This window comes from Pristiophorus japonicus, chromosome 4 (assembly GCF_044704955.1).
Source record: "Pristiophorus japonicus isolate sPriJap1 chromosome 4, sPriJap1.hap1, whole genome shotgun sequence".
Taxonomy (NCBI): Eukaryota; Metazoa; Chordata; class Chondrichthyes; family Pristiophoridae; genus Pristiophorus; species Pristiophorus japonicus.
The window spans coordinates 193,519,321-193,663,499 of record NC_091980.1 but is presented as its reverse complement, the minus strand read 5'-3'; the positions used below and the strand labels follow the sequence as shown (position 1 = coordinate 193,663,499).

General features: G+C 45.4%; 1 protein-coding gene across 1 annotated transcript; it reads right to left on the bottom strand.

Annotated features, from left to right (window-relative positions):
* Nucleotides 1–52,309: 52,309 nt before the first annotated feature.
* On the bottom strand, nucleotides 52,310–110,738 carry gpr176 (G protein-coupled receptor 176). The gene is made up of 3 exons (XM_070878978.1): nucleotides 110,237–110,738; nucleotides 93,362–93,614; nucleotides 52,310–56,630 (listed from the first exon to the last, which is right to left on the bottom strand). The coding sequence occupies exons 1-3, from the start codon at nucleotides 110,469–110,471 to the stop codon at nucleotides 55,508–55,510; spliced, it is 1,611 nt and encodes a 536-aa protein (XP_070735079.1). The 5' UTR covers nucleotides 110,472–110,738; the 3' UTR covers nucleotides 52,310–55,507.
* Nucleotides 110,739–144,179: the final 33,441 nt, after the last annotated feature.

Below are 144,179 nucleotides of genomic sequence, written 5' to 3'. Positions count from 1 at the left end.
CATTATACTTCATCTGCCATGCATTTGCCCACTCACCTAACCTATCCAAGTCGCTCTGCAGCCTCATAGAATCCTCCTTGCAGCTCACACTGCCACCCAACTTAGTGTCATCCGCAAATTTGGAGATACTACATTTAATCCCCTCGTCTAAATCATTAATGTACAGTGTAAACAGCTGGGGCCCCAGCACAGAACCTTGCGGTACCCCACTAGTCACTGCCTGCCATTCTGAAAAGTCCCCATTTACTCCTACTCTTTGCTTCCTGTCTGACAACCAGTTCTCAATCCATGTCAGCACACTACCCCCAATCCCATGTGCTTTAACTTTGCACATTAATCTCTTGTGTGGGACCTTGTCGAAAGCCTTCTGAAAGTCCAAATATACCACATCGACTGGTTCTCCCTTGTCCACTCTACTGGAAACATCCTCAAAAAATTCCAGAAGATTTGTCAAGCATGATTTCCCTTTCACAAATCCATGCTGACTTGGACCTATCATATTACCTCTTTCCAAATGCACTGCGATGACATCCTTAATAATTGATTCCATCATTTTACCCACTACCGATGTCAGGCTGACCGGTCTGTAATTCCCTGTTTTCTCTCTCCCTCCTTTTTTAAAAAGTGGGGTTACATTGGCTACCCTCCACTCCATAGGAACTGATCCAGAGTCAATGGAATGTTGGAAAATGACTGTCAATGCATCCACTATTTCCAAGGCCACCTCCTTAAGTACTCTGGGATGCAGTCCATCAGGCCCTGGGGATTTATCGGCCTTCAATCCCATCAATTTCCCCAACACAATTTCCCGACTAATAAGGATTTCCCTCAGTTCCTCCTCCTTACTAGACCCTCCGACCCCTTTTATATCCGGAAGGTTGTTTGTGTCCTCCTCAGTGAATACCGAACCAAAGTACTTGTTCAATTGGTCCGCCAATTCTTTGTTCCCCGTTATGACTTCCCCTGATTCTGACTGCAGGGGACCTACGTTTGTCTTTACTAACCTTTTTCTCTTTACATATCTATAGAAACTTTTGCAATCCGTCTTAATGTTCCCTGCAAGCTTCTTCTCGTACTCCATTTTCCCTGCCCTAATCAAACCCTTTGTCCTCCTCTGCTGAGTTCTAAATTTCTACCAGTCCCCGGGTTCTCTGCTATTTCTGGCCAATTTGTATGCCACTTCCTTGGCTTTAATGCTATCCCTGATTTCCCTTGATAGCCACGGTTGAGCCACCTTCCCTTTTTTATTTTTGCGACAGACAGGAATGTACAATTGTTGTAGTTCATCCATGCGGTCTCTAAATGTCTGCCATTGCCCATCCACAGTCAACCCCTTCAGTATCATTCGCCAATCTATCCTAGCCAATTCACGCCTCATACCTTCAAAGTTACCCTTCTTTAAGTTCTGGACCATGGTCTCTGAATTAACTGTTTCATTCTCCATCCTAATGCATAATTCCACCATATTATGGTCACTCTTCCCCAAGGGGCCTCGCACAATGAGATTGCTAATTAATCCTCTCTCATTACACAACACCCAGTCTAAGATGGCCTCCCCCCTAGTTGGTTCCTCGACATATTGGTCTAAAAAACCATCCCTTATGCACTCCAGGAAATCCTCCTCTACCGTATTGCTTCCAGTTTGGTTAACCTAATCTATGTGCATATTAAAGTCACCCATTATAACTGCTGCACCTTTATTGCACGCACCCCTAATTTCATGTTTGATGCCCTCCCCAACATCACTACTACTGTTTGGAGGTCTGTACACAACTCCCACTAACGTTTTTTGTCCTTTGGTATTCTGCAGCTCTACCCATATAGATTCCACATCATCCAAGCTAATGTCCTTCCGAACTATTGCCTTAATTTGCTCCTTAACCAGCAATGCTACCCCACCTCCTTTTCCTTTTATTCTATCTTTCCTGAATGTTGAATACCCCTGGATGTTGAGTTCCCAGCCCTGATCATCCTGGAGCCACGTCTCCGTAATCCCAATCACATCATATTTGTTAACATCTATTTGCACAGTTAATTCATCCACTTTATTGCGGATACTCCTTGCATTAAGACACAAAGCCTTCAGGCTTGTTCTTTTAACACCCTTTGTCCTTTTAGAATTTTGCTGTACAGTGGCCCTTTTTGTTCTTTGCCTTGGGTTTCTCTGCCCTCCACTTTTCCTCATCTCCTTTCTGTCTTTTGCTTTTGCCTCCTTTTTGTTTCCCTCTGTCTCCCTGCATTGGTTCCCATCCCCCTGCCATATCAGTTTAAATCCTCCCCAACAGCACTAGCAAACACTCCCCCTAGGACATTGGTTCCAGTCCTGCCCAGGTGCAGACCGTCCGGTTTGTACTGGTCCCACCTCCCCCAGAACCGGTTCCAATGCCCCAGGAATTTGAATCCCTCCCTGTTGCACCACTGCTCAAGCCACGTATTCATCTGCGCTATTCTGCGATTCCGACTCTGACTATCACGTGGCCCTGGTAGCAATCCCGAGATTACTACTTTTGAGGTCCTACTTTTTAATTTAGCTCCTAGCTCCTTAAATTCATTTCGTAGGACCTCATCCCTCTTTTTACCTATGTCGTTGGTACCAATGTGCACCACGACAACTGGCTGTTCTCCCTCCCTTTTTAGAATGTCCTGCACCCGCTCCGAGACATCCTTGACCCTTGCACCAGGGAGGCAACATACCATCCTGGAGTCTCGGTTGCGGCCGCAGAAACGCCTATCTATTCCCCTCACCATTGAATCCCCAATCACTATGCAGGGAGGATGTTTCCCCTGGCTGGGGAGTCTAGAACTAGGGGCTACAGTCTCAGAATAAGGGGTTGGCCATTTGGAACTGAGATGAAGAGAAATTTTTTCACTCACAGGGTGGAGAATCTTTGGAATTATCTATCTCAGAGGACTGTGAATGCTCAGTCGCTGAGTATATTCAAAACAGAGGTCGATAGATTTTTGGATATTTTTGGATATTAAGGGAATCAAGGGATATGGGCATCGTGCGGAAAGGTGGAGTTGAGTTAGAAGATCAGCCATGATCTTATTGAATGGCAGAGCAGGCTCGAAAGTCCGAATGGCCTACTCCTGCTCCTACTTCTTATGTTTCTATTCACTCTACACCTGGCTGCTGACTCCACACCGAAACCCCACCATTCATGGCCAGCAATCATATGACTGCCATGCTGCCACGAGGACCATCATCGAGCAGGACATCGGGGTGTTCAAACGACAGTTCCGCTGCATTGACCGCTCGAGAGGACTCACAGGAGCATGTGTCCCAATTCATGGTGGTCTGCTGCATCCTTCACAATTTGGCCATCATGAGGGGGCAGCCCTTACCACCATGGGTTCTGCGCAGAGACGCATTAAGGAGGGGAGGTGGGGCAGTCGCCCGGGGCCCATACAGGGTCAGATTAAGGGTAATGATAAACAGTATGGACATAAGTGATCTAGCAAGAGCAGAGCGAAGCCGCTTGTTTATCTCGACTTGATGTAAACAGACTCTAGATGCCCTTTTTCTAGAGATGCATTCTACACACAAATCGGGGGCGATAAAAAGGAAAGAGCACCAACTACGTGAGGAGCAAAAGAGATGAGAAGTAGCGAAACTACTTAAACTAAATAATTTTTCACAACTAAAATCTCAAGATCATGAAGGTGAAGGCCAAGACGAGTCTGTGCAGTTACCTTCACAACGAAAGCACTAGTGGCACGGACCCGTAGTAGGCCGAGGTGGAGCTCCAAGTCCAAAAAGTTGAAGAAGATGAAAACCAACTGGCACATACTGAGCTGAAAGAGGCACAACTTACGAGTGACATTGGGCTGTGGGGAGACAATATCTCAGATGACATGCTCAGCCATTGGATTGCAAAAGGTAGTGAGGACTGTCAAAACTGTGATAAAGACTTCCAAAACTCCGGTGTGATTCATGCCAAGGCAGAATGTCATCGATACTGCTCGAAGTCCTTCTTCACACGCGTGCACCCGCTGACAGTGGAATGTGTGGAGCGAACGTGGCTCTGTTATTCACCTTCAAACGGTCGAGTATACTGCTTTGCTTGCAAGGTCACAGCACGAACAAGTAGCCACTTTACTCATGAGTTTAATGACTGGAAGCATGGAGATGAGAGGATTTCATCTCTCGAAAACAGCCATCAGCATAGAGAAGCCATGGTAGTAATGTGCACTTGACAAGCAGGCACTGGTTGTGTGGATGGTTATAATGTCTTCCAGTTTGAAAATGAACGGTAGTACTGGCGCAAGGTGCTAGAGCGGGCTGTCTGTGTGATAACCTTTCTCTGAACAAGGTCTTTCATTAAGAGGCAGCGATGAAATCATTGGGTAATTATCTGGGTGTGTTGGAGGTTCTCGCAAACTACGATGCATTTTTTGCTAAATCAAGCGGTTCACCAACAAAGGCAAGGGCATACTTCATACTGGTCTTCCATCACTTGTGAAGAACTGATTTATCTGATGGGTGGCAAAGTACTTGAGACGATTATCCAGGAATTTAAATCAGCAAAGTTCTATTCAATATCTGTTGGTTCAACGCCAGATGTCACATACTCATATCAGCTGACATTTGTCACCCGCTATGTTCTACCGACTGGTTCTGAGGAAAAGTTCCTAAAGTTCTTGCCGATATCAGTCATACTGGACATGAAATAGCAGAAATACTACTGGCCTTTCTGGATGAGAATGGGATCGACATACAAAATTGCCGCGGACAATCTTATGATACTGCTTCAAATATGAATGGGAATTACACTGGTGTCTAAACTATCATCAAAGAGCAATGCCCATATGCAACATTTATCTTCTTCTTAAGCAATCCCTCGTATCGAAGATGACTTGCTTCCACACCAAAAAGGGATGAGTTCACAGGTGTTTCAATAAAGAACCTGATATTCCAGGCTCCCGAACTACATATTGAAGGGTGGAAGATGCCTGTGCGTGGATTTTTTTAACGTGTGGTGGCCGTTGGACACCAGCCACCACATGGACTTGACAGAGCTAGGTCTTGATCTAATGGCAAGGGTTATCCAAGATAACTGGAGATCAGCTCTGCTGCACGGACCTAGTGTGCACATATATTGCAGTGTGGGCAGGCCCATGCTGCCCCTGGGCCCTCGGCTCTGCTGGGCCCCGAGCTCACGCCTCTCCTGGGCCCGGATCACGTCGCTCTATGAACTCTCACCGCTCCTTCACCCCATCCTCGCCACTCCTGCTGTACCTGCCCACACTCCAATCAGCAACCTGGATTATGCTGATGTCCAATCCAGTCACTCTCCTCCAAGACGTTGCTCTCCTGCACCAGCTCTCGCTGCTCCCTGAAGTTGTATGCCGCCACGCTGTCCAGGACCGCTCGCTGTTCGCCTTTTATGGCCCCGACTTGCAAGGAAACACCAGCGGCAGGTCGGGTCCATCAAGGTGAGCGGCGAGCAGCCCTGGACAGCGTGGCAGCTCCCGACCTGTGACGGTTATACCATGCGCAGAGCACGCACTCAACCTTGTGGGGAAAAACAGTGCCGAATGCAGCCCAGTGGTCGTCAGATTTTTTGACATTGTACAAAAGTTGAACACTTCTCTCTGCATCAACGCATCGCTAGCGACTGCTTTATAAAAAAACTAAAGCCTTTGGGTCTGTCTGTCGTCAAACAGTTTTCTGCTACTCGATGGTCAGCAATGTCTGAAGCAGTGTCAGCCCTGCTCAAAGGTTACACTCCCATATGTGAAGTGTTGGAATCCCTGGTAACTGACGTGGAACAGAAAGTTGAATGCCGAAATGAAGCTCAGTTAATCCTTAACAAACTGGGCAAACTGGATTCAGCTATTCCCTTTGTTATTTGGAACACAGTGTTGAAGTGCTTTCATCTGACCAATCTCTCGCTTCAAGAGACCGGCTTGAATCTGCATGTCATGGTGTCCTTACTCGAGTCCCTTGTCGATTTTGTCAAGAGCCAGCGGACAGAGTTTAAGGACTTTGAAGACCTTGGGATTAAACTGTGTGGACACAAGGAGTACAATTCAGCTCAGAGGCGCGTCCGGGTACGCGATGGAGATGCTGAAAACACCCAAGGAGAAATTCAAAACTGAAGTGTTCCTTGTCATCATTGATCAACTAATTAGCACCTTGAAATACTGCCTTGAAGCACACAAGGAAATAAACTGTAAGTTTGGATTCCTGTCCAAGTTAGCCGCTCTCTCGACTCATGAGATCAAGCAAGCTGCAGCTAATCTTGCCCGCTCCTATTCCAAACATCTGGAACCTATTATTGAAATATTACATTACAAAGTCAAATAATCACCCTTAGTGTCTATCTTTCATATTCCTTTGCCTATTCTAGTGCTCCTACCAAGTGCTCCTCCTGTAGCTGCAGCATGGTTGGTGGAAGGCTGCTGCCTTTCCACGGGGACACTGCAGATGGCTTTGCAGGCCCGGCAGCAAACTGCACCACCTCAGCATGGGCGGCAACAGTCTGGGCTGGCTGGCTGACAGGCAACTGCAATGACACTGGTGGAGTGGCAGTGGTGGAAGCACGAATGCTGTCATCCTGAGAGAGGACAGCGGCTTGTTGTTCCACGGAGCCATTGCCACTCCCTCAGCCTTCCTACCTGTCTGTTGGAGGACAGATTGCTGGGCTGCTATGAGACCCTGCAAGCCTCTTTCCATACTCGTAAACCCAGCCACAATGGCAGCAGTCTGATCTTGAGTGGCAGTAAACTGAGCTTGCATGGCAGAAGTCTGAGTTTCCACTGCAACACTCATAAGAACATAAGAACATAAGAACATAAGAAATGGAGTAGGCCATGTGGCCCCTCGAGCCTGCTCTGCCATTCAATAAGAGCATGGCTGATCTGATCATGGACTCAGCTCCACTTCCCTGCCCACTCTCCATAACCCCTTATCCCCTTATCGATTAAGAAACCATCTATTTCTGTCTTAAATTTATTCAATGTCCCAGCTTCCGCAGCTCTCTGAGGCAGCGAATTCCACAGATTTACAACCCTCTGAGAGAAGAAATTTCTCCTCAACTCAGACATAGGGTTGCTTCCACTTGAGCTGCAATGGAAGCTGCGACATCGCCCATCTCAACCAGCATCATGGTAGGGTGAACAAGTTCTCTAATGGATTCATCCATCACTTCCATCGTGGAAATCATGGGCTCCAACCTCCACACAAAGCCCCATGCAATGTTGGAGCCTGACTGCTCCATGCTCCTTGACACAGACAAGAGGCTCTCGGGCAGGCCTGCCATTGCACCAAGCATTTCAGTGTGCTTATCCATAACTCTTCCTCTGCAGGCCACCCATCAAAGTCCTCTTCTGAGTCCTGTGCAGCAGAACTCGTATGTGACCTCACCCTCCGAGGAGCTGGCATCTGCACTACCCTTTCTCTGCTGGCCTGGCTGCAGGCCACCCTTGCCTGGTGATTCACCACATTCAGATCCGGCCTCCATACTACCATCGAAAATTTGCACAGTGCCATTTTCTGAGCTGGTGCCTCGGAGTGTCAAATCGAGTGGCGGTGTCTCTTCCTTTACATCACTCTCCTCCTCTACTTCTTCCTGCACAGGCTGGGCTGCTGGCAGTTCTTGGCCATTTGAAAGGAGAAAGGCCCAAATGTCGGGTTGTGGTGAAGGGAGGGGCAGGAAAACAAGATGTGCATGCTCACACATCAGCAACTTGTAAGTGAGAAGAGGTTGTTGGATGAGCGGGAAGTGGGATGTGAGAAGGAAGATTAGGTATGAGCATACCATCATCCTCAATGCTTTCAGCCTCACCCACCTGAGAGGGCAGACAGCATCCAAACGATGGCACCTACGACAGTGCTGCACTCCCTCAGTACTGCACTGGAGTGTCGGCCGAGATTATGCACTTAAGTCCTGGAGTGGGCCTTGATCCAGTCGGGGAAAAATTCAGTATTGCCCCATTTGAGGACAGTAACAGTTGGGAGGCGCGAGGCTCTGGCTAGCGCTCCTGGGGTGCTAACGGGTTGGACGCCTCAGCAGCGCTGAGCACTGGGCCATGCAGTGCTGACATGTCTGAAGGACCCTTCCCTCAGTTAAAGGGAAGGACCCACGCTGCCAACTCTGCATAAGAAAATGGGTTCTATCTGGACCACCAGTGAGCGGGGGTGCCACGCGATCAGCCCAGCTCTCAAGCAGAGTGCCAGACTGAGCGATCGTGGCCAGGACCCCGTGAAAAAACCAGATCAGGAGCAGGAAACCAAGGGTAAGTTCTTTCTAATTTCTCAGCCACCTCGCCTTTAATTTTTGCCCTGGTGGCGGCCGGCTGCCCGAGACGTGCCTCCTGAAGCTGCCAGTGTTTTCGCCCAGCCCTGCTGCAGGGGGCAAAGGTCAATTTCAGGGCCAGGGTGCTAACGGAGCAATGTATATGGCGATGACGTCACGATCTCCAGGCGTAGGCGATCAGGGCGCAAAGTCGTAGCGCCGCTGCTAAACTCCCAGCCAATATGGCAGGAGTCGTTAACAGTGCTAACAGGAGACACAATTGAGTTTAATTTCTAGCCCTATGTCTTTCTGACACAGTAGCGAGAGTGCTATCGCTGAGCCAAATTGGCACTCAAAAATCTCCTGAGGCCATTAATCGTTCGCAGGTTGATAAGCAAAAAAGAAAACTATAACCATTAATAACTCAAAATGAACAAAAATAACAAGGGTTGAAGCTAATCAACCAAACCAGTTAAATACAGTTTACAGCCATTTTTAAAATGAATCACTTTTTGATTCCAGCGTTTCCCTAGTAGTTTCCTCTGGATGTTGGCGCTGCGGGGGTAATCATCGAGCCCATCAATGTCGATTCAAGCACTACGTGTGCAAAGGCTGCGAAACAATGGGGCACCTCCAGCGAATATGCATGAGTGCTGCGACTCACCACGTGGCAGTGTTGGCAGAGGATGATCGATCCGGCGCGGATCACGCAGAACAAACAAATTCAACCCGAGGAAGAAGTGTATGGGGTACACACCTTCACCACCAAGAGCCCTCCGATCATGCTGAAAGTCAAATTGAACGGTATTCCGGTATAAATGGAGTTGGACACGGGGGCGAGTCAGTCAATTATGAGCCAGAAGGCTTTTGAGAAACTGTGGGGCAACAAAGCACGAAGGCCCAAACTGAGCCCGATTCAGACAAAGCTATGAACCTACACCAAAGAGCTCATACCAGTCATTGACAGTGCGGCAGTCAAGGTATCGTACAATGGAGCTTTGCATGATTTATCACTGTGGATTGTACCAGCCGATGGCCCAACGCAATTCGGCAGAAGCTGGCTGGGAAAGATTCGATGGAACTAGGATGACATCAAAGCACTAGCTTCAGAGGATGTTGCCTCGTGCGCCCAAGTGCTGAGCAAGTTTCCGTCGCTATTTGAACCAGGCGTCGACAACTTCACAGGCGCCAAGGTGTAGATCCATCTAGTCCCCGATGCAAGGCCCGTTCATCACAAGGCTCGAGCGGCTCCATATATGATGAGGGAGAAAGTTGTGATCGAACTGGACAGACTTTAACGAGAGGGAATCATATCACCAGTCGAGTTCAACAAGTGGGCCAGTCCAATTGTTCCGATGTTGAAAAGCGATGGCACGGTCAGGATCTGCAGAGACTACAAGGTAACGATCAATCGAGTCTCGTTACAGGACCAGTATCCGCTACCCAAGGCGGATGACCTGTTCGCAACATTAACGGGGGGGGAAGTTGGACCTAACCTCCGCCTACATGACACAGGAGCTGGCTGAATCTTCGAAAAGATTGACGTGCATCAACACGCACAAAGGACTGTTTCTATAACCACAGATGCCCTTTTGGGATTCGCTTGGCTGCTGCCATCTTCCAGAGGAACATGGAGAGTCTGCTGAAATCGATTCTGCGCACCGTTGTGTTTCAAGACGACATCCTGATCACCAGTCGTGACACCACCGAACACCTGCACAACCTAGAAGAGATTCTAAGTCGACTAGACAGAGTGGGACTCAGGCTGAAATGCACCAAATGTGTTTTCCTGGCGCCAGAGGTCGAATTTTTGGGGAGAAGGATTGCAGCAGATGGCATCAGACCCAAGGACTCAAAGACAGAGGCCATCAAGAATGCACCCAGACCACAGAATGTGACAGAGCTGTGTTCATTCCTGGGACTCCTCAACTATTTTGTTAACTTTCTACCCGGGTTAAGCACTTTGCTGGAACCATTGCACATTTTGCTACGTAAGGGTGACGACTAGATTTGGGGTAAATCTCAAGAGACAGCCTTTCAGAAGGCCAGAAACCGACTTTGTTCTAATAAGTTACTTGTACTGTATGACCCGTGTAAATAATTAGTGCTAGCTTGTGATGCATCTTCGTACGGGGTCAGCTGTGTGTTACAGCAAACCAATGTATCGGACAAACTTCAATCGGTTGCATACGCGTCTAGAAGTCTGTCTAAGGCTGAAAGAGCCTACAGTATGGTCGAGAAAGAGGCGTTAGCATGTGTATATGGGGTTAAGAAAATGCACCAATACCTATTTGGACTTCGGTTTGAGCTTGAAACCGACCACAAATCGCTCATTTCACTGTTTTCAGAAAGCGAAGGTATTAACACCAATGCTTCATCGCGCATCCAAAGATGGGCACTAACATTGTCCGCCTCTGACTATGTTATCCACCACAGACCAGGCACGGAGAACTGTGCTGATGCCCTCAGTCGGCTACCATTGCCCACCCCCAGTGGGTGGAAATGGCGCAGTCCACAGACTTGCTTCTGGTCATGGATGCTTTTGAGAGCGAGGGGTCACCCGTCACTGCTCGCCAGATCAGGACCTGGACCAGCCAGGATCCTGTGCTATCACTTGTAAAAAGTTGCGTCCTCAATGGGAGCTGGTCGGCCATTCCCAGGGAAATGCAAGATGAAATTAAGCCGTTTCACCGACGCAAAGATGAAATGTCCATCCAGTCGGATTGTCTCTTATGGAGTAATTGTGTGGTTTTGCCAAAAAAAGGCAAGAAAACGTTTATACGCGACCTACACAATACCCACCCAGGCATAGTCATGATGAAGGCTATAACCAGATCGCATGTTTGGTGGCCTGGCATTGACTCAGGCTTAGAGTCATGCGTACACCAGTGCAACATGTGCTCACAATTGAGCAATGCACCAAGCGAGGCTCCATTGAGTTTGTGGTCAAGGCCCTCCAAATCATGGTCCAGGATCCACGTAGATTTTGCTGGCCCCTTTCTTGGAAAGATGTTTTTAGTTGTAGTGGACACTTACTGTACAAAGCACATGGTATTGGGGGTAATGTATTGATGTGGATAGAGAACTGGTTGGCAGACAGGAAGCAGAGAGTCGGGAAAAACGGGTCCTTTTCAGAATGGCAGGCAGTGACTAGTGGGGTGCCGCAGGGCTCAGTGCTGGGACCCCAGCTATTTTACAATATACATCAATGATTTAGATGAAGGAATTGAGTGTAATATCTCCAAGTTTGCAGGTGACACTAAGCTGGGTGGCAGTGTGAACTGTGAGGAGGATGCTAAGTGACTTGGACAGGTTAGGTGAGTGGGCAAATGCATGGCAGATGCAGTATAATGTGGATAAATGTGAGGTTATCCACTTTGGGGGAAAAAATATGAAGGCAGAATATTATCTGAATGGCAGCAGATTAGGAAAAGGGGAGGTGCAACGAGACCTGGGTGTCATGGTACATCAGTCATTGAAAGTTGGCATGCAGGTACAGCAGGCGGTGAAGAAGGCAAATGGCATGTTGGCCTTCATAGCTAGACGATTTGAGAATAAGAGCAGGGAGGTCTTACTGCAGTTGTACAGGGCCTTGATGAGGCCTCACCTGGAATATTGTGTTCAGTTTTGGTCTCCTAATCTGAGGAAGGACGTTCTTGCTATTGAGGGGGTGCAGCGAAGGTTCACCTGACTGATTCCTGGGATGGCAGGACTGACATATGAGGAGAGACTGGATCGACTGGGCCTGTATTCACTGGAGTTTAGAAGAATGAGAGGAGATCTCATAGAAACATATAAAATTCTGACGGGACTGGACAGGTTAGATGCAGGAAGAATGTTCCCGATGTTGGGGAAGTCCAGAACCAGGGGTCACAGTCTAAGGATAAGGGGTAGGTCATTTAGGACTAAGATGAGGAGAAACTTCTTCACTTAGAGAGTTGTTAACCTGTGGAATTCTCTACCGCAGAGAGTTGTTGATGCCAGTTCGTTGGATATATTTAAGAGGGAGTTGGATATGGCCCTTACGGCTAAAGGGATCAAGGGGTATGGAGAGAAAGCAGGAAAGGGGTATGGAAAGAAAGCAGGAAAGGGGTACTGAGGTCAATGATCAGTCATGATCTTAGTGAATGGTGGTGCAGGCTCGAAGGGTCGAATGACCTACTCCTGCAACTATTTTCTACGTTTCTATGTTTCTTTGTTTTACTCTAAATGGATTGAATGCGTAATCATGTCATCCAGCACATCCACTGCCATCATTGAAAGCCTCCGGGCTATGTTCACCACCCATGGCTTGCCCGACATCCTTGTCAGTGACAATGGACCGTGTTTCACCAGCTTCGAATTCATCGAGTTTATGACCCGCAATGGCATCAAGCATGTCAGGTCTGCCCCGTTTATACCCGCATCCAACGGTCAAGCGGAATGGGCAGTCCAAACTATCAAGCAGAGCTTGAAACGCGTGATGGAAGACTCCTTGCAGACCCGCTTATCTCGGGTTCTGCTCAGCTACTGGACGCAACCCCACTCGCTCACTCGGGTTCCCCTTGCAGAATTGTTAATGAAGAGAGCCCTAGTCCACCCGAATCTAAATGATCATGTGGAAACCCGGCGTCACCAGCAAAACGTACCACGATAGCGTGGCTGTATCGCATGACATTGATGTTAACAACCCTGTGTTTGTCCTTAATTACGTCATGGTCCTAAATGGGTCATTGGCACTGTCTTGGCCAAGGAGGGGAATAGAGTGTTTATTGACACACTACTGAATGGACAAATGTGCAGAATGCATTTGGATCAGACCAAACTGTGGTTCACCGACAACCAGGAACAACCTGAAGAGGACATCACCATCATCGATCCACCAACACACACCCAACCAGCAATCGACCTCACTGTCAATCAAGAGGATGAACCCACCATTCCCAATAGTCCTGTCAGACCAGCCGCGCCGCAGTGCAGCAATGGTCTGACTAACTCACCCATGCCAGAGTTTTAACTCAGACGATCAACCAGGGAGCGTAGGGCCCCGGATCGTCTCAACTTGTAAATAATTTGTATCAAAGACTTTCGGGGGGAGTGATGTTATGTAGGTAAACATTGTAACTGTGTAAGACTTGCCACCAGATGGCGCAACTGTTGGAGGCCCAAGGGTCAGCAGCATACCTCGTGCAAGGGAGTATAAAAGGTTGTCTGCCATGCTGCTTAGGCACGCTGGAGTTGTATTAAAGATCACATCAGTTTTAGCTCACAGTACTCAGTCTTGTGGAGTTCTTCCATACTTAACAAGAATAAATGTTAAAAATGCAGTAACAATTGCAGGAATTTGATGTACCATTTTATTAGGGCTATGAATGTGATGATGGTTTGCAACACATTTCTTTTACCTCTGGGTCCTGGAGTTAAATGCAGTAAGCAAAGACAGGTTCAAAGTCTCTTCTTCTGATGTCTGTTAGGGGCTCTAAGTGAAATAAATTGGTTAATCTGAAGCTGTGCTCCATGATCATGAGTTTTCAGCACAGAAGGTTCCATAATATTATTAATATTAGAATAATTGTCTGCCCGCACATCTGAAAGAGAAAGAAAGGTGAGCGTTTTGCTGGAAATAATTTCAGATCTGCTTCTAACTCGTGAGTACTGATATTGAAAGCAGATGCAGAAGAGGAAGATCTCAATCTTTCATCTCAGCAATAACTCATTTATCTATTATTTATTTCGCTTCTTCCCATCTTAAACTTAAATTTGATCACTGTTACTTTAAATTGTCACAGAGAGTATTTATTCCAGGCTAGTTCCTGTTCATTAATGGTGCATTCACTGCAAGCCCTAGCCCTAATAGACCCTAATAGGGGATCTTAAACACTTAAATCCCCACTCTAACCCCAAGCCTGTGAATCCCAAAAGTTCGGGCCTACCTCAGGCTTCCCGCCACACCACCCATCGGTGATGGCGGTTGGACGTGCTGCGACGACTGGGTGACTCGGAATGACCTGGGCCACCTGGCTGGACCTCCTGCAGCGACTCGACGCGACTTGGGCCTCCCAGCTGGATCTCGTGCGGCGACTGGGCAGCTGGACCTGGCTATCGGGCCTCCACCTACCCCCCACCCCCCTCCAGCGGCGATCGGAACACCTCCAATGGCGGCAGATGGGCTTCTCCCCATGACGGAGTTTGGACTTCGTCGGCGACGGCTGGACCTCCTGCAGCGACAGGCGATGTCCTCCTCAACGGCAACCGGGTCGGCTGGCCTCTCTCCTCCCTCAGCGACGAATGGACCTATCCTTCCCCACTGGTGACCTGGCCTGTTCTCCTCCTCCAACACGTGGTGAGTACCATGGGCCACTGACCCCCCCAATGCCTGCCCCCAACCAAGCCTTGGACCACCTACCATCAAGGGCGCTAACCAGTGTCGAACCAGCGGCCAACATCTCTCTGCAAGCAACTAGACCCATACAGCAGTGCCTGGTCTTCAGTCGTCGTGGACCCCCTTGCCACTGGATCAAGACCTTACTCAGCTTAGCCAGTGTGATAGCCGTTGTGCAACGACCACCCCACGTTAAAAGAAATCACACACATGCATCTTCCACTCCTCTAACATGAAGTTCGGGACCTGGAACGTCAGGACCCTCATGGACAACCCAACAGCGACAGACCGGAATGCCACACCGCCATAGTTGTCCAGGAACTTCGACGCTTTGATATCGACATCGCCGCCCTAAGTGAGACCCAGCGGGCAGGGGAAGGCCAGCTCAAGGAACAATGTGGAAGTTATATCTTCTTCTGGAAAGGGAAACCAGAGGCAGAATGCCGCCTCCATGGAGTCGGCTTCGCCGTCAAAGACAAGCTGGTCGACTGCCTCAAAGATTCCTCCTGCGGGGTTAACGAACGTCTCATTACGCTTTGCCTTACCCTATCCCGGAACCAGTGCACCATAGTCATCAGTGCTTACACCCCAACACTCGATGCACTAGATGAAACCAAAGAGGGTTTTTACTCCAACCTCGAAAAATCCCTGACCTGCGTCCCTGCAGACGACAAAGTGATCCTCCTCGGCGACTTCAACGCCAGGGTTGGCAAGGCCACAGACCTCTGGGGAGACGTGATTGGCCGAGACAGGGTAGGGTAAACCAACTCCAGCGGTACCCTACTCCTGACAAAATGTCTAGAGCATGAACTTGTCATCACCGACACCTTGTTCTGCCAGAGGGACAAGTACAAGGCATCGTGGCAACACCCTCGATCCAAACACTGGCACCTGCTCGACTATGTCATCATCTGAGCCAGGGATTGCAAAGATGTGCGCATCACCTGTGCCATGACAGGAGCTGACGACTGCTGGATGGACCATCGCCTAATCCGATCCATCATTGACATCAACGTAGCCCCAAAGCGAAGGGGACAGCAGAAGCAGTGTCACAAAAATGTCAATGCTGGGGCACTTAAGGACCCAGCTAAGAGAACCCTTTACAGTCAGCGCCTCACAGCTAACCTGCCGTGCCTTGATGACCCCACAGCGCTTGGTCTGCCCTCCAGGCTTCTATAACCAGTGCCTGTGAAGAGACACTTGTTCACTCAACCAGGAAGCACCAGGACTGGTTTGATGAGAATGATCAGGAGATTCAAGAGCTAATAGATTGCAAGCGCAGGGCATTTCTGAGCCTTAAGCAACAACCCAACACAGGAGCAGCAAAGCAGCATTACAGACAGCTCAAGGCTGAGGTCCAGTAAAAAACCCGGGACCTAAAGAACAGGTGGTGGAGGGAGAAAGCACAGGAGATACAGCAGCTGCCCGACAGCCATGATGTGCGATGATTCTCCACCAAACACCCAAGGCCCCACCCCACTTCTGGCCAAGAACGGGGAAACACTCATCAAGGACACCTTGGCAGTCAGGACCCACTGGAAGGAGCACTTCAAAGATCTCCTCAATCAAGACTCTGCCTTTGACTCAAGTGTTCTCGACTCCATTCCGCAGCATGCTACCCGCCACCACCTCAGTGAGACCCCAACACTGCACGAGGTAGAAAAAGCCACAAGACAGCTAAAAAACATCAAGGAAACAGGAGCGGATGGAATCCCTGCTGAGGCACTGAAGTATGGCGAAGAGGCACTGCTGGCGTGAATACATGACCTCATCTCTCTCATCTGGAGGGAGGAGAGCATGCCGGGAGATCTTAGAGATGCAGTGATTGTGATCATCTTTAAAAAAGGAGACAAATCCGACTGCAGCAACTACAGAGGAATATCCCTGCTATCAGCCACTGGGAAAGTCATTGCTCGAGTCCTCCTCAACCGGCTTCTCCCCGTGGCCGAGGAGCTCCTTCAGGAGTCACAGTGCGGGTTTTGTCCCTTCCGGGGCACAACGGACATGATTTTTACAGCGCGATAGCTGCAGGAAAAATGCCAGCCCTTATACATGGCCTTCTTCGACCTTACAAAGGCCTTTGACACTGTCAACCACGAGGGTCTATGGAGTGTCCTCCTCCGTTTCGGATGCTCCCAAAAGTAAGTCACCATCCTCAGCCTGCTCCACGACGACATGCAGGCCGTGATCCTTACCAACAGATCCATCACAGACACAATCCACGCCCGGACCGGGGTCAAGCAGGGCTGAGTCATCGTCCTAACCTTCTTCTCAATCGTCCTCGCTGCCATGCTTCACCTCACAGTCGACAAGCTCCCCGCTGGAGTGGAACTAAACTACAGAACCAGTGGTAACCTGTTCAACCTTCACCATCTCCAGGCCAGGCCCAAGACCACCCCAACCTCTGTCGTCGAGCTACAGTACGCGGACAATGCCTGCATCTGTGCACACACAGAGGCTGAACTCCAGGACATAGTCGATGTATTTACTGAGGCGTACAAAAGCATGGGCCTTACACTAAACATCAGTAAGACAAAGGTCCTCCACCAACCTGTCCTCGTCACTCAGCACTGCTCCCAGTCATCAAGTTCCACGGCGCAACCCTGGACAATGTGGACATAGAAACATAGAAACATAGAAAATAGGCGCAGGAGTAGGCCATTCGGCCCTTCGAGCCTGCACCGCCATTCAATAAGATCACGGCTGATCATTCCCTCAGTACCCCTTTCCTGCTTTCTCTCCATACCTCTTGATCCCTTTCGCCATAAGGGCCATATCTAACTCCCTCTTGAATATATCCAATGAACTGGCATCAACTTCTCTCTGAGTGAAGAAATTTCTCCTCATCTCAGTCCTAAATGGCCTGCCCCTTATCCTAAGACTGTGTCCCCTGGTTCTGGACTTTCCCAACATCGGGAACAATCTACCCGCATCTAACCTGTCCCGTCCTGTCCCGTCAGAATCTTGTATGTTTCTATGAAATCCCCTCTCATCCTTCTAAACTCCAATGTATAAAGGCCCAGTTGATCCAGTCTCTCCTCATATGTCAGTCCTGCCATCCCAGGAATCAGTCTGATGAACCTTCGCTGTGCTCCCTCAATAGCAAGAATGTCCTTCCTCAGATTAGGAGACCAAAACTGAACACAAAATTCCAGGTGAGGCCTCACCAAGGCCCTGTACAACTGCAGTAAGACCTCACTGCTCCTATATTCAAATCCCCAAGCTATGAAGGCCAACATTGTTGAGTCCTTAACTCTTAAACATAATCACACGAGGCACGTACTGCAGACACAGTCACTCTGTGACCTTCACCTTTATTACCTGGACCAAGGAGTGCTGGCCCTGCGAGGGACCTCCCCTTATATACCTGAATCTCCAGGTAAGGAGTGTCTCCGACAAGTACACCCCCTGTGGTCAAGGTGTGCATTTCTAGTAAGTATGTACAGTATGTAGTGGTTACATGAGGGTTACAATTGTATAAGGGTTACAGTAGTATGCTGGTTACATACATGACAAACATACCATTTGCCTTCTTCACCGCCTGCTGTACCTGTATGCCAACTTTCAATGACTGATGAACCATGACACCTAGGTCTCGTTGCACCTCCCCTTTTCCTAATCTGCCACCATTCAGATAATATTCTGTCTTCGCGTTTTTGCCCCCAAAGTGGATAACCTCACATTTATCCACATTCCGCTAGTCACTGGCTGCCATTCTGAAAAGGACCCGTTTATCCCGACTCACTGCTTCCTGTCTGTCAACCAGTTCTCTATCCATGTCAGTATATTACCCCAATATCATGTGCTTTGATTTTGCACACCAATTTCTTGTGTGGGGCCTTGTCAAAAGCCTTTTGAAAGTCCAAATGCACCACATCTACTGGTTCTCCCTTGTCCACTCTATTAGTTACATCCTCAAAAAATTCCAGATTTGTCAAGCATGATTTCCCCTTTATAAATCCATGCTGACTTGGACCAATTCTCTCACGGCTTTCCAAATGCGCTGCTATTTCATCCTTAATAATTGATTCCAACATTTTCCTCACCACTGATATCAGGCTAATAGGTCTATAATTACTCGCTTTCTCTCTCCCTCCCTTTTTAAAAAGTGGTGTTACATTAGCTACCCTCCAGTCCATAGGAACTGATCCAGAGTCGATAGACTGTTGAAAAATGATCACCAATGCATCCACTATTTCGAGAGCCACTTCCTTAAGTACTCTGGGATGCAGACTATCAGGCCCCGGGGATTTATCATCCTTCAATTCCATCAATTTCCCTTACACAATTTTCTGCCTAATAAGGATATTCTTCAGTTCCTCCTTCTCACTAGACCCTCGGTCCCCTAGTACTTCCAGAAGGTTATTGTGTCTTCCTTCGTGAAGACAGAACCAAAGTATTTGTTCAATTGGTCTGCCATTTCTTTGTTCCCCATTATAAATTCATCTGAATCCGACTGCAAGGGACCTACGTTTGTCTTCACTAATCTTTTTCTCTTCACATATCTATAGAAGCTTCCCTTATCTCGGGAGCCTCCTATCAACAAAAGCAGGCATTGACGATGAGATCCAACATCGCCTCCAGTGCGCCAGTGCAGCCTTCGGCCGCCTGAGGAAAAGAGTGTTTGAAGACCAGGCCCTCAAAACTGTCACCAAGCTCATGGTCTAAGGGCCGTAGTAATACCCGCCCTCCTGTAGGGCTCAGAGACGTGGACCATGTACAGTAGAAACCTCAAGTCGCTGGAGAAATACCACCAATGATGTCTCCGCAAGATCCTACAAATCCCCTGGGAGGACAGACGCACCAACGTTAGCGTCCTCGTCCAGGCAAATATCCCCAGCATTGAAGCATTGACCACACTTGATCAGTTCTGCTGGACAGGCCACATAGTTTGCATGCCAGACACGAGACTCCCAAAGCAAGCGCTCTGCTCGGAACTCGTCCACGGCAAACAAGCCAAAGATGGGCAGCGGAAACTTTACAAGGGCACCCTCAAAGCCTCCTTGATAAAGTGCGACATCCCCACTGACACCTGGGAGTCCCTGGCCAAAGACCGCCCTAAGTGGAGGAAGTGCATCCGGGAGGGTGCTGAGCTCCTTGAGTCTCGTCGCCGAGAGCATGCAGAAATCAAGCGCAGGCAGCGGAAGGAGCGTGCGGCAAAGCAGACTTCCCGCCCACCCATTCTTTCAACCACTGTCCCACCTGTAACAGAGACTGTGGTTCTCATATTGGACTGTACAGCCACCTAAGAACTCATGCTAAGTGTGGAAGCAAATCTTCCTCGATCCTGAGGCACTGCCTATGCTGCTGCTGCTGCTGATGATGATGAATATGAAGCAATTTCACTTTGCACCAATGCTGCAGTTACAGTATAAATCCGGATTTAGGGCCTCATTTAAAGCCAGTTCGAAATAGTGAGATCCCTGAATCATAGAATCATTGAATGGTACAGCACGGAAGAAGGCCATTCAGCCCATCGAGCACATGCCAGCTCTCTGCAAAAGCAATTCAGCTAGTCCCACTCCCCCACCCTTTTTTATATTTCAGGTACTTATCCAATTCCCTTTTGAAAGCCACCACCAACCTTTCAGACAGTGTATTCCTGATCCTAACCACTCGCTGTGTAAAAAGTATTTTCTTCTGTTGCCTTTGGTTCTTTTGCCAATCACCTTAAATCTGTGTTCTCTGGTTCTCGACCCTTCTGCCAACGGGAACAGTTTCTCTCTACTCTGTCCAGACCCCTCATGATTTTGAACACCTCTATCCAATTGCCTCTCAATCTTCTTTGCTCTGAGGAGAACAACCCCAGCTTTTCTAGTCTATCCACGTAACTGAAGTCCCTTATCCCTGGAATCATTCTCGTAAATCTTTTCTGCATCCTCGCTAAGGCCTTCATATCCTTCCTAAAGTGTGGTGCCCAGAATTGGACACAATACTCCAGCTGACGCCGTTCCAGTGTTGTATACAGGTTCATCATAATTCGATGCTTTTGTACTCTATGCCTCTATTTGTGAAGCCCAGGATGCCGTATGCTTTTTTTAACTGCTTTCCCTACCGGCCTTGCCACCTTCAATGATTTTTGCACATATACTCCTAGGTCTCTCTGTTTATGCACCCCCTTTAGGATTGTACCCTTTAGTTTATATTTATTCTCCTCATTCTTTCTACCAAAATGTATCACTTCACATTTTTCTGCATTAGATTTCATCTGCCACATGTCTGCCCATTCCACCAGCCTGTCTATGTCCTCTTGAAGTCTATCACTATCCTCTTCACTGTTCACTATATTTCCAAGTTTTGTGTCATCTGCAAATTTTGAACTTGAGCCCTGTACACCCACTTCCAAAAGATCTGCTGACACTTGGAGGTACTGTCTCAGGTGGAACTGTTTCAAAAAAGAGCAGCCAACATTATTAAAACAGATTACCTGATCATTATTACATTGCTGTTTGTGTGATCTGCTGTGCACAAATTGCCTGCCACATTTCCTAATTTGCAACATTGACTACATCTCAAAAGTAATTTATTTGCTGTGAAACTCTTTGGGATGCTCTGAGATGGTGAAAGTCGCTATATAAATGCAAGTTCTTTCTTTTATCACAAAATGAGCTAAGGGAGATATGAGGAGATTTTTTTACACAGGGGATTGTGAGGACATATTATGCAGACCATAATCTGTGGTGGGAACAAAATCCTTAATAAATTCTAAAAGGGAAGTGCAGGATTATCTGAAAAGGAGAATGTAAAAGCGTATGGAAGAGACAGGGAAATGAAACGGTTAGCTCGTTCAGACAGCTGGCTCAGCCACAATGGGCTGAGTGTAGGTGTGCAACATTTCTCTTCTGTGCACATCAAACCCTCTAAAACAGGGGTTCTCAGCCTTTTTGCTTTTGAGAACCCCCTCCCGTGTTATAAAAATTCCACCCCTTTGGACCCAGCCTGCATCTACCTGTCCCATAGGCTGCTGAGCTGCTCCATTCCTTTGACTCTGGATCAGTTCCTATCGAGTGGAGGGTAGCCAATGTAACCCCACTTTTTAAAAAAGGAGGGAGAGAGAAAGCAGGGAATTATAGACCGGTCAGCCTGACATCGGTAGTGGGTAAAATGATGGAATCAATTATTAAGGATGTCATAGCAGCGCATTTGGAAAATGGTGACATGATAGGTCCAAGTCAGCATGGATTTGTGAAAGGGAGATCATGCTTGACAAATCTTCTGGAATTTTTTGAGGATGTTTCCAATAAAGTGGACAAAGGAGTACCAGTTGATGTGGTATATTTGGACTTTCAGAAGGCTTTCGACAAGGTCCCACACAGGAGATTAATGTGCAAAGTTAAAGCACATGGGATTGGGGGTAGTGTGCTGACGTGGATTGAGAACTGGTTGTCAGACAGGAAGCAAAGAGTAGGAGTAAATGGGTACTTTTCGGAATGGCAGCCAGTGACTAGTGGGGTACCGCAGGGTTCTGTGCTGGGGCCCCAGCTGTTTACATTGTACATTAATGATTTAGACGAGGGGATTAAATGTAGTATCTCCAAATTTGCGGATGACACTAAGTTGGGTGGCAGTGTGAGCTGCGAGGAGGATGCTATGAGGCTACAGAGTGACTTGGATAGGTTAGGTGAGTGGGCAAATGCGTGGCAGATGAAGTATAATGTGGATAAATGTGAGGTTATCCACTTTGGTGGTAAAAACAGAGAGACAGACTATTATCTGAATGGTGACAGATTAGGAAAAGGGAAGGTGCAACGAGACCTGGGTGTCATGGTACATCAGTCATTGAAGGTTGGCATGCAGGTACAGCAGGCAGTTAAGAAAGCAAATGGCATGTTGGCCTTCATAGCGAGGGGATTTGAGTACAGGGGCAGGGAGGTGTTGCTACAGTTGTACAGGGCCTTGGTGAGGCCACACCTGGAGTATTGTGTACAGTTTTGGTCTCCTAACTTGAGGAAGGACATACTTGCTATTGAGGGAGTGCAGCGAAGATTCACCAGACTGATTCCCGGGATGGTGGGACTGACCTATCAAGAAAGACTGGATCAACTGGGCTTGTATTCACTGGAGTTCAGAAGAGTGAGAGGGGACCTCATAGAAACGTTTAAAATTCTGACGGGTTTGGACAGGTTGGATGCAGGAATAATGTTCCCAATGTTGGGGAAGTCCAGAACCAGGGGTCACAGTCTAAGGATAAGGGGTAAGCCATTTAGGACCGAGATAAGGAGAAACTTCTTCACCCAGAGAGTGGTGAACCTGTGGAATTCTCTACCACAGGAAGTAGTTGAGGCCAATTCACTAAATATATTCAAAAGGGAGTTAGATGAAGTCCTTACTACTCGGGGGATCAAGGGGTATGGCGTGAAAGCAGGAAGTGGGTACTGAAGTTTCATGTTCAGCCATGAACTCGTTGAATGGCGGTGCAGGCTAGAAGGGCTGAATGGCCTGCTCCTGCACCTATTTTCTATGTTTCTATGTTTCTATGTTTCCCGTCCAACTACAACCTCCCCCGTAATCGGTCCCTCAACCCAACCAATGGCCCGCCCCCAACCGCGGCTCCGCCCCGAGAAAATGGAAATTCTCTGGCAGAACATAAGAACATAAGAGCATAAGAATTAGGAACAGGAGTAGGCCATCTAACCCCTCGAGCCTGCTCCGCCATTCAACAAGATCATGGTTGATCTGGCCGTGGACTCAGCTCCACTTACCCGCCCGCTCCCCATGAAATCTTCTCGTGGACCCCTAGGGAGAGGCGGACCCCTGGTTCATAACTTCTACAAGAAAGGCTAGAAACCAGAGTGCTTGGTGAAGGCAGGCTGGGTCTCTTTCCTCTTGAAAAGAGTAGGCTGAGTGATAACCTAAAAGAGGTCTTTAAAATTATGAAAGGTTTCGTTAGGGGAGACACAAAGAGAGTGTTTCTACTTGTGGGGAAGAGTAAAACTAGAGGCCAAGAAATCAAATATGGAATTCAGAAGAAACATCTTTACCCAGGGAGTGATGAGAGTGTGGAACTCGCTACCGCAGGGAATGGTTGAAGCGAATAATATCGATGTAATTAAGAGGAAGCTAGATAAGCATATGAGGGATAAAGGAACAGAGGGTTATGCCAATAGACTTAGTTGAGGAAGGATGGGAGGAAGCAGGAGTGGAACATAAACGGCGGCATGGACCGGTTGGAACAAGTGGCCTGTTTCTATGCCGTATATTCGATGTAATTCTATGTAAACGCAATGCAGCAACAGCAAAAACTTCTCAGGAGTCAGAATTCAATTTTATATGAGAAAAGAGGCAGAAAATGCTGAGAAGTTAACTAATAGCATAAAAGAATAAACCAACAACTGGCTTGTATGTAGCAGATAAATCCTTTAAATAGCGCTGCTGAAGGGGCCTAGCTCCCATTAGCGGCACGAGTTGTTGAGTGAGTTTATCACGTGGCAAGTGAGATCCTGGGACAGTCCAATATCAGAGAAGGGTCCTACATTAAGCGTAGCGTCTTTATTTAAAAGTTTTAATCATTGTTTAACATATTTCAGTGTGCATCATGTACGCCTACAGAGCAGCCTGATCCAAGATGGTGGCGGCACAGAATAAGCACGTGCAAGCCGCCTGCCATATTGGATGCTTAGGCATCCATTCTGTGCCTGATAAATGGTGGGGTGGCAGCAAATTTCAAGTCCATTGCCTTTTAATAAATAGCACTGTAAGTACAGATTAAAAACAGAATTACTTATATTAAATGTTTCGAGATCAAATTAACCTTGATTGACTTCAATATCACCTTGAAAATTACTCACTGTCAGCTGATATTACATTAAAAAGCGCTGACAGGAAATTAATCAGTTGCTATTATCATCATCATCATAGGCAGTCCCTCGAAATCGAGGAAGACTTGCTTCCACTCTAACAGTGAGTTTTCACGTGGCTGTACAGTCCAATGCAGGAATTACAGTCTCTGTAACAGATGGGGCAGACAGTGGTTGAAGGAAAGGGTGGGTGGGGGGCCCAGTTTGCCGCACGCTCCTTCCGCTGATTGCATTTGATTTCTGCCTGTTCTCAGCGACGAGACTCGAGGTGCTCATCGCCCTCCCAGATGCTCTTCCTCCACTTAGGGCGTTCTTGGGCCAGGAATTTCCAGGTGCCGGTAGGGATGTTGCACTTTATTAAGGATGCTTTGTAACATTTCCTTTGCCCACCTTGGGCTCGCTTGCCGTGTTGGAGTTCCAAGTAGAGCGCTTGCTTAGGGAGTCTCGTGTTGGGCATGCGAACAATGTGGCCTGCCCAACAGAGCTGGTCAAATGTGGTCAGTGTTTCAATGCTGGGGTTGTTGGCCTGAGCGAGAACACGATGTCTTATTAAAGGGGCATTGTAATGATGAAAACCATAGCCAGATCCCATGTGTGGTGGCCCGGCATCAACTCAGATTTAGAGTCATGCGTGCGCCAGTGCAACACTTGGTCTCAGCTGAGCAATGCACCCGGAGTGGCACGGCTAATTTTGTGGTCGTGGCCCTCCAAACCGTGGTTGAGGATCCACGTAGACTATGCGGGCCCATTTCTCGGCAAAATGTTCTTGGTTGTCATGGATGCTTACTCAAAATGGATTGAATGTGCAATAATGTCTGTAAGCACGTCCACGGCCACCATTGAAAGCCTATGAGCCATTTTTGCCATGCACGGCCTGCCTGATGTCCTAGTCAGCGACAATGGGCCGTGTTTCACCAGTGCTGAATTCAAAGAATTCATGACCCGCAATGGGATCAAGCACATCACATCTGCCCCGTTCAAGCCCGCATCCAACGGCCAGGCAGAAAGGGCAGTTCAGACCATCAAACAAAGCTTGAAATGCGTATCGGAAGGCTCCCTGCAGACGCGACTGTCCCGAGTGCTGCACAGCTACCGCACCAGACCCCACTCACTCACCGGGGTTCCCCCAGCCGAGCTGCTCATGAAAAGGGCACTCAAAACAAGGCTCTCTCTAGTCCACCCTGATCTCCATGATCACGTGGAGGGCAGGCGGCATCAACAAAATGTGTACCTTGACCACGCAAATTTGTCACGCGATATTGAGGTCAATGACCCTGTGTTTGTATTCAATTATGGACATGGTTCCAAATGCCTCGCTGGCACGGTCATAGCCAAAGAGGGGAGTAGTGTTTCAGATCAAATTGGCCAATGGACTAACGTGCAGAAAACATTTGGACCAAATCAAATTGCGGTTCACCAACAGCTATGAACAACCAGAAGAAGACACCACCAACTTTGACCCTCCAACAGACACACAAGTGGCAACCGACATCATGGTTGACCACGAAGCCCAACTCAACATTCCCAGCAGCCCAGCAAGGCCAGCTGCCCAGCAGCCCAGTGAAGAATTAACCAATTCACCCACACCCGCATTTGTACCGAGACGATCGACAAGGGAGCGAAAAGCCCCAGATCGTCTCACCTTGTAAATAAGTGTACTATTAACTTTACAAGGGAGTGATGTTATATATTTAGCCCCTTGCAACCTGAATCACACTACTACCAGAGGGCCTACCTGTTGGAGTCCCGAGAGATCCTAGCATCCCTTGGGAGCACTGTATATAAGCAGGCCACCCACGAGGTACCTGCACTCTGGAGTCTTATTAAAGGAGCTAAGGTCACACTTGCTCATCTGAGGAAGGACGTTCTTGCTATCCTAATCTGAGGAATGACATTCTTGCTATTGAGGGAGTGCAGTGAAGATTCACCAGACTGATTCCCGGGATGGCAGGACTGACACATGAGGAGAGACTGGATCGACTGGGCCTGTATTCACTGGAGTTTAGAAGAATGAGAGGGAATTTCAGAGAAACATATAAAATTCTGACGGGACTGGACAGGTTAGATGCAGGAAGAATGTTCCCGATGTTAGGGAAGTCCAGAACCGGGGACATAGTCTAAGGATAAGGGGTAAGCCATTTAGGACTGAGATGAGGAGAAGCTTTTTCACTCAGAGAGTTGTTAACCTGTGGAATTCTCTACCGCAGAGAGTTGTTGATGCCAGTTCATTGGATATATTCAAGATGGAGTTAGATATGGCCCTTACGGCTAAAGGGATCAAGGGGTATGGAGAGAAAGCAGGAAAGGGGTACTGAGGTGAATCATCAGCCATGATCTTGTTGTGGTGCAGGCTCGAGGCGCCGAATGGCCTACTTGCACCTATTTTCTATGTTTCTATGTTTCACAGTACTCAGTTTCATCCTTTATTATGGTGCATCTATCCTCCCAGTGGATTTGCAGGGTCTTGCGGAGGCAGCGCTGGTGGTTCTTCTCCAGCGCTTTGAACTGTTTGCTGTATATGGTCCACATCTCTGAGCAAGTACCATCGGCGTCCGGGGTGCTCCCGACCAACTCACAGGTTTGGATCCCATCAAGTATTCACCGACCCGACCCCGCTGGTGCCTCGACATCCCTTCGGCCACTGGCCCCACTCGACAGCGGAGGCGAAGACAGCACATGGTGCGAGTAATGGTGGCGGCCACTCTCTCTCTTCCTGCGACCCACCGAGAAACAAAGATGGAGCGGGATGGAGCTAAAAAATGTGAAAAGAGCCCCAGTTGCTATTATAAACACATCATGGGCGATTATGTGAAATATGAAATGAAAAGTATTTTTGATTCCAATGAGTGTGATTTATTTTCTTTTATTATTAATGAAAGCAACAGTACAAAAAGTAGTGGAAGATATATTTTGGAGTTATCGTTCAGCTGAATTTTCATTCAGTTAATTTAGATTGTTAATTATCCCCCAGATATTCCTTCCGATGTACTGCTGAAATTGCTTAGAGTTTTATTAGAAAACAAATGGTTTCTTGAATGAGATGTAGCTGATTAAAGAAATGGATCTGAGGATTTCTATCGCCAAGGGATCCCCATTAAATGAAATAAAAATCCTCAGGATTTCAAGAAATGTTTGAAAATGATTGGTAAGTCAAAAGGGACGGCAAATTCTAATGAAACATTTTTGGTCTTGTCTCACACACCACAGAAATGATGAAAAGGGTAATATGGCATTGAATCAAGCAAAACATCCTTTGGTCATGGAGATAAAATTAGGAAGATTGCTGGCTAGACTGCTGAAATAGGCACAAAAAGTAGTTGCAGCAATACCAATGATTAGAACAGGGAGTTGGAGAATGAACCCGTTGGGTTAGATTTTCCATTATTTTTGCATGCATAACGCCCACTTAACATCCATTTTAACGCTGAAATGAGGTGTAACGCCCAGATATCACCCATTTTGCCACAAAATGGAAACTGACGCCCATTTTTCAGACACTAATCGCCGAGCGTTACTTTTGTCATGTACGTAACGCCGGGAAAAAATAATACCACCCGCCCACTTATTTTGGGCAGAATCATCAGAATGAGCGAAACCAACGCCGATAATATCGCCCAGCGTTACTTTCGGCACGTAATTAACGCCGAGATTCAATAATACCGACCGCCCAGCGTCACTTTCAGCACCTCTCACACATCTCTCTCACCGAAAACACCGCTCTGAAAAAGTTGAACTGTTCTGAACTAATCACAGCGATGTGGGCGCCATTTTTCAAATCGCAGGTCGCTTCATTGAAAAGGCTGCTTCAACTTCGGGTGAGTTTGGATTGTCACTGGAGTTCTTCTCAGGTGAAATGACCATCTCAACAGACATCTTTTCAGACTCTGGACGATTGGGTTTTACTGTAGGTGTCTTTTAGTGTTGAAATTTATTGCTTGTGAACAATCGGCATTATATTTTTATTGGAAGGGGGCCAGCCATTTCTCAGCCTGCATCGATTACTACGCAGATTCTGCAGAGTGCAAATGGCACAACGTCTAATGCACAGCATTATGTGCTCAATCTAAGACGTGCCAGACTGAGGAGGAGGTCCAGATCATACACCTCCCGCACTTACAGGGAGAAGCGGTCTTACCTCGACTTATCCGAGACACCTGCCTTCGGAGACTGCGCTTCCACAAAGTGGTTATCACTGAAATATGCCAGCTCATCAGGAAAGATATGCAGCCTGCCATTACCTTCAGGACATCACTGTCCGTCGCGGTCCAGGTCACCGCGGCACTGTCATTCTACGCGTCCAGTTCCTTTCGGGCCTCCGCGCTCGACATTTCCCGTCTGTCTCACCATGCAACCCATCGCTGCATTAGACAGGTCACGGAGGACCTGTATGCGCATAAGATGGACTTTATCAGCTTCCACATGACCACGGAGTCTCAGACTGACAGGGCTGGAGCATTCGACTGTATTGCTAAGTTCCCCAGGGTGCAGGGAGCAATACAGTGTACTCAAATTACCATGCGGCACCTTCTCAGGACCCAGAGGTTTTTCGCAACAGAAAAGGAGTTCGCTCCCTGAAGGTCCAACTCGCTGTCGACCACAACCAGATAATTAGGCAGTGAATGCCAAATGTCCAGGCAGCTTCGATGAGGCTCACATCCTGCGTGAGAGCGCTGTCTCTGACATGTTTACCAGTCAGCCACAAGGACAATGCTGGATGCTTCGTGACAAAGGATATGGCCTCGCCACCTGGCTGCTGATTCCCCCTGCGTGACACCCACACCGAGGCCGAGAAGCGATACAACGGGAGCCACAGAGCCACACGCAATGTGGTCCAGAAAACAATTAGTGTGCTTAAGCAACACTTTAGATGCCTGGAGCACACAGGAGTGGAGCTACAATACAACCCTGATCAGGTCGTGTGGTCGTGTGCTCCATGCTGAACAACCTGGCTATCAGGAGGGGACAAGAATTGCCAGAAAGGACTGATGGTCCACCTCAGGAGAGAGTAGAAGAGGAGGACAAGGGGCTGGACGCTGACCCCAGGCCAGACAATCAAGCTGACTATGCAACTATGCCCATTCCCCCTCTCCAGACCACAGGAAAGGGCCCGTGGTGGCTACATAGCTGCAAGACTCTTACGTCAGGAGCTCATAAATGAGTGATTTTCCTGAAAGAACGTTGCTGTTATTGATAAAGCTGACAAACTGCTGTGTGTGTGCAGCTCAGACATCAATGGTGGGCATCATCTTGGTGCCAGTTAAAGTTTAAGTTGATTCAAGTTAAATGTAATTATACCGTTTCATGTTAAGGAATCAATAGTGTGTAAATGTCCAGCTATCTGAGACAATGCGCAACAAGGTTATGTTGAATAAAAAACTTTTAATACGACCATTGGTCTGAAATCATAAGTATCACAGGCAAAAACACCCCACCGCACTTTTTCGAACATTAACATCAATCAAATAGTCAACATCTCCAACAACACAGAACACAAATGCAAACCAACTCCCCCCATACATTACAACAAATTGCATACACCGAGATGGAGATATAACACAGCCATCACCTGCGGACATGCTCCTCACTTTCCTTCCCCTCTCCCCTTCTTCTCCCCACCTCTACCCATTCCCCTCTTCGCTCCACGCCACCTGGCCGAGGAGCTCTTCAGGCTGTGCATCATTGGGGGGGGATGAAGGCAGAGCCGGTGGTTGCACAGATACGGGAGCTGGGGTACCGAGGTGGGAACATTCTCAGATCCAGAAGCAGGATCTTGCTCCTGCCTCTCATGTGTCGTTGGCACTGGGGGTGCGGAGCCTAGGGGTGGAGTGTCACATTCCGGGACCACTGGGAGGCCTGTGCTACGAGTGTTCCTGGCTATCGATTCCACGGGCTCCGCCATGGTGCCGGAGATGCTGGCCGGCTGTCGGGATATGCTCCCCCAATGCATTTAAGATCTGGTCACCTATGTCTACCGTCCTCCTGGACAACCGTACCATCTCTCCGCTCTCATGTGGTGCTTGTGGACCAGACCTGCTGCATCCACGAAACGTCCGTGGGGTCAGCGCCGACCTGGGGACACCTGGGGTGCCCTGGGGCAAGGTGCTTGGGGCTGGTACCTCCAGAGTGGAGGGGGGAATAACCGGAGGACCACTAGATGGCCTTGGAATGGAATGCCTTCTGGAGCCTGGCAATTCAGACTCCTCGAAGTCCGTGCTCTCATCCGTGGAGAACCGATCCAACTGATTGACGGGGGAGAATTGGAGCTCTTCAGCAGCAGATGTAGGATCATCCGGCGAGTCCGGCCCCGCGCCTCCACCTTCTGGCCTCAGTGCTCTTGCCTTGGGACGCGCTGCTGGCTGAGCTGCAAAACACGAATTAGGTTATTAGAGGAGAAGGGGGTGTTAGGGTCACAAGATGATTCCAGCGCTACACGCAGCATATGCACGACAAAAGCACCACCACTCTCAAAATCATCACAGACATCAAATTTCATGACCATCAACACATTCTGCATTGCAATGGTTCTCATGAGGTCAGCATTATTTTTAGGACAATTTTAGAAATCATCTATCATATATTATTGTTCGGCTATGAGTGGGTGTGGCATCTACTGACTTTACATTACGCAATGGTGTATACTTTACTCACGTGGCATCACTTCAGGGTCTGCAGCTGCCTGCGTGGCTGTCCGGGGATGCTTCCCCATGAGTGCGAGCACCCGCTCCACAATGTCAGTGAGGTCGCTAGTGACTGGTGGCCCCCCACCCATTCACCTCTGCTCAGACCTATTCATCAAGAGCTTCTTCTGTAAAAGGTAACATTGCTAGGTAATGTCACAGAGACTGATACAACACATAACTGACAGATGTAATATGATTATTATGATAATTATCATTCTTTACCTAAAGAATGCACCGTGACTGCAGGCTTTGACTACAACATTCCCAGTAAAAGTACAAGACCTCACATTTGATGATAGTCACTCATGACTTTTACAAATCAAATTATATAAATACATAAGTACATGCCGATCCCTCAAGGTCATTTCATCATTTTCGGCATTGGTTGCCCTCATGAACCTCGTTGGTCGCCGACGAGACCACCTCTGCTACCTCGGCCCATATCTTCTGGTAGGCCTTTGGGGTGGGCTTCCCTCGCTCTCCCTGTGTCAAATCACTCCAGCGTGACTGGACCTCCTGCATGAGGGAGGCATAGCCTCGTCCGAGAACCTCCTCGCTCTTTTGTGCCCTCCAATGTGCTCCTCTCCCAGCTCACTGCTCTGGCCAGCGATAGTCTCCACAGCGTGCTGAATCGCCTCCTCCACTCCCTCCAGTATAGGCACCAAATTCAGGAAAATATCTGGCTTGTAACAGCTAAGTTCTTTTGCACAATTTGCTATAAAGCTTGAAACTCTCCCACCTTCCTCCCAAAGCAGTCACACCACAGCCACACATGCCTTCACTCCCTCTCAGCTCCCTCTCTCTCTGTCTCCTCTTATGCGCATGTAATGATGACCCTTGACCTCCTAAATCGCGGGAACAAAGCGTTGCCATGCCGTTACTAAGGACGGTGACACTTTACAGCAGAAGGTCAGAAAGATTTAACACTAACGGCCATTTCAGATCGCACGCGGGAACAGCCAATTTTAAAAATGGAGACTAGGGGCTTTGAAAATGGGCGACAAGACAGCGATCCAAAAACCCATTTTTACCGCCCATGCCGGAAATAACGCCCATTTTTGTGCGATCAGCACAATAGTGTAAAATCTAGCCAATTGAAATTTACAACAATCAGATTCTTACACCGCAGCACAAAGTACAAGCTTTTTTGCAGTCTTAAAAGTCACCACCTACAAGGCACAAGTCATGATGGAGTGTGATGGAGTGTGACGGGGTGTGACGGGGTGTGATGGAATGTGATGGATTGTGACGGAGTGGGTCGGGGTGTGATGGAATGTGATGGATTGTGATGGATTGTGACGGAGTGTGATGGATTGTGACAGAGTGTGATGGAGTGTGATGGGGTGTGATGGAGTGTGATGGATTGTGACGGAGTGTGATGGATTGTGACGGAGTGTGATGGGGTGTGATGGATTGTGACGGAGTGTGATGGGGTGTGATGGAATGTGATGGATTGTGATGAATTGTGACGAAGTGTGACGGGGTGTGATGGATTGTGACGGAGTGTGATGCGGTGTGATGGAATGTGATGGATTGTGATGGATTGTGATGGAGTGTGATGGGGTGTGACGGAGTGTGATGGAGTGTGATGGGGTGTGGTGGGGTGTGATGGATTGTGATGGAGTATGATGGATTGTGACGGAGTGTGATGGGGTGTGATGGATTGTGACGGAGTGTGATGGGGTGTGATGGATTGTGATGGAGTGTGATGGATTGTGACGGAGTGTGATGGGGTGTGATGGAATGTGATGGATTGTGATGGATTGTGATGGAGTGTGACGGAGTGTGATGGATTGTGACGGGGTGTGATGGATTGTGACGGAGTGTGATGCGGTGTGATGGAATGTGATGGATTGTGATGGAGTGTGATGGGGTGTGACGGAGTGTGATGGAGTGTGATGGGGTGTGGTGGGGTGTGATGGATTGTGATGGAGTGTGATGGGGTGTGCTGGAGTGTGATGGATTGTGACGGAGTGTGATGGGGTGTGATGGAATGTGATGGATTGTGATGGATTGTGATGGAGTGTGATGGAGTGTGATAGATTGTGATGGAGTGTGATGGAGTGTGATGGATTGTGACGGAGTGTGATGGGGTGTGATGGATTGTGACGGAGTGTGATGGAGTGTGATGGATTGTGACGGAGTGTCACAGGGTGTGATGGAGTGTGACGGAGTGTGATGGGGTGTGATGGAATGTGAGGGGTGTGATGGAGTGTGATGGAGTGTGATAGATTGTGACGGAGTGTGATGGAATACTCTCCACTTGCTGGATGAGTGCAGTTGCAACATCCCTCAAGAAGCTCGACATCATGCAGGACAAAGCAGCCGCTTGATCGTAAGGGGAATGCAGGAAGTAACTTGTGGTTCATTGGAATATTTGTATCACATTTTATGATGACTTGATTTTCAATTTAGTTTGTGAATCAGATCCAGATTATTTAAAATGTTAGGTGGAATAGATAATAGAGTTAAGCCGGTTAATTACTTTGGATGTGAACACTGGATGTACAGCGATGGGCTCTCACGCTGGCTGCATATGACTACACTATATGGCACCGGCCAGGCACCGAAAATTGCGCTGACGCACTCAGCAGGCTCCCACTGGCCACCACCGAGGAGAGCGTTGGAGCAGAGCACCGAGATGGTCATAGCCGTTGAGGCTTTTGACACCGCGGGCTCCCCCATCACAGCCCGCCAGATCAAACTCTGGACCAACAAGGACCCCCTCATATCCATGATAAAGAAATGTGTCCTGACTGGGAATTGGGCGCCCACACACAGGGCGTGCCCCGAGGAAGTCAGGCTATTTCAGAGACGGATGGATGAACTCTCCATCCAAGCCGACTGTCTGTTATGGGGCAGCCGGGTAGTCATGCCCCAGAAAGGAAGGGAAGCGATCATCAGTGAACTCCACAGCGAGCACCTGGCATCATGTTAATGAAGGCCTTTGCCCGGTTACATGTATGGTGGCCGGGGATTGACTCAGACCTGGAACACTGGGTTCGCAGGTGCACAACGTGTGCCCAGCTGGGCAATGCCCCCAGGGAACTCCTCATGAAATGCACGCTCAAGACGCGGCTGTCCTTCATTCACCCAGACCTGGCAGATATTGTTGAGGGCAAGCGCCAGTCCTAAACCGAGCTCCATGATCGAGGCTCAAGGGGGAGGTGTATAGAAATAGATGACCCGGTATTTGTTCTTAACCATGCTTTGGGACCCAAATGGCTTGAGGGCACCGTAATTGGCAAAGGAAACAGGGTCATGGTGGTCAGACTAAACAATGGGCAGATATGCCGCAAACACTTGGACCAAGAAAAGACAAGGTTCAGCATAGACACGGAGGAACCGGAAGAAGAGCATGATGAGGTAGCACCCACACCACTGCCAGCGTACGAGCAACAAAGACAGCCCTCAGCATGTACAGTCCCGGCGACCAGCCTGGACAGGCCGGTATCACCTCAAGTGACAGAGACGCGTGCTGAGGCTCAGCCACCAGAGCCACAACTGCGGCGCTCCACGAGAGAGCGTCGACCACCCGATAGACTTAACCTCTGAAACTAAAAAGTCTCAAGGGGAGAGGTGATGTCATGTATTTCACCATCTTGCAATGACAATAGTTATGTAACTGTAACTCATGCACAATGTACCTGTACCCCTGAAATGCACAACCTGACCACAGGGGTGAGCTTGCGGGAGACACTCCTCGCCTGGGTTTCCAGGTATAAAAGGGGAGGTCCCACCGAGGGTCAGCACTCTTTGTTCCTGGGAATAAAGTGAAGGTCACAGTGTGACCGTGTCTGATACATACATGCCTCGTGTGAGTTTGTAACAAGGTGCAGAGACACCACACAACCAATGCATCCACTATCTCTGCAGCCATTTGTTTCAAGACCCTAGGATGCAGGCCATCAGGTCCAGGGGACTTATTCACCCTTAGTCCCATTAGTTTGCTTAATACTGTTTCTCTAGTGATAGCGATTGTTTTAAGTTCCCCCTTCCCATAGCCCCTTGATTATATATTATTATTGGGATACTGTTAGTGTCTTCTACTGTGAAGACCAATACAAAATAGTTCTTCAATGCCTCTGCCATTTCCCTGTTTCCCATAATTAATTCCCCAGTCTCATCCACGAAGGGACCAACATTTACTTTAGCTACTCACTTTCTTTTTATATACCTGTAGAAGCTCTTACTGTCTGTTCTTATATTTCTTGCTAGTTTATAATCTATCTTCTCTCTCTTCATTTTTTTTTAGTTGCCCTTTGCTGGTTTCTAAAACTTTCCCAATCCTCTGGCCTACCACTATTCTTCACATCATTGTATGCCTTTGTTTTCAATTTGATACCGTCCTTAACTTCCTTAGTTAGCCACAGATGGTTCATTCTTCTCTTAGAGTCTTTCTTTCTCATTGGAATATATCTTTGCTGAGAATTGTGAAATATCTCCTTAAATGTCTGCCACTGCTTTTCCAGCATCTTATCCTTTAATCTATTTTCACAGTCCTCTTTAGCCAACTCTGTCTTCATAACTTTGTAATTACCTTTATTTAAGTTCAGAACACTAGTTTGAGACCTAAGTTTCTCACCCCCAAACTGAATTTGAAATTCTAACATTCTAACACTCTTCCCGAGAGGATCCTTTACTATGAGATCATTAATTAATCCTATCTCATTACACATTACCAGATCTAAAAAAGCCTGTTCCCTGGTTGGTTCCACAATGTATTGTTCTAAGAAACCATCCCCAATACACTCTTCCTCAAGGCTGCGTTTGCCAATTTGATTTGCCCAATCTATATGTAGATTAAAATCGCCCATGATTATTGCAGTACTTTTCTTACATGCCTCCATTATTTTTTGATTTATACTCTGTCCGACAGTGTAGCTACTGTTAGGGGGTCTATAGACTACTTCCACCAGTGACTTATTTCCCTTATTATTTCTTATCTCCACCCAAACTGATTCTATGCCTTGATCTTCTGAGCCAATATAATTTCTTACTACTGCACTGATCTTATCCTTTATTAACAGAGCTACTCCACCTCCTTTTCCTTTTTGCCTATCCTTCCGAAATGTCAAATACCCCTGAATATTCAATTCCCAGCTTTAGTCACCTTACAACCACATCTCTGTAATGGCTATAAGATCATAACCATTTACTTCTATTTGTGCTGTCAGCTCACCTATCTTGTTACGAATGCTGCATGCATTCAGATAAAGAGCTTTTAATTTTGTCTTTTTACCATTTTTCCCTACTCTGACTCTACTTTCTGATGCACTCTTATGTGTATATGCTCTGTTCCTTCCTGTCACACTCTGGTTATCATTACCCATATCGCTACCCACTATTGCCTTCTCCTTTCTCTTGACTTTTAAATTTCCCCTCACCTGAACCCTCTGCACCACCACCCCCCGCCTCTATTTAGTTTAAAGCGCTAGTTATTCGATTCTCCAGGATACTAGTCCTAGCATGGTTCAAGTGAAGCCCATCCCAATGGAACAACTCCCCCTTTCCCCAGTACTGATGTCAGTGCCCCATGAATTGAAACCCATTTCTCCCACACCAATCTTTGAGCCACGTGTTCATTTCTTATTTACCCTATGCCAATTTGCTCGTAGCTCAGGTAGTAATCCATAGATTATTACCTTTGTGGTTCTGCTTTTTAATTTAGTCCCTAGCTGCTCAAATTCCCTTAAAAGAACCTCCTTCTTTGTCCTACCTATATCATTGGTACCTACATGGACCACAACAACTGGATCTTTCCCCTCCCACTCCAAGTTCCTCTCCAGCCCAGAGGAGATGTCCTTAACCCTGGCACCGGGCAGGCAACACAACCTTCGGGACTCATGCTCTCAGCTGCAGGGAACAGTATCTATCCCACTAAATATACTGTCCCCTACCACTACAACATTTCTTTTTACTCCCCCAACTTGAATGGCTCCCTGTACCACGATACTGTGGTCAGTTTTCTCATCCTCCCTGCAGTCACCGTTCTCGTCTGCACAGGGAACAAGTACCTCGTACCTGTTGGACAATTGCAAGGGCTGAGGCTCCTCCAATGCTACCTTCTGGATCCCCATACCTGCCTCACTCATAGTCACACCCTCCTGTCCCTGGCCACCGACCAAATTTGAATGATTTAACCTAAGGGGTGTGACTGCCTCCTGGAATGTAGTGCTCAGGTAACACTCCCCCTCCCTGATGTATCACAGTGTCTGAAACTCAGACTCCAGCTCATCAACTCTGAGCCAAAGTTCCTCAAAGCAGCCAACAGTTACTGCAGATAGAAAACATAGAAAACAGAGAAAATAGGTGCAGGAGCAGGCCATTCAGCCCTTCTAGCCTGCACCGCCATTCAATGAGTTCATGGCTGGACATGAAACTTCAGTACCCCATTCCTGCTTTCTCGCCATACCCCTTGATCCCGCGAGTAGTAAGGACATCATCTAACTCCCTTTTGAATATATTTAGTGAATTGGCCTCAACTACTTTCTGTGGTAGAGAATTCCACAGGTTCACCACTCTCTGGGTGAAGAAGTTTCTCCTCATCTCGGTCCTAAATGGTTTACCCCTTATCCTTAGACTGTGACCCCTGGTTCTGGACTTCCCCAACATCGGGAACATTCTTCCTGCATCTAACCTGTCTAAACCCGTCAGAATTTTAAACGTTTCTATGAGGTCCCCTCTCATTCTTCTGAACTCCAGTGAATACAAGCCCAGTTGATCCAGTCTTTCTTGATAGGTCAGTCCCACCATCCCGGGAATCAGTCTGGTGAATCTTCGCTGCACTCCCTCAATAGCAAGAATGTCCTTCCTCAAGTTAGGAGACCAAAACTGTACACAATACTCCAGGTGTGGCCTCACCAATGCCCTGTACAACTGTAGCAACACCTCCCTGCCCCTCTACTCAAATCCCCTCGCTATGAAGGCCAACATGCCATTTGCTTTCTTAACCGCCTGCTGTACCTGCATGCCAACCTTCAATGACTGATGTACCATGACACCCAGGTCTCGTTGCACCTTCCCTTTTCCTAATCTGTCACCATTCAGATAATAGTCTGTCTCTCTGTTTTTACCACCAAAGTGGATAACCTCACATTTATCCACATTATACTTCATCTGCCATGCATTTGCCCACTCACCTAACCTATCCAAGTCACTCTGCAGCCTCATAGCATCCTCCTCGCAGCTCACACTGCCACCCAACTTAGTGTCATCCGCAAATTTGGAGATACTACATTTAATCCCCTCGTCTAAATCATTAATGTACAATGTAAACAGCTGGGGCCCCAGCACAGAACCTTGCGGTACCCCACTAGTCACTGCCTGCCATTCTGAAAAGTACCCATTTACTCCTACTCTTTGCTTCCTGTCTGACAACCAGTTCTCAATCCACGTCAGCACACTACCCCCAATCCCATGTGCTTTAACTTTGCACATTAATCTCTTGTGTGGGACCTTGTCGAAAACCTTCTGAAAGTCCAAATATACCACATCAACTGGTTCTCCTTTGTCCACTTTACTGGAAACATCCTCAAAAAATTCCAGAAGATTTGTCAAGCATGATTTCCCTTTCACAAATCCATGCTGACTTGGACCTATCATGTCATCATTTTCCAAATGCGCTGCTATGACATCCTTAATAATTGATTCCATCATTTTACCCACTACTGAGGTCAGGCTGACCGGTCTATAATTCCCTGTTTTCTCTCTCCCTCCTTTTTTAAAAAGTGGGGTTACATTGGCTACCCTCCACTCGATAGGAACTGATCCAGAGTCAATGGAATGTTGGAAAATGACTATCAATGCATCCGCTATTTCCAAGGCCACCTCCTTAAGTACTCTGGGATGCAGTCCATCAGGCCCTGGGGATTTATCGGCCTTCAATCCCATCAATTTCCCCAACACAATTTCCCGACTAATAAAGATTTCCCTCAGTTCATCCTCCTTACTAGACCCTCTGACCCCTTTTATATCCGGAAGGTTGTTTGTGTCCTCCTTAGTGAATACTGAACCAAAGTACTTGTTCAATTGGTCTGCCATTTCTTTGTTCCCCGTTATGACTTCCCCTGATTCTGACTGCAGGAGACCTACGTTTGTCTTTACTAACCTTTTTCTCTTTACATACCTATAGAAACTTTTGCAATCCGCCTTAATGTTCCCTGCAAGCTTCTTCTCGTACTCCATTTTCCCTGCCCTAATCAAACCCTTTGTCCTCCTCTGCTGAGTTCTAAATTTCTCCCAGTCCCCAGGATCGCTGCTATTTCTGGCCAATTTGTATGCCACTTCCTTGGCTTTAATACTATCTCTGATTTCCCTAGATAGCCACGGTTGAGCCACCTTCCCTTTTTTATTTTTACGCCAGACAGGAATGTACAATTGTTGTAATTCATCCATGCAGTCTCTAAATGTCTGCCATTGCCCATCCACAGTCAACCCCTTAAGTATCATTCGCCAATCTATCCTAGCCAATTCACGCCTCATACCTTCAAAGTTACCCTTCTTTAAGTTCTGGACCATGGTCTCTGAATTAACTGTATCATTCTCCATCCTAATGCAGAATTCCACCATATTATGGTCACTCTTCCCCAAGGGGCCTCACACAATGAGATTGCTAATTAGTCCTCTCTCATTGCACAACACCCAGTCTAAGATGACCTCCCCCCTAGTTGGTTCCTCGACATATTGGTCTAGAAAACCATCCCTTATGCACTCCAGGAAATCCTCCTCCACCGTATTGCTTCCAGTTTGGCTAGCCCAATCTATGTGCATATTAAAGTCACCCATTATAACTGCTGCACCTTTATTGCATGCACCCCTAATTTCCTGTTTGATGCCCTCCCCAACATCACTACTACTGTTTGGAGGTCTGTACACAACTCCCACTAATGTTTTTTGCCCTTTGGTGTTCTGCAGCTCTACCCATATAGATTCCACATCATCCAAGCTAATGTCTTTCCTAACTATTGCATTAATCTCCTCTTTAACCAGCAATGCTACCCCACCTCCTTTTCCTTTTATTCTATCCTTCCTGAATGTTGAATACCCCTGGATGTTGAGTTCCCAGCCCTGATCATCCTGGAGCCACGTCTCCGTAATCCCAATCACATCATATTTGTTAACATCTATTTGCACAGTTAATTCATCCACCTTATTGCGGATACTCCTTGCATTAAGACACAAAGCCTTTTGGCTTGTTTTTTTAACACGCTTTGTCCTTTTTGAATTTTGCTGTACAGTGGCCCTTTTTGTTCTTTGCTTTTGGTTTCTCTGTCCTCCACTTTTCCTCATCTCCTTTCTGTCTTTTGCTTTTGCCTCCTTTCTGTCTCCCTCTGTCTCCCTGCATTGGTTCCCATCCCCCTGCCATATTAGTTTAACTCCTCCCCAACAGCACTAGCAAACACTCCCCCTAGGACATTGGTTCCGGTCCTGCCCAGGTGCAGACCGTCCGGTTTGTACTGGTCCCACCTCCCCCAGAACCGGTTCCAATGCCCCAGGAATTTGAATCCCTCCCTGCTGCACCACTGCTCAAGCCACGTATTCATCTGCGCTATCCTGCGATTCCTACTCTGACTAGCACGTGGCACTGGTAGCAATCCCGAGATTACTACTTTTGAGGTCCTACTTTTTAATTTAACTCCTAGCTCCACACTGGTGTCCACCAACTCCCACATACTACAGCTGCATCACATCACCTGCCCTGCCATCTCTATTGTATTTTATTTAATTAATTCGGTTTTCAAGTTTTGAAATATCTAATTATCTATGTATAGTTTTTAATCTATACTATGGCTCTTAAATTAAACCAATGCCCGTTTAGAAAAAAGAGAGAAATAGAGAAATACTCACCAACCAATCACTTACCTGCTTTCCGAGATGTCGCACTTTGATTTCTTTTATGTTACACAGTTAAAACATTTATTGACCTGAATATTGACACCAAAAGACTGGACAAATATCTGGTTAGGAACAAGATTGAGGGTTACATGAAAAAAGATAATTAAATGCTGAGTAGAACATGATGGTTTCTGGACTGTTGGAACCATGGCTATGTCATGATGATGAAGGCAATAGGCCATGGGTGGCTGAGGTAGAATGCTAGTTTGAATAGTCTGGCATTTTGTTTGATTTACAGATTGAAACTTTGCAGAAACTTTACCCAAGACAAATAAATGTTTGGTAGAATCCATAACAAGGTGATTATGCATGTTGTGACAGAGATTATCGCCAATTTCCTTATTAATTAACTCAGTGATTTGCTTATTAATATTTACTTTATATAAACATACATAAATACAATTAGAATTAGCTTACAAAGTAAAGTAACCAATAATAACCAGCTTGCAGCAATGGTAGATGGGAAAATAAGCTAACTTGACTGACTTTAAAGAACACACACACACATCTCAGTCAGCATAGACAATAGAGCATGCAAACTAAAAGGCATGTAGTCCAAGACCTTGAAAAGAAGGGAGTTATAATAACATAAGGGAAATAAGACACAACTAGAGTTTAAATCTATGCGACCATAGAAGCTAGAATGATAAGGTAGCAAAACAGACAGATAAGGAAGGACTTTAAAAAATGAATGCTCTATGCTCTGTTTCTTTAAAAGTAACTTAGTTAATATAGGAAATCACAAAGAATGAACCTGGGAGTCCCTATGGAAATAAAGAGGTTAAGTGTAAGTCGGTAATTGGACCAGGGAACCTCCATAGGTTTGAATGGAAAGAAAAGGTATAGAAAGGAGATCCCAGCAAGAGTTAATTGTAAAAGACTGGGGCTGACATCCAGAGGTGAGAATAGCGGACTCGGGGGAATCATGCCAGAAGGTGTGGGACACCTAGACCCCTTTAAAATTGTACCATTTAGTTCATATTGCATCTCCTCATTCTTCCTACCAACACTCCTCTTATAGCCCTGCAGGGAGCAGCGCGAGCTAGTCCAGGAGGGCGATTGGATTGACGTCACCAAAATCCAGGTCGCTGATTGGAGCATGGACAGGACCATCCAAGCGGCCCAGATACAGCAGGAGAGGCGGCAAGCAGCAGAGGAGCAGCGAGAGATGCGGTGGCGAGATCGGGGCCCAGGAGAGATGAGAGTTTGGGGCCCGGAAGAGGCGAAAGCCTAGGGGAAGTACAGGCCAGCCCACACTACGATCTATGGACAGTTGGAGTATGTGTGCGCGCCAGGTCCGTGAAGCAGAGCTTGGTCTCCAGTCATCTTGGTTATCCCTTGCCACTGGACCAAGACCTAGCTATGTCAAGCCCGTGTGATGGCTGGTGTGCAATGACCACCCCACATTAAAATAATCCACGCACAGACATTTTCCACCCTTCAATATGTAGTTCGTGACTGGAATATTAGGTCCCTCATTGAAACACCTGTGAACTCATCCCTTTTTGGTGTGGAAGCAAGTCATCCTCAATACGAGGGACTACTAGCTATGTATGTGGGTTCACTACTTTTCTAAGTTTCGTGTCATCTGCAAACTTTGAAATTATGCTCAAGTCCAGAATTTTTAATATACAGGCAACTTTCGATTATCCGCACATGGATGCAACGGGAAACGGTTGTAATGGCATTTAAAATTCCGTGTGTCTGACGTCATTTTGAAACTCTGATGTTCCTTTCGAATGTTGCCTGTTGAGCCGTGCTTTTAAGCGCTCTGCCTTGCCTCAGCTCCTGCTGCTGCTCCCACGCAGTTCCACTGACTCTCATAATTCATTAAAATGCCACGAACAGTTACAGGAAGTAATCAGCAAGCCTAATGGTTTTTAGATCTAGAGGACTAGAATTCAAGGATTAGAAGATACGCTACAGCTATTGGTTAGAGCACACCTGCAGTACTGTAAGCATTAACTGTAATGTCAACTTGCTCTAACGGAGAAATTGTTTACCCAGCATAGCCCAATCCCCGAGGGACCCGGATAATCGAGAGTTGCCTGTATATCAAAAAGAGCAGTGGTCCCAAAGCGACCCCTAGGAAACACCACTTTATACTTTCTTCCAGTCTGAAAAACAACCGTTCACCACTGGGGAATGAAGAGGGGCAGGTGGAAGGGGTATCAGCGGGAGAGCATTTTGGTGCTAGTGATCATAATTCAGTAAGATTTAGGGTAGTTATGGAAAAGGACAAAGGTGGACCAAGAAAAAAAGATCTCAATTTGGGTAAAGCCAATTTTGCTGGGCTGAGATGGGATTTGGCCAAAGTGGACTGGAAACAGCTACTTGATGATAAATTAGTGTCAAAGCAGTGGGAGGCATTCAAGGAGGAGATCCTGAGGGTACAGTGCAAGTACGTTCCCTTAAAGAAAGTGGGTGGGCCTAACAAATCTAGAGCTGCCTGGATGTCAAGGTACATACAGGGTAAGATAAAGAAAAAAAGGGAAGCTTATGGCAGATACCAAGAACACAATACTGCAGAAATTCTAGAGGAGTATAAAAAGTGCTGGGGTGCAATTAAAAAAGATATCAGGAAAGCAAAGGGAGAGCATGAAAGAATGTTGGCAAGTAAAATCAGGGAAAACCCAAATATGTTTTATAAATACATTAAGAGCAAGAGGATAACTAGAGAAAGAGTGGGGCCGATTCCGGGTGTGGATGCTGAAGATCTGGGTATGATTCTTAATGAATACTTTGCATCTGTGTTCATAAAAGAGAGGAGTGATGCAGATTTGCAATGAGGGAGGAGTGTGAAATATTAGACGAGACAAACATCGTGAGAGAGAAAGTGTTAAGGGGCTTAGCAGCTTTTAAAGTGGATAAATCCCCAGGCCTGGATTAAATGTATCCCAGGCTATTAAGAGAAGCAAAAGAGGAAATAGCAGAGGCTCTGACCATCATTTTCCAGTCGTCTCTGGCTACAGGTGTGGTGCCAGAGGACTGGAGGACTGCTAATGTTGTACCTTTGTCTAAAAAGGGAGAAATGGATAGACCGAGTAATTACAGGCTAGTCAGCCTAACCTCAGTGGTGGGAAAATTATTAGAAAAAATCCTGAGGGACAGGATAAATCTTCATTTGGAAAGACATGGATTAATCAAGGACAGTCAGCATGGATTTGTTAAGGGAAGGTCGTGTCTGACTAACTTGATTGAATTTTTCGAGGAGGTAACCAAGAGGGTCGATGAGGGCAGGGCATATGATGTAGTATATATGGGTTTTAGCAAAGCTCTTGATAAGGTCCCATATGGCAGACTGGTCACGAAAGTAAAAGCCCATGGGATCCAGGACAAAGTGACAAGTTGGATTCATAATTGGCTCAGAGGCAGGAAGCAGTGACGGTTCATGGGTGTTTTTGTGACTGGAAGGATGTTTCCAGTGGGGTTCCGCAGGGCTCAGTGCTGGGTCCCTTGCTTTTGTGATATACATCAATGACTCGGGCACCAAACTTGGTGGAAGCTAAGTTCCGCCCAAGTGCCACCCAAAGGACCACTGAGATACCTGACGATACTTTGGCCGGGAGATGTGTGGAAAAGTCCGGGAAAGACAGCTTGGCAGCAAAAAAATGACTTACGCCATGAATCTGGGTGGCAGCAGGCGGAACCCCCCAATCTAGGCGCCAAATGCAATCCTTGGCAAAGTACAGCCGAGGATTGACTCGGGAGGGGGAACATACAAAATTTAAAATTTTCAAAAAATAAAAAAAAACACTGCAAAACCTTCAGGGAACCCCACCCATCTGAAGTGTTGGAAAAAAAATAAATAAAATAAGTTTACCAACCTTTTTTTGCAGGTCTTCTTACTTACCATCTTAGATCTGGTCCTGTGTAATGAGACAGGAAAAATAAACGATCTCCTAGTAAAAGATCCTCTCGGAATGAGTGATCACAGTATGGTTGAATTTGTAATACAGATTGAGGGTGAAAAAGTTGTGTCAGAAACGAGCGTACTATGCTTAATCAAAGGGGACTACAGTGGGATGAGGGCAGAGTTGACTAAAGTAGACTGGAAACAAAGACTAAATGGTGGCACAATTGAGGAACAGTGGAGGACTTTTAAGGAGCTCTTTCATAGTGTGCAACAAAAATATATTCCAGTGAAAAAGAAGGGTGGCAAGAGAAGGGATAACCAGCCGTGGATAACCAAGGAAATAAAGGAAAGTATCAAATCAAAGACCAATGCGTATAAGGTGGCCAAGGTTAGTGGGAAACTAGAGGATTGGGAAAATTTTAAGCAACAGCAAAGAATGACTAAAAAAGCAATAAAGAAAGGGAAGATAGATTACGAAGGTAAACTTGCGAAAAACATAAAAACAGATAGTAAAAGCTGTTACAGATATATAAAACGGAAAAGAGTGACTAAAGTCAATGTTGGTCCCTTAGAAGATGAGAAGGGGGATTTAATAATGGGAAATGTGGAAATGGCTGAGACCTTAAACAATTATTTTGCTTCGGTCTTCACAGTGGAAGACACAAAAACCATGCCAAAATTTGCAGGTCACAGGAATGTGGGAAGGGAGGACCTTGAGACAATCACCATCACTAGGGAGGTAGTGCTGGACAGGCTAATGGGACTCAAGGTAGACAAGTCCCCTCGTCCTGATGAAATGCATCCCAGAGTATTAAAAGAGATGGCAGAAGTTATAGCAGATGCATTCGTTATAATCTACCAAAATTCTCTGGACTCTGGGGAGGTACCAGCGGATTGGAAAGCAGCTAAGCAAAAGGCAGGTAACTATAGGCCGGTTAGTTTAACATCTGTAGTGGGGAAAATGCTTGAAACTATCATTAAGGAAGAAATAGCAGGTCATCTAGATAGGAATAGTGCAATCAAGCAGACGCAGCATGGATTCATGAAGGGGAAATCATGTTTAACTAGTTTACTGGAATTCTTTGAGGATATAACGAGCATGGTGTATAGAGGTATACCGATGGATGTGGTGTATTTAGATTTCCAAAAGGCATTCGATAAGGTGCCACACAAAAGGTTACTGCAGAAGATAGAGGTACGCGGCGTCGGAGGAAATGTATTAGCATGGATAGAGAATTGGCTGGCGAACAGAAAGCAGAGAGTCGGGATAAATGGGTCCTTTTCCGGTTGGAAATCGGTGGTTAGTGGTGTGCCACAGGGATCAGTGCTGGGACCACAACTGTTTACAATATACATAGATGACCTGGAAGAGGGGATAGAGTGTAGTGCAACAAAATTTGCAGATGACACTAAGATTAGTGGGAAAGCGGGTTGTGTAGAGGACTCAGAGAGGCTGCAAGGAGATTTGGATAGGTTAAGCGAATGGGCTAAGATTGGCAGATGGAATACAATGTCGGAAAGTGTGAGGTCATCCACCTTGGGAAAAAAACAGCAAAAGGGAATATTATTTGAATGGGGAGAAATTACAACATGCTGTGGTGCAGAGGGACCTGGGGGTCCTTGTGTATGAATCCCAAAAGGTTAGTTTGCAGGTGCAGCAGGTAATCAGGAAGGCGAATGGAATGTTGGCCTTCATTGCGAGAGGGATGGAGTACAAAAGCAGGGAGGTCCTGCTACAACTGTATAAGGTATTGGTAAGGCCGCACCTGGAGTACTGTGTGCAGTTTTGGTCACCTTACTTAAGGAAGGATATACTAGCTTTGGAAGGGGTACAGAGGCGATTCACTAGGCTGATTCCAGAAATGAGGGGGTTACCTTATGATGATAGATTGAGTAGACTGGGTCTTTACTCGTTGGAGTTCAGAAGGATGAGGGGTGATCTTATAGAAACATTTAAAATCATGAAAGGGCTAGACAAGATAGAGGCAGAGAGGTTGTTTCCATTGGTAGGGGAGACTAGAACTAGAGGGCACAGCCTCAAAATACGGAGGAGCCAATTTAAAACCGAGTTGAGAAGGAATTTCTTCTCCCAGAGGGTTGTGAATCTGTGGAATTCTCTGCCCAAGGAAGCAGTTGAGGCTAGCTCATTGAATGTGTTCAAGTCACAGATAGATAGATTTTTAACCAACAAGGGAATTAAGGGTTATGGGGAGAGGGTGGGTAACTGGAGCTGAGTCCACGGCCAGATCAGCCATGATCTTATTGAATGGCGGAGCAGGCTCGAGGGGCTAGATGGCCTACTCCTGTTCCTAATTCTTATGTTCTTATGTTCTTATGTTAGACCTGCCTCCACGCGGCAGTCCTTCCCTCTGCTGCAGCGGACTCCCGCCCGGACCAAACTGGCAGCTCGGCAGGCGGGAGGATACTTACGTGAGTCATGTGCCAGTGGATGTCAGCAGATGGTTCCTAGAGGTTTTCCCTCCCCGCCGGCGGGAGGCCACCTCCAAACTCACTCGGAGGAGAGACCGCCCAGAAAACTCAGCGGCAGAAAGCGGCAGCAGACGGTAAGTCCACCAAGTTCAGCCCCATTGTCTTGAATATTGGAGGTATGATTAAGAAGTTTGCAGATGACACTAAAATAGGCTGTGTGGTTGATAATAAAAAAGAAAGCTGTGAAGTGCAGGAAGATATCAATGTACTGGTCAGGTGGGCAGAACAGTGGCAAATGGAATTCAAACTGGATAAGTGTGAGGTAATGCATTTGGGGATGTCTAATATACATTAAATGGTAGGACACTGAAAAGTGTAGAGGAACAAAGGACCTTAGAGTGCAGGTCCACAGATCCCTGAAGGTAGCAGGCCAGGTAGATATGATGGTTAAGAAGGCATATGTCTTTATTAGTCGAGGCATGGAATACAAGAGCAAGAACATTATGCTTGTACTGTATAAAACACCGGTTAGGCCGCAGCTAGGGTACTGTGTGCAGTTCTGGTCACCACATTACAGGAAAGATGTGATTGCACTGGAAAGGGTGCAGGGGAGATTTACAAGAATGTTGCCTGAACTGGAGAATTTTGGCTATGAGGAAAGATTGGAGATGCTGGGTCTGTTTTCTTTGGAACAGAGGTGGCTGATGGGAGACCTGATTGAGGTGTATAAAATTATGAGGTGCCTGGATAGAGTGGATAGGAAAGACCTGTTTCCCTTGGCAGAGGGATCAACAACTAGGGGGCATAGATTTAAAGTAATTGGGGGAGGTATAGAGGAGATATGAGGGGAAATTTCTTCACCCAGAGGGTGGTGGTGGTCTGGAACTCACTGCCTGAAAGGGTGATAGGGGCAGAAACCTTCACCACATTTAAAAACTACTTGGATGTGCATTTAAAGTGCCGAAACCTACAGGGCTACGGACCAAGAGCTGGAAAGTGGGATTAGGCTGGATAGCTCTTGGTTGACTGGCATGGACACGATGGGCCGAAATGGCCTCCTTCCATGCTGTAGATATGATCCTATATTACAAAAGCAAAATACTGCGGATACTGGAATCTGAAATAAAAACCGAAAATGATGGAAATCTCAGCAGGTCAGGCAGTAACTGTGGAGAGAAACAGAGTTAACGTTTTGGATCTGTGACTCTTCGTCAGAACTGAAAAAGTTTGAGATGTAACAGATTCTTAAGGAAGTGCAGGGGCAGTGAAAGGGGGAGGGGAGGAAAGAACGAAAGGGAAGGTCTGTGATAGGGTGAAAGGCAGGAGTGATTTAGGAGACAAAAGGGATGATGGGCAAAAATGAGATGGTAATGGCACAAGTTACCACTACCAAGTTCACCACTATTCTCTGCTTTCTGTCCCTGAGCCAATTTCACATCCACACAGCCACTGCCCCTTTAATCCTAGGAGCTTCAATTTTTCTATCAAGTCTATTATGTGGCACTTTATAAAACACCTTCTGAGTGTTCATATACACAAAATTAACTGCATTTCTTTCATCAACCCTTCCTTTAACAATCCTTTTGCTCTTTATGGGCTCAATTTTCCCCAGTGATTTGCAGCATTTTTTTAGAGCAGGCTGCTCTTTTTGGCCTATGTTGAAAAACCACAGTTTCCCCAATCAATTTGCACCAGTGTAACGCAGTTAGTTATGATTTTTTTAGGTCCGTTTTTTTTTCAGCCAAAGGGGGCGTAATCAGCCACCCACGCCAATTCTGGTCATTTATGGAAGTATGGCCAGCTGAGAGTTACTCCAGTTCTGCTTAGGCCAGCGTATGTGGCCTCTCCAGAAAACCCTTGCGGAGAGTTAAATAAATTGGCGCAAGTTAGGAAATCGGCGCAGCAGGTGCCCGGACACACTGTAGAAGAATTGAAAAATGTCCGGTCCCATTCTCGGTCCCCGGTTCACACGAGAGAGAAATTCTCGGGGACTGAGAATTGGACCGGATCGGGAGACTGGGGAACGAGAATGGGACCGGACCGGCAAGCCCTTCGGACGGGGTTGGAGGTAAGTTGCTGTTATGTGTTTTTCAATTGTTTAATGTGTTGGGAGCTGGCTGTATGCTTCACTTTACAGACTCAGTTCACATTGTGTCCCTGGTTACCATGGCAGCCTGATCTTTTTGGCGCAGATCAAGGCTCCACCCCCAAAACTAAAGGACAGGTTAGGCCACGCTAAAATGAAGAAATCCAACAGGGAAACTTAGAACATTCTTTTTTGGCGTACTTGGGCCTCAAAAAATCGGGTGTAACTCTTCAAGTACGCCAAAAAAAACTTTGGGGAAAATTGAGCCCAAATGTTTATAAAAATACTTTAGTGTTCCCTTTAATGTAACCCGCTAATCTTTTCTTATACATCCTCTTTGCCCATTTTAATTATTTTTTCTGCTCTCTTCTGCACTGGGTATTCTGCTTGATTCTCTATTGTATTTATCATAAAGAACTTTTTTCTGATTCATTTTAATCCAAATTTCTTTCGTCACCGAGTGAGCTCTAGCTTTGGATGCCCTTCCTTCCCCCCTCAGAGTAATGTGTCTATTCTGTACCTGAAGCATCTTCTTTTTGAAGGCCTCACATTGCTCCTTTACTGTTTTATCTGCTAATCTTTGATTCTTATCCACCTGGGCCAGATCCTTTTTCAACGCACTGAAATTAGCCCTCCTCCAGTTGAGTATTGTCCTTTTCCATAACTACTCTAACACTAATGATATTGTGATCACTGTTTCTCAAATGCGCTCCCACTGAAACATGCTCCACTTACCCCGCTTCATTCCCAGAATTAGATCCAGCATTGCTTCTTTCCTCATTGAGCTGGAAACACACTGATGAAGAAAGTTCTCCTGAAACAGTTCAGGAATTCCTCCCCCTCCTTGCCCTTTCTTTATTTTCCTCCTTTTATACTCACCAGGTCTCTCCCGCGATGCTCTGTTTTCTCCAATAGTTACCTTGCTCAGAAGTATGACTGGCGTGTACTGTAGATGTTATTCAAGGGCTAGGAAACAGCACTAAAAGCAGACATTTTCCTATACAGGAGATGTTGACAACTCTCTCCATTTCCGTGAAGCATTTTTTTCCTTTGTGATTCCTGAGTCTAAAATCAATGAAGAACAGACCTGTGGGTTCTCCGAGAAGCTTTTAGATTTACACAACCCAGTAAGTTTTGTGCAAAGAACAAAAACAAAAACTTTACAAACACAATTAACAAGTGTGCATATTTTATGGCATAAAAAAGCACAGTGGTATTCATATAGAATAAAGTGTTTTAATTAGAGTTGTCTTCTTTGAAGTCCAGCTACACATATAACAAACACAATACAACAGAGCTAGAGATAAACAGTACAAGTTAAAAAAAAGTTTCCAAAATGCAGCACAACAAAAAAGTCTCTTCAATACAAACTCCAAAAGTTTAAATAGGATTTGGCAATTTATATAAATTAATAACATGAAAACAGAGAGATCACAATATTCTGGCACAGCAACATATGCACTGGATTGTGAATACTTTATTTACAATAATTAAATCTGCCACGTGTTTCCAAGCATATAAAAAGTTTGGCAATATGTGCATCATCTGAGTGAAAATAACAACAGTCATAGGTATCACGTTCTAAAATTTGTTCAAAATACAACTTGCAGATAACTGCATAATGATCTGATCGGTTACAGCTTTAGGTAGAGTACACTTTCACTTCTACACTCCAGTGTGACAATTTTAGATAAATAACAGTAACACATGTTTCAGAAAATAAATTACTGCTAATAAATGTTAATGCAAACACTGTGCATCTGGGCAGTTCAGTAAGCCGATCTCTCCTTTTTTTATGGCAGGCTGATTTGTAACAATACATTTCACAAGCTCACATTAAAACACAAATATCCAACTAGTTAAAGCCTCATGATATGTTGCCCATCATTCTGATCTTCTCCGATTGCTACTAAACCTGATGAGATCAGTTTATTCTCTGCCAATAATACTGACACCAGTAAAATGTTGATCTGGTAAGAAATAAAAATGAATGAGATTTGCTATTTGAAACACAAATCTTATCAGACATGATCTTAAAGCGACAATGTTGAAATCCAAAATGATGGGTCCAGGACTTAAATGCCAACCAGTTTCTTTGATAGGGCTCTATTTTGTTTACAAGCAGTTATTGGTTTTGAAAATTATGATGTTAATATTTGCCTTAACTTCGGCTATTTGCATCCTCTCTTTTGGTGAATGATCTTTGAACTTCTTGTGACTTGCTGCATACTGAATAAGAATTAAAATGCACTTTTGCTATGCAATCAAACAAATTCAAAGCTTAGCATCATAGTGATAAATTTACATTAACCATGCACCATAAACAAAAATCAAACCGCTTTAAACATATTTACTTTCTTTAAACAGAAATAAACGTAGTTTCACCTAAGCACATCATATTTAATTGGAACATAGGTGGGACAGTCTTGCCATCAATGCATATAGTTAAATGCAACCTGTTTTACTGAACTGTCACCCAAAGAATATATGATGGACAAATTGTAACAAACAGACAAGCATTGAGTTAAAATTCACAAGAATTTCTTTCAGACAAGCCTGTCAGCGGCCAATTTAAAATTGTGCATGTCGCTTCCCAAATGTTGCCCCTCTCCTCCCCATAACCACTGGTGATCCATTTCTAGGGAGGTCTGGAAAAATCTTCCTGGAAGATATTGAAGTTTTGTAATAAAAACAATGTATTCTGGTCAATTTTACCTACTTTTACAGTGATGTTTGGGTTTTTCCACGTTGAGCATACCAACCAGACCACCACTTCCCAAAAATCACCTCAACAACCATTCTCCCCAATCAGATGGGCATCTCGTCCTCAAGCACCTTCCCACTGCAATTCCCCCCAGCTAATAGAGACACTTTAGACATCTCCTGTTCCAGTGCACAGAGGGACTCTCCCCTTCCAACTTCTTCACCCCCACCTCACGTTCACAAAGAAACTTTCCCCACACAATCCCTCCCCCAGTTCTCCTCTTTCATATCCTTCTTCCCTCCTGTCTTGGCTGCAGCTCATACCGAGCATTGCTTCTTCATTCGGAGATCTGTGGTGCAGGTGGGAAGAATTCCTGATTTATCACAAGACCAGGAATTCCCAATTGTAGCACAGAGATGGTCATGGAATGAAGCAGAAGTGCCAACGACAACTTGCATTTCTAGAGCACCTTTAACGCAGTAAAAACATCCCAAGGCCCGTCACAGGAGTGTTATCAGACAAAATTTGACAAGCCACATAAAGAAATATTAGGCCAGGTGATCAAAAGCTTGGTCAATGAGGTAGGTTTTAAGGAGTGACTTAAAGGAGAAGAGAGAGGTGGAGAGGCGGAGAGGTTTAGAGAAGGAATTCCAGAGCTATGGGCCTAGGCAGCTGAATGCACGGCCGTCAACGGTGGAGCGATGTAAATCGACATGCGCAAGAGGCCAGAATTGGAGGATCGCAGAGATCTTGGAGGGTTGTAGGGCTGGAGATGGTTACAGAGATTGGGAAGTGGGGGAGGCCTTGGAGGGATTTAAACACAAGGATAAGAATTTTAAACATGAGGTGTTGCCGGACTGGGAGCCAATGTAGGTCAGAGAGCACAGGGGCATCGGTGATCAGAACTTGGTGCAACGTATGAGCTGGAGCCAGCACCAACAATTAAACCATCCACTGTGGATGCCTGGCAGCATGGCTTTTGGACATTTTTTAAATTATCCTCAGAAAACATTCACAATCCTGAATTAACATTCTAAAATTCAAACTATAACATTGTTCTAACATAAAATAATGTTCATCAATTTGTTGGGGAGGTGCAACTCGCAAAGATACAATATCAGGTCAACAAGTTTTTTAATACCATGTCCATGAGGCTTACAGTGAGGGCATGGTGTTATATGTGAATTGCGTTTGTCTGTAATGGCAATGCTGAATGTAAATGCACAAAGGTCATAAACATACACATTCATGCTGCTTAAAAAAACTGGCTAAAAACTGTGCATGTCAACTGATTCAGGCCAATAAAAAAGAATCAAAATGTCTTTACATTATAAACGCAATTAAAATATCAACAACTTCAAATGTACAGCACACATGTTGGTTTTACATTATTTTATAATAAAAATACTAGCCACATAACATCATGGTAGCATTTATATAGTGAGGAGTCAATCATACCAAATATGCAATCCACTAACTAGAATGAAGAAAAACTAGTGGTTTATTTTATAAAACATAACACTTCAGTATTATTAGTGTTGAAAATGAATTGAAAGAATTCAGCTGGTCAATGCAGTTCAAACTGTATCCCTATTTTGTTTACATAAAAGATCACAAACTAGATAATTTATGGTTAGTTAGGGCTTCCAGAAAACTGTTGCCTTCACAGTGGATCAACAAAACCACTATTTGGGGAAAAAAAATCTGGGGTACGGCAGTGTATTGATTATGTTACCGGACTAGTAATCCAGAGGCCTCGTCTAATAATGCAGCCTAAACTGAGTTCAAATCCCACCATGGTCATTTGAGAATTTGAATTTGGTTTCAAAAAAGCTAGAAATAAAAAAGTGGTATCAGTAAAAGTTCACTAACGTCCATTCAGGAAGCCCACCCAGTCAGATCTATCTGTGACTCCAGTCCCGCACCAACATGGTTGACTCTTAACGTCTCTCTGAAGTGTGGCAGCAAGCCATTCAGTTGTATCAAATCGCTCAAGGCGAATACCCACCACCATCTTCTCGGGGCAACTAGGAATGGACAATAAAAGCTGACTGTGCCAGCGATGCCCACATCCCAAGAATAAATTTTAAAAGCTGATGTAAAACTGCCCTCACATGAACTCCTAAAATCTATTTTAAATGATTACAAACTGGGTCTTCTGTGCCATTGTGGGTGAATTTAAGACCACATTATGAAAGTCAGCAGAAAAGGGATAGGGCAATGCTAATAAAATAAGTTACACGTGCAAATTATACAGCATCCAGAGGAGTTGCTGTTTTCCCCCACACTGTCAAGATTATCAAGACCAAACACCAGTTAAAAAAAATGTTTATGCAATCCTATAGAAAGTGTATAAGAAAATAAATAATTTTCAAACAGTTAGAAGGTCTTTTCACTTTGGAAATTTAACAGTTTCAATCAAAGTATCGCCCACTCATTCTTTCATATCAAAATATGAACTGTGTGCACAATTCTGAAGATACGGTGAAAAGAGTTGTTCAGTTGAAGGTGAACAAAAGCCTTAGATGCAAATCCTTCTGATCAGAACTTACAGGAATGCCATTGTCTATTTAAAGAAGCATCTACTGTGTAGCTTGTACTTCATTTGATTTATAAGTAGTTTGACATACAACACAATATTATACAGGCAGTGCTATGTCACTCTGTGCTATAGAGATCCATGAGGCTGTGTTTCCAAAATACTGTCTACTCTTGTTCAAGGAATTCCAAGGACTAAAGGGGTGGATTCATTATCACCCTATTTGGGACGTTAACTATGAAAACTGGGAAACTTAGTGCCAAAAAATTGGCTTTAGAGCTCCAGGAAGTGGAGCGTAAATCAAGCGCTCCACTTTCTTCTTGAAGCACTAAAGGATGCAGGCGGGGCAGAGCCCTCACCAGCGCTGCACACTGGGGCGTGCAGCGCTGCCGCAGTTCAAAGGGCCCTTTCCTCCCTTAAAGGGAAGAGCCATCGCTGCTCGCTCTGCAATTTAAAAATCACCGACCTGGATCACTGCAATCCCGTGCGATCAGCCTGGCACTCAAACAGAGTTCCAGGTTGAATGATCGCGGGCAGGAACCCAAGAAGGAAACAGCAGCAACAAAGGTCATTTTTTTTTACTTACCTCGACCATCTCGCCTTTAATCATCGCCCTGGTAGCAACCGGCCGCCCGATCCACGCCTCCTGCAGCTGCCGATGATTTCGCCCGGCGCTGCTGCAGGGGGCAGAAGTAAATTTCGGGTCCGAGGTGCTAATGAGGCAATGTGCATGGCAATGATGTCACGATCGCTGGGCACAGGAGATCGGGATGCAATGCTTTAGTGCTGCCGCTAAAGTCCCATCTACTATGGCGGGAGACGATGTCAGCACCACGCCAGGTCGCAAAGGCATTTGTGCCCCGTTAGTGCCCCCCAGGGGCACTAACAGGAGGTGCAAATGCACCCAATTTCTCCCCCTAAGATTCCACTTTAGGAAAGATGCTGACTTTATTGTTCCTACTTATCTTCCGCTCTGTCTTGAACTTTGGCTGCTTTTCAATAGTTTGGATCAGTTCTTCTGGTGTGTTGCCCAAGGGAGGCAACAGCCTTTTTTTGCTATTCCTCGTCTCAGACAGCCACTGCGGAGGCAGTTCGAATGGGCCGAAGCCAAACTGCATTGCATACTTGTCAGAGATTGCATCTGAATCTGGAGGTGGGGCTGCTGCTCCCACCACTGCAGCAGAGTCATTGTTAGTATGTGGAGCAAATGTTTCCACTAAAGTCTGCTCCACCTCCAAGCTGGTGGTGGCTATTTCTTTCTGCCGGCATTCATGAGATGCACGTGACTTAATCTCATTTTCATCATCCTCCTCCTCGGAGGGTTTGAAAATCTGCTGCTGTCCAATGTGAAACATTTCGAGCAACTGACTACCTGAACGGACCCCAGGCTCAAGTGTGGCATCGACGAGGCCACCAGAGCTTACGATGTTGCGTCTACTGTACCTGCGATGGAGCTGAACTATGGTCCCCACTAAGCATTTCCGAACAGACTTGTTGACAGTCAGAAAGAGTAATGGGTTGGTGAGCAGGGAAACCTTCGGCAACCAGATTGCCGTCAGCATTAAAAAGACAGAGATGTCGGTGATGTTAAGGATGGTTCGATAAATCACAAAAACCATGTAAGGAGCACTACAAACAATGAAGATCAGCACCATAGAGAGCAGCATGGCATGCAGTTCAGCCTCCCGCTGGGAAACGTATGGAATAGAAATTGTGTTCTGCGGAGTTCGTAATGCAGCAATAATTACTTTCTTCTTCTGGCTGGCACTGAGAGCTCTACGGATCAGAAACATGAACAAGAATACCACGGCAATGGGCAGAATCACCGTGGTGATGTTGTACACAATTACATAAGCCACGTGTCCAAAAGAATAGCTCCATGAGCTGCTGCACGTAGACATGGCATAGATGTCTGAAACATTGGTCATGACGAAAACTGGAACACTTGCTAAAACTGCATGAATCCAGATGTAGATCACCAAGTCCCTTGATTTTGTATCCGAGATCTTTCTTTCTAAAGGATACAAGACAGAGTAATACCTGTAATTAGAAAAAAAGCAATCAATGAATGCACAAATCTCTCTCTCTCGCTCTCTTTATATTTATCTGAATTACAAGTCTTGCCACACTTCAGATGCCTCGAGCAACTTCTTGCAAGTGTAAAATTTACATCTTGGAGCACTTCTTGTATCAAGATTTTCTGTCACTCTATTTACTATTTACCTTGATTATTGAGCTGTGATTGAATCCTTCCAGCTGTGTCTCTGAGCTCAGTGGGTGCTGTGCTATTTGTTACACTTACCTCTAACTGGCTGATTCTTGCCGTGTGACGCACTCGTAACCTGGTCCTCCAAACCACATCTGCCAGATCTGTTTTCTCGACAGAACAGAATGCTTACCTTTGGTAAATGAATTAGCAACTCACAAAAGTACCAGCAAGTATTTTCAAATAAAGTTAACACCTTCTACTCTTATTTCCTTTTTTCTGATCAAATTCATCTCTTTCAAGAAAAATCATATTTGAAAATTGTGTCCTATGTGAAAACATAGAAACATAGAAAATAGGAGCAATAGTAGGCCATTCGGCCCTTTGAGCCTGCACCGCCATTCAATATGATCATGGCTGATCCTCTATCCCAACACCATATTCCCGCATTCTCCCCATACCCCTTGATGCATTTTGTGTCTAGAAATCTATATATCTCCTTCTTAAATATATTCAGTGAATTGGCCTCCACAGCCTTCTGTGGAGAATTCCACAGATTCACCACTCTCTGAGTTAAGAAAGTTCTCCTCATCTCAGTCCTACATTTCCTACCCCATATCCTGAGACTGTGACCCCTTGTTCTAGACTTCCCAGCCAAGGGAAATATCCTCCCCACATCCAGTCTGTACAGTCCCATCAGAATTTTATACGTTTCAATGAGATCCCCTCTCATCCTTCTAAACTCTAGTGAATATAGGCCTAGTTGACCAAATCTCTCCTCATACAACAGTCCTACCATCCCAGGAATCAGTCTGGTGAACCTTCGCTGCACTCCCTCTATGGCAAGTATGTCCTTTCTTAGGAAAGGAGACCAAAACTGCACACAATTCTCCAGGTGCGGTCTCACCAAGGCCCTGTATAACTGTAGTAAGACATCCTTGCTCCTGTACTCAAATCCTCTTGCAATGAAGGCCAACATACCATTTGCCTTCCTAACTGATTGCTGTACCTCCATGTTTGCTTTCAATGACTGGTATACAAGGACACCCAGGTCCCTTTGTACATCGACATTTCCTAAGCTATCACTATTTAAATAATACTTTGTCTTTTTGTTTTTCCTACCAAAGTGGATAACTTCACATTTATCCACCTTATACTGCATCAGCTATGTGTTTGCCCACTCACTCAATCTATTTAAATCACCTTTCAGTGTCTTTGCAGCCTCCTCACAACTCACAATCCCACCTAGTTTTGTGTCGTCAGCAAACTTGGAAATATTATATTTGGTTCCCTCTTCCAAATCATTTATATATATTGTGAATAGCTGGGGCCCAAGCACTGACCCCACTAGTCACTGCCTGCCACCCCGAAAAAGATCCATTTATTCCTACACTCTGTTTCCTGTCAGTTAACCAATTTTCAATCCATGCCAGTATATTACCCCCAATCCTATGTCCTTTAATTCTGCATACTAACCTCTTATGTGGGACTTTATCAAAGGCCTTCTGAAAATCCCAATACACTACATCCACTGATTCTCCCTTATCTATTCTATCAGTTACATCCTCAAAAAACTTTGTAGGTTTGTCAAACACGATTTTCCTTTCATAAATACGTTGTCTAATCCCGTTGATATTTTCTAAGTGTCCCATTATCACATCCTTTATAATAGACTCTAGCATTTTACCTACTACTGATGTTAGGCTACGGTCTGTGGTTCCCTGTTTTCTCTCTCCCTCCTTTTTTAAATAGTGGGGTTACATTTGCCACCCTCCAATCTGCAGGAACTGTTCCATAATCTATAGAATTTTAGAAAATGACAACTAATGCATCCACTATTTCCATGGCTACCTCTTTTAGTACTCTGAGATGCAGATTATCAGGCCATGGGGATTTATTGGCCTTCAGTCCCATTAGTTTCTCCAGCTCTATTTTCTTACTAATAATCATTTCCTTTAATTCCTCTTGCTCACTAAACCCTTGGTTCCCTAGTATTTCTGGGACGTTATTTGTGTCCTCTTCTGTGAAGACAGAACCGAAGTATTTATTAAATTGTTCTGCCATTTCCTTGTTCCCCATTATAAATTCTTTCATTTCTGACGGTGAAGGACCTACATTTGTCTTCACTAATCTTTTTATTTTTACATACTTGAAAATAAACAATTCAACTCGGTCTTTGAAAGTTTGGCTGAAAGTTAACTAAATTATTGGTTATGTGACTAGTATACATAGGAACATAGAAACAGTAGTAGGTCATTCAGCCCCTCGAACCTGTTCTGCCATTCCATGAGATCATGGATGATTATCTTAACTCCATTCACCTGGATTGGTTCCATATCTTTTTATACCCTTTTTTAGCACAAAAAGCTATCAATCTCAGATTTAAAGTTATGAATTGAGCTCACATCTACTGCTTTTTGACACAGAGAGTTCAACACTTCTAACACCCTTTGCACAAAGAAGGGCTTCCTAACTTCTCCTGAATGGTCTGACTCTAATTTTAAGATTATGTCCCCTTGTCCAAGACTCCCCCGCCAGCGGAAAAAACTTCTCTCTATCTACCCTCGCAATTCGTTCAAAATCCTATAATCCTCAATCAAATCACCCCTTAACCTTTCTATATTTCAGGGAATACAGGCTTAGTTTATGTAATCTCTCCTCATAATCTAACCCTTGGAGCTTTGCTAACATTCTGGTGAATCTGCGCTGCACTCCGTCCAAGACTAATATACCCTTTCTAAGATGCAGTGCCCAGAACCGTACAGAGTATCCCAGATGTGCTCTCACCCGGGCTATGTATAGCTGTAGCAAAACCCTCTCTTTTATATTTTAGCCCTCTAGTTATAAAAGCTAACATTCCATTAGCCTTTCTGAGTATTTTTTGTGCCTGACCACTATATTTTAGTGATCTGTGTATATAGACCCCTAAAAGTTGCAAAAATGGAGCTAATTATTTAACGACAATTAGCCTGTATGATTTAAGGGAGTGCATCTGTTATTTTTATTCCTCCAGTTAAATCACTTTTCCCCCAAGTGTCACTGCATAAGAATTGCAGATACACTTATCTCAGCTGCGGTTGCAATGGAGCAAAGGCATGTCCCGAGTCCATTCACTGACTGAGAGCCACGCTGCTGTGGCTGCTCTGTAGATGCTCCTTCACCTTCTGACAAGTGCTGTTGATGTGATTACTCATGTACAGGCCACATACCAAAGCATCATTAAAATAAATATCACCAGCCGCAGCATTTTCTCAGCTGACTCTCAACACAAATTGCTGGTTACTTTGTGCCATGCTTCCTGTCACTGTTCTCAAGTTCCTTCCTGAGTTAGAAGCCAAGGAAACTGCAGGCTTTGTCCTTGTGTGTCAGCCAGTATTCGCAGATCAAATATTGAAAAAACAGATGCCTTCCACTCATGCCTTTTTAATTCAAAAGATAAAAACAAGCATGTTTCATCCTGTCGTGCAATATGGTACTGTAGTGGTTATCTTACTGGACGAGTAATGCAGAGGACTAATCCAGTGAACATGCTTTCACATCTCACCATGGCAGTTTGAGAATTTGAATTCAGTTTTAAATGTCTGGAAATAAAAAAAGCTGCTATCAATAAAAGTGACCATGAAGCTAAGTTGTAAAATCTCAACTGGATCACTAATGTCCTTTAGGTATGGAAACTAGCCATCTTTACCGTGACTCCAGTCCCACACCAGCTTGGTTGGCTCAACTGCCCTCTGAAGTGGTCTAGTTGTATCGAACTGAACTAGAGACGGGCAATAAATGCTGGCCTTGCCAACAAGGCCCACACCCTGAGAATTATTATTGTTTTAAATCCTGTGTGAATTCCTGTCACAAGCTACACTGGCCAAGGGAACAGTACCTGACATAAGATTATTGCTGGGAGGAGGATCTCCAAAGAGTTGCTGGTGGTGGGATGGAGGGAGGGAGAGGAAAGGCTGAGGCTGGGGAGGCCTGAGGATTCCAGGCACAAGGAATCTTCACAACATGCATTTTTAAATACTTACCATGGCCTCTTCTGCCTCCCGCCAGGTTTCACTGGCAGATGTGGAATGTGCAGGCCTCCTGCGATTTCAAGTAAAATTTGCGTCGCAACGCCGATTACATGCCCGAAATATCCCTGGTTAAAAAGGCAACAGAGTGGGGGACGAGTCGGGAACATGGTGAGAAACGTCCGACTGCCATTTTTACTGCCTCCCATCCTGTATGTGCCGGGTGTGACTGGTGTATGTGTCACCCTTTTTGTATTGACAAACCAAAAGGATACTTGCATTACAGTTTTGGCCTTTTAAGCAAAGTTTCCTTTTAAGCAATGCACCAGGCTTCCCGCGAGTGAGCTGTATCCCATGTGATCCAGGAATCTGTATCTTAGGTTATATTGTGCAGCTAACAGTAGCCATACTTTTCAAAGACACTGACTATTGGTCTTTGTGTTAGGTTCCCTCAGTGCCTTCTATTAATTTGATTGCAGAAAAATCACACTCTGGACTTGAATGTACAGGCTAAAATTTCCAATCAAACTTACTTACAGAAGCAGAGATTTTAAGCATTCTCTATAAAGTAAAAAAACATATAGTAAATGCACCAGTGGCTGGACATAAACAATTTGGGAAGATTCATGTCACAACATTCCCAAATAGGTTTCTGACTCTTTAAGGATTGTCCTGGAGTCACCATGCATTAAAGATTAATCTACTGAAGATAGCTGTGAGCAACCCGAGAAAAAAAAATCATAGGGGCATTAAAACAAATTGTTTTTATTTTCATTTTCTTTGGATACCTTTGTTTAAACTTCAACTCATCCAAAACTCTGTTGCTTGTAACCTATCCCATCACCCTGCCCTTTCTGACATACATTGTCACCCAATCCTTCAATACCTCAAAATGAAAATTGATATCCATGTGTTTAAATTCCTTCATAGCCTCGTCCTTTCCTATCCTCCAGCCCTGCAACCCTCCTGAAACTCTCCATTCCTTTCACTCTGACCTTGTGCATCCCATCCTCCTTTTGTCCCATCATTGGCAGCTCTGCCTTGAGCCGCCTCTGCCCTACACTCTTCTCCTTAAGAATCTCCTTAATACTCACATCTTTGATCAAGCTTTTGATGATCTTCCTAATATCTATGTTGGCTTGGCTTTCATTTTTATTGCACCTTATGAAGCACATTGGGATGTCTTTCTACAGTAAAGGCACTGTATAAATGTAAGTTGTTTTTGCGCTCACTGACATACTAATGGCAGTAAACTATGCTCATGACACTGAATGATTTTGGTTGTCTTTTTTCTACATTTCATTCTTCTTAAAATCATTTTTCTAAGTTATCCATTGTGTTTAAGCAGAAATCCTCAGGACATCAACTAGCATTTTATCAATTTTATAATGCTCGAGTGCGACGTTGCTTGCAAACAAAAATCAAATGGTTTAGTCCTGTAGTATCCCCTGTCCAGTTTCTCTCACCTCCCAACTGGGTTACACTATGCCCAGACCCCTTAACCCAGCACAGAGCACCAATGTCCCTCTCTTTGACATCAGTAACGAATTTGGGCCATGTGCAATTATAAAAGAAAAAGAAAGACTTGCATTTATATAGCACCTTTCACGACCACCGGATGTCTCAAAGCACTTTACAGTCAATGACGTACTTTTAGAGTGTAGTCACTGTTGTAATGTAGAAAACTCAGCAGCCAATTTGTGCACAACAAGCTTTCACAAACAACAATGTTATAGTGACCAGATAATCTGTTTTTCTTATGTTAATTGAGAGATAAATATTGGCCAGGACATCGGGGATAACTCCCCTGCTCTTTTTCAAAATAGTTCCATGGGATCTTTTACGTCCACCTGAGAGGGCAGACGGGATCTCGGTATAACGTCTCATCCGAAAGGCGGCATATACGGTTGAAAGAGGTTGAGAGAGGAAACGGTGTTGTTGTGCACAGATCACTGAAGGTTCATGACCATGCAGAGAAACCGTAGCTAAAAGTTAACAGGGTATTAGGTTGTATTAATAGAACCATTCAGTATAAATCAAAGGACACCATTTTGACACTATACAGGTCACTGGTCAGACCACATCTGGAGTACTGTGCCCAGTTTTGGTCCCTCCACATGGTGAGTGATATAGCGACCTTCTAAAAGGTCCAGAGGAGAGTTACAAGAATAATTCCCGACTTAAAGAGCCTCAGCTACTCAGATAGGCTCAAGAATTTGGTCTTTTTACTTTAGAGTAGCGTAGACTCAGAGGTGACCTGATAAAGGTCCATAAAATAATTGAAGAACTGGATAGCATCCCTATTGATAGACTGTTCCAGTTTAAAAGATTGAGGAGGACCAAGAAACGCAAGTCTAAATTAATTTAAATGAATAGACTGGATGTTAGGTGGTTCTTCTTATCCCAGAGAGTGGTGAGCCTCTGGCATACATTGTCAGCTGGTGTGGTGGGTGCTGATTCACTGGTTGCCCCCAAGAGGGAGCTGGCCCGGTTCTTGACTGGCGCAGAGGTTGCATCATATAGATAACACTTGTGATCTCCTGGACTGGTTTCGATCACCTGCGGGGGTCGGAGAGAAGTTCTCCAGAGTATTTTTTCCTTTATTTTATTTTCCTTATTTCCCTGAGGTTTTATAACATGGCTGCTTGGCTGGGATGAGGAGGGAAGAAGTGTTTAGTTATGATACTCCGGCCATCATGGTGTGGAGCAGGCTTGATGGACCAGCTGGTCTTTTCCTGCTCATTCATTTTGTATGTTCATATGTAAGGTGCAAAACTCAAATACAAGATTAGGGTAAGTTTACAAAATATTGTTTTATCGATCACGCATGCTGTGAAAGCTGAGTGATACTCAGGATTCTGTGTACCCCAGCAGGAAGCAAAAGTAATCATACAGACTACTTTAGGGAGGGTTGGGGAAAGTTTGCTATTACTGACCTTAGGGAGACCTGAACATCTGCATGCAATGTTGGAAGAAGTTTAATTACTTTACCAGGACAGCCAAATAAGAGAACATAATTCCATTAATTCAGTGCAATAAGTACTGACAGCACTTACAATTATCATCCCTCACACTGCTTTAAATTACTTTCAATGCTTGCTATGAATGCCCATTAAGTGCAGGGTGCAATTAGCGGCCTTTCCCTGGAAATGCCCCTTCATTAACATCTTTGCAGACAGTCAGGCTGAAATAATAGTCCCTTTTAATGTAACTGCACAATGCAGGTAAATGTCATCAAATCCACCGTGGGCTGAACGACGCCACTTGGGTATCACTGTCTGTCATCAAGACAATTGCAACCTGTCACTCCTGCTGTGCTCACAGAAGAGAGCTCATAACAACAAAGGACATGCACAGGGGGTGGACAACCTCGCCTTCAATTGCTAAGATGACAAAGCCCTGCAAATCCTGGAGATAGAGAGCACTGAAAGTGGCATAAGATCAGGGTTCATGCTAACCACTTTCTCTTACCCTTTTCTGTCACTCTAATTCTATCGTTCATTAACTGGCAACAAACCATATACTGAAGAACTTTATCATGTCACTCCTTCTTTTAGAAGTCTTCTCATAAGGATACCATTGTAATGTTTATCTATCTTCTCTTACTCTAAATGTACCAGACTGAGCAAACCAGGGGAGATTTAATAGAGAAATTATGAGGGGTTTTATAGAGTAAATTGGGAGAAACTATTTCCACTGGCAGGAGGGTCGGTATTCAGAAGACGTAGAGTTAAGATCCAGAGGGACAAAGGAACCAGAGGGGAGATGAGCAGACTTTTTTCACACCGTGAGTTGTTATGATCTGGATGCATTTCCTGAAAGGGTGGTGGAAGGAAATTCAAAAGTAATTTTCAAAAGGGAATTGGATCAATACTTGAAGGGTAAAAACATTGCAGGACTATGGGGAAAGAGCAGGGGATGTGGGATGAAACAGATAGCCCTTTCAAAGAGCCGGCACAGGCATGGTGGGCCAAATGGCCTCCATCTGTGCTATGTGATTCTAATTTGTGTGCGCAGACACTTCTTCTAAAGTTTACAAGCAAGTTTCATCAGGTGGCAGGAACACTATAACACTATGTTCATGGGATGCACAAACAATTAACGGCAGTGGAGGTTAAGGCATAATTATGAGGGGCAAGGGAAAATGTAGATAGGACTGTCTGAGACTGAACCAGACTGTTCGCAACTTGGTGTCATATTTGACCTTGAATTGAACTTCCGACCACATATCCGCAACATAAGTAAGACCACCTATTTCCACCTCTGTAACATCGCCCGTTGCCGCCCTTGCCTCAGCTCACCCGTTACTGAAGCCCTCATCCATGCCTTTGTTATCTCTAGACTTGACTACTCCAATGTACTCCTGGTTGGCCTCCCACGTAATCTAGAGATGATCCAAAACTCGGCTGTCCGTGTCCCAACTCGCATCCCGTCCCATTCACCCATCATCCCTGTGCTCACTGACCTACATTGGCTTCCAGTTTAGTAATGCCACAATTTCAAAATTCTCATCCGTATTTTCAAATCCCTCCATGGCCTCGCCCCTCCCTATCTCTGTAATCTCCTTCAGCCCCACAACCCCCCCGAGATGTCTGCACTCCTCTAATTCTGCCCTCTTGAGCATATCTGATTATAATCGTTCAACCATTGGGGGCCGAGCCTTCTGTTGCCTGGGCCCCAAGCTCTGGAATTCCCTGCTTAAACCTCTCCACCTCTCTGCCTCTCTTTTCTCCTTCAAGACTCCTTAAAACATACCTCTTTGACCAAGCTTTTGGTCATCTGTGATAATTTCTACTTATGCGGCTTGGTGTCAAAGTTTTTATCTCATAATACTCCTGTGAAGCACCTTGGGATGTTTCACTATGTTAAAGGCACTATATAAATACAAGTTGTTGTTTTTGTTGTTGTCAATGAAGTGGCCACATTGTAAAGATAAGAAAGAGAAGGCCTCCTGTTTGAGAGCTTACTGAATGTTTCACACAGATGGCATCAAGTTCTGTTCCATTAAATCTTCAGGCTTCTCCTGCTTGTCTTCAATCAGTTATTTTGATCTCATGCACGTTTTCTAAAGCAGTAAGTACAGAGGATTATGAATGTTATATGTTTGAGATCTGCATTATTCAGTATCAGTAATGTGTGTAATGTTTTTATCTTCTGCCAATCATAATAGATTGCTTTAGGAAATTTGCAGTATCACAAGTGATGGGTAAATGTCATTGTCACTAGGTTGCTGCAAGACAGAGAATTTGCACTCTAAGCATCAGACCACCCGTAAATAATGGCATGGGGGTTTCTACTAGTTTATTTTTAAATATCAATGCATCTTTTTTTTTGTTTTGTTATTTATACATTCTGAACAGCAGGAAAAAACATTATTCACAAAAATTGTTACAGATATTTAGAATCATAGCAATTTCAGCCCATTGTGAACATTCTGGTGTGTGCTCCACATCATAGTAATGTACTCCAATCCCAATCTGTGCTAATTCCCCAGGGGCAAAATTGCCCTGTGCACCAATTGGGGCGATAACCTTCTGGGGCGGGAATTTAGAACTCAACGCGGAAGTCCCGCCCCGCCACTGAATTGGGATTACCGCCCCTCAAAGGAAGCAGAGCACAATCTCCGGTGCTCCACTTCCTTTGGGGGTGAGTCCCGGGGCGCTACTGGGGCGAAATGTTCAGCGCTACACAGATGCTGCGATTAAAGGGGAGGGCCACTGCACACTTTGCACGGCCTCCTATGGGCCACCAGGGCAGTGTGCAGCTGGACCAGTAGCCCGGCACCTAAGACGAATTTCCGGGCTGCATGATGACAGCCCAAACTACGCTAGGGCCGCCATTGTCAAGCCGACTACAAGAATCAGCTGACAAAAAGAGTATGCCATCGTATTCCCTTTGAAATGCCTGCAAGTTCAGGATTTCTGTATCCGCTTGTGCAGCCTGTCAACATAAACATTCACAGGCCATCCGCAGGAGCCACGAAAAAGGAATCGCTGGCACAGAGTTAGGCTACTTGCTCACCGACTGGCCAGCGAATGCACACAGAAGTCTTGCAGTTGATGCAAACAGGCACAGGGCCTGTTTGCATCTGTGTAAGGGGATATCTAAGGCTTTAAATAAACATTTTCATATCCTATATTTTGCACATACACTGCATAAAATGATTTATATAAATATTGGCCTGGATTACACTTTTAATGATGTATAAAAGTATTTTCAAAAACTTTAATTTTTAATGAGGTTGGTGGAATGGAGGTAATTATGAATCAAACTACAATTCTGTACATTGTATAATTATTAGATTTGGAGATTCCATTGCATATCATTAGGGGATTCCTTTTGTAAATAAATGAATTGAAATTCTGCTTATTGATTGGAGGACCAGGCCCACGTGATCCGTGGTATGCTTCCACACTACCTGCATCTCTAGGATCCGTGGGTCTTTACACGGCTCTCTGCCTCGAGACAGGTACTTTCGTAACTGTTTCGCGGGTCGGAGGTTCTCCGGAGGTACGCCTCCGACCGCAATTTCTGGCCCATTCTTTTACTCTTTTATACTTCTGAACACTTCAATTATATTCCCCTTTAAGCTTCCCAGTGAGTGCTGCCCTAAATTTTTCATAGCTAAAGTCTCTCATCCCAGTACCATCCTAATGAATCTACAGCAAACCTTTTTCATGGCTACAATATTTTTCTCTAACGTGGTGTCCGTAGCTAAACACTCCAACTGCGGCTTATCCAATGTGCCTCAAAACAAATGTATATTTCGGCAGGTGCCCACCAGGAAACAAAGAGCACTTTCAGCCATGAAAATCTGTGCCGATTCAACAGCTTTTGCCTGTCAAGTATTCTGAGGTAAAGAGCTTCAGATTTGGCGAGGTGTGTGAATGACATGGCCTCGAAATTGGGCCACTTACTGCCATGAGTTTTCGCCATGATCCAGTCAAAAAATGACGCCTACCAATCTAGTACCCTTCTCGGGGGCGGGACTCGACAGGCGCCATTTTGGTAAAGGCCATACCGCTTACCAATAGCAACACTGGCTCTAGAATTGTAACTCATTGAATGGCGGTGCAGGCTAGAAGGACTGAATGGCCTGCTCCTGCACCTATTTTCTATGTCAGTCGGCGTACAATACCAACTTAGCGTCATCTCAGCGAACTTGGACTTTAGCGCCGGGTTCAGCGCTGTGTCCAAAGCTCGCCATTCACCCAGTGTTCAGCAGACTGACAGAGGTGCCGTCAGCACCTCTTAAAGGGACACACACACCTTACAGGTAAGTTAGCATTTAAGCCTTTGGGCAGAATTTTTAATCTTCTATTGAAGTAGTGACGTGGTGCAATATATGTTAAAAGTTTCTTAAGTGTGCTGGGAGTGCAGGGAGTGCTGCTGGCCTCTTGCTAGGCCTCAGAAGGTAAAAGAAAGCCTCTGAGAAGACTGAAAATGCCGGAAGTACTCAGCAGGTCAGGCAACATTCATGGAGATAGAAATTGAGTTCATGTCTTTGGTCAAGATGCTGCCTGACCTGCTGAGTATGTCCAGCATTTTATCCTTTCACTTCAGATTTACAGCATTCGATTACAGAGGGAAGAGGAAGTCGTAGAAGAGAATGAAGCAAAAGCAAAGGAAGCAGAAGGAAGGGTGCAACCCAGGATATCTGGGATGGAATCATCTGCCTGCGGTACCAGTGACCACAACCCCAATTTCCCTTTCAACATTTGTCCTACACCTTTCCTTTCCTCTGTTACTGACTATCACAACGTCTTCTTGACCACAATGCTGAAACATAGAAACATAGAAATTTACAGCGCAGCAGGAGGTCATTTCGGCCCATCGTGTCCGCGCCGGCCGATAAAGAGCCGCACGGCCCTTGGTCAGCAGCCCTAATGGTTACATATAAACCTATGAACAATGACGGAAAGGCAAAGAGAACCCAGTCCAAACAGTCCGCCTCGCGCAACTGCGACACCCCTTACACTAAAACATTCTACACTCCATCCCCACCTCCACTCCATGTGATCTCCTGGGAGAGACAAAAACCAGATAAAAACCCAGGCCAATTTAGGGAGAAAAAATCTGGGAAAATTCCTCTCTGACCCATCCAGGCGATCGAAACTAGTCCAGGAGATCACCCTGACCATATTCTATTTCCTGCAGTACTTACCATTATATCTGCGCCATCCAACAAAATGTCATCCAGTCTAATGCCAATTACCAGCTCTAGGTCCATAACCCTTCAAGTTACTGCACTTCAAGTGCCCATCCAACCATCTCTTAAAAGTGGTGAGGGTTTCTGCATCCACCACTCTTCCAGGCAGCGAGTTCCAGATCCCTACAACCCTCTGCGTAAAGAAACCCCCTTGTCAAATCCCCTCTAAAGCTTCCACCAACCACCTTAAAACTATGCTCCCTCATAATAGACCCCTCCACCAATAGAAATAGACCCTTACTATCCACTATGTCCAGGCCCCTCAATATTTTATACACCTCAATGAGGTCTCCTCTCAACCTCCTCTGTTCCAATGAGAACAAACCCAGCCTATCCAATCTGTCCTCATAACTAAGATTCTCCATTCCAGGCAGCATCCTCGTAAATCTCCTCTGCACCTTCTCTAGTGCAATCACGTCCTTCCTATAATACGGCGACCAGAACTGCACGCAGTACTCCAGCTGTGGCCTAACCAAAGTATTATACAATTTAAGCATAACCTCCCTGCTCTTATATTCTATGCCTCGGCCAATAAAGGCAAGCATTCCGTATGCCTTCTTAACCACCTTATCCGCCTTGCCTGCTACTTTCAGGAATCTGTGAACAAGCACTCCAAGGTCCGTTTGTTCATTGACACTATTAAGTGACCTACCGCTTAATGTGTATACCCGTTCCTTATTAGCCCTCCCAAAGTGCATCACCTCACACTTCTCTGAATTAAATTCCATTTGCCACTGCTCTGCCCACCTGAACAGTAGATTGATATCCTCCTGCAGCCCATGACTTTCCTCTTCATTATCAACCAAACAGCCAATTTTAGTGTCGTCTGCAAACTTCTTAATCATACTCCCTATGTTAAAATCTAAATCGTTGATATATACCACAAAAAGCAAGGGAATAAAAGCAACCACAATGCAAACTTTCCAATCCAATTTTATACGTCGATCCATCCAATATGACATCAAGAAATCAACTCATCATGCATTCTCTTAGAGACTGCCTTGTGTGTGCCTTTGCCTATCCTACTATCCTATTATTCTATCGGGGAAAGGGAGGGGGAGTCGGACTTGCAGAGAGCCGGCACGGACTCGACGGGCCAAATGGCCTACTTCCATGTTGTAACCATTCTATGATTCTATGCGCTAGAACCTCCAATTGTTGTGCTTATTGCCCAATAATGGACGTTATTTCCGGCATGGGTGTTAAAAAAAGGGTTTTCAGATCGCCGGCTTCTCGCCCATTCTCAAAGCACCTAGTTGCCATTTTTGAAAATGGGCGTTACTGCGAGTGATATGAAATGGGCGGTAGCATTACATTTTTTTGACCTTCTACCATAAAATGTGGCCATCCTTAGCAACAGCATGGCAACACTCGATTCATAGAAACATAGAAACATAGAAAATAGGTGCAGGAGTAGGCTATTTGGCCCTTCAAGCCTGCACCACCATTCAATATGATCGTGGCTGATCATACAACTTCAGTACCCCATTCCTGTTTTCTCTCCATACCCCTTGATCACTTTAGCCATAAGGGCCACATCTGATTCTCTTTTGAATATATCTAATGAACTGGCCTCAGCAACTTTCTGTGGTAGAGAATTCCACAGGTGCACAATTTTCTGAGTGAAGAAATTTCTCCTCACCTCATTCCTAAATGGCTTACCCCTTATCCTTACACTGTGACCCCTGGTTCTGGACTTCCACAACATTGGGAACATTCTTCCTGCATCACCTGTCCAATCCCGTCAGAATTTTATATGTTTCTATGAGATCCCCTCTCATTCTTCTAAATTCCAGTGAATATAAGCCTAGTCGATCCAGTCTTTCTTCATATGTCAGTCCTGCCATCCCGGGAATCAGTCTGGTGAACCTTCGCTACACTCCCTCAAAAGCAAGAATGTCCTTCCTCAGATTAGGAGACCAAAACTGTACACAATATTCAAGGTGTGGCCTCACCAAGACCCTGTACAACTGCAGTAAGACCTCCCTGCTCCTATACTCAAATCCTCTCGCTATGAAGGCCATAATGCCATTTGCCTTCTTCAACGCCTGCTGTACCTGCATGCTAACTTTCAATGACTGATGTACCATGACAGCCAGGTACCATTGCACCTCCCCTTTTCCTAATTTGTCACCATTTAGATAATATTCTGCCATCCTGTTCACCAGACTGATTCCCAGGATGGCAGGACTGACATATGAAGAAAGAATCGATCGACTAGGCTTATATTCACTGGAATTTAGAAGAATGAGAGAGGATTTCATAGAAACACATAAAATTCTATGTGGATAACCTCTCATTTATCTACATTATACTGCATCTGCCATGCATTTGCCCACTCACCTAACCTATCCAAGTCACCCTGCAACCTCTTAGCATCCTCCTCACAGCTCACACTGCCACCCAGCTTAGTGTCATCTGCAAACTTGGAGATTTACATTCAATTCCTTCATCTAAATCATTAATGTATATTGTAAATAGCTGGGATCCCAGCACTGAACCTTGTGGTACCCCACTAGTCACTGCCTGCCATTCTGAAAAGCACCTGTTTATTCCTACTCTTTGCTTCCTGTCTGGCAAGCAGTTCTCTATCCACATCAATACATTACCCCAATACCATGTGCTTTAATTTTGCACACTAATCTCTTGTGTGGGACCTTGTCAAAAGCCTTTTGAAAGTCCAAATACACCACATCCACTGGTTCTCCCTTGTCCACTCTACTAGTTACATCCTCAAAAAATTCTAGAAGATTTGTCAAGCATGATTTCCCTTTCATAAATCCATGCTGACTTGGACCGATCCTGTCACTGCTTTCCAAATATGCTGCTATTACATCTTTAATAATTGATTCCAACATTTTTCCCACTACCGATGTCAGGCTAACTGGTCTATAATTCCCTGTTTTCTCTCTCCCTCCTTTTTTAAAAAGTGGGGTTACATGAGCTACCCTCCAGTCCACAGGAACTGATCTAGAATCTATAGAATGTTGGAAAATGACCACCAATGCATCCACTATTTCTAGGGCCACTTCCTTAAGTACTCTGGGATGCAGACTATCAGGCCCTGGGGATTTATCGGCCTTCAATCCCATCAATTTCCCGAACACAATTTTCCTGACTAATAAGGATTTCCTTCAGTTCCTGCTTCTCGCTAGACCCTCGTTCCCCTAGTATTTCCGGAAGGTTATCTGTGTCTTCCTTAGTGACATCAGAACTAAAGTATTTGTTCAATTGGTCTGCCATTTCTTTGTTCCCCAGTATAAATTCACTTGATTCTGACTGCAAGGGAGCTACATTTGTTTTCACTAATCTTTTTCTTCTCCCGTGATTCAGGAGGTCAAGGATCATCATGACATGTGCAAAAGAGGAGACAGAGAGGGAGCTGAGAGGGACTGAAGATGTGTGTGGGTGTGGTGTGGCTGCTTTGGGAGGAAGGAGGGAGACTTTAGAGCTTCACAGCAAGTAGGCAAACAAAAAGTAGGTGTTACCAGCCACATATTTGCCTGAATTTGGCCTATAATGGAGGGAGAGGAGGAGGCATCACAGCATGCTGTGGAGACTGACGCTGGAGAGAGCAGTGAGGTGGGAGAGGAGCACATTGGAGGGCGCAAAAGAGCCAGGGGGTTCTCGGACGAGGCAAATGCCTTCCTCCTGCAGGAGGTCGAGTCACGCTGGGGTGATTTGACACAGGTAGGAAGCCCACCCTAAAGGCCTACCAGAGGATATGGGCCGAGATAGCAGAGGTGGCCTTGTCAGCGACCAACGAGGTTCGTGAGGGCAACCAATGCCGAAAACAATGGAATGATCTTGTGGGATCCGCAAGAGTAAGTATTACATTGATTTACATGTACTTATGTATTTATATAATTTGATTTATAACAGTCATGAGTGACTATCATCAGATGTGAGGTCTTTCACTTTTACCGGGAATGTTTTATTCAAAGCCTGCGGTCACAGTGAACGTCTTTAGGTAAAGAATGATCATTTTCATAATAATCATGATTACATCTGTCGGTTATGTGTTGTATCAGTCTCTGTGACAGTACCTAGCAACGATATCACGCAATGATCTCGTGCCATGTCGTCCCGTCACCTTTTACAGAAGAATCTATCGAGGATGAGGTCCGTGCAGAGGCGAACGGGTGAGGGGCCACCAGTCCCCAACGATATCACTGACATAGAGGAGCGGATGCTCACACTCATAGGGAAGTACTCCCGGACAGCCGCAGATGCATCTGCAAACCCTGAAGTGATGCCACGTGAGTAAAGCTTATACCATTGCGTGATGTAAAGTCAATAGATGCCACACCCACGCATCCGAACAATCATATATGATAGATGATTTCTAAAATTGTCCTAGAAATAATGATGGCCTAATGAAAATTATTGGAATGCAAATGTGTTGATGGTCATGAAATGTGATGCCTGCGATGATTTTGAGAGCAGTGGTGCTTTTCTCATGCATATGCTGTGTGTAGCGCTGGACTCACCTTGTGACCCTAGCACCCCCTTCTCCTCTAATAACATCATTTGTGTTTTGCAGCTCAGCCAGCAACGCATCCCAAGGCAAGACCAGAGGCCAGAAGGTGGGGGCGCAGGGCCCGACTCTCTGAATGATCCAACATCTGGTGCTGAGGAGCTCCGATTCTCGCCCGTCAATCCATTGGGTCTGTTCTCCACGGATGAGAGCGTGGACTTCGAGGAACCTGCATCGCCACGCTCCAGAAGCCATTCCACCCCATGGCCATCTAATGGTCCTCCGGTCATTCCCACCTCTACTCTGGTGGTACCGGCCCCAAACACCTCGCCACAGAACACCCCATTTGTCCCTAGGACAGCGCCGACCCCGTGGAGATCTCGTGGACGCGGCAGGTCTGTTCCACGAGCGCCACATGACAGCGGAGAGATGTTACAGTTGTCCAGGAGGACTGTGGACATTGGTGACCAGCTCATCAAAGCATTGGGAGGCATATCCCGACAGTAGGCCACCATGACTGAGTACATTCCACGGATGGCGGAGGTCCTGGATGCGATAGGCAGGAACACTGACGGCACAGGCCTCCCAGCGGTCCCCGAGCGTGGCACTCCACCCCTAGGTTCTGCACCACCACTGCGAACGACAGATGAGAGCAAGGACCAAGATCCTGCTTCTGCATCAGAGAATGTTGCCCCCTTGGCAGCCCCCGCTCCCGTACCTGTGCAACCACCACCTCTGCCTTAATCCCCCCCCCCCCAATGAGGCACCGCTTGAGGAGCTCCTTGGCCAGGTGCCGTGGAGCGAGAAGGGGAAGGGATAGAGGTGGGGAGAAGGGGAGGGGGGAAGGAAAGTGAGGTACATGTCCGCAGGTGATGGCTGTGTTATATCTCCACCTGGGTGTATGCAATTTGTTGTAACGTATGGGGGGAGGGGACCGCCCTCCAGCTTTGCCTTTGTATTCTGTGTTGCCGGACATATTGAACATTTGATTGATGTCAATGGTGGAAAAAGTGGGGTGTGGGCGGGGGTTGGGTGTTATTGCCTGTGATACTTATGATTTCAGACCAATGTTGGTATAAAACTTTTGTTATTGAACATAACGTTGTTGCGCATTGTCTCAGATAGCTGCACCGTTACACACTGGTGATTCCTTAACATGAAAAGGTTAAATACAACTTAACATCAATCAACGTAAATTTTAACTGGCACCAAGGTGATGGGCACCATTGATGTCTGAGCTGCACACACACAGCAGTTGTCACTCACATCAAAGCTCTTTCAGGCAAATCGTTCAGATATCAGCTCTTCACGTAAGAGTCTTATGGCTATGTAGCCACCACTGGCCTTATCCTGCGGTCTGGAGGGGGTCGTGGGCATGCTTGCATAGTCAGCCTGATTGTCTGGCCCTAGGTCAGTGTCCAGCCCTTCGTTGTCCTCTTCCTCTCTCTCCTGAGGTGGAGCATCAATGCTTCTGGCAATTCTTCAATTCTTGGCCCCTCCTGATAGCCACTTGTGCAGCATCGAGCACATGACCACGAATTTAGCTACTTGCTCAGGGTTGTATTATAACTCCCTTCCTGAGTGGTCAAGACATCTGAAGCGCTGCTTAAGCACAGTTATTGAAAGTATAATAGCGATTGATCAGAAGCAATGATTGCCTCACTAAAATACACCTAGAGTAAATCCCCAATAGTCCAGATTCTGAAAATATGTCTGTTGAGTTGTTCACTTCACCTGAGAAGAACTCCAGAGTCAATGCAAACTCCCCGAAGTTGAGGCAGCCTTTTGAATGAAGCGACCTGCGAATTAGAAAATACCAGCCACACTGCTGGCGTTCGTTCAGAACAGATCCACTTTTTCTGGGCGTTTTTTTGGGCGAGCGATATTGTGGGCGATATGTGTGCGAGTTGGTGAAAGTGATGGTGGCCGATTTCCTGGGCGTTAGTTTCTCCAAATGTGCCTTTTACAACAAAACAAAATGGGCGGGCGGTATTATTGAATCTCGGCGTTAATTCCGTGTGGAAACTAATGCTGGGCGATATTATGGGCGTTGATTTCGCCCATTCTGATGATTCCGCCCAAAGAAAGTGGGCAGGCAGTAATATTTTTTTCCCAGTGTTAAGCACATGGGGAAAGTAACGCTCGGTGATAAGTTTCCTAAAAATGTCTGTCAATTTCCATTTTGTACCAAAATGGGCGATATATGGGCGTTATATGTAATTTCAGCGGTAAAATGGTGTTAAGTGGGCGTTAACCAGACAAAAAAAGTGGAGGTTCTAGCCCTATGATTCTACTGATGTCACGCAGTGCTACTCCAGTGACTGCAGCATGGCTGGTGGAAGGCTGCTGACTTTCAGTGGCTTTGCTGGTCCATCTTGGGAGCTGGTGGCTGGGAGTGTCAAATCAAATGATGGTGTTTCTTCTTCTTCACTCCCCTCTCCCACTTCTTGGTCACCCACTGGCTGGGCAGGCTGCATTTCTTGGGTGTGTGAAATGAGGAAAGCACAAGGCTGCAGTTGTGATGAGGGGAGGGCGGGAAAACAATAGGCGCATGTGAGAAAGAGGATAACATATGAGAATACCAGCATCTTGTATCTTTTCAGCCCCACCACTGGCCAACAGCTCAGCCATGTCCCTGCCAAGAATAGCCAGCACCGGCTCCTCTAAGGGGGTGAGATGATGCTAGGCAAGGGAGATGTGCCTCGTGTCTGGTACAGATTGTTGGGAGGTGAGTGACTGGTGGGGGAGAGGTGGGGAGTCATTCTTTAAGAAGTCTGTCAGGCTAGTGGTGCAGTTGGTAGGAGATGGCTTTTGAAGATGCATTCACTGACCTTGACCAGTGGTCTGAGGTCATGAAGCTTCTTTAGGCAGTGGAGCCAAGTGGTGGGGGTGACACTGCTGGCAGTGACGGCCTCGGTGATGTGGTCCCACATTGTTCTTTCTGTTGGATCTCCTGGCCAGTGTGCAGAGGACCTGTCTTGCAGTGTTGACCTCCTGCACTGGAGTGCTGTGTACGAGACCCAGGGTGCCCCTTCCCTGGCTTGCTGAGCCATTTGTGTTAATGCTGAAGCATTTTTCCCATTTTTTTTAGATGTGGAAGGGAATTCAGCTTTAAGAGCTGAAGACTTTCATTTGGGAACTCTTTTTAATGTTAATTTTTTTGGTCAAAAGATGGTTGAGCTGTAAAGGTAAAAAATTGACTATTTTTACATGATTTTTATTTTTTCATTTCAGAAGGCAGTTCCCCTTTAAAGAAAACAGCAATGCATTGCCACTTTAAGAAACAGACAATGATTGCTGAAATCACAGCCTTGCTTTAAGAGAGGCTGTTCTAGCTACAACTACGCTCAGGCCAGGTCACATTGGAGCCTCCTGCCGGGACCATCGTCACCATGATGGCATTGCACACTGAGTTTAGAACTGGGTTATTGATAATTAGTCCCCAGTGCCAATTTTTCACTCCTGCCAGCACCATCATTTTCAGCAGCCGTTAACACCCAGCCACAGTGGCAGCGGCAGGTTTTGTGACGGTCACAAATTCCTAGGCCCTTGTCTCTTAACAAAGACTACAATAAGTAACCATGTCGACAGCATTTCACCAATTGCTAAAAACTGAAAAGTATGAAACATTTGGATTTATTTCTTTGCGTGAGCTGTTTGTCCTCCAGAATAAACACTTGCGGACCACTCTATAGTACTGCGGTAAGTGTCACTTCACAAAGGCTAAGGATATATTCATCATTGACATTTCCTTCAAGAACTTGCAAACTATAATTAGAATTCATCAAAGGACTCCCGTGCTGATTATGTAACTGTGTGGGCCAAAAATACATTTCTCCAAGCAATGCTGCTTCACTTGGATTTGATTACAGGTCATAAACAGAATAATGTTACTTAATTTAACTCTAGGAGTGGCCTAGTTTGAGTTGCTTTGTTTGCAGCTTTCAAAAAAAACGCAGCAACCTGACATTAGTCTCCTGGTGAGAGGAGCGACAATGTTGTAAGCAGCTGTAAGATTAAAGCCCTGCAATTGTTTCAAATCAAACAGCTGCAGACATGAAAATAAATAGATGTACTATCAGCGGTAAAGAACTAATTCTGCTTACAGATTTGTAACTGTCAGCATTATTGTCAGTAATTGTGTGTCAGGATTGATGAGTTCCGGCAGCAGTCCCTTTTTGTTAGATATTATTTTATCAGAATGCTATCACGAGAATAGACGTTTGAAGGGAGAAATCCTGGCGCACACTTAATAAAACAGTTGTCCAAACACCAATGCAGTTATGAATGCAGTTACATACTGCATTGGCAAAAAAAAATCAAAGAGCAAGTTATTATTTAAATTGTGAAAGATTGCAAAGTGCTGCAGTACAGCGGGACCTGGGGGTACTTGTACATGAAACACAAAAGGTTAGTATGCAGGCACAGCAAGTGATCAGGAAGGCCAATGGCCTTTATTGCAAAGGGGATGGAGTATAAAAGCAGGGAAGTCTTGCTACAGTTGTACAGGGTACTGGTGAGGCCACAACTGGAATATTGCGCGCAGTTTTGGTTTCCATATTTACGAAAGGATATACTTGCTTTGGAGGCAGTTCAGAGAAGGTTCACAAGGTTGATTCCGGAGATGAGGGGGTTGACTTATGAGGAAAGGTTGAGTAGGTTGGGCCTCTACTCATTGGAATTCAGAAGAATGAGAGGTGATCTTATCGAAATGTATAAGGTTATGAGGGGGTTTGACAAGGTGGATGCAGAGAGGATGTTTCCACTGATGGGGGAGACTAGAACTAGAGGGCATACTCTTAGAATAAGAAGCCACCCATTTAAAACTGAGATGAGGAGAACTTTCTTCTCTCTGAGGGTTGTAGATCTGTGGAATTCGCTGCCTCAGAGAGCTGGGACATTGAATAAATTTAAGACTGAAATGGACAGTTTCTTAAATGATAAGCGAATAAGGGGTTATAGAGAGCGGGCAGGAAAGTGGTCCTGAGTCCAAGATCGGATTAAATGGCAGAGCAGGCTCGAGGGGCTGTATGGCCTTCTCTTGCTCCTATTTCTTATGTTCTTATGTTCTTATACCATGGCTTCCAGTCTGAGACTGATACACAAACTGATGCAGGGCCAGAAAGCCGGAGCTACATTTCCTGGGTCATTAATCTGTACCCAAGAACCATAAAGCTCCCCACCATGGATGTTGGTGTATGTGAAGAACTCTACTCACTGTAGTTTTCATGTTACAACAGGACTACCAGCTAACATTAAAATGAAGTTCAAAATATTCCTGGTAGCTCCTGTGAACTTTTTTTTAAACTTAAAGCTACCACCAGGCTATACTTATGATCCAGTGGGTGCAAAGCACCATGAGACGAAGGTGGTCCCACATCTTTTGCTTTTGTGCTTTGGGTGACTTTACAACATTAATTTAATACACAGATAACATTGATCTGAAGCCACAATCCCTTTGCAAACTGCATGCTATAGCATCAGCTTGACTCCATTGGTAGCATTCTCGCCTCTGGGTCAGAAGGTTCAAATCCCACTCTAGTATAAGTGCATAATTTAGGCTGACACTTCAGTGCAGTATGGAAGGAGTGCTGCACTGTCAGAGATCTGTAAATTAATATATCACGTTAGGAGAGATGTTAAAACTGAGTCACCTGTAGTTGGTTAAGATCCCACAGCGCTATTTGAAGATCAGGGAGAGCTCTTGGTGTCCTGGTTAACAGTCGGCCCTCATTCACCAACACCATAAACAGATTAGCTGGTTGTCCATCTTATTTTCTGTTTGTGGGTCCTTGCTGTGCACACAACAACATCCATATTCTCCCACAGAACAACAAGACTGCACTTCAAGAAAACTCATTGAATATAAACCACTTTGGGATCTCCGAAATGATGTGATTAAAGCACTATAAAAATGCAAGTCTTCATTCTTTCTGGGGTGAAGACCAACACATTAGATTGCAGAAACTCTGAACAAATATTTTGTATCAGTCTTTACGGTAGAGGACACTAATAATATTCCAACAGTGGATAGTCAAGGGACTATAGCGGGGGGGAGAAACTTAACACAATCACAATCACTAAGGAGCTGGTACTCAGTAAGATAATGGGACTAAAGGCGGATAAATCCCCTGGACCTGATGGCTTGCATCCTAGGGTCTTAAGAGAAGTAGCGGCAGGGATAGTGGATGAATTGGTTGTAATTTACCAAAATTCCCCGGATTCTGGGGAGGCTTCAGCAGATTGGAAAACTGCAAATATAACGCCCCTATTTAAAAAAGGAGGTAGACAAAAAGCAGGAAACTATAGACCAATTAGCCTAACATCTGTGGTTGGGAAGATGTTGGAGTCCATTATTAAAGAAGCAGTAGCGGGACATTTGGAAAAGCAACATTCGGTCAGGCAGAGTCAGCATTGATTTATGAAGGGGAAGTCATGTTTGACAAATTTGCTGGAATTCTTTGAGGATGTAATGAACAGGGTGGATAAAGTGGCACCAGTGGATGTGGTGTATTTGGATTTCCAGAAGGCATTTGACAAGATGCCACCTAAAAGCTTACTGCACAAGATAAAAGTTCAAGGGGTTGGGGGTAGTATATTAGCATGGATAGAGGATTGGCTAACGAACAGAAAACAGAGAGTAGGGATAAATGGTTCATTCTTGGGTTGGTAATCAGTAACCAGTGGGGTGCCGCAGGGATCAGTGCTGGAACCCCAACTATTTACAATCTATATTAACAACTTGGAGGAAGGGACCGAGTGTAATGTAGCCAAGTTTCCCAACGATACAAAGATGGGAGGAAAAGCAATGTGTGAGGAGAACACAAAAAATCTGAAAAAGGACATAAACAGGCTAAGTGAGTGGGAAAAAATTTGGCAGATGGAGTATAATGTTGGAAATTGTGAGGTCATGCACTTTGGCAGAAAAAAATCAAAGCGCACGTTATTATTTAAATGGAGAAAGATTGCAAAGTGCTGCAGTACAGCGGGACCTGGGGGTACTTGTGCATGAAACACAAAAAGTTAGTGATACGTTCTTACTACACAGTATAAATGCACACGAGGCCCATGCTTGAGAGAAGGTCAGTCTGTGACCTGTCCTTTAGTCTTTTATTCCTTAGCACTCTAGTGATGAAGGCGGGTGGAGCTTCCCCTTTTATACCTGAAGGTCTAGGTTAGGAGTGTCTCCCACCTTAGTGGTCAGTTTTCTCACGGTGTACAACTTAGGTCAGTTTATACATGGGTTACAATGCTGGTTGAATACATGACATCACCTCCCCCCCCAAAGTCTTATTGGGATCACAGGTTTAGACTCTCTGGTGGTTTACGCTCCCTTGTAGAGCGCCTGAGTTGGGGCTCCGGTTGTTGGGCGCTGGCCTGAGTGTCTGCTGTTTGCAGTGCCTCAGGCCTGTCTGGACTGCCCACAGTGACTGGGCTCTCCTCCCTTTGGTTCTGGTGTTCGGTCACCTGTGGTGGAGTGAACTCTATATCGTGTTCTTCCTCTGCTTCTTCTATGGGGTTGCTGAACCTCCTTTTTGTTTGATCCACATGTTTGCGGCAGATTTGTCCATTGGTAAGTTTAACTACCAGAATCCTATTCCCCTCTTTGGCAACCACAGTTCCTGCGAGCCATTTGGGTCCTGCAGCGTAGTTGAGGACAAAAAGAGGATCATTTACATCAATACATCGCGCCGTAGCATTTCTGTCATGGTAGTGATATTGTGACTGGCGCCTGCTGTCAACAATTTCTTTCATGGTGGGGTGTATAAGGGATAATCGGGTTTTGAGCGTCCTTTTCATTAGTAGCTCTGCGGGTGGAACCTCTGTGAGCGAGTGTGGTCGGGATCTATAGGCCAACAGGAGGCGTGATAAGCGGGTTTGTAGGGAACCCCTTTGGAATCTGAGCATCCCCTGTTTGATTATCTGCACTGCTCATTCTGCCTGGCCGTTTGAGGCCAGCTTGAATGGTGCCGTTCTAACATGGTTAATTCCATTGCCTGCCATGAAGTCCTGGAATTCAATGCTTGTGAAGCACGGGCCATTGTCACTGACCAAGATATCCGGTAGACCGTGGGCGGCGAACATTGCCCGTAGACTTTCTACCGTGGCAGAGGATGTGCTTGAATTTAAAATGTCACACTCGATCCATTTGGAGTAGGCATCTACTACAACCAAAAACATTTTCCCCATGAAAGGACCTGCGTAGTCCACATGGATGCGTGACCAAGGCTTGGCGGGCCATGGCCAGGGGCTAAGGGGGACTTCCCTGGGCGCATGGCCCAGCTGGGCAGACGTGTTGCACCTGCGAACACAAAGTTCCAGATCTGCGTCTATCCCTGGCCACCAAACGTGTGACCTGGCAATTGCCTTCATCGTGACAATTCCCGGGTGCCCATTGTGGAGTTCTCTGATGAACACCTCTCTGCCCATCTGGGGCATGACTACGCGGTTTCCCCACAGTAGGCAATCGGCCTGAATCGAGAGTTCATCCTTGCGCCTGTGAAATGGTTTAAATTTCTCAGGGCATGCCCTGTACGTGACTGCCCAGTCCCCATTCAGGACACATTTCTTGACTAGAGACAATAGCGGGTCTCTAAAGCTTCAAGGCCATGACCATCTCAGCACCATGCTCGGTAGCCCCCTCAGTGGTGGCTAGTGGGAGCCTGCTGAGTGCATCGGCGCAGTTTTCGGTGCCCGGTCTGTGCCGAATTGTGTAGTCATAGGCAGCTAACGTGAGTGCCCACCTCTGTATGCGGGCCGATGCGTTTGCATTTATGGCCTTGTTGTCGGCCAAAAGGGACGTTAGGGGTTTGTGATCTGTCTCCAGCTCAAATTTCCTGCCAAACAGGTACTGGTGCATTTTCTTTACCGCATATACACATGCGAGCGCCTCCTTTTCTACCATCCTGTAGCCCTTTTCTGCCTGGGACGGACTCCTGGAGGCATAAGCTACCGGCTGTAACTGACCCTTGGCATTGACATGCTGCAACACACACTCGACACCATAGGACGACACTTCTCACGTTAACACAAGTTTCTTACATGGGTCATATAGCGTTAACAGATTGTTGGAACATAACAAATTGCGTGCTCTATTAAAAGCCCTTTCCTGGCTGTCCCCCCAGACCCATTCACGACCTTTGCGTAGGAGCACGTGTAGCGGCTCTAGCAGCGTGCTCAATTTGGGAAGAAAGTTACCAAAATAGTTCAGGAGCCCCAGAAACAAACGCAGCTCCGTCGTGTTATGGGGTCTGGGTGCTCTCTGGATCACTTCCGTCTTGGATGCAGTAGGGCTGATCCCGTCTGCTGCTACCCTCATCCCCAGGAATTCTACCTCTGGAGCTAGGAAGACGCACTTCGCCTTTTTCAGTCGCAGACCTACCCGGTCCAGTCTGCGTAGCACCTCCTCCAGGTTGTGGAGGTGTTCTTCAGTATCGTAACCCGTAATGAGGATGTCGTCCTGAAAAACCACCGTCCCTGGAATCGACTTGAGGAGGCTTTCCATATTTCGTTGGAAGATCGCGGCGGCCGAGCGAATCCTGAACGGACATCTGTTGTACTCAAACAACCCCTTGTGTGTCGTGATGGTGGTCAGCTTCTTCGACTCACTCGCCAGCTCCTGGGTCATGTAAGCTGAGGTCAGGTCCAATTTTGAAAAGAGTTTGCCACCGGATAGCGTCGCAAAGAGGTCCTCCGCTCTCGGTAGCGGGTACTGGTCTTGGAGTGATACCCGATTGATGGTGGCCTTGTAATCGGCACATATCCTGACCGACCCATCCGCCTTGAGCACCGGCACAATCGGGCTCGCCCAGTCACTGAATTCGACTGGCGAGATGATGCCTTCCCTCAACAGGCGGTCCAATTCGCCTTCTATCTTTTCCCGCATCACGTACGGCACCGCTCTGGCCTTGTGTTGTACTGGTCTGGCGTCCGGGTTTATGTGAATCACTACCTTGGCCCCCATGAAAGTGCCAATGCCGGGTTGAAATAATGAGTCAAATTTGTCCAGGACCTGTGAGCATGATACTCGCTCCACAGAGGAAATTGCATTGACATCGCCCCATTTCCAGTTCATGACAGCAAGCCAACTCCTCCCCAGTAGTGCGGGACCGTCCCCTGGGACAATCCAGAGTGGCAACCTGTTCTCCGAATCTTTGTGGGTCACGACTACCATGGCGCTGCCTAGCACCGGAATGATCTGCTTTGTGTAAGTCCGTAGCTGTGCGTCAATCGCCGATAATTTTGGCCTCCTGGCCTTGGACGCCCACAACTTTTCAAACTGTTTGATACCCATCAGGGACTGGCTGGCACCCGTGTCTAACTCCATTGATACTGGGATGCCATTGAGGAGCACTTTCATCATTATCGGTGGTGTCCTGGTGTATGAACTGTATATGTGCTCCACATGAACTCGCTGAACTTCAGCTTCCAGCGATTTCCCCCAGTGTCCATTTCTGCAATTTCTGCAGGTATTTTGCTCATCTCTGCAAATTCCGGCTGAATGTATGCCTCCACGCCTCCAGCATGAGTTGCGGTTTGAAACAAAAGGTCCCTTGCCAGTCGATCGTCCCTGACTGCCCCTGTTATTGTCCTTGAATGCACCATTAACAGGAGTTGATGGCCCCATTACTGGCCGCATTGTCCCTTGCAATGGTGTGAATCGCTGTTCAGCTTGCCATTGTCTCTGTCGAACTCCCCCTCTGGGTTCGACTACATGTTGGGGCATGCCTGACTGCCCTTGTGTCTGCCTGGAGAACTGTCTGCTGCTTTAACAATGTTGAATCTCTGTCCCAACCATTCCTTAACACAGTACCTCTCGTCTGTTCTGCTAGTGGCCATGCTCGCGTGGTTTAAATCCCAGTTTCTTGTCGCCATTGATACGTCCTTACTACACAGTATAAATGCACACGAGGCCCATGCTTGAGAGAAGGTCAGTCTGTGACCTGTCCTTTATTCCTTAGCACTCAAGTGATGAAGGTGGGTGGAGCTTCCCCTTTTATACCTGAAGGTCCAGGTTAGGAGTGTCTCCCACCTAGTGATCAGTGTTCTCACGGTGTACAACTTAGGTCAGTTTATACATGGGTTACAATGCTGGTTGAATACATGACAGTTAGTATGCAGGTACAGCAAGTGATAAGGAAGGCCAATGGAATCTTGGCCTTTATTACAAAGGGGATGGAGTATAAAAGCAGAGAAGTCTTGCTACAGGGTATTGGTGAAGCCACACCTGGAATACTGCGTGCAGTTTTGGTTTCCATATTTACGAAAGGATATACTTGCTTTGGAGGCAGTTCAGAAAAGGTTCACAAGGTTGATTCCGGAAATGAGGGGGTTGACTTATGAGGAAAGGTTGACTAGGTTGGGCCTCTACTCATTGGAATTCAGAAGAATGAGAGGTGATCTTGTCGAAATGTATAAGGTTAAGAGGGGGCTTGACAAGGTGGATGCAGAGAGGATGTTTCCACTGATAGGGGAGACTAGAACTAGAGGGTATAATCTTAGAATAAGGGGTCGCCCATTTAAAACAGAGATGAGGAGAAATTTCTTCTCTCGGAGGGTTGCGGATCTGTGGAATTCGCTGCCTCAGAAAGCTGTGGAAGCTGGGCATTGAATAAATTTAAGACAGAAATAGACAGTTTCTTAAACAATAAGGGAATAAGGAGTTATGGAGAGCGGGCGGGGAAGTGGAGCTGACTCTGTGATCGGATCAGCATGATCTTATTAAATGACGGAGCAGGCTCGAGAGGCCGTGTGGCCTGCTCCTGCTCCTATTTCTTATGTTCTTATGTTCTTATTATTTGCTCGGGTTAGGGAGTTTTTGTTTCACGCAATGTTAGTTCATTATCTTTATTCTTTCATACAAGGCCAAACAAACAAAAAAGGAGGAAAGCAGTTATTGTGCAAACAGTAGAACAAATTCTATGTGCAAAGGTGCATATAACAATGCAGCCAGAATGGTTTATCCTTATGGAGAAACCAATTTACCATTTTTTATTGGCCCTAAATTTGCGATCCTACGGGCATGTACAAGGTGCGCACGCACCTGGAAGGGTCCCGCACATTCCGGGTTTAGGTATGCGAAGTGCATGCTCCTAAGCCCAGAACTTGCGATCTGTCAAGAAGACTCTTGATAGATCGCACATATCCGGACGTAAAGGGCCTCCGCGGGCGGAGAGTTGGGCTATTTGCATAAGGCTTGCTTTTATCAGCGTAAGACTTTTAAAGGATATAAAACTAATTTTTTTTCAACAATTTAAACATTTAAAATCCTGTTAAATAAGGTAAGTTTATTTTTAGACCCTTTAAAATATATAAATTTATTTTTCAAAAAATAAAATTTTTGTTTTAAAAATTAATTAAATTCCGTTTTGATTTATTTTAAATATGTGATTTTTAAAAATTTATTTTCAGTGTTTGTGTGTTTTTGGGGGTATTCCCATTCATACATATGGCGATTCCATACATACAGAGTTCACTACAAGTATGAATGGGAATACCCCTACTTGGATTGGTTGGGCTGGCCCACGTGATCCCAGGGACGCGTGTGAAGCATTTACGTCCTGGAATACGTGGGTCTCTACGCAGACCTTTGCCTAGAGGCGCAGGATCACAAGTCTCCGAACCTCCCGGACCACCAGATAGATCCGCCCGCGGGAAGCCACCGACCACAATTTCTGGGCCATTATTGCTTCCTTGTACCACACACCTCCACACATTCTTCTTCAACGGGAAGAAGGGACATGGGACTCCGCAAGAACGGCCATCTGTGATAGCTAACAAGAGTACAGGTTTCGAGGTGATTTTCCCTTTCAGTGAAGAAATTTGTGGCCATTGACATGCACTCTACTTAAAATAGCACTGTGGAACTATTCACAGGAACACTTGGGAAATTTCCCAATTTTCCATATGACCAGTCTGCCTGCCCCTGTTGAAAAGTGAACAATGTCGTGAGTGCACAGATAATCTAGCCAGTCTCCCATTTCAGTTAATTAAATCTATGTGGAAAATATTTCCACAGAATATCAAAATGGCAAAGCAACATCACAAAGCAGCATTAATTATTATTCAGCTGCAAAGAAACCTGCAGAAACAATCACCAATGTTTTTATCTGATTAGCACCAAAGGAAAGTACCAAGTAAAGAATAATGGATAATCAGGAGGGTTTGCAAGGCAGTAGTGTGACTGAGGGGAGATCAGGTGATACTATAATTGTACCTCATTTACAATGCAATGGTCAGACTCTATTCAGACTATTGTGTTCAGTTCTGGTGACCACGCTACAGGAAGAGACACAAGCACGGGAGAGAACAGCAATAAGACTGATGCTGAGTGTAAAGCGGATGAGTTATGAGAAAAGAATAGAGAAGTTTTAGCCCTACAATTTGAAGGGAACATTAAGAGAAAATCTCACTGAGATATATAAAATATTAAATTAATACATTTATGGGTAAATTTGCAGAGTCTGGCTCAGCAATGAGATACCTAACCTGCCATCAGCCCATATAAATTTTCCATTCATTGAGTTCAATTATATTTCCTGGTTAAAGAAAAAAGGAACATGCATTTATATAGGCCCAGAAATCGCGGCCTCCCCGGGTCCATACGGAGTTTCTATGGACCTGGGAAGGCATCGGAAAAGCCGGTTTTTAGCGCGCAATGCGCATGAGCTGAAAACCGGCTTTTCCGATCTGTTAATTTTATGGTTTGACAGATCATCTGCAGATCGAGAGTGAGGACATTTGCCAGGGCAAGATTGCAGTATTTACCTATATCTTGCCCAGCAAATGTCCTCAAAACTCTTGCGCCTGATAAAAGCAGGCGCATAGCCTACTTTTACAGATGTAAGAATTTTAAAGTACACAAAAGCATTTTATAATAAAGTTACAAAAACACATTTTATTGTTAAAAACCCTCCCTGCTACGGTAAGTTTATTTTAAATCATAATTTTAAAAACTTTTTTAAAAATCGGGGAAATATATATTTTTTAAATGCATTAATAACTTTAATTTAAATTAATAGAAATATGTTGTGCATTTTTTATTAGTGTTTTGGACTTACGAAACTCCTATTACTATGAATGAGAATATACTGCATCTGATTGGCTGCCAAGAGCCATGTGACTCCAGCTCCCGGCCTGCGCACGTCCCAACTTGCACACGCTGCGACACGCAGTCAGGAGAGGCCTCCGGACCGGGATCTCGCGTGGCCGCAGCAGTTTCAGGTAGGTGGGTATCTTTTTTCTAAAATCTATTCGAATGCCCGCGGGAAGGAGAACTGTGATTTCTGGGCCATAGTGCCTTTCACAACCTCAGGTATGAAGTCCTTTTTTGAAGTGAAGTCACTGATGTTTTGTAGGAAACATGGCAGGCAAGTTGCACACAGCAAGGTCTCACAAACAACAATGAGATAATGATCAGATAATCTCTTTTGCTGGTGTTGGTTGAGAGATAAATATTGGCAGGACACCAGGAGAACTCCCCTGCTCTTCTTCAAAATAAAGAATGGTTGTGAGCAAAGCATCACACCATCAGGCTGGACTTAGGAAATTTAGGCAACAGTTTAAACTCTGAATATTACTTAAAAATAAGCAAGTAAAGCAAGACCAGAAGACATTAATTTAAAGCAATGAATATTTTCAAACAGATACTATATTCTTCACTCAAAAACTGATAAATGTTTGGAACAACCTGTCAGGTCAGATAATAGAGGCAAAACTTAGGGACATTCAAAAATACTTTGGCTATTCTAACTGGAGAGCTAGATTATAAAAGCTCATGAGCCAAATGGCCTTTTTTTATTCTGGATTTTTGTGTTCTTATAGACAATGATAGCAAAGTCTGATCCATTACAGAACTAGCAGCAGAAACATGATATCAAATTACAGTTTGAAAATTACTCCCATGTCTTTGTTAGTTCACTATTTTGGTAATTTAATAGTTGACTTCCTGTGGCTTTGCAGACAAGGAGGCCAAAATTTACCTCCACCCGAAACGGGATGCACCTTCCACTCCTGACATGGTTTTTCCACCGCATCGGATAAAGTCGCCTCTTTCAGTAAATTCAGCTCTTTGTCATTTTGTTTGAAGTGGGCCGGAAATCAATCATAATGAGGGCGGAAGTGGGGTGGTAAGTACTCTAGAGGGGCGGAAGTAGAGGCGGGACGAAGTCTCCACCGCTGTCAGTCAGCAGCGGAGCAGAGATTACGTCATGATGCGTGTGCGTCACCACGCTCGCCCCTTCACTTAAAGGGGAGAGCCTTCGGCATTTTGAAACTTCAGTCCACTGGACCACCAGCGGGGGTTTCTGCCCATGAGGGTGTGCCAGGCTGCCTGTTGATGGCCCGGCTAACTCCGGGCGCATAATTATCGGCCCCGCAAAAAAAACATGGCTGACGCGGCAGTGCGCCCTCCCCTTGTAGGGCCGCTGCGCTGCCATGGCTCACACAGTGAAAGAAAGACAGAAAAAGCTGTCGGGGGCACCACGTGGCAGATTAAGGATTTTTGCGGGTGAATTTGGCTGGAGGTGGAATGGAGGTGCGAGAGATCGGCGGTGTGCCCTTTGATGACGCACTTAGGATGGTCAGCAGCAGCGGGCGGAAGTGAGGACCGCCAAAAAATATCCCCGAGCTAAATTTCACTGGCGGTGGCCATTGAACCGGAAGTCGGTGGCTGCTCGACTCCCCCGCCTGGCCGCTGCTTTCTAGCGATAAGAGGCCTTTTTGGGAAGCTGAATTTCGGCCCCAGAGAGTCAAGAGCAAGGGGCTGGTTTTCATTTTGAACGCATATTAGGTGATCGGTGAGCAGGGTGTAGGTGTACGCTGCTCCCACCCAAAGGAATAGAGTCTGCAGCGCAGAAACAAACCATTCAGTCCAACTGGCTATGCCAGTGATTATGCTCCACACAAGCCTAATCTGTGTGGGAATGGCACATAAATTAAATTAACATGCTACCAGTATAAAACGCACTCCCCACTGACAGCTCACTGATTGAAAGGGCAGGAAATCCGGCAGTCTGCCTGTTCCTTAAAGGGGCAGGTGCCTTGTATAAAAGGTGAATAGCGGGCAGCAAGATTGCGCGGCAGCGGGCAAGGTGACTTTGACATAGAAACATAGAAAATAGGTGCAGGAGCAGGCCATTCAGCCCTTCTAGCCTGCACCGCCATTCAATGAGTTCATGGCTGAACATGAAACTTCAGTACCCCATTCCTGCTTTCTCGCCATACCCCTTGATCCCCCGAGTAGTAAGGACTTCATCTAACTCCCTTTTGAATATATTTAGTGAATTGGCCTCAACTACTTTCTGTGGTAGAGAATTCCACAGGTTCACCACTCTCTGGGTGAAGAAGTTTCTCCTCATCCCGGTCCTAAATGGCTTACCCCTTATCCTTAGACTGTGACCTCTGGTTCTGGACTTCCCCAACATTGGGAACATTCTTCCTGCATCCAACCTGTCCAAACCCGTCAGAATTTTAAACGTTTCTATGAGGTCCCCTCTCACTCTTCTGAACTCCAGTGAATACAAGCCCAGTTGATCCAGTCTTTCTTGATAGGTCAGTCCCACCATCCCGGGAATCAGTCTGGTGAATCTTCGCTGCACTCCCTCAATAGCAAGAACGTCCTTCCTCAAGTTAGGAGACCAAAACTGTACACAATACTCCAGGTGTGGCCTCACCAAGGCCCTATACAACTGTAGCAACACCTCCCTGCCCCTGTACTCAAATCCCCTCGCTATGAAGGCCAACATGCCATTTGCTTTCTTAACCGCCTGCTGTACCTGCATGCCAACCTTCAATGATTGATGTACCATGACACCCAGGTCTCGCTGCACCTTCCCCCTTCCTAATCTGTCACCATTCAGATAATAGTCTGTCTCTCTGTTTTTACCACCAAAGTGGATAACCTCACATTTATCCACATTATACTTCATCTGCCACGCATTTGCCCACTCACCTAACCTATCCAAGTCACTCTGCAGCCTCATGACCAGGGCCCCCAGATTCTCTGATGCAGCAATAGACGTGCTGAATAATCAAATGAGTAGCAGGGTGGAGGTCTTCTTCCTCTCCAATGATCAATAGGTGTCACGGAAAACCAGTCAATAGGCATGGAGAGTGGTGGCAAGAAATGTCAATGCCACCACCACTGTTCCCAGGACCTGACCCCAGTGCAGGAAAAGTGTAATGATTTGATATCCCTCATACTCTCTGTACAGTCCTACAGGACTCAGCTTAGCCTCAGCACCATCAATCCTTTCCTTCAACGCTTCCTATGGCTCTCCTCAAATCAGCAGGGAACACTTCAATTGCACTTCCTTTCTGCTAGCACTCACACTAAAAACCTGTACTGCCCTCACAAATACTGCTCCCTCTTGACCATGCTTATTGCTGTCATCATGTATATTATGGGAAGCTGCCTCATAAATGATGAAAACCCTTAAACAGGGCACATATTAACCCACTTCCACTCTTGTTGCATGAGAAGCTGGCACAGAACAGGAGGAGGTCCTGCCATTCTACAGACACTGACACCAATGGAAGAAGCAGTCATCGACATTATTGGTGTAGAGAGGGCCCGCAGTATCAATGATGGCCAGGCTGGATGTCAAGCACAGCAGGGTGTTTGTCATCTTCCCTTCCTTTTCTCATTCTACTTAACTCTCACTCACACAATCACACACCCAGCATAACAACTTGATGGTGCTTTGCACTGACACTGCTTTCCCTTGGCATTACATGCTGAGCCTTGTCCCCCTCTCCCCTGTTTTAGGTCCATCAGATGAGTTGGGCCTTGTAGTTACACAGACAGAACAGAATCCTCCAGAAGATGCACTGCCACTCACTCCGATACTTCCAAGGACCAACACAGGTAACGGTACCCGACATAGTGCAATTAGTATATTAATGCGTCTCCCACCTGTTTCCACCTACATCAGAGTCCAAGTGGTAAATCGGTGCTTCCCCTTTGCACCACTTTAAAGTAGAGACACGGAAATAGACCCATTTAGTGTAGTCTTCGGGTGAAATGGAGGTTAGAGGGCAGCAGATAATCGGACCAGGATATAACCCATTTTAAAGTCGCGCATGCTGTTCTTATTTTTATATAATGCTTAGATGTTATATTATTTATTGTTACTCAGCAAAACATATGACCACTTGGGAAGCAGAGAAGTAGAGTTGGTTGAAGCACAAGAGTTTCACTGCAGGATAGGCTGAGGAACTGGGAGACACACAACTGAAGGGCTACAGTGCCACCACTGTCAGGAGGATGTAATTACAGTGTGACTAGTTTACATAGGAAGTTTCAATTATAAATGGACATATAGGAATCCATAGTGGAAAAAGTTGACACAAAAGTGTGGCAATACATGACAATAGAAAGTACAGTTTTGTAGCCAGCAAGTTCATGCAGGTTTAAGATTTTGATTATATTATCGATAGTATCTGGCCGAAAATTGCAGTCAGAGGCCTCCTTCGGACGAAAACCTCTGACCTGAAAAAAATCTACGAAAGTACCTGGTGGTCCTGGAGGTACCTATGATTCCAGGTGGAGGCCTTCATTCACTGCGCAGCGCACGGGAAGATGTCTTCCATATACGTAAGTCTAGATTGGAATCACGTGGGCCTGGACCACCAATCACTATGGAGTATTTTCATTGATAATAATGGGAACTCGGTTTGTACGGGCTCCCATTACTATCAATGAGAAAACCCCCTAAATCAAGAAACACAGCACAATAAATTTAAAAAACACCTCACATATTTAAAATTAATTGAAATTAAATGTAATTAAATGTTTTAGAAAATATATTTTTTTTTTTGAATTTTTTTTAAATGTGTTTTAATAGGATTAAAAATAAACTTACCTTAATGGGCAGGGTTTTTAATATAAAAATGAATGATTAAATTTAATTTTTCTATGTTTTAAAAGTGTTACGTTGGTAAAAGTAGACTATATGCCTGCTTTTACCAGGCGTAAAAGTTTGAAGCACATTCACTGGGCATGAGTTGGGCAAATAGCCCAATCTCTGCCGCGCGGATGTCCTTCTCCCGGAGATGAGTAGAATCTGTCTAAAGAAATTTTGACATCGGAAAAGCCAGTTCTCGACACGTGCACATTGCGCGTCGAGAACTGCCATTTGCGAGGCCTCGCCGGGTGCATGCGTACTTCGTATGGACCAGGCGAGGCCGCAATTTTAGGCCCATTAAGTTCATGAGGCATTTGCATTTCCAATTTGGGTCCCTTTTTTAATTTAGCTGCTAGCGTTGAGGAATACACTGAAGCACAATCCACTCCAAGCAGTTGATGCACAAAAAGCACGTTGAAGAATTAACAATTCTGACTAACTCTTAACTTTGATTAACACCATGACACCTAATAAATATCTCCACTCACAACGTTAATGTAATTCACTCATGATCTCATACCTTGGGAGTTATCTGACCAGCCTCCATTCTACAGATATTTACCACAGGCCACAGCTGTCCGTGACATATCCTCTATTTATTTTTTAGATAATTATCACAGAACAATAACCCATTTAGTAGAACCACGTCTATTTTAACAGCAGCTAACAACTACATAAAATGGTAAATTCAATCATTATGAATTAAAATGAAGAACACATCATAAGACACGCCAGTTGTAATGATAGTAAAATACTTCTTTTAAATTAATATTTTAGTGATACTCTATATTATATATAGATAATTATCAGGAAAAAAAATCTACCCATACATATCGATTTGATCTTTGACTATATTATACAATATTTTCACCATTCAGCCTAAATTAATTTATTACTAGGACTCCTTTGCCTTATACTGTGAGTGTGACGGTGCAGTCTCACAGTCAAGTAATAAGGTGCTACCTACCTGTCCAGTGCAATGACAGTAAAGCTGAGAACAGTGACAGAACAGAAGACTTTGTGCAGGAATTTGATAATTTTACAGAAGAGTAGGGTGTAGATCCACCAACAGCAGTGTGGACTGGCATTCAGGATGATATCAAAAGGCACACAAACAACACTTGCACAGATTCCAGCGCAGGCCAGGTTTTTGATGAAACGGTTTGTGACGGACTTGAATACTGATGTGCGGCATGTTGACCATAATACCATCAGGTTTCCTGTATAAAATAAAATGGCAAATTTGTGAGAAACATGCAGGAATAAAATGCAGCAGAGGCCAAATGGTGTTTTGCTTAGATGTCACAGTACACTTTTGACATATTTAATCTGCCTTTAAGTCATGGCATGCAACGCAAAAATGATTCTCATTATTTATTTTTACCGAAATGATAATACAGTTGAATAGATAATATTTTGAGACATAACTGCCTTAAATTTCTGTTTGTTTCCTCCATCCACTCTTCTCCCCTGCTCTCCTGGAACTACTAACTCTAGTACAGTTCCACAGGTGCCAGAATCCCTCTCATCATCATCATCATAAGCAGTCGCTCGAATCGAGGATGACTTGTTTCCACGTCAAAAAGTTCACAAGTGTTTCAATGAAGAACCTAAAATTCCAGATCCCGAACTGAATCTTGAAGGGTGGCAGATGCCTGTGCGTGGATTTTTTTAACGTGTGGTGGCCATTGCACATCACACGATCCCTCTGGTATGTCCATCATAGCCGTTCCTTAAGATGTCAGTAAGCATCATTCGGCTATTTGACCATGTGCAGGGTCATAGCCATATCTAACCCCAGCAGGCTTACGGACCCCGAGGAACTGCCTATGATGATGATTACGGAGAATTATCAGTATTGGCTGACTTTATTTTTTGCATCTGAAACACAGGACACTGAAATCAATTGTCACATTCCTAGTCCAACTACTGCCCCAATTGAGATCAGCTAATTCAAGACAAGACAAGAATTTAAAGCTGAACATCATGGTTTATATGGTTAAAGAGCACAGCAGATGGTGCTTTGGTCCACCAAATCACGAGAGAAGCGACCTGACATTTCCTCGTAAAACAAATTAATACATTGGCTTTTACAGGCTCAGACATTAAAAGGCAGGATATTATTCCTCTGGTCTCCATATAAACTCCTTCAGTGGCTACTTCTTTGTCTCTGTAAGAAAATGTCATTTCAAATTACCCTAAGCCTTTTCATACTGACAACAATAAAGGAACATGGGTAAAGGGGAGAAACAAAGATGCCTAGAGAATATTGAATGAGAGGTAGATGGCTTTGCCCAAACCTCATGCTGAATTGTTCTTATATATGCTGGTGCATGATTTTGTAGAGGCTGAAGGAACTAGGCAATTTCAACCAGATTCTAGTTTGCTAAATTAGTTCCTTGAGATTTAATTCCATAAACAACTATTTGGAACTGCTGAGTATTGAGATACTGATTAACTCCAAAGTTGGGCCTCAATTCTGTTTGTTTGCTTTCAGAAGCTTAAGTCGGCGACTTAAACTCTCGATCACACAGCGTGTGGAAGAGATGAAACAAATCGTACAAGTGTTGCTGGAGCCATGGAACTCTGGTGGATTCTGTCCGAATTCAAGGTGAAAGTTTGTCCTAGTGTTCCAAAAGGCAACACCATATTTTCACTAATCACCAAGGATTACAACTTTTATCTCATATTGCTACTGTAAGCATTCTGAACGTGCAGGCCTGGAATTTGCGGTCAGCAGCGAAACGAAGGTGATCGCCACTGGCCCCGAACAAAAATCTTGCGATCTCTGTGTTGAGAACTTTGGGTTTTCCAACATTCATTTTCAAATCAACAGAGTATAGTGGGTATCCCCTAGCATGAGCTGCTGTGATATCAACACAGCCAATATAAAATGCAGAATTCTTACAGGCAGCGAACAAGGAAGCGAGTAAGCTCTTAAAATTCTAACTTTTTAAGAATATTAGAGAGAGCAATACATGATTGGGACTCACATATGGGGGAAAAGGCAAACTTGAAATGAAGATGAACAAACTTTAAAAAAAAACATTTTTTTAAGCTTCTTAAAAATTTACATTTTTATTAAAATGGATAAATTTCATAGCCTTGGTTTAGCAGGCAATACATTGTTAAAACCCCAGTTTCAACTAATCCCTTTGGGTCTAACATTCAATGGGGAATTTAACAGCATAATTACTGCAGAAGAGACGAAGTTTCCATCAGTTGCCCTGATTTGAGTGATTACACTGATTGCCGGCTCTGTGTGGGGTGGGGGTGGAGGGGGGGGGCACAGTGCAGCCTGTGTCGGAGCTATGAATGACAGACCGCAACTTCAGGAATTCTGCCTGTTCCTGCACATGTGTCAAATCCCGAAGCTGCGGTCGATTTCAAAGGTGGAATGGCGGCGAACACTGCCAGTTCACCACCATCCGAACCGTAAATTCTGGGCCATTTTCTATATAAACTGAAATAGAAACAGAAAATGCTGGAAGCACTCAGCAGGTCAGGCAGCATCAGTGGGCATCACTGCCAGCATTTATTGCCCATCCCTAGTTGCCCTTGAGAAGAGAAAAAACACTGTGTACCAGTTAACAGATACTGACATTTCCAACAACATAGATTATCCCCATCACTGTTACAAACCAATATTTAGGTTGGAACAAGCAGTACTCAGGAAGTATTTAACCATATTTAGAATCCATTCAACTAATATCAAGGCATTTACAACATCAATAGCAGAGGGACAAAAACAGCAGGCTGCTACAAACATATTGCCGTTCTGAATCTGTCCGTGTACTGATCATAAATGTGTATTTTTCTATGTAATACAATGTTGAATCATGTTGCAATAATCAACTGTAATGAAACTATATACTATAATAGTTTTTTTTCAAAGCAGCACTTATTGGAATTTGTTTAAAAGCATTCATGGAGCAAATTCTTCTTGTTAACTTTTTTGAATCGGCTCCAACGGTATTTAAAGTGAAATGTTTTGCTAGGTGTCCCAGGACTAAAAAAACAATGTAAAGAGGGTAACAGAGAGCTGGTAGCCAGTCCTAGCATTAATCTCATTATGTCAGTCAAATTACTTCAGCAATTTATAATCATCATTATTGTTCAGCAATTTATAATCATCATCTGAACCCTGAAATCGCCTGGTTTATTTTCTTTTCTTTTGATAATAGATATGCTATAAAGTTCAGGGGATGTTTTTATTCAAGTTCATTTGTAAGCTTTTTTGCTGCCTGTCATTAGCAGATGCATTCCATAGCATTGATTCGTGATGACATCCACATTCCAGGATTGATGATCCTGTCCCCGTCAGCACAAGTTTATTGAGTAATAATGCGTCGCTGATTGCTGAGGAATAACACGATCAATAAATATGATTTAGAATTTCCAATTCCAGCTGAATTTCAAAGCGTTTCATGGTCAATACAACAAGGCTTTAAAATTAATGGAGCTGTATCCAGAAAGTTAAAACTCAAAAATATTGGTGATAAAATCCCAACAAGTATCCCAATGGATACTGCCGCCCTTTTATTTAATAACATTTAAAAGTCAGCACACTTTACAGAGACTGTCATAAAATAGCTCAACTCCAGAGAGATCAAAGGCTGTCTGTGAAACTGCATTTATCAATCCATAAAGGAAAGCTACAGTTTAATTTCAAATCAGTTAGAGAGAGAAACTTTCAAGTTGCACATTTGAAGTGGATTTTTATACTTTTCAAAAGATCATTGAGCACAGAGACACTGCAATAAATTTTGCCACACTTGAAGCCAGCATGGAACAGTGAGTTATATTGCCACCTGTTACCTCAGATGGAACTGATTAAGAAGCTTTTCAATTGTGCGGGTACATTTCACCTTCTAATCTATAATTGCTATCATAATAACTGATGAATTCTCAGGCGAATAAGTCTTCGGCAAAATGCACCACACACTATCAAACCTGATTTAATTTGTACCACATCACCTACTGTGTGAGTGGGATTGCATTATCTGAAAGTTGCTGCACTTTCATCGATCAATAGATACAATGCTTCAGGTCTCAAGAGAGCTCTCCCAAATTTACAATACACTTATGACACCGATCTTCCTCTGAACTGCTGACTAATTGCATTCCAGGTGGTCGCACCTGTGCAGGGCGGCCATCACAAATTGGCCACTGCACATGCACAAAGTAATTGTGCCCTGACATCACCAACAGGTAACACTGTGATGCACAAAACATCAAGTGCAATAAAAATGGAAAATGTTAGAAATACATAATGAGTTAGACAATGATGTCGTTACTGGTGCCGCATATGTGACGATGTCATGCCATCGTGCCCCGGGGTCGGCAGGGAGCATTCCAGAAATGCTATCACTGCTGCAGCATTTTCATTGGTCGAAGTAAAACAGGTGGCAGGCACAGTAATGGGTGTTTGTGACTCCCACTCGAATAAAATCCGTCAGTTTTACCTTCGGTTAGCCAGCAGCTACAGAAGACTAGAGCTACGGGAGCTGACACTTTAAAAGTGACTTAACAATGATCGCCAAGCTCTTTATGAATAATATTTGAGTTTGGGAAATAAAGAGACAAATACTCCCTCAGTTCTTCACTGGAGTGCCAGTCTAGATTACGTGCTCAAGTCCTGAAATGGGGCTTGAACCTTCAACCTTCTGATTCAGAAGCAAATGTGTCAGTACTGAGCCGTGGGTTTTATCAGTTAAAGCACCCACTGCAGCTAAATAACGTTTAAGAAAGTAAAATTCTCCCATTATGTGGTATTCGGCTGTCTAAGAAATAAGTCACTTGGCTAGTTTACACTGGTGAAAATTAATTTCAGCTGATTTAATTATACTACATCATAGACTGATTTCATGACTTGCTAAATAGAAGTGATGGTGTTTGACTGGTGTTAATAAGAGTTGAAATGTTAGTTAACCGCATCTTGCAAAGTATGATAGATATCATTTATCTTAGCCTCATAACACAAGCAAACCTCATGTCTGCCAGAGAGATCATAGTCATCCTAAATCCTTTCTTCTCAAAATAATGAGAAAAATTCCCTCTCAGCCACAATAAGCTCAGTCATCTAATCAGCCTTAATTATTATAGAATATCGGTGATTAATTAAACTTTTTTTATCTTTCTAATAATTTATCAATGCAAAGTAAGTTGATGATGGAAAGCACCCAATATGACTGTCGAAGAGAAGGCTGGACAAGATAAGACTGAGTGGTATAGTGAGTCAGAACACTTTGCATTTTCGGTTGGAAGCTATTTTAGATACATGGGATGACATCTATACTATTTTAAAGAGGCCTCATTGACTTGACGAAAGGTCAGTGACCTGAAATGTTAACTCTCCACAGTTGCTGCCTGACATGGTGAGTGTTTCCAGCATTTTCTGTTGTTTATTTCAGATTTCCAGCAGTGTTTGACTTTTGTCTCATTGACTTAAATAGTGGCAACCACAATGTTGGCAAAACTACCCAGAATTCTACATCATTCGCAGAAATAGGGAGTACGGAGGGCAGAAATGTCATTCTGATACAGTAGGTGTTGCTCTTCTGTGGTTGGTGTTCAGGCACATTGTTGGACTCCACAACAACAACAACTTGTATTTATATAGCATCCAAGGTGCTTCACAGGAGTATTATGAAACAAAAATTCTGACACCGAGCCACATAAGCAGATATTAGGGCAGGTGACCAAAAGCTTGGTCAAAGAGGTAGGTTTTAAGGAGCGTCTTGAAGGAGAAAAGAGAGGTAGAAAAGCGGAGAGGTCTACGCAGGGAGTTCCAGAGCTTGGGGCCTAGGCAATAGAAGGCACGTCCACCAATGATTGGGCGATTATAATCAGGGATGCTCAAGATGGCAGAATTTGAGGAATGCAGACATCTCGGGGGGTTGAGGGGCTGCAGGAGATTACAGAGATTGGGGGGCGAGGCCATGGAGGGATTTGAAAATAAGGATGAGAATTTTGAAATCGAGGCATTGCTTAACCGGGAGCCAATGCAGGTCAGCGAGCACAGGGGTGATGGGTGAGCAGGACTTGGTGCAAGTTAGCACACAAGCAGCCAAGTTTTGGATCACCTCTAGTTTACATAGCGTAGAATGTGGGAGACCAGTCAGGAGTGCATTGGAATAGTCAAGTCTAGAGGTAACAAAGGCATGGATGAGGGTTTCAGCAGTGGATGAGCTAAGGCAAGGGCGGAGACAGGCGATGTTACAGAGGTGGAAATAGGCGGTCTTAGTTATGCTGCGGATATGTGGTCGCAGTATCCAGTATAATGGGAGATTATCGGTACATCACAGCAGTCCCCAATATTAAACTGGCCTGGATGATCTTGATGTAAATAGGTCAACTGTTTCATTTAGTTATTTCTTGCCTTGCTAAGAACAAAGCTCTTTTTGAAGAGGATGTCAAATATTGTGTTCACCTTTTCTATTTGGGATCATTTACCACTAAGAGCCAGTGGCTTAGAAATTTACACCATATTTAGAAATTGCCATATGAAATATACACAGAAATATAAAAAGATTGATGCCATATTAATATCAATACAAAATTTGCACGTCCAGTCATACATGTTTTATTCAATACCTTTTAATATAGTTCTCACCAGAGACCTTGATTAAATTGAGAAACTGTGTGATCGTTTAAAGCTAGGTTAAGCTTAAAATGTTTCTACATTTTAACCCTTAAATGCGACTCCAGTGTTTCTGGTACGGATCCAATGTTGGTACATGTGATACCTGCACCAACTAATCACTGGTAGTGATCCTGTTTTCCAGGCTGCGACTGCAATATACTGGTGCCACGTCACATGAATAGCAGTTTACTTCAATGTACTGTGCTTGCAAAAGGGCAGAGCTAAACCTAGTCAGCTACTGACACTTTTTTTTTACAGACATTACACACAGTACCTGTCAATTACTGAAAACAAATGGGAAAACAAAACTTTGAAAGCGTTCTCCAAACTACTAACAAAAATGTCAATGTAAAAGTGTTAATACTGGCCATAGAAACTGTAGAGAGCTGGGCTAACTTTCAACTTTACCATCAGACCCTATTGTTTAAAATCATGGAGTTGTAGATGGTTATGATTAAATTTAACATCCATAATTTTTCCAATTCTCTGAATTGCTTGTGAATATTTCTGTTTGATATAATTGCAGGTAAATGGCCTGAATGAGTCTGACTTTGATAGTATGAGGAAGTGGAATTAACATTCACTGGAGTAACAATACACTGAAGCACTTTGGTTATATCCTGTACCCTGTCATCGCTGTTTCGCTTCTGATGCTAATTCAGCTCTTTCACACGGTGTGCTAAACAGAAGAATGAATTGCTATCAAAAGAGACAATACAAAAATAGCATACGATTAATTAAATGCAGTGCCTAAATTTAGCTTTTGACTCAATATCCAAATTCACAACCATGATACCCATTCAAAACAAACAAGAAGCCAAAAGAAATATCACTAGGCGTGACCTCCACAATGCTGAATATCTGAAACTTTCGTCAAAGGAGACAGCACGCAATAAGAGAATATTAAGACAAAAATCATCAAGATAGCCGACTGAAGGAGGGAGGAAAATGATCCAAATGAAAAGTGCAAATCTTTCCGATACCTGCAAGAAATGGGAGCTGCTTTTCTATATAGGAATGCAAGAGGCACAACTTTATCCCAAACCCCTTTCCCTAGCTACCAACTCCATCCCTCTCCCTAGCAATTGTCTGAGGCTGAACCAGACTGATTGCAAACTTGGTGTCATATTTGACCCCCATATCCATGCCATCTCGAGACCGCCTATTTCCACCTCTGTAACATTGCCCAACTCCACCCCTGCCTCAGCTCATCTGCTGCTGAAACCCTCATCCATGCCTTTGTTACCTCTAGACTTGACTATTCCCACACACTCATGGCCAGCCTCCCATGTTCTACCCTCCGTAAACTTGAGAACATTCAAAACTCTGCTGCCCGTGTCTTAACTCCCACCAAATCCTGTTCACCCATCACTCCAGTGGCTCCTGGTTAAGCGACGCCTCTATGTTAAAATTCTCATCCTTGTTTTCAAATCCCTTCATGGCCTTGCCCCTCCCTATCTCTGTGATCTCCTCCAGCCTACAACCCTCTGAGATATCTGCACTCCTCCAATTCGGGCCTCTTGGGCATCCCCGATTTTAATCGCTCCACCATTGGTGGCCGTGCCTTCAGCTGCTAAGTTCCTAAGCTCTGGAATTGCCTCCCTAAACCTCTCTGCCTCTCTATCTCTCTTTCCTCCTTTAAGATCATCAGCATCATAGGCAGTCCCTCGAAATCGAGGAAGACTTGCTTCCACTCCAAAAGTGAATTCTCAGGTGACTGAACAATCCAATTCGGGAATTACAGTCTCTGTCGCAGGTGGGACAGACATTCATTGGAGGAAACGGTGGGTGGGGAGTCTGGTTTGCCGTACGCTCCTTCCGCTGCCTGCACTTGTTTTCTGCATGCTCTCGGCGACGAGACTCGTGGTGCTCAGCGCCCTCCGGATGCTCTTCCTCCACTTAGGGCGGTCTTTGGTCAGGGACTCCCAGATGTCGGTGAGGATGTTGCACTTTATCAAAGAGGCTTTGAAGGTGTCCTTGAAACGTTCCCTCTGCCCACCTGGGGCTCGCTTGGCATGTAGGAGCTCCGAGTAGAGCGCTTGCTTTGGGAGTGTTGTGTCCGGCATGCGGACAATGTGGCCTGCCCAACGGAGCTGGTCGAGTGTGGCAAATGCTTCGATGCTGGGGATGTTGGCCTGATCGAAAACACTGACATTGGTGCGTCTGTCCTCCCAGGGGATTTAGAAACATAGAAACATAGAAAATAGGAGCAGTAGTAGGCCATTCGGCCCTTCGAGTCTGCAATGCCATTCAATATGATCATGGCTGATCCTCTATCTGAACACCATATTCCTGCTTTTTCCCCATACCCCTTGATGACTTTTGTTTCTAGAAATCTATCTATCTCCCTCTTAAATATATTCAGTGATTTGGCCTCCACCGCCTTCTGTGGTAGAGATTTCCACAGGTCCACCACAATCTGAGTGAATAAATTTCTCCTCATCTCAGTCCTAAATTTCCTACCCTGTATCCTGAGACTGTGACCCCTTGTTCTAGACTTCCCAGCCAGGGCAAACATCCTCCCTGCATCCAATCTATCCAACCCAGTCAGAATTTTATACATTTCAATGAGATCCCCTCTCATTCTTCTAAACTCGAGTGAATGCAAGCCTAGTCCACTCAATCTCTCCTCATACGACAGTTCTGCCATCCCAGGAATCAGTCTGGTGAACCTTCGCTGCACTCCTTCTATGGCAAGTATATCCTTTCTTAGGTAAGGAGACCAAAACTGCAAATGGCAGAAGTTCAGAGTCAACCCTGTTTACGCACATAAAAAAAAGAATTCCTTCGATCTTCTGCCGGTTACAGCAGTCTTACTAGAGAACTTCAGCGCAAATTATACTATGGGGTGGATTTTCCTCCCTGAATGAACCTCAGCTGGCTGCCCGGTTCCGCTGGCTGACAGCAGGACCGGTCCATTTTGAAGGCTGGGCCTCATTGACATTGGGGCGGCGGACTGTGGCCAGAGATGGGTGGTAGCCCCGTCAGCTCTGGACCGTGCAATATTGGGCAGTCAAGTCATCCTCCGGGAGGGGAAGCCAGAACAACAGTGGTCCTGGCCGGATTTGTGGAGCCAAAAGAAGAGCTCACTTTTGAGATAACTGAATGACAATACCTTTGGGATCCCCTTTGTCCAGATCGACAGTTGATATTGGCTGATTCAGTCCAAAAATGGCAATCGGGTCCTATGTATATCAGAGGAGTTGGATTTGCATGTTAAATAAGCCACCGGCTGCCCAGCAATTGGCCCTGGAGAACACTGCCACAGAGACCTCGGTAACGTAGGTCATTGCCCAGCAATTTCAGTGTGGTACTGCCCCATTCCTGCTGGCAGAGGCCTGAAGATCTCGTAATTTCTTCACCTAATTTTTAACATATAAACTCCCAAGTAAGGCTTTGTGTGAAAGGTATAGATTTGTTTATAAAATCAGTGCCTGCGTGTGGTTGAAGAACTGAATGACATTAGTTTCTGCTTTATTAATGAGCCACATACTGCTTCAATGTGAGCTTCTGACCACCATTATGTCATCATCTGTTTCAGAGAAACAAAGCAAGGTTCCATCAATTCTGTTCAGATGTGTTGTGTATGCATGCCTGTTTACTGTGTGATGTCTGTAACACTGTATGCCACGTTAAATGTATCCTTATACTGTACACACCTCACCGGTACACCAGAGGTTGCAGCTGCTGGAGTCCTAGGGGTTGCCTGCACACGTCAGGTAACCCAGTATAAAAGGGAACTCACAGCTTGTTGTCGTTACTCAGGAGCTGCAAATAAAGGACTACAGGTCGACACAGTTTAAGTATCATACCCTGCCTCGTGGAGTCATTACTAAAGGTGTCTACATATGCTGCAACTGGCGACGGGAATACGAGGTCACGAACTACACGCTCAACATGTCTAACCTCAGCAACTTTCAGCAATTTACAGAGGGGGAAGATTGGGATGCTTTTGTGAAAAGATTGGAATTCTTTATAGCCAACGACCTGGACAGGGACACACCGGCTACACTACCGAACAAACGCAGGGCCATCCTGCTTAGCAGTTGTGGGCTCACCATCTACGGTCTCGTCAGGGACTTACTAGCCCGGGAGAAGACAACCACCAAGAGCAATGAGCAACTTGTAACAATCATACAGGAATAACTAAAACCGAAAGAAAACATCCTCACAGCCAGGCATCGGTTCTACACTTACCGGCGACCTGAGGGCCAAGAAATTGCCAAGTATGCTGCACACTTAAGAAGACTAGCTGCACCGTGTGATTTTGGCGACCACCTTAATGAAGCACTAAGGAACATATTTGTCATCGGAATCGGCCACGAAGGCCTCCTACACAAATTGCTCTCGGCTGACATCACGGTCACCCTGCAGAAAGCAATTCAAGTGAGCCAGGCCTACATGGTTTCGGCCAGCGACTCCAGGCAAATACTGACCCAGGACTCTAAACCGGCGAGCGCAGTGCACCGCATGGATACTTCTAAAGGCAGAAATGCTGCCCCGAGTCCTGCAACCCTGAGTCCGCCACATGGGGCAAACCGGATGGCCCCGTGTTGGTGCTGTGGAGGAAACCACAGGGCCCACCAGTGCCGCTACAAAGACTATGCATGCAAAGGCTGCAAAGAGAAAGGGCACCTTCAGAGAATGAGCAGAAAAGGCTGTACTCACCACGTCTCTGATGAGTTGGCTGATCACCGGGGCTCCGACACAGATGAAGATGAAGCTGCTCAAACCCTGGAAGAAGAGTACGGAATCTTTACCTGCTCCACCGGAAGTTCTCCGTGGATGATGGAAGTGGACATCGATGGGGTCCCAGTCTCCATGGAGATCGACACAGGGGCGAGCCAGTCTGTGATGAGCCAAATGACCTTTGAAAAAATTTGGATGAATCCAGCCACTCGACCAAAATTGTCTCCTGTCCAGGCAAAGCTGCTCACCTATACCAAAAGTAAAATCCAAATCGTTGGCAGTGTAGACGTCCAGGTCTCCCAGGGCGACGTGTTGAACAAACTCCCCCTATGGATTGTAGCCGGCGACGGTCCCACGCTGCTGGGCAGGAATTGGATGAACTGGGTCGACATCAGGCGAAGTGGCGCTGTGGAAGAAAAGACCACCACAGCCTACTTGCAGCAAGACCAGAAAATGGCTGCAGCACCACAAGCAGCAGAACCTGTAATCAAAATGGCCTCCGCCATGCCACGAGTGAACATAAAGGAGCATCATGTGACATCGAGCGGCCAATCGGATTTGAAGGCTCCCTTAAAGGAGACCGGTAACCAAAAAAATTTAAAGGGGAAGGTTCAACTATTTGAATACACGGACTTTAAAGCTAAAGATGCAATTAAAGGGTGCAAGTATGAAAATGTATGCAATGTAACCATGAATTGTGATGCTGGTTTAACCAATGTGACTAATGAGATGAATGCAGGTGTCAGTAAGGTTAAGAACAAGTTTATTATGCTTAACAGTAATGATAGAGATTGTCAAATACCTAATGTAACCCTGTCTGTTGAAACCAGGACACCCAAAAGTGATGCAAATGCTAGAATGTATAATGCAGGCTCGACTATGTGTGATCAGAGCCAAGGTGTCATGTATACCGGTCGGACACTGCCAAAGGACATTGGGTCCTACAGGGACCATGCTGATGCCAATGGAATCCCCCTGTGGGAGACCCCCAGGTCCAGCAGGCTACCTGATCATGTAGCCTGGACCTTTGGAATGAATGTGATGCCCCTTGCAGGACACACACACACACACACACACCCAGTGGGAGAACACCCACTACAGGGACAGTGGTCAATAGGCAGCCCAGCCACTACCAATGGCAATCTGCATCAGACCAGCCCTACAGCCCCTGGCCACCAGGGCCAACACCAGAAGCATGAGGCCAATATCCTCCAGCTTCCCTGGCAAACCCTGGGATGACCTGACCCTCATCCCAATTGGTGGACAAGGAGCCCACCCAGTCTTGTAGCCCTGCCCATCACCCCACAACTACCCACATCATTGTGTATACACACCACCCACTGCTGCCGTGGCTACCTCCCCGAGGGATCCCACAACAGTGACACCCACTTGGTTTGTATGTGAGGGAGGGGAAACGTACGAGGCCAGCCTCAAGCACAGGGGTTACACCTGGCAACCACACAACCCTCACCACAACCCCCATAGCCCACCACTGATCACCTCCCCTGGTCATGACAATAAGGATATGAAAAATGCTCAGGGGGGAGTATTGTTGTGTATGCATGCCTGTTTACTGTGTGATGTCTGTAACACTGTATGCCACATTGAATGTATCCTTATACTGTACACACATCACCGGTACACCAGAGGGTGCTGCTGCTGGAGACCTAGGGGTTGCCTGCACACGGCAGGTAACCCAGTATAAAAGGGAACTCACAGCTTGTCACTCAGGAGCTGCAAATAAAGGACTACAGGTTGACACAGTTTAAGTATCATACCTTGCCTCGTGGAGTCATTCCTAAAGGTGCCTACATATGCTACAAGATGTTTCCCTTATAACCAAATTGAAGTCATTATGAAATGCTCAGGTTTAAATTAAAGCTACATAAATGCAAATCAGTACACAAGAATCAACTACTGATCCCTAATTAATAAAGCTTTACCTCATTATTCCTTCCAGCTACAATGTTTGTGCATATTAAGACCACGTGGGCAATGGTCAAGCCTGGCCTTGTCCCCTCCCCTTCCATCTACCCCATTGGTAGATCCAATTCTACCTTTGTGCTTTTTAATGCTTTTGTACCCTGCCTTCTCAAATAATGAGCACTGAGCCCACACATTAAAAAGGGCTTCTACAATATGCATATTTTGCTGACCAATTATTAAATATTTTCCAGTCGTATTGGGAAACTTGCAGTAGTACAGACAATTATTGTAGTAACATGGGCCAAGAGCTTCCACTTTCAGCGCAATCGGCGATCCGGGCACAAATTGCGCTCAAAATTGCGCTAGTTTTTAGAAATGGATTTTTTTCTCAAGTTTCCACTCAAACTCATTTGCATATCGCCAAATGTAAAATCTGCCATGAACCCGTGCAATCGGGCAGCATTTTAAATCATCATGGGCCGAAAATTCCGGCCTCGCCAGCTCAGTATGAAGTGTGCACAGACCCAGCGAGGCCTCGCAAAAAACGGTTTTCGGGGCGCAATGCGCATGCGCCGAGAACCTGCCTTTCCGATCTGTCAACATTTCTCCTGACAGATTCCCGCATCCCCGGGAGAAGGACATTCATGCGGGAGAGATTGGACTATTTGCCCAACTCATGTCCAGCGAATGTGCTTCAAACCTTTACGCCTAAGAGTTTTAAAACATATAAAAATTAAATTTAAATACTAATTTTTATATTAAAAATGCTGTCCATTAAGATAAATTAATTTTAACACTATTAAAACACATAAACATTCCAAAAAATATTTTGTTCCTAAAACATTTAATTACATTTAATTTCAAATATGTGAGGTGTTTTATTTATTTATTATGCTGTGTTTCGATATTTATGGGGTTTTTCTCATTGATAGTAATGGGAATCCGTACAAACAGAGCTCCTATTTTTATCAGTGAGAATATGGCCTAGTGATTGGTGATCCAGTTCCATGTGACTCCAGCTTGTACGTACATATCTGAAAGACATCTCCCCATGTGCTGCGCAGCAAATGGAAGCCTCCTATGTTCCTCCGGGACCACCAGGTATTTTTGTAGATTTTTTCTGGGTCGGAGGAGTGCATATGAAGCAAGATTCCAACTGCAATTTTCCCCCCAATGTTTTATTAAATTATTTTTGCATTAAAAATATATTCCTTGACATACTGAAGAGAGGTAACCTGGTGCAGCTTTATTAATACAACTGAAAATAGCTTTATCACAAAAAACAGGCATTTTTAATCAGAGTGTCATTCCACCACCTGTGAGTAACCCAATTTTAAATAACCGAAAATGACTTTACAGAACCACTTACTAGTTGCATTAGTGAATAGTAGTCAGTTTCTTAGTAAATTAAAAAAAAGTATTTAAAAGCTTTTAAAATGTGTCTATTAGTGTTAGAGAAGGTTCACTAGGTTGATTCCGGAGATGAGGGAGTTAACTTATGAAGATAGGTTGAGTAGGTTGGGCCTATACTCATTGGAGTTCAGAAGAATGAGAGGTGATCTTATCGAAACATATAAGATAATGAGGGGGCTTGACAAGGTGGATGCAGAGAGGATATTTCCACTCATAGGGGAAACTAAAACTAGGGGACATAGTCTCAGAATAAGAAGCCACCCATTTAAAACTGAGATGAGGAGAAATTTCTTCTCTCAGAGGATTGTAAATCTGTGGAATTCTCTGCCCCAGAGAGCTGTGGAGGCTGGGTCATTGAATATATTTAAGTTGGAGATAGACAGATTTTTGAGCGATAAGGGAGTAAAGGGTTATGGCGAGGGGGCAGAGAAGTGGAGCTGAGTCCATGATCAGATCAGCCATGATCTTATTAAATGGAGGAGCAGGCTCGAGGGGCCAAATGGCCTACTCCTGCTCCTATTTCTTATGTTCTTATGTCCTTGCGCTAACAAAATTTCAAAAGCCTCCTCGAAGGCCTGCAAACAGGTGCCATGAGCAGAAACTCACTGGTGATTAAATAGATTTGGAAACGTGGTCTGTTTTGTGGGCGGGGCAGGCACTAAGTGCAATGTTGTTTAAAATAGCACAAAAGATCGCAGAAACTTGATTTGCACTGGACGTAATTTGCGCTTAAAACTCCACCATCTTTTGTGCTGGTTTGGCCAATTTCGGAAACTCCAGGCCATGGTACCTATCTCATCCTTGCCTAAAACCCAAATATTATTGCTCATGGCTATTTACGATTCCAGTGCACCAGGCTTTTTATAGGGGTGCAATATTCTTCAAGATGTGCAAAGCTAAACTGCACTTATAAATAGGCATTTAACGTTTGGTGATGGATTTGAAGTCCCAGGCACTATAGGAAGAAGAGCAGGGGAGTTCTCCAGTGCACTGGCCAATAGTTATCCTTCAACCAACATCACTAAATCAGCTTATCTAGTCATCACCTCATTATTGTTTGTGGGAGCTTGCTGTGTGAAAATTGGCTGCTTTATTTACACCATTATAACAGGGACTACACTTCAAAGATTGGCTGGAAAATGCTTTGGGATGTCCTGAGGTCGTGAAAGGCGCTATATAAATTCTTAAACCTACAAGAACAGTCGCGTATTGCTAATATTCTCTCCTGATACACTGCATATTTGAATAGAATGGATATAATCAGAGTTAGGTTTAGAGAAACTCCCACTGAAGGAATCGGTGAGTGTGTGTATTCCGAGAGATGAGGATGACTAACTGGATGTTGTTACAACAGTAAGTACACTTCAAAAAATACTTCTTTGGATCTGCAGCGCGTTGGGACGTCCTGAGGTCGCTATATGAATGCAAGTCTTTCAAGCAGAGGGAAACTCGAACTGAGTGCGTGTTAACCTTTTCCTGCAGGAAAAGGATCTGTATAGAACCCCACTGACTGTAAATGAAGATCTGTGGTGGAGGGAGGAGGTTAAATCCAGCGGCCCGAGGCGATTGTCCCGCGCCGTTTGATGCTGAAATTGGCACTTTGACAAGACCTCCGTTTTAACTCTTGGGAACCAGCGGCATTTACTGCAATGCCCGCTGATCTGCCACCGCGACTCTTGATGCACCGAACTGCCTCTGCACCCGCAGATTGTTTTTTTTTTGCATTTAAAAGAAACAGCGTTAATGGATCCTGACGGGTCTCACCCGAGCCCATAAATGCACATCCCAAGCAAGGCACACACACGGACACAGCGGCGGGGCATCTGCATATCACAATGCATCAGTCTATGCATTACACTTCAATCGGATATATACAGGCAACCCTATAGATTCAATGTACCAAGGTCTGCATTTGTCCACTAAATTGGTATTCCCAGTCCAACTCCAATCGACCAAACTCATGTTTATAATATAATGGACGCATTATACTGAAAATGAAACAATTATTCCCAGCTTAAACATCAGCAAATACTTCAGTGAAGCTACCACTGTACCACAATACCGGACCCACCCCGTTCACAATGTGCTTGTAGATGTGTAAGCTGCGGCCGTGCATTAAAAACCTGGCGGGGAGGCAGTATAACTGGCATCCCCGGCGCGGCCACTTACCCAGGACGGCGCCGATGAAGATGAGGATTTGCACCGAGGTGGTGAAGTCTCGGTAGGTCTGCTCCTGCTGCAGCCTGCCCAGGGACTGGCTCCTGCCCCCTGTCCCGTTGCGGGGTCCCTGAACGCTGAGGTTGCTGAGCCCGGCTGTCCTGATGTCTAAGCCCCAGTCATCGCCCCAGCCCTGCTGGGAGCTGGCGTTGTGGTCCATGGTGCTCGCAGGCTCCCTACGTGACATCTAACTTCACCCCCACCCAAACATCTTGAAAAGAAAACACCTTTTTTTTTGTTGTAAATATTACACCCCCTCCCCCTTATTACTGCTGAAGAGAGAAGCACATTTGAAGTGTGGCCCAGGAGTTGCCAATGTCGATCATTCCACAGCTTCTTCACATAATTTCCCCTCAAGCTCCCCTCCCCCCAGATCCCAAAAGCTGACTGCCGTGATCCTGGATACTATCCACAACACAACTGTACAGGCAGGAACATCTTTCGTCAGAAATGCGTTGCCTGGAGACGGCAATCAGTGTAAAGGGAGAGAGAGAGAAACAAAGCTACTTCCATCTCAAAATCTTTTCTTTGCTGCACATTTCCCTCTGGAGGATTGCCCACTCCAGCCTTTCCCGGAGATTCTCCTTCTTCCCAAGGATGAGGATGTCCTCCCTATCTTCCCACGCCGTTTACAGGGGTTCATCTGCCAGTCAGAACAGCAGAGATTTATTTGACTGCATTACTGGAACAGAGCGTCAGCGTCGATGCCAAAAAGCAAAATACCTTCCCTAGTGACAAGCTGTTCAAAGGCAGCAAAACGTGGATAATTTAACAAACCCCGTTAGGGAAATACTGACATTTTTTTCTTAAAGGGGCGCTGTCTTCACGTAACTGACAAATCTGCTGTTATTTACTAAAAGACAAGGTTATAAATTCTATCAAAATTCTTCATCTCATCCTTTCTTTATTCTATCATAAAGGCAAAAAGGATGCATGGTGCTGCTCAAACTCCAAACAACAGAAAAGGCCCCATAAGCACTTTTTATATTTAAGAAATGAAATGTTTGAACATTCATCTGAACTTACTCTTTTTTGCAGAATGTGTTCAGTCATCTAGAAACCTTCCCATGATTACCTGCATATCTCAGACTTATACAGTCTGACACCAAATATATGAATTCTCCTTGACTAGATGACTGGAGAAAAATAAAATAAACTCTAACATCAGTTATTGAACTGATATTTAAGTATATGGGGAAAATTCAACATTTTTGTAACATTCTAAATAGAAAATATATATGGTGTTTGCATCGATTCACTCCACGTGATATCAAGAAATGTCTGAGCACAGCAAAAACTATGGGCTTTGACAATATCCTTACTGTTATACTGAAGACCTGTGCTCCAGAACAAGCCGTGCTTCCAGCCAAACTGTTCCAGTACAACTACACCACTGACACCTACCCATCAATGTGAAAGTTGCCCAGGTATGGCCTGTCCATAAAAAGCAGGACAAATTCAATCTGGCCAATGACCTTCCTATCAGCCTACTCCCAATCATCAGCAAAGTGATTGAAGGAATCATCAACAGTGCCTTCAAGCAGCACTTACCAATAACTGCTCACCAATGTTCAGTTTGGGTTTCGCCAGGACCATTCAGCTCCAGACCTCATTACAGCCTTGGTCCAAATGTGGACACAAGGTGAATTCCACAAGTGAGATGAGAGTGACTCATCCTTACCCTTACCAGCAAGGCTGCATTTGACCGAGTGTGACACCAAGAATCCTGAGTAAAACCGAAGTCAATGGGAATCAGGAGGAAAATTCTCCAGTGGTTCCACCTGGCACGAAGGAAGAAAGGTGTGGTTGTTGAAGTCCAAACACCTTAGCATCAGGACATCACTACAGGAGTTCCTCAAGGCAGTGTCCTAGACCTAACTATCTTCAGTTGCTTCATCAATAATCATCCCTCTATCATAAGGTCAGAAGTGAGGCTGTTTACTGATGATTGTACAGTGCTCAGCTCCATTTGCAATTACTCAGATAATGAAGTAGTCTGTCCCACATGCAGCAAGACCTGGAGAATATCCAGGCTTGTGTTTATAAGTGGCAAGTAACATTCATGACACACAAATGGCAGGTAACTGCGCACTCAAACAAGAGAATGTCTAACCATCTCCCTTTGACAGTCAATGGCATTACCATCGCTGAGTCCCTTAGCATCAACATCCTGGGGTCACTACTGATCAGAAACTCAACTGGGCCAGCCACATAAATATTGTGGCTACAAGAGCAGGTCAGAGGCTGGATATGCTGTGGGGAGGGTCTCTCCTCCTGACTTCCCCAAAGCCTGTCTACCACCTACAAGGTACAAGTCAGTAGTGTGATGGAATACTCTCCAGTTATCTGGATAAGTGCAGCTGCAACAACACTCAAAAGGCTGAAAATCATCCAGTACAAAGCAATCCAAAGGATCAACACTATTACCTCCAAGTTCCCCATCTATCACATAGGCTCAGAGAGCTGGGTTTTTATTTTAGAAAAGCAGTGAGCTCGGGGAAACTTTATTGAAGTATTTAAAATTATGAAGGGACTAGACTTGCATATATAGAATTACATTGAATTTACAGCATAGAAACAGGCCATTTGGCCAAACAGGTCTATGCAAGTGTTTATGCTCCACACGAACCATTACCTTACTTCATCTCACCTTATCAACAGAACCTTCTATTCCTTCATCCCTCATTTGTTTATCCAGCTTCCCCTTAAATTCATCTATGCTATTCGCTTCAACTACTGCATGTGGTAGCAAGTTCCACATTCTCAGCAGTCTCTAAGTAAAGAATTTCTCCTGACTTCCTTACTGGATTTATTGGTGACTATTTTATATTTATGGCCCCTAGTTTTGGACTCTCCTATTGCTGGAAACACCTTCTTTACATCTGCTCAATCAAACCCTTTCATAATTTTAAAGACCTCTATCAGGTCACCTCTCAACCTTTTATTTTCTAGATTAAAGAGCCCCAGCTTGTTCAGTCTTTCCTGATTGTTATAACCTGTCAGTTCACATATTCTACATATTGGATGTAAATCTTAAGAAACAAGCTTCTCTGGTTTGCCTCCAACTTTACTCATGCCTGTGTAGAGCACGTGTGAGTGACTCAAGGTGGAAGCAACTTTGTTATAGGTTTCTGGGCATCCCAAAAGAACTCCCTATAACTTTGTGATTCCTGAATTGATTTTCTTTTCTCTGAAGCTTTTAACTGTCTTGCTAACATTTTCTTTGGGTGCTTTGATTTCTTCCTCCAGTGCTGCATTGTCCCTTTAAGCAATGTTTTATATCCTGCTGCTGCACAACTCTTTTAAATCTGTTTTTGCCAGGAGATTACTGGCTGCAGGTGGGTTATGATGACTAGTTGCAACGTGGCTGAATGGGACAGAGTCAATGGACCAGTTGTTGTTTTTTTGTCTATCTTCTTTGTATATTTGTATATGAAAGTTGCAGATAATCTGCATGTTTATGCTATAAACAAATGTTTCAAAAGATCCAATCTGTTAAACAGCACCAAGTTTAGCTACTTATTTAATGTGATACAGACACACTGACCGGAATTTCCCAGGGTGGTAGCGGGCATGATTGGTGACCAGTCAGGTGAAAAAGTTGTTATTTTTGACAGTGGATCGAGAACCCACTGACATCTCTCTCCCACACGCCATTTCCCTGGTGCATCTGTCATCACAGAGCCAACCCGACCAGCAGCGATGGGCGACCCAATTGAAATCATTATCAGGTAGTTTACAGGCATTTAAGAGCCTTTCTCCCCCTATATTTTAAATTTCCCCACATGATCACGGCATTCACGTAGCTCGGGAACCATGTCTGTCAACCTGAGGCCAGATTTCCATGGCCATTACTCCAGCTGATTACGTGACAACATCAAATGTGCAGTAAAATCTCCCACCTGACAGATGATCACTTTCCCCAGGCAGAAGCCATTGCTCAGTCCATTTCCAGCACAGATTCTGAAGGCTGCAAGTGTTTCCAGTAAAGTCGCCATCCAGTGTCACCTCATTGGAAGAACTCTCTCACCATTGACAAAATGCTTCTGTTATCTGTATTGCATCTGCCATCTATTCCATCAGCATGGGTGCCGTTTATACTGTCTCACCTTGGTCCACAGAATCAGACCACAAAGAGCTCCAACACCAGCAGCACCAACAACAACACCGACCTTCTCCGCAATCATCTGATGCTGCACAGGATTGAGGGCATCAGCACCCAAGCACATTGCTGCCTAAGAGGCCAGGGATGGCCTCACCATGGCCAGATTTAGTTAACTTTATGCTGGACACTCATATGGTTGCCATGTGATGCGGCAGGTTAGCACCACCCCACACCAACACCACAAAGCATCCCTACAATGACCAAGCCATTCCTTTCATAAGAACATAAGAACAAAAGAATTAGGAACAGGAGTAGGCCATCTAGCCCCTCAAGCCTGCTCCGCCATTCAAGAAGATCATGGCTGATCTGGCCGTGGACTCAGGTCCACTTACCCGCCCGCTCCCCGTAACCCTTAATTCCCTTATTAGTTAAAAATCTATCTATCTGTGATTTGAATATATTCAATGAGCTAGCCTCAACTGCTTCCTTGGGCAGAGAATTCCACAGATTCACAACCCTCTGGGAGAAGAAATTCCTTCTCAACTCGGTTTTAAATTGGCTCCCCCGTAGTTTGAGGCTGTGCCCCCGAGTTCTAGTCTCCCCGACCAGTGGAAACAACCTCTCTGCCTCTATCTTGTCTATCCCTTTCATTATTTTAAATGTTTCTATAAGATCACCCCTCATCCTTCTGAACTCCAACGAGTAAAGACCCAGTCTACTCAATCTATCATCATAAGGTAACCCCCTCATCTCCGGAATCAGCCGAGTGTAAGAAAGGTGACCAAAACTGCACGCAGTACTCCAGGTGCGGCCTCACCAATACCCTATACAGTTGCAGCAGGACCTCCCTGCTTTTGTACTCCAACCCTCTCGCAATGAAGGCCAACATTCCATTCGCCTTCCTGATTACCTGCTGCACCTGCAAACTAACTTTTTGGGATTCATGCACAAGGACCCCCAGGTCCCGCTGCACCTCAGCATGTTGTAATTTCTCCCCATTCAAATAATATTTCCTTTTACTGTTTTTTTTCCCAAGGTGGATGACCTCACATTTTCCGACATTGTATTCCATCTGCCAAACCTTAGATCATTCGCTTAACCTATCCAAATCTCTTTGCAGCCTCTCTGTGTCCTCTACACAACCCGCTTTCCCACTAATCTTTGTGTCATCTGCAAATTTTGTTGCACTACACTCTGTCCCCTCTTCCAGGTCATCTATGTATATTGTAAACAGTTGTGGTCCCAGCACCGATCCCTGTGGCACACCACTAACCACCGATTTCCAACCCGAAAAGGACCCATTTATTCCAACTCTCTGCTTTCTGTTCACCAGCCAATTCTCTATCCATGCTAATACATTTCCTCTGACTCCGCGTACCTCTATCTTCTGCAGTAACCTTTTGTGTGGCACCTTATCAAATGCCTTTTGGAAATCTAAATACACCACATCCATCAGTACACCTCTATCCACCATGCTCGTTATATCCTCAAAGAATTCCAGTAAATTAGTTAAACATGATTTCCCCTTCATGAATCCATGCTGCGTCTGCTTGATTGCACTATTCCTATCTAGATGTCCCGCTATTTCTTCCTTAATGATAGTTTCAAGCATTTTCCCCACTACAGATGTTAAACTAACCGGCCTATAGTTACCTGCCTTCTTTCTGCCCCCTTTTTTAAACAGAGGCGTTACATTAGCTGCTTTCCAATCCGCTGGTACCTCCCCAGAGTCCAGAGAATTTTGGTAGATTATAACGAATGCATCTGCTATAACTTCCGCCATCTCTTTTAATATCCTGGGATGCATTTCATCAGGACCAGGAGACTTGTCTATCTTGAGTCCCATTAGCCTGTCCAGCACTACCCCCCTAGTGATAGTGATTGTCTCAAGGTCCTCCCTTCGCACATTCCTGTGACCAGCAATTTTTGGCATGGTTTTTGTTTCTTCCACTGTGAAGACCGAAGCAAAATCATTGTTTAAGGTCTCAGCCATTTCCACATTTCCCATTATTAAATCCCCCTTCTCATCTTCTAAGGGTCCAACATTTACTTTCGTCACTCTTTTCCGTTTTATATATCTGTAAAAGCTTTTACTATCTGTTTTTATGTTTTGCGCAAGTTTACCTTCGTAATCTATCTTTCCTTTCTTTATTGTTTTTTTAGTCATTCTTTGCCGTTGTTTAAAATTTTCCCAATCTTCTAGTTTCCCACTAACCTTGGCCACCTTATACGCATTGGTCTTTAATTTGATACTCTCCTTTATTTCCTTGATTATCCACGGCTGGTTATCCCTTCTCTTACCGCCATTGCCATTGCCATTCTCATTGCCATTGTTGGGGGAAACCGTTACATCTCACCATTCACTGCAACGCACTAAGCCACATCCAAAGGTGCACACAAATCTGTCCAAGACCCGAAAGTGTTGAAAATAAATCTTTGACACCACATCAACAGAAACATTACATAAACATTGGATAAAACACCCAAGTGGCTACCCTTGTGTGTTGTTAGTTGGTATGATCAAATCAAGATGAGGGTGAGTGTGAGGGGTGGCTTGTAAAATGGGGATGTAATAATGTAGATAGAGAGGGGTGGGTGGGGTGCAAGGTATGTTGGTGTGAGCTTTTTAAAAAATTTGTTCCTGGGACGTGGGCGTCGCTGGCAAGGCCAGTATTTATTGCCCATCCCTAATTGCCCTTGAGAAGGTGAGCCGCATTCTTGAACCGCTGCAGCCCTTGTGGTGAAGGAACTCTCACAGTGCTGTTAGGGCAGAAGTTCCAGGAATTTGACCCAGCGACGATGAAAGAACAGTGATATATTTCCAAGTCAGGATGGTGTGTAACTTGGAGGGGAATTTGCAGGTGATGGTGCTCCCATGCGCCTGCTGCCCTTGTCCTTCGAGGTGGTAGAGGTCGTGAGTTTGGGAGGATGTGCAGGAGTAGGGTAGGGAAGGCAGATACACTGCTTTGGGTACTGTTGAGGGGGATGATTCAGCAGGGGAGGGCAGCAGCAGCCAAGTTCATGGCACCATGGCTGGCTCTGTTGCACAGGAGGGCAGGACAAAGAGTGGGAGAGCGATAGTGATAGGGGATTCAATTGTAAGGGGAATAGGTAGGCGTTTCTGCAGCCACAACCGAGACTCCAGGATGGTATGTTGCCTCCCTGGTGCAAGGGTCAAGGATGTCTCGGAGTGGGTGCAGGACATTCTAAAAAAGGAGGGAGATCAGCCAGTTGTCGTGGTGCACATTGGTACCAACGACATAGGTGAAAAAAGGGATGAGGTCCTACGAAACGAATTTAAGGAGCTAGGAGTTAAATTAAAAAGTAGGACCTCAAAAGTAGTAATCTCGGGATTGCTACCAGTGCCACGTGCTAGTCAGAGTAGGAATCGCAGGATAGCGCAGATGAATACGTGGCTTGAGCAGTGGTGCAGCAGGGAGGGATTCAAATTCCTGTGGCATTGGAACTGGTTCTGGGGGAGGTGGGACCAGTACAAACCAGACGGTCTGCACCTGGGCAGGACCGGAACCAATGTCCAAGGGGGAGTGTTTGCTAGTGCTGTTGGGGAGGAGTTAAACTAATATGGCAGGGGGATGGGAACCAATGCAGGGAGACAGAGGGAAACAAAAAGGAGGCAAAAGCAAAAGACAGAAAGGAGATGAGGAAAAGTGGAGGGCAGAGAAACCCAAGGCAAAGAACAAAAAGGGCCATTGCATAGCAAAATTCTAAAAGGACAAAGGGTGTTAAAAAAACAAGCATGAAGGCTTTGTGTCTTAATGCAAGGAGTATCCGCAATAAGGTGGATGAATTAACTGTGCAAATAGATGTTAACAAATATGATGTGATTGGGATTACGGAGACGTGGCTCTAGGATGATCAGGGCTGGGAACTCAACATCCAGGGGTATTCAACATTCAGGAAGGATAAAATAAAAGGAAAAGGAGGTGGGGTAGCATTGCTGGTTAAGGAGGAGATTAAGGCAATAGTTAGGAAGGACATTAGCTTGGATGATGTGCAATCTGTATGGGTAGAGCTGCAGAACACCAAAGGGCAAAAAAACGTTAGTGGTAGTTGTGTACAATAGTAGTAGTGATGTTGGGGAGGGCATCAAACAGGAAATTAGGGGTGCATGCAATAAAGGTGCAGCAGTTATAATGGGTGACTATAATATGCACATAGATTGGGCTAACCAAACTGGAAGCAATACGGTGGAGGAGGATTTCCTGGAGTGCATAAGGGATGGTTTTTTAGACCAATATGTCGAGGAACCAACTAGGGGGGAGATCATCTTAGACTGGGTGTTGTGTAATGAGAGAGGATTAATTAGCAATCTCATTGTGCGAGGCCCCTTGGGAAAGAGTGACCATAATATGGTGGAATTCTGCATTAGGATGGAGAATGAAACAGTTAATTCAGAGACCATGGTCCAGAACTTAAAGAAGGCTAACTTTGAAGGTATGAGGCGTGAATTGGTTAGGATAGATTGGCGAATGATACTTAAGGGGTTGACTGTGGATGGGCAATGGCAGACATTTAGAGACCGCATGGATGAACGACAACAATTGTACATTCCTGTCTGGCGTAAAAATAAAAAAGGGAAGGTGGCTCAACCGTGGCTATCAAGGGAAATCAGAGATAGTATTAAAGCCAAGGAAGTGGCATACAAATTGGCCAGAAATAGCAGCGAACCCAGGGACTGGGAGAAATTTAGAACTCAGCAGAGGAGGACAAAGGGTTTGATTAGGGCAGGGAAAATGGAGTACGAGAAGAACATTAAGACGGATTGCAAAAGTTTCTATAGATATGTAAAGAGAAAAAGGTTAGTAAAGACAAACGTAGGTCCCCTGCAGTCAGAATCAGGGGAAGTCATAACGGGGAACAAAGAAATGGCGGACCAATTGAACAAGTACTTTGGTTCGGTATTCACTGAGGAGGACACAAACAACCTTCCGGATATAAAAGGGGTCAGAGGGTCTAGTAAGGAGGAGGAACTGAGGGAAATCCTTATTAGTCGGGAAATTGTGTTGGGGAAATTGATGGGATTGAAGGCCGATAAATCCCCAGGGCCTGATGGACTGCATCCCAGAGTACTTAAGGAGGTGGCCTTGGAAATAGCATTGACAGTCATTTTCCAACATTCCATTGATTCTGGATCAGTTCCTATGGAGTGGAGGGTAGCCAATGTAACCCCACTTTTTAAAAAAGGAGGGAGAGAGATAACAGGGAATTATAGACCGGTCAGCCTGACATCGGTAGTGGGTAAAATGATGGAATCAATTATTAAGGATGTCCTAGCAGTGCATTTGGAAAGAGGTGACATGATAGATCCAAGTCAGCATGGATTTGTGAAAGGGAAATCATGCTTGACAAATCTTCTGGAATTTTTTGAGGATGTTTCCAGTAAAGTGGACAAGGGAGAACCAGTTGATGTAGTATATTTGGACTTTCAGAAGGCTTTCGACAAGGTCCCACACAAGAGATTAAAGTGCAAAGTTAAAGCACATGGGATTGGGGGTAGTGTGCTGACATGGATTGAGAACTGGTTGTCAGACAGGAAGCAAAGAGTAGGAGTAAATGGGGACTTTTCAGAATGGCAGACAGTGACTAGTGGGGTACCGCAAGGTTCTGTGCTGGGGCCCCAGCTGTTTACACTGTACATTAATAATTTAGACGAGGGGATTAAATGTAGTATCTCCAAATTTGCGGATGACACTAAGTTGGGTGGCAGTGAGAGCTGCGAGGAGGATGCTATGAGGCTGCAGAGCGACTTGGATAGGTTAGGTGAGTGGGCAAATGCATGGCAGATGAAGTATAATGTGGATAAATGTGAGGTTATCCACTTTGGTGGTAAAAACAGAGAGACAGACTATTATCTGAATGGTGACAGATTAGGAAAAGGGGAGGTGCAAAGAGACCTGGATGTCATGGTACATCAGTCATTGAAGGTTGGCATGCAGGTACAGCAGGCGGTTAAGAAAGCAAATGGCATGTTGGCCTTCATAGCGAGGGGATTTGAGTACAGGGGCAGGGAGGTGTTGCTTTAGTTGTACAGGGCCTTGGTGAGGCCACACCTGGAGTATTGTGTACAGTTTTGGTCTCCTAACCTGAGGAAGGACATTCTTGCTATTGAGGGAGTGCAGCGAAGGTTCACCAGGCTGATTCCCGGGATAGCGGGACTGACCTATCAAGAAAGATTGAATCAACTGGGCTTGTATTCACTGGAATTCAGAAGAATGAGAGGGGACCTAAAGAAACGTTTAAAACTCTGACGGGGTTAGACAGGTTAGATGCAGGAAGAATGTTCCCAATGTTGGGGAAGTCCAGAACCAGGGGACACAGTCTAAGGATAAGGGGTAAGCCATTTAGGACCGAGATGAGGAGGAACTTCTTCACCCAGAGAGTGGTGAACCTGTGGAATTCTCTACCACAGAAAGTTGTTGAGGCCAATTCACTAAATATATTCAAAAAGGAGTTCGATGAAGTCCTTACTACTAGGGGGATCAAGGGGTATGGCGAGAAAGCAGGAATGGGGTACTGAAGTTGCATGTTCAGCCATGAATTCATTGAATGGCCGTGCAGGCTAGAAGGGCCGAATGGCCTACTCCTGCACCTATTTTCTATGTTTCTGTGTTTCTATGGTGGGGATGTGATGAGTGGCACAGCAGGATGAGGTAGAGTGTGGCTTTGTACTCTAAGCTTTCCTGATCTAATGAGTTAATGAGTTAATGAACTTCACCCAGGTCCTCCTGACCACATCCCTGCTTGTGACCTCCTCTGCAATCTGCAACCAGGCTGTTTTGGTCTGTTGGGGAGGACTCTTCCACCCATCAGAAGGGAAGAGGACCTCCCTGAATATTCTGACTCCCTCTATAAGCATATGGAGAGAGTCATCGAAGAATGTGGGTGCAGCCCTCTGCCTCTGCGCAACACTCCAATACTGTAATACACTGACAGCACTATGTTAGGTGAAACTTCAAATCTAATGAGGCCATGGTCCCTTTAAAGATCCCGGCTGAAAATGCGTCATGAATGACATCACCAGACCCACTCCATCTAATTAGGCCAGGTAACGAGCTGGGCAGGCTTAATGGGCCCCATGAAGGTAAATTCATTTTCAACAGTGGGATGGAGACAGCAGCGGAGTCGGAATTCGCCACGGACCTGACCTGCCCAAATCGGCAAAATTCTGACCATTGTGTCAGAAAAGTCAGTACTTGTACTTCACCAGTCAACAGAGCACAGTTTTTGAGCCATTAGAAAATGGTAAAAGATCATATAACTTTTGTGTTTGCTTGCAGTGCACAAAAGATTTGCAGAGGTCATAGAGTCTACCACGCAAGACAAAGATAGATTTTACTGGCTGCAGAGAGGTGAAAATAATTCTCATTTCAGTTAATCCTATGCTCGAACATTGAACCATTACATCTTTATCAGATTTACTGTGAAAGTGATCATTAAGTTAAATCACAAATTTAAGCTAGAATTTTTAAAAAATCACAGTTCATCAATCTCGTGTATTTTTCTCAATACGTTGTCTGGGATAATAACTAGAGACAGGTGAATCTGTACAACCCCCACACAAAATAAAAACTCCTTGGCAATATCATCTTACAAAGCACTGGGTGCTCCTGCTAAATCAGGAAACTGAAGAGAGTTTCATGTTCATATTTAAACAGATACTATCGGCATCATTTACCTTATTCTTCCCCAGTGGATGAAGTATCATCAACCTAAGTTAACTGCTATAGAAACAAATAGAGCAAAAGGAAAATGCTCCATCTGCACCCTGATTCTATTTTGACATAATTAGGATCAGTTTTAGTTGGCAATAACTAAGACAGCTATCTCTAATTGTAGGCGGCAATATCTGAATTAATTTGGTCATTGTAATTAAAAGAAAAAATTATGTAACTTCGATCCTGCTGAGAGTTAACAAGTATTGCGCTATAATAATGTTGCTATAATTTGTGCCTTTTATATGGGCTTATGGTCTAATTTGTATGGGCTAATTTTGGATAGCCCCCGAAAACGGGCAGAGAGATTGCGATGCGTGATTAACCCGCTGCAAACTTCGTGCTGCCTGCTAATAATAATGATAGTGGCATGTACCCCGGGGCTAACTGCACTGCTGAATGGCTGCACGCTCAGCAGGGATCCCAAGTTCGAGCGAGGCGAGCACCAATAAAACCAGCCTAAACCTCTTAAACGGGAGGTGTGTTCTGGCTGCAGCAGGTACTGGAAGTAGAGGAGTGTGTGACCTACAGGAAGGGTACAACATGGCAGAAAGAAGGCTCTCAGACTTACGGCTGGAGCTGTCAAGGCCCCGGTGCAGGCAGTGGACAGGAGGAGGGATGTCCTCTATTCACAGGGGGCCAGGAGGCCCCCCAGACAGATGTTGGGAAGGAAAAGGGAGAAGATAGCCGTCGCTGTCAATGCAAGTGGTGTAGCCCAAGGATCTGAATGCAGGAAGAAGCTTATTGACCTCACACGAGTGGTCAAGGTCAGTGAATTCATCTTCAAATGCAATAGTCCCATAAACAGCACCACTAGCCTCACACAATGCTCAATTCACCACACCCCCATTAATCACCTACCAACAATCATGACTGATACCTCACATTCATATGCTCCATCTCACCCACACAAACTTACCACTGCTGCAAGTCTCACACCCACATCTCACACTTGCACACATTGCATGCTATTCAACCATGATAACCACATCAGCCAGACACAGTGAACCATACTCACTGACACACTTCCCTCTCTCTTGCAGGACAAGGTGGCGACCATCGTAGGCAGCTGCAGCTAACTGGAGGGGACAGGCACACCTCCATATTCTGACCCCATTGGAGGAGACGGTGCTCGCCGTAATTGGAGTGACTGTGACTGTGACTGTGGTCGTGGCCAGCGGCAGCGCTGAAAGCATTGAGGATGACTGTGCTCAAATCAACTTCCTTCTCCCATCTCGCAATCTCTTCTGACTTACAAGCTGCAGATGGTGTAAGCATGCACCTCTTGTTTTCCCCCAGCTCCCACCACGACTTTACACTTGTTCTTTTCTCATTTCAGAGACCCAAAAAGTCAAACCTGGCCAGCCAGAGGAAGAGGAAGAGGAGTGTGATAATAAAGATAAAACACCGTCACTCAATTTCACACACGCAGCCACCAGCTCAAATACTGGTACTGCACAACCTTCAGAGGGTAGCTTAGAGATGGGATCTGCATGGGGTGAGTCACCAGGCATGAGGGCTCTGCAGCCAGGGCAGGGGGAAAGAGTAGTGCAGGTGTCAGCTCCCCGGAGGGCGAGGTCACACACGAGTTCTGCTGCACAGGACTCAGATGAGGACTTCAATGGGATGACCTGCAGAACAAAGCTTGTGGGTATGCGCAATGAAATGTTTGGTGCATTGTCAGGCCACCAGAAAGCCTGAATGCAATGTCAAGGAGCACGGAGGAGGCCAGCACCAACCTTGCACAGGGCTTTTTGTAGAGCGTGGAGCCCATCCTTTCCAGTGTGGAAGGAGTGGGCAGATCCATTAGCGCACTTGTGGAACCAACCATCATGCAGCATCTGATGGCCGATGTCTCAGCTTCTATTGCAGCACAAGCAAAAGCCACCCAACGTCTGAGTGCTACAATGGAATCTCAGACTGAAGTCATGCAAGCTCAGCCTGCTGGCACACAAGCACAGACCTCTGACATCATGGTTGGGTTTATCAGTGTTGAAAGGGGCTTGCAGGATGTCACAGCAGTCCAAGCAATCTGTCCTCCAGCAGATTGCTCAGATTGCTGAGGCACTGCCCCGGGGCAGTGGCAGTGGCTCCGTGGAGGACGACCCTGCTGTCCTCTCTCAGGATGACAGCATTCGTCTTCCCACCACTGACACTCCACCAGTGCCCTTGCTGCTGCCTGTCAGCCAGCCAGCCCAGACTGCTGCCGCCCGTGCCGAGATGGTGCAGTCCAAAGTCAGCCCTACTAGGCCCAGAGCTGCTCACGGTCATCCTGCAAGGCCATCTGCAGTCTCCCCGACTGAAAGTCAGCAGCCTTTCACCAGCAATGCTGCAGCCATTGGGGTAGCACTGATTAAGAGCAGTAGAACAGGCAAGGCACACTGCAGACAGGTACTGAGGGAATGCACAGGGTGATTAGTTCATTTTTGAATAAAATATTGTAATGGTTTGATTCATAAAATTAGTTTGTAATGTTTGTTTTGGGGTGGCTTTTTGTAGCATTGTGGCCAAGAGGACACTGTGATGGTCAGTAACTGAGATGTGGGGCTATTGTTGAATGGGGGAATTGGTGTTCTAATCAGATGATTCGATCACAGACAGCCCGAGCAGCATGGGGCCATCTGGCTTGCCTCCTCCCTTCCGCTTCTTCCTCTTCCATTTCCCCTTCCTGCTCTTCCACTTCCTCCTCCTCCTCTACCTCCTCCTCTTCCTCCTCCTCCTCCTTAGCTGGTCACTGTATGCCTGGTGGCAAGGGCTGTTCTCTCATGATGGCCAGGTTGTGAAACATGCAACAGACCACGAGGAATCTGAGACATGCTCTGGTGAGTACTGCAGGACTCCTCCAGAGCGGCAGAAGCATTGTTTAAGGACACCAATGGTCTGCTCTATCTTTCGTTATATGCATGCTGATGGTATAGTGAACTGCCGCAGAATGAAGGCATCATGACTGCTGCCAGGATAGAGGGCATTAACCTGCATGATGCACTGGACACCGAGGCAGTCAGGAACCGCTGGAAGGAGCACTTTGAAGATCTCCTTAGTCGAGACTCTGCTTTTGACTCGAGTGTCCTCAACTCCATTCCGCAGCATGCTACCCACCACCATCTCAGCAAAATGTCAGCCCTGCACGAGGTAGAAAAGGACATCCGTCAGCTCAAGAACAACAAGGCACTAAAGTATCGCAGAGAGGCACTATTGACACGAATGCATGACCTCATCTCTCATCTGGAAGGAGGAAAGCATGCCGGGAGATCTCAGAGATGCAGTAATTGTGACCATCTTTAAAAAAGAGGACAAGTCCGACTGCGGCAACTACAGAGGAATCTCCCTGTTATCAGCCACTGGGAAGGTCATCGCTAGAATCCTCCTCAACCATCTTCTCCCTGTGGCTGAGGAGCTGCTCCCGGAGTCAGAATGCAGATTCAGTCCACTACAGGGCACAACAGACATGATCTTTACAGCGCAACAACTGCAAGAGAAATGCAGGGAACACCACCAACCCTTGTACATGACCTTCTTTGACCTTACAAAGGCCTGCGACACTGTTAACCATGAGGGACTATGGAGCGTCCTCCTCCGTTTCGGCTGCCCCCAGAAGTTTGTCGCCATTCTCCGCCTTCTCCACGATGACATGTTGGCCGTGATCCTGACCAATGGATTCACCACAACCCAATCCACATCCGGACCAGGGTCAAGCAGGGCTGCCTCATCGCGCCAATCTTCTTCTCGATCTTCCTCGCTGCAATGCTCCATCTCACACTCAACAAGCTCCTCGCTGGAGTGGAACTAAATTACAGAACCAGTGAGAACCAGTTCAACCTTCGTCATCTCCAGCCAAGATCCAAGACCGTCCCATCCTCTGTCTTCGAGCTACAGTACGCGGATGACGCCTGCGTCTGCGCACATTCAGAGACTGAACTCCAAGTCATAGTCAACATCTTCACTGACGCATACGAAAGCATGGGCCTTAGACTAAACATCCGTAAGACAAACCTGACCCCACCATACAGTACTGCACCCCTAGTCATCAAGATCCACGGCGCAGCCCTGGACAACGTGGAGCACTTTCCATATCTTGGGAGCCTATTATTAGCAAGGGCAGACATCGACGACGGGGTTCAACACCACTTTCAGTGCGCCAGCACAGCCTTCGGCCGCCTGAGGAAGAGAGTGTTCGAAGACCACGCCTTCAAATTTGGCACCAAACTTATGGTCTACAGGGCTGTTGTGATACCCGCTCTCCTATATGGCTCAGAGACATGGACCATATACAGTAGACACCTCAAATCGCTGGAGAAATACCACCAACGATGTTTCTGCAAGATCCTGCAAATCCACTGGGAGGGCAGATGCACCAACGTTAGTGTCCTCGATCAGTCCAACATCCCCAGCATCGAAGCACTGACCACACTCGACAGCTCCGTTGGGTGGGCCACATTGTTCACATGCCTGATGTTAGACTCCCAAAGCAAGTGCTCTACTCGGAACTCCGACACGGCAAGGAGCCCCAGGTGGGCAGAGGAAATGTTTCAAGGACACCCTCAAAGCCTCCTTGATAAAGTGCAACATCCCCATCGACACCTGGGAGTCCATGGCCAAAGATCACCCTAAGTGGAGGAAGAGCATCCGGGAGGGCGCTAAGCACCTCGAGTCTCGTCACCGACAGCATGCAGAAAGCAAATGCAGGCAGCGGAAGGAGCGTGCGGCAAACCAGGCTCCCCACCTACCCTTTCCTTCAACGACTGTCTGTCACACCTGTAACAGAGACTGTAATTCCCATATTGGACTGTTCAGTCACCTGAGAACTCACTTTTAGAGTGGAAGCAAGTCTTCCTCGATTTCGAAGGACTGCCTATGATGATGATGATGATGCACTGAGTATGGTCACACACCAGCTGGACATTGAGGGAGTGGAATCCCTTCCGGTTGCAGTACATCTCCAAATTGAGATGCGGCGCCCGCAAAACGGCATGTCTGCAGTCAACGGCACTCTGCACCATGGGAAAGCCTGCTATTCTGGTGAAGTCGTGTGCTCAATTCACCTACTTCTCTCTGGCAAGAGAACATGAAATGCATTCAGCTTTCATAAAAACATAAGAAACAGGAGCAGGAGAAGGCCATTTGGCCCCTCGAGCCTGCTCTGCCATTCAATAAGATCATGGCTGATCTGATCATGGACTCAGCTCCACTTCCCTGCCAGCTCCCCATAATCCTTTACTCCCTTATCGCTCAAAAATCTGTCTATCTCCACCTTAAATATATTCAATGGTCCAGCCACCACAGCTCTCTGGGGCAGAGAATTCTATAGATTTACAACCCTCTGAGAGAAGAAATTTCTCCTCATCTCAGTTTTAAATGGGTGGCCCCTTATTCTGAGACTATGTCCCCTAGTTTTAGTTTCCCCTATGAGTGGAAATATCCTCTCTCCACCTTGTCGAGCCCCCTCATTATCTTATGTTTCAATAAGATCACCTCTCATTCTTCTGAACTCCAATGTGTATAGGCCCAACCTACTCAACCTATCTTCATAATTCAACCCCCTCAACTCCAGAATCAACCTAGTGAACCTTCTCTTAACAGTCTCCAATCCTTCCTTAAATATAGAGACCAAAACTGTACGCAGTACTCCAGGTGTGGCCCCACCAATACCCTGTACAGTTGTAGCAGGACTTCTCTGCTTTTATACTCTATCCTCCTTGCAATAAAGGCCAACATTCCATTTGCCTTCCTGATTACTTGCTGTACAGGGGATAGACAGAAAGGAGGTGGGGTAGCGTTCCTGGTTAAAGAGGAGATTAACGCAATAGTAAGAAAGGACATTAGCTTGGATGATGTGGAATCTATATGGGTAGAGCTGCGAAACACCAAACGGCAGAAAATGTTAGTGGGAGTTGTGTACAGACCACCAAATAGTAATAGTGAGGTTGGAGATGGCATCTAACAGGAAATTAGGGATGCGTGCAAAAGTTACAGCAGTTATCATGGGTGACTTTAATCTACATATAGATTGGGCTAACCAAACTTGAAGCAATACGGTGGAGGAGGATTTCCTGGAGTGTATAAGGGATGGTTTTCGAGACAAATATGTCGAGGAACCAACTAGAGAGCAGGCCATCCTAGACTAAGTCTTGTGTAATGAGAGAGGATTAATTAGCAATCTTGTCGTGGGAGGTCCCTTGAGGAAGATTAAAGTCACCCATGATAACTGCTGTATCTTTATTGCACGCATCCCTAATTTCCTGTTAGATGCCATCCCCAACCACACGACTACCGTTTGGTGGTCTGTACACAACTCCCACTAACATTTTCTGCCCTTTGGTGTTTCGCAGCTCTACCCATAATATGGTAGAATTCTTCATTAAGATGAAGAGTGGCACAGTTAATTCAGAGACTAGGGTCCTGAACTTAAAGAAAGGTAACTTCGATGATATGAGATGTGAATTGGCGAGGATAGACTGGCGAATGATACTTGAAGGGTTGATGGTAGATAGGCAATGGCAGACATTTAAAAACCACATGTGTCAGGTATTCAACTATCATTGAAATCCATGTATAAGCTGACCTAAGTTGTACACCTTGAGAACATTGACCACAAGGGGGTGAACTTGTGGGAGACACTCCTAACCTGGACTTTCCAAGTATGAAAGGGGAAGCTCCTCCCACCTTCATCACTTAAGGTCTTGGTAATAAAGGTAACTGGTCACAGAGTGACCTTCTCTCAAGTATGGGCCTCGTGTGCATTTATACTGTATAGTAAGGACATATCATTGGCGACGAGAAACTGGGATTTAAACCACGCGAGCATGGCCACGAGCAGCACAAAAGAGAGGTCCTGTGTTGGTGATAATTGGGACGTCTTTATTGAGAGACCACAGCAAAGTTTTGTCACTAAGGAATGGTTGGGACAGGATTCGGCCGACAAACGCAGGGCTCATCTCTTGACGGTTTGTGGATCCAGAACGTACTCCCAGATGAGGGACCTTCTAGCGCCAGAGAAGCCGGCGGACAAGACATTCGAAGAGCTCAGTAAGTTGATCGGGGAACACCTTAAACCGGCAAGCAGCATGCACATGGTGAGACACCGGTTTTACAGGCACCGGCGGCGAGAAGAGCAAAGCGTTCCAAACTTCGTGGCAGATCTCCGACGTCGGGCGAGCCTATGTAAGTTCCCAGATGCATGCAGAGCGGAGATGCTGCGAGACTTTTTTATTGAGGGCATCGGGCACGCTGGGGTTTTCAGGAAACTGATTGAGATCAAAGACTTGACCTTGGAAGCGGCAGCTCTGATAGCCCAGACATTTATCTTAGGGGAGGAAGAGACCAGAATGATGGATGATAAAAATCTTGGCTCAAATGCGGCAAACGACCAGGGTGTCAACATTGTTAACGCGGCACACAGTTCTCCAGGCAGACAAGGGCAATCAGACATGCTCCAACGTGCAGTCAAACCCAAAGGGGGAATTCAACAGAGACAATGGCTTGCTGAACGGCGACCCATGCCATCGCAATGGACAATGCGGCCAGTAATGGGGCCATCAACACCTGTTAATGATGCACTTAAGGACAGTTACAGAGACAGTCAGAGACGATCGACTGGTGATGGACCTTTTGTTTCCAACAACGGGGCCTCCAGCTCATGCTGGAGGTGTGGAGGCAAACACCTAGCCAGAGCTTGCAGGTATCAGCAATATATCTGCAGAATCTGCAACGTCAGCGGTCACTTGGCGCGTATGTGCAGGAAGCCTGCAGCCAGGTTGATGTACGAGGAGGACTGGTCCGATGTAAGCCCTACGAGGCCAAATGAATACTGGGGGAAATCGCTGGAAGCTGAAATTCAGCGAGTTCATGTGGAGCACATATACAGTTCATATACCAGGACGCCACTGATAATGATGAAAGTGCTCCTCAATGGCATCCCAGTATTAACGGAGCTAGCCCAGGGGGCCAGCCAGTCCCTGATGAGTATCAAACAGTTCGAAAGGTTGTGGGTGTCCAAGGCCAGGAGGCCAAAATTATTGCCGATTGACGCACAGCTACGGACATATACAAAGGAGGTCATTCCGGTGCTAGGCAGCGCCACGGTAGTCGTGACCCACAAAGATTCGGAGAACAGGTTGCCACTCTGGATTGTCCCGAGGGACGGTCCCGCACTACTGGGGAGGAGTTGGCTTGCTGTTTTGAACTGGAAATGGTGCGATGTCAATGCAATTTCTTCTGTGGAGCGAGTATCATGCTCACGGGTCTTGGACAAATTTGACTCATTATTTCAACCCGGCATCGGCACTTTCATGGGGGCCAAGGTAGTGATTCACATAAACCCGGAAGCCAGGCCAGTACACCACAAGGCCAGGGCAGTGCCGTACGCCTCCAGAAGTCTGTCCCAGGCAGAAAGGGGCTAGAAAAGGAAGTGCTAGCATGTGTATATGCAATAAAAAAAAATGCACCAGTACCTGTTTGGCAGGAAATTTGAGCTGGAGACAGATCACAAACCCCTAACGTCCCTTTTGGCTGACAACAAGGCCATAAATGCGAATGCATCGGCCCACATACAGAGGTGGACACTCACGTTAGCCACCTATGACTACACAATTCAGCACAGACCGGGCACTGAAAACTGCGCCGATGCACTCAGCAGGCTCCCACTAGCCACCACTGAGGGGGCAACTGAGCATGATGCTGAGATGGTCATGGCTGTTAAAGCTTTCGAAAGCGAAGGCTCAACTGTGAGAGCCCGTTAGATTAAAGTCTGGACAAATAAATACCCGCTACTGTCTTTAGTTAAGAAATGTGTCCTGAATGAGGACTGGGCAGCCACGTATGGGGCATGCCCTGAGGAATTTAAACCGTTTCATAGGCGCAAGGATGAACTCTCGATTCAGGCCGATTGCCTACTGTGGGGAAACCGAGTAGTCATGCCCCAGATGGGCAGAGAGGTGTTTATCAGAGAACTTCACAATGAGCACCTGGGCATTGTCATGATGAAGGCAATTGCCAGGTCACACGTTTGGTGGCCAGGGATAGATGCAGACCTGGAACTTTGTGTTCGCAGGTGCAACACGTGTGCTCAGCTGGGCAACGCACCCAGGGAAGCCCCCCTTAACCCCTGGTCCTGGCCCACCAAGCCATGGTCACACATCCATGTGGACTACGCAGGTCCTTTCATGGGAAAAATGTTTTTGGTTGTAGTAGACGCCTATTCCAAATGGATTGAGTGTGCCATTTTAAATTCAAGCACATCCTCTGCCACAATAGAAAGTCTACGGGCAATGTTCGCCGCCCATGGTCTACTGGATGTCTTGGTCAGCGACAATGGCCCGTGCTTCACAAGCATTGAATTCCAGGACTTCATGGCAGGCAATGGAATCAACCATGTCAGAACAGCACCATTCAAGCCGGACTCAAACGGCCAGGCGGAACGAGCAGTGCAGATAATCAAACAGGGGATGCTCAGAATCCAAGGGGGTTCCCTACAAAGCCGCTTATCACGCCTCCTGTTGGCCAATAGATCCCGACCACACTCGCTCACAGGGGTTCCACCTGCAAAGCTGCTAATGAAAAGGACGCTCAAAACCAGGTTATCCCTTATACACCCTAATATGAAAGAAATTGTTGAGAGCAGGCGTCAGTCACAATGTGACTGCCATGACAGGAATGCGAGGGCGCGATGTATTGATGTCAATGACCCTGTTTTTGTCCTTAATTATGCTGCAGGGCCCAAATGGCTTGCAGGCACTGTGATTGCCAAAGAGGGGCATAGGGTTTTGGTAGTTAAACTTACCAATGGACAAATCTGCCGCAAACACGTGGATCAAACTAAAAGGAGGTTCAGCAACCCCATAGTCCGGACAGGCCTGAGGCACCGCAAACAGCAGACACTCAGGCCAGCGCCCAACAACCGGAGCCCCAACTCAGGCGCTCTACAAGGGAGCGTAAACCACCAGAGAGACTTGATCCCAATAAGACTTTGTGGAGGAGGTGATGTCATGTATTCAACTATCATTGTAACTCATGCATAAGCTGACCTAAGTTGTACACCTTGAGAACATTGACCACAAGGGGGTAAACTTGTGGGAGACACTCCTAACCTGGACTTTCCAGGTATAAAAGGGGAAGCTCCACCCACCTTCATCACTTGAGGTCTTGGTAATAAAGGTAACTGGTCACAGAGTGATCTTCTCTCAAGTATGGGCCTCGTGTGCAATTATACTGTATAGTAAGGACATATCAACATGGATGAACTATAACAATTGTACATCCCTGTTTGGCGTAAAAATAAAACGGGGAAGGTGGCTCAACCGTGGCTAACAAGAGAATTTAGTTATAGTGTTAAATCCAAGGAAGAGGCATATAAATTGGCCAGAATAAGCAGCAAACCTGAGGACTGGGAGAAATTTAGAGTTCAGCAGAGGAGGACAAAGGGTTTAATTAGGAGGGGGAAAATAGAGTATGAGAGTAAGCTTGCAGGAAACATAAAAACTGACTGCAACAGCTTCTATAGATATGTGAAGAGAAAAAGATTAGTGAAGACAAATGTAGGTCCCTTGCAGTCAGAATCAGGTGAATTTATAATGGCGAATAAAGAAATGGCAGACCAATTGAACAAATACTTTGGTCTGTCTTCACTAAGGAAGACACAAATAACCTCCAGAAAATACTAGGGGACCGAGGGTCTAGCAAGAAGGAGGAACTGAGGGAAATCCTTATTCGTCGGGAAATGATGTTCGGGAAATTGAGGGATTGAAGGCCGATAAATCCCCAGGGTCTGATAGTCTGCATTCCAGAGTACTTAAGGAAGTGGCCCTCGAAATAGTAGATGCATTGGTGGTCATTTTCCAACATTTCATGGACTCTGGATCAGTTCCTATGGATTGGAGGGGAGCTAATGTAACTCCACTTTTTAAAAAAGGAGGGAGGGAGAAAACAGGGAATTATAGACCAGTTAGCCTGACATCGGTAGTGGGGAAAATGTTGGAATCAATTATTAAAGGTGTAATAGCAGGGCATTTGGAAAGCAGTGACAGGATCGGTCCACGTCAGCATGGATTTATGAAAGGGAAATCATGCTTGACAAATCGTCTAGAACTTTTTGAGGATGTAACTAGTAGAGTCAATAAAGGAGAACCAGTGGATGTGGTGAATTTGGACTTTCAAAAGGCTTTTGACAAGGTCCCACACAAGAGATTAGTGTGCAAAATTAAGGCACATGAATTGGGGGTAATGTATTGACGTGGATAGAGAACTGGTTGGCAGACAGGAAGCAAAGAGTAAGAATAAACGGGTCCTTTTCAGATTGGCAGGCAGAGACTAGTGGGGTATCGCAAGATTCAGTGCTGGGACCACAGCTATTTATAATATACATGAATGATTTATACGAAGGAATTGAATGTAATATCTCCAAGTTTGCAGATGACATTAAGTTGGGTGGCAGTGTGAGCTGTGAGGAGGATGCTAAGAGGCTGGAAGGCAAATGGCATGTTGGCCTTCATAGCAAGAGGATTTGAGTATAGGAGCAAGGAAGTCTTTCTGCAGTTATACAGGGCCTTGGTGAGACCATACCTTGAGTATTGTGTGCAGTTTTGGTCTCCTAATCTGAGGTAGGACATTCTTGCTATTGAGGGAGTGCAGCAAAGGTTCACCAGACTGATTCCCGGGATGACAGGACTGACATATGAAGAAAGACTGGATCGACTAGGCTTATATTCACTGGAATTTAGAAGAATGAGAGGGGATCTCATAGAAGCGTATAAAATTCTGACGGAATTGGACAGGTTAGATGCAGGAAGAATGTTCCCGATGTTGGGGAAGTCCAGAACCAGGGGTCACAGTCTAAGGATAAGGGGTCAGCCATATAGGACCGAGATGAGGAGAAACTTTTTCACCCAGAGAATTGTGATCCTATGGAATTCTCTGCCACAGAAAGTTGTTGAGTCCAATTCGCTGGATATATTCAAAAGGGAGTTAGATGTGGCTAAAGGGATCAGCGGATATGGAGAGAAGGCAGGAGTGGGGTACTGAAGTTGCATGATCAGCCATGATCATATTGAATGGTGGTGCAGGCTCGAAGGGCCGAATGGCCTGCTCCTGCACCTATTTTCAATGTTCTATGTGCCTGCATACTAACTTTTTATGTTTCATGCACAAGGACCCCCAGGTCTCTCTGTACTGCAGCACTTTACAATTTTTCTCCATTTAAATTATAATTTGCTTTTCTATTATTTCTGCCAAAGTGGATAATCTCACATTTTCCAACATTATGCTCCCTTTCCTTGCATACACTCACCTCCCTTATACAGGAGTGTATGGCGAACATGGGAGATTTACAGATGTCACCTGCTCCAGCCTGATGCAAAGAATTTCAAGGCCATGGTCACCTTTACAGCAACTGGCAATGCCGCCATCGCTCGGGACTGATGTTGTAGGTGGAAGATTTCAGTGAACACATCCTTAGTAAGATGGAGACGTCGCATGCGCTGTTCCTTGCAAAGTTGAGATAGGAGAATTGCTCGCCAACAACCCTGGGTGGATATGGCCTTCTGCTGAGCCATTCTCCCCTTCCTCCTCCTGCCTCTTCGAACAGCTTGTCCTGCTCTGTGTCACCTCTGATCATTCTCCCTGTCATGCTGCACGTTAAGGGAGATACAAACTCATGCACCCATGTCTAAGAGCACCTGGTCTGAGCAGACCTCTTGCAAGTCAACGCCAAGTCCTTGAGCACTTGCCACACCACTCCTTTAGACTTTAGCCAACTTTAACGAAGTCTAGAAAGCACCAACACTTCTACAAACACAGCAACAGTGAGTAGAAATCAATCAGCAACTAACCTGTAAGTAGGTGATGATCCCTTTAAATAGCGCTGGTGGAAGGTCCTTCCTGCTGCTGAACGCATTCAGTTGTGCGAGCTTAAGAGAGGGTGTTATCTCCAGCATTGAGGCTGAAAATGGCAGCGTTGGCGTCAAATCAGTGTTACACGCTGACAGACATCACAATCTGCCCACTCTGAATACTTACGGCACACGCCCCCAGCTATTTGTAATTAAGATTGGTGAATTTTGATTTCGCTCATTGTTAAACTTTGAAAATTATCATTTCTTTAATTTTACTCAGAACATTGCGTCCTTTAGCTCTATCGATGCAGAAAGCACAGAAGGAACTACAGGGAGAATATTTAATATGTGACTTTTGGTCTGCTGAGAAAATGATTAATTTCTAACATCTGTCTATTTCCTATCTGAGCTTTGAAAGTGTTGCCATCAGCTCGATGAAACCACTTCTCGTGCGAAGTGAGAGCAAGAAAAAAGACTTGGTACTGTAGAGAAAATGACAGAAATTCAGAAACGCAACACAGAATATCTTTTTATAAAAAAAGAAGAGAAAGAACTCGCATTTATTGCACTTTTCATGACCTCAGGTCGCCCCCAAGCGCTTTACAGCCAATGTAATACTTTGAAGTGTCGGCACTGCTGTACTGTAGGGAACGCGGCAGATAATTTCCGCACAGCAAGCTCCCACAAATAGCAATCAGATAAATGACTGGATAATCTGTTTTAGGAGTTGGTTGTGGGATAAATGTTAGCCAGGACGAAAGGAAAATGAATAAATAGTGTGCTTGAATGATCTGGCAATTAAGGAAATAATTGCACCAGTGCTTTGAATGCTAGCGTTACTTGTAAAAATAACATTCCAACCGCGGGAGGTAGTTTCACAAAACCCCACCGATAAAAATAATTGGATTTTACCTGACGTGTATGTTAAGGATGGAAGCTGTTCAGTGCTTTTAATACTTTACTCCACTTTTTTAAACAAAATTCTGAAGTCTAGCAGCAGGTTTTTTTAAATGTGTTGATAAAGTAACCTAGCAGCAGTTTCCCTCAATGTCGCAGGGGACGATGCAAGCCTAATTTAATATATTCTTTACGGCATCACTAAAGCACACACACTCAAGATGGCTCCAATCTGGAACTTTATTTTATTTATTTTTTTATTGTATTTACAGCAGCGGTTGTATTACCACAGTAGTCCACTAGGAGGAGTTCTTTATTACACCTTCGACTCATCTCTTCCCGTTCAAGCAGCTTGTTTTGCCTTAACCTCAGCACTTTGGGCTCAGAAGGCTTACCTTATAAACGCCAATTGGTTTTGGTACAATATGTTACTGGAATAAAGATAAATCTAACAACTTGATTGTGTATGACTGTCAGAAAGACCCAGAGGAAGAGAGAGATTTAATTGTAAAAGCTGAAGCAGAAGTTCTTTGATCGAAATGAACAATATGGACCAGAATGGTGCCAGATTGGATTCTTCTTCTCTAATGAGCTAACTGATCACAACTGGAGCTGCAGCACCGGTGCCAGCAGTGGCTGAGTGGGTAACACTCACGCCTCTGAGTCAGAAGGCCATGGGTTCATAGTCCCACTACAGAAACTTGAGCATAAAATCTAGGCCGACATTCCAGTGCAGTGTTGAAGGAGAGGTGCACTGTCGGATGAGATGTCATCTTTCGGATGAGACGTTGAACCTCTCAGGTGGATGTAAAAGATACCATGGCACTATTTCGAAGAAGAGTAGGGGAGTTCCCCCTGATGTCCTGGCCAATATTTATCCCTCAACCACCATCACTATAATAGGTCATCTGGTCATTTCCACTTTCTGACATTAGTGTTGGGATACATCCGCCTCGGACCTCCATCGCCAACCCTTTCACAATTCGTAGGGTCATGAGAAGCTTCCTGTAGGCAAAGGCGAGCACCAATGCCGCAAGGGAAATACCTAAAGTATTAGCGCCCCAGTGGGGCAGCAATGGCGGCAATAAGCATTTCCGGGCGGGCGGCCTGCCGGGAAATTCGGTGCCAGTTTGGAGGAGGTGCAGAGCATTACTGCTCAGAAGTTGCGAGCCGGTGTGCAATGCCTCTGGTTGTGACACCAGCTTGTATTTTGGCTGCCACCCAATCCGTAGCGCTCTACTGAGCGCCCTGGTGGAAACACCTATTGAAGCAGGCGTTTCAAGCCATAGCGGCCACAGTGAGTTAAGTAATGTTGACCTCAGGTAAGTTGTGATTTTTTTTCTGTTTTTTTCCGATTTATGTTGTAGTGGCGTGAGTTATGTATTGGAAATGTTTTTGATGGGTTTTTTAAGGCCTCTCAGGGAGCTCCAAGGCCAGCTATTTAGCTTGGGATTTTCATTTGCTCAGTCGGCCTAGCGCCCTAAAAGAAGTATGCAACGCTTCCCTTAGCGCTCTGCTCCACACTCAGGGCCCAGCCAATGAATTTTGAGGCTGAGGACGCAAACCATTTCCCGGTGCAAACTTTACTGCCCCACCACCATTACCTACCCGAAATGACCAGAACTGAAAATCCAGCCCTTCGAGTCCCAGGAGCACCCTAAATCATAGAGATGCAGTCAAATATCTTTGATTTCTATAGCTATGCGTGGTAGCATGTACTATGCTTAATTAGTTTAAGTAGACAAGTATTAACTGAGGACTTCATTAGTCAGTAAAATTCTGTTGTCCAGACGAGTTCCTTGCACTGATTTTTTTGAAAAAAATCATTCTTCAGGATGTGGACATTGCAGACAGGGCTGACATTTATTGCCCATCTTTAGTTGCCCTAAATAAGTTGGTGGTGGGCGTTCTTCTTGAACTGCTGCAGTCTGTCTGGTGAAGACACTCCCACAATGCTGATTGGTAGAGAGTTCCAAGATTTTGACCCAGCAACAATGGAGGAATGGAGACAGTTACCCTTGTTCTTCTAGCTACTGGAGGTTGCGGGTTTATGAAGTGCTGCCAAAGAAGCCATGGCAACTTGCTGCAGTGCATCCTTTAGATAGTACACACTGTAGTCACAGTGAAGGAAGTACATGTTTAAGCTGGTGGATGGGGTGCTGATCAAGCGAACTGCTTTGTCCTGGATGGCGTCAAGCTTCGCAAGTGTTGCAGCTGCACTTATCCAGGCAAGTGGAGAGTATTCCATTACACTCCTGACCTCTGCATTCAATGAGGTGTCGAAGCTTTGGGAGTCTGGAGGTGAGCCTCTCACTGCAAAATTGTGATGGCTGGTGTGCAATGGTCGCCACACATTAAAAAAGTTCATGCACAGGCATCTTCCATCCCCTCAATTGGAGTTCAGGACTGGAACATCGGGTCCTTCATCAAAACACCTGTGAACTCGTGGAAGCAAGTCATCCTCGGTCGAGGGACCGCCTATGATGATGAGAATAACCAGTCGCTGACCTGCTCTTAGCCACGGTATTTATGTGGCTGGTCCAGTCAAGTTTCTGGTCAATGGTGACCCCCCCAGAATGTTGTTCGTGGGAGATTCGGTGTTAGTAATGCCATTGAATGTCAATGGGAGGTGGTTAGGCTCTCTCGCGGCGAGCGGCAACCATGGGCAGCGTGGAGGCCCCAACCTGTGAGAGACCATCAGCGGCAGGTCGGGGCCATAAGAGGAGTGATGACCGGTGGCCATGGGCAGCGTGGAGGCATGCCACTGCAAGGTACAGCACGAGCTGGTGCAGGAGGGCGATGTCAGCAAAGAGGGACGTCACCAAGGTCCAGGTCAGTGATTGGAGCGTGGGCAGATGCAGCAGGAGCGGCGAGGTTGGGGCAAAGGAGCGGCGAGAGAATGTAGAGGGACATGATCGGGGCCCAGGAGAGGCGTGAGTTCGGGGCCAGAAGAGGCGAGAGTCTAGGGGCAGCACGGACCAGCCCACACTGCGATATGTGTGCGCTAGACCCATGCAGCAGAGCTAGTCTCCAGTCGTCTTGGTTAATCCTTGCCACTGGACCAAGACCTAGCTCTGTCAAGCCCGTGTGGTGGCTGGTGTGCAACGGCCACCCCATGTTAAAAAAATCCACGCACAGCCATCTTCCACCCTTCAAATGTAGTTCTGGACCTGGAATATTAGGTCCTTCACTGAAACACCTGTGAACTCATCCCTTTTTGGCATGGAAGCAAGTCATCCTCGTTTCGAGGGACCGCCTATGATGAGACTCTCTCATGTTGGAATCTCTCTCGTCTGGCACTTGTGTTGCATGAATGAAACTAACAACTTAGCAGCCCAAGCCTGGATGTTGTCAAGGTCATGCTACATCTGAGCATGGCCTACTTCATTATTTGTGGAATTGGCAATGGAGCTGAACACTTGGAATCATCAATGAGCAGACCTACATAGACCTTATGATGGAAGGATGGTCATTGATGAAGCAGCTGAAGATAGTTGAACCTAGGACATTGCCCTGAGAAACTCCTGCAGTGATGTCCTAGGATTGAGGTGATTGTCCTCCAACAACCAGAATTATCTTCCTTTGTGCCAGCTATGATTCCAGCCACTGGAGAATTTTCTCCCTGATCCCCATTGACTTCAGTTTTCCTAGAGCTCTTTGGTACCACACTCGATCGAATGCTCCCTTGATCTCAAAGGCAGTCACCCTCACCTCACCTCTGGAATTCAGCTCTTGTGTTCATTTTTGGACAAAGGTTGTCAGGAGATCTGGAACCTAGTGGTCCTAGCGGAACCTAAATTGAGCAACAGTGAGCAGGTTCATTATGGGTAAGTGGTGCTTGATGGTACTGTTGCCAACTCCCTCTATCACATTGCTGATGATTGGGAATAGGCTGATGAGATTAGATTACAAAGGAGGGAATAAAGAAGTACAATGGAAATTACTGTAATCTTCTGTGGACTGATTGTTTGAAGCAGGGTAATTCATCTTTGTTATAAGAAAAGAATAACCATAGTCTATGACTCAATTTAAAATATGTTGACAACCCTCGCAAATTATCAATATTAGCAGGCAGGGCCTAGGGTAGATACTAGTTTGAAGACCTGAAAACAGCTGTAATGTTGTCAATGCTTCAACAAAAATGACACCTGAATAAGAATGATAGGATGACTACAAGAAGAAAAAAACCTTGCTTCAAGATAAAACATTATTTCCTAGTCACGTATGTTGGCATCAGTTCAGAACAAAGGGTCCCTTCTGAAAAGATGATGATGATGATGATGATGGATTATGAATACGGTAACAAAGGCTACATGACAATGATGGGTGTAATTGTTTCAAGGTTGTTACAGTCGATCAATCAAGCTGTCATCAGTTAATCTTAGATTGCATGTGTTTGAGTTTAATTGCTCCCTATCTCTTTGCCCCCATTACTTTACAACCCTTCACATAACTCTGGGAATTTTGGGTAGCCATAGTAACATGAGTAGTATACACCTGCTGAATTTTCTTAAGAATAATGATCTGCATCATTTCACAATTGCACACAATGGCAGAAATTTTGAAGGTCATTAATTCACAGCTTCAAGAACAAATCCAGCCATTGTTAAACATATGTCAAAGACAGAATTTAGATTCAATGCTCTCTAACATAAAAAGCGAGTTTCTTCCTCACAAAAAACAAGTATTGTTTCACTAAATGACTAAGAACAAAGTGATATATTTCAACATCCTGCTGTCCTTTTAGCTAATGTCACTACACACAGTATCTGAGGAAAAGGAAAGTTACAAGTTGATGGTCGACTCTAGGGACTATGCACAACATACTGACTCAGCATGGGGGAGCAGCCTGAAGGTCATCTAACACCAGTCTGTCGGAGCTGACATTATCATGAGAGAATCATTACGCACCCGGCACTCCAGTTCTGTTACTACAACAAGAAAAAACCTTGCTTCAAGGAAAAGCATTATTTCCTCATCACGTATGTTGGCATCAGTTCAGAACGAAGGGTCTCTTCTGACAAGAAGTAGTTGTACTATTGGGAAATAGATATTTGTACATGCTATGTAACATTGGTGAATTATAAAGCTTTACGATGCTGCTTTATTTAAGTCAGACCAGGATATTGGCAAAACTATATAACTCATTCATGGTTAGTTTTAAACAAAGATACCTTACTGTCTAAAGTTTAACTACCAACTGTGGCTTTGCACTAAAGGCTGAGAATTGTATCAAACATGTATTTGGAGTAATTGTAGATAAAGAATGTAGAACAATCCATCTAATATAATTAGGGCACAGAAACCATAAGTGTTTCTCCTTTTTAAAAAATTCTGCCATCATTGGCTGGAATATGCAGACCACAGGGACTGGCTGGTATCAGGGAAGGGACTCTGTTTTTGAGCATCACCATCTTGTTCCTTATAATGTTGGTGGTGAGTGCTTGAACTGTTCATGTTTGAACAACTAACTATCAAAAGGTCTATCGTAAACCGCTAGCTGATCTGCCTCCTCATTGAAAGTCACCCATTAAACAATTTACATTGTAGCTGCTGGCCCTGATTCACCAGCTTCTATATTGTATATGTCAGCAACAACATAATGGCTGAAGCTGAATCAACAGAGAACCGTATACAACAATAACAACAACTTGCATATACTGTATATAGTATTTGTGGTAAAACGTCAATTTAAGATAGTCACCAAGAAATCAAATAGGGAATTCAGAAGAAACGTATTTAAAGAGAGTGGTGAGAATGTGGAACTCACTACCACAGGGAGTGGCTGAAGCGATAGATGCATTTAACGGGAGGCTAGATAAGCACAGCTGGTCTCCAGTTGTCTTGGTTAATCCTTGCCATTGGACCAAGACCTAGCTCTGTCAAGCCCGTGTCGTAGCTGGTGTGCAACGGCCACCACACATTAAAAAAATCCACGCACAGGCATCTTCCACCCTCCAAGATTTAGTTCGGGACCTGGAATTTTAGGTCCTTCATTGAAACACCTGTCAACTTTTCAATTCGAGGGACTGCCTATGATGATGATGAGATAAGTATATGAGGGAGAAGGGAATAGAGAGTTATGCTGATAGAGTTAGATGAGGAAAGACGGGAGGAGGCTCAAGTAGAGTATAAATGGACTGGTTGGGCCAAATGGCCTGTTTCTGTACTGTGTATCCTATGTAATCATATGTAGGCCTAAGGTACTTCACAGGAGAGTTATTAAACAAAATTTGACTGAACCACATAAGGAGACATTAGGTCAGGTGACCAAAAAGCTTGGTCAAAGAGGTAGGTAGGTTTTAAGAAGCGTCTTAAAGGAGGAGAGGTAGTGAAGCTGAGAGGTTATGGGAGGGAATTCCAGAGTTTAGGACCAAGGCAGTTGAAGGCACAATGGTCGAGCGATGACAATTGGGGTTGTGCAAGAGGCCAGAATTGGAGGCGCACAGGGATGTCGGAGGGTTGCAAGGCTCAAGTTTAAATTATACTTCTAATTAAAAAATACAAGTGGACTAAGCCAACAATCACGGATAAGGTCGGCAACAATTATATTTACAGCTCAAATGTTTCTTTTAACAGCTGGGCGGTTGGGAGGAAAAGAATTTCTAGCTTTCATGGGCTCTTAGATGGCAATTAGTGTTATTTTTATCCCAGTTACTTGACTGTGACCATTTAAAATGTGCCATTAAAATGTTTGATGTGCTTCTTCTTACTGAAGCAAGCCTCGCAGTTTGCACAAAGAGCTTTGTTCATCACCTGACTGAATTAGAAAGCGTTACCAGGCGATACTTTCCTGCAGTCTTTCTTAACTAGGTTTAGAAAAGAGCTCACATGTTGGAAGGCTAAATGCAGCAGCAGCACAAAGAGTGGCAGAAGAACTACAACTGAAGTGTCTTTCTGAAATGAAGTTCGGATAATGGCAGGTGATGTTATCCAAGAAATTTGATGAAGATCATTTAATACATAATATTATATATTATATAATGGAGGACAATAGAGGATATAGAGGCACTGGAGAAGGTGCAAAACATATTTACAAGGATGATACCAGAACTGGGAGGTTATACTTATCAGGAACGATTGAAAAGGCCAAGATAAAATGTAGATTTTTTTTTTAAAGTTTGTTCATCTTTATTTCAGGTTTACCTTATCCCCATGTGACAGCCCCAATCTTTGTTTTGCTCTTTACAACATTTTTTAAAAGTCGGGATAAAAGCAGGTTCTCATTTCCTGTTTCGCTCTCTGTGAAACTTCTGCGATGTGATTGACTACTGAGACAGCTTGTTGATGTCACAGCAACTCGCGTAAGGGATTCCCCATTATATTGCAATGATGGGAAACAAGTGTCCAACCTGTACATAGCAGTCTTTATGCTGATGGGTTTCAAAGCATTCATATGTCCCATCTTGGAGAGGCGGGTCACTTCATTGTAATATTTAAATCAGGCTCCGACAATGCAGTTGGGAGCCTGATTTATATTTAAGAGCAGCCGGCTGGGTTCCCTGGGCCTCAGAAAACCTGGCAGCAAAAGGGAGGTGGGAACTGCGGGCTTGAGAAGGCAAGTGCTTTTTACTGATGGTCTTGCAGGCGGGACCGCGCCGATTTCCAGGCCGGGCCGCCGCACATCACTCAGCAGGCCGGGGCCATTAGAGGGAGCAACGTGCGGCGGCATACCACTGCAGGGAGCAGCGTATGCAGCTGCAGGATGGTGACGGCTGTGAAGAGGGCGACTGGATTTGACGTCGCCCAAATCCAGGTCGCTGATTTGGAGTGTGGGCAGGTACACCAGGAGCAGCTAGGTCGGGGCAAAGGAGCGGCGAGAGTTCGTAGAGGGACGTGATCAGAGCCCAGGAGAGGCGTGAGTTCGGGACCCAGAAGAGGCATAGGCCCAGGGGCAGCACGGGCCAGCTCACACTGCAATATGTGTGCCCACTAGGTCCGTACAGCAGAGCTGGTCTCCAGTTGTCTTGGTTAATCCTTGCCACTGGACCAAGACCTAGCTCTGTCAAGCCTGTGTGGTGGCTGGTGTACAATGGCCACCACACGTTAAAAAAATCCATGCACAGGCATTTTCAATTTGTAGTTTTGGACCTGGAATATTATGTCCTTCATTGAAACACCTGTGACCTCATTCCTTTTTGGCGTGGAAGCAAGTCATCCTCGTTTCGAGGGACTGTCTATGATGATGATGATGATGATGATAATGCACTTACGTGTCGAAAAAGGCAATTTCTCGCCACAGAGATTGCGCGATCTCTTTGGTCAGCTTTCTTCGGGGCCAACGGCAAAAGCCTTTGCTTCCCCACTGTCTGTAAATTTCGGGCCTTAGAGTTTTA

Coding starts and splice junctions, on each gene's coding strand:
- gpr176 (XM_070878978.1), bottom strand. CDS start 110,471: ATGTCACGTAGGGAGCCTGCGAGCACCATGGACCACAACGCCAGCTCC. Junction 93,615..110,236: donor CTTCATCGGCGCCGTCCTGG/GTAAGTGGCCGC, acceptor TATTTTATACAG/GAAACCTGATGGTATTATGG. Junction 56,631..93,361: donor ACTGTCATTGCACTGGACAG/GTAGGTAGCACC, acceptor TTCTAATTACAG/GTATTACTCTGTCTTGTATC.